We start from the raw sequence: 130152 nt of genomic DNA on the forward strand, positions 1-130152 counted from the left end.
TTGCCTGCAACCACTGGGCTTGGGATAGGAAAACAGTGAACAGTGCAAAAACTCCCCTTTGTGCTGGGGTTTTGAACAATACAAATATTTGTTAAACCAATTTATATTTTAAGTGATTGTGGGATGTTACCACAGCTGTAGTCCAGGTGCCTGGAACTCCTACTTTCTCACAGGAGTCTGTCACTGTACCCCAGTTGTGACCTGGAATGGCCATCTCTTAAGGTATAGAGTTAGGGTCCATTCCTGAACTGAGAGCCACTCAGGCAGTAAGTCCCCTGTACCCACAGAGACTCAGCACTGTTCAGGGCACTACGTGTGTTTGCATGGAGTCGGTTGCAGGTTTGAGGCCTTAATTTTTTCTCCATGCCAGTTCAGTCTTTGACCTCTTTGCTCTGGCAGTGTCAAAGTAGTGACTTAATCGAAAGCTCTGTTGCCATAATCTGTAGTACCATAGTCAGAGCTTTACCTCTGGCACTTCCCAAACAGTAGGTGGAACTACATGTTCAAAAATTTCCCATAAGCTAAAAATATAACATAAATGACTAATTGTCAGCACCTCCCTCTAATAGGACAACGCTATAATCGGTGTCTCTTTTGCAGCAGTTGATAAGCCTAATTACACTCCAGCTTTTTAAAAAGGCAGCACTTTATGGGAAAGGGTGAAACTACTGAATGCTAGAAATAGCCCCCTTTTTCTTTTCTGTTTATAACAGCTGTCCTTAATCCTCTGGCAGTATAAACTGTAATGGAAGATTTGTTTCTAGAAACTCTTAAGTCTTACGTATGACAATTCCACCTGGAAGACCTGAATTCCAGTTGAACTTCACGTAATACTCTAGAGGGGTAGGTTGCCAGGAACTCAGTTGTCCAATAAGGATAATGATGAGCAGAATTCTTTTAGGCTTCAAAACAAATTGTGTTGTGGGAAGGGTGTTAGTGTGATCACGACAGTATTACAACAATGGGATTTTTTTACCTCAGGAGGAAGTTAAAGGTTAAAAACAAATGCAAGGGAGTTTTTGCTCAGCTTTAATGTGAGAGTCAGGAGCTCCTAGCAAGAACTCCAATTTTCAGAACTGTTCAGCCATGGTCTAATTCTGCTCCTACTGAAGACAGTGGCCATAGAGTTAGGCCAACACTGAGTGCTTTTGAAACCACCACTCCTTGGTGATTTTTCATAAACAGAACAAGCACCGATCAAATCAGGTTGTGTGGTTGCTGTGTTCATAACTAGCAGCAGATTGTTCCACAGCCCTTCACTACTTACAGCAAGTTACAGTTTTGACAGATGAATACTCTGCACGCACATTTTGGGAAGCTTGAACTATCTGGAAAAATGTCTCCATAGAAATGTTATTTACTGGTCTCTTAATACCAATAAAGTAAAGCATTTCAAATTTGTTAAGTTCCTTACACTCAACAGCACAACATTGCCTTTTTCTGCATTATGGAGTTCTCTTGTTTTATGATTGGAGAAGTAGAGCAAGTTGTCCATTAGAATCTGGACTGAACAACACAGGTCTGAAACTTGGCCTTGATATGAAGCTAAAGCCATGTCTACGCAGCAACTAGACAGCCAGGGCTCAGGCTGCAGGACTATTTCAGTGCTGTGTAGACTTCCAGGCTTGGATTGGAGCCTGGGCTCCAGAGCCCTGAGGGTCTCAGAGCTTGGGCTCCAGCCTGAGCCTGGAAACCTACACAGCAATGAAACAGCCCCATGTTTTTCTTTGCTGTGTAGAGAGAGGTTCCACAGGTGAAAAGGCAGTGCATTTAATCAGTAGGCTACCAGACCCCTGAAATAGTAGGAGGCACATTTGAGAATGTAGTTAGAACTGGCTTGTGGCAACATGCAAGCTGCCGATGCAGCTGACCAAGTTTTGGTGAGTCCAACTGTATTTCATCTCCTTCCCTTCTGCCAGAGAGGGCTTGGGGTTTCTTGTTGCAGTGCTCTGATGGCACCAGCATGGAGCACAGGAGGGTGGGTGTGGGGAGAGGAGTACAGTAAATCATGCAAAGGCTGGGTGGTATATGCAGAGTGGGTGTGAGGAACAATTGGAAGATAAGCAGACTCATTTTGAAACTACTCTTGTTCCTTTTAAGGTCTATTTCTCAAGGAGAACTCAAGTGCAAAATGTTGTTCTATTTAAATCAGAACTTGACTTGCTGGGGGCAGAGTGAAGTTGAGTGAGAGCAGACACTGCAAGGAGGTTTTCAAAATGTGCATTTTTCTTCATATAAGAAGATGAAGCAGTTTAGAGGAGATGTCACTCTTGCCCTATTTTTTTTCTGTATTGGATTCAAGCATTTATTTAGCACTGGCAGTTTGTTTTCAGAAAGCCAGCACAAAGTAAGATTGCTAGTTAGATGGTGCTACTACCTCCTAGGGAAGGGGAAATACAGAAACTCTACCCTTTCCCTTTTAATATTGTAAACAACTTTAAAGAACAAAACAAAACAAAAAAAAAGACACTGCTGAATTTTGGGTGGATAGTTAGGAATGATTTTAATAAGCTGTCAAGCAAGGGTTTGTAGGAGTCATTATAGCCTCTGGTGGTATCACCCTTGACTCAGGGGTGCTGGAACAATTTGTATAGTGGAGATGCTGAGAGCCATTGAACCAAACTGTAAACCCTGTATATGATGGAAACTACTTCAAGACAGGGGGTGCAGCAGCACCAATGCCTTGACCAGCTGGTAGGTTGACATCTCAGCCAAAGAAACAGACTCATCTCATCCTCAGTTCAGTACTGTAAGAGCTTACACGCTTTTCCCAGAAAAGAATGCAGCACACTTACTGTATAACTACTACCACTTAGTCTCAAAGGTGAGGCCAGGCTGGCAAGTCCACTGTCCCCTCATGTGTCACTCCCCCTCAGCAGCAAGGCGGCACTGTGTGCGCACACCTGCACATGCAGCATCAGTCAAAGCAGTTATCCATCATGCTAAACAAACTAGGGGAAGGGCAGCACGAGCGCATAGCACATGAGGCACTCCCCCGGCCCCTAGGTAATTTAAACAGTGAAATAGTTGCTGCAAGACCAGTAGCACAGCTGTTCTACAAAGCCTCAGTATATCCACTTGGGAAACTGGATTATTGCCTTGTAAAGCAAGTACCACCAGGCATTTGTGTTTAACAATAACAGACAGTTTAAAAGGTTAACACAAGGATACAGCAGCTGTTGCTGTTCTAATGGGTAGAGAGTGTGGCAACAGGCAAGAACACCAAACGATTATTGAAGATGTAGAATCACTACTGACTGCTAGGTGTGACTAAGCTCAGTTAAAGTTCAACATTTGTTCGCCTCCACTTCAACAAAGTTACCCATTCTGTAATTAATAAGTAGATGACCAGAAGCAGCCGTTGGGAAAGATCCAGCCTCCTGGTTGCTTGGAACTGTGTTGTATGCAGACAGGTAAGTGCATGCTCTGCAGCTGACTGCAAAAAGTCTCACAGCCATTCTATAGAAACAGGTACCACTTCTGATTTTATTTCATCATAACATACAAGTAATGCTCATGACACATCAAGATGAGAAACTCATCTTTGAACCATTTAAACAGCTTGCCATACACCAAAGAACATTATATTCAGATTAAACATTTACACACTTCTCCCACCAGCCTCCATCTCACTTTCCAAACTTCTTAAACCCATTTTCTAGCATCTCTCAGGTACAGGATACGAGTACAGAAATGAGATAAGGAGATACCACTACTGGACAGGCTCCAAGGCTTCTTTCTCCCATGGTGGTGTGCTCAACAGCCCAATCCCATAGACTGCTGATCCTGCAGCCATCACTTAACTGTTGATTCGAGGATGTTTGGAATTATGAGGAGTTGCAATGAGACCAGATTTCAGTTGCCAAGAAAGAGAGTTTACAAAAAAAAAAAAAAAAAGTCTCCTAGCAGAAGCCTGGAAGTTCTCAGCTTTGTTTCTGCTAGCTGCGATGTCTTTAAAATACTTTCCAAACCCCCTTCTTGTGAAATATTTGATTTCAACTGTTACTTAAAGTGGTTGTAACTGAAATCTGGTTTACATGAGATCTCATAAATGGATCACATGTATCCTGTATATTACACACATTGTGTGTTTATATGCTGAACATCACTTTCACTTGCTATATAAAACAAGTGGCAGTATGGGTAGTGATTAGCCAAAACCTGATATGCTTTACAATGTGGTATCAACCTACATGCTTACCCAAACTACCCTCCCTTCCTGCATTTCATACACACATAACAAACACAGTCTATGGATTCAACCATTCCAGTTGCAGTCTGTGTGTCTTGCACTCTTTAGGATCAAGTTAATCAACTCTGTAGCTTTCTCTCAGTGCTAGTTTAAAAAAAGTCCATCATAGGACATTTAAGTCACATCCTAGCCACAAACAAAACAAAAAAGACACAATCCTGTCCATTTCTCAATATAGTAAAACCTGAGATTTGAGTCACCAACTAGCTACTCTTAAAGAACAAAAACAAGCTGCTGACTTGAACTAGGGCTTCAGTGACTACCAGATCTTAACTGACAAAACCTCAGCCAACTGCTTTAAAAAGCAGTTACTCATTTAAAAGTATTTTATATTTTCAGCTGCCTGCACTGAAACTGTACAAACAGTGAGTCCTACACATCTCCCCCTCCCCTACACCTACTGCAGGCCACTGTAGGGATCTGAGAATTTTCACACTGTGATCTTTGTCACAACCCTGGACTGAAGGACGAAGCATGTTAGACCCCTGCGGATCATTTGTTGTTTTAATACCATAATCCTCTAACAAGGCATATAAAGTGGCCTGGGGAAGTGGCAGCCAGAGTACCACAAGAATATCAGGCTGGAGAGAGAAAGCTGCTGGTTCTCTCCCTCTCAGAATAAATAAAAATAAAATAAATGAACAAGCCCTATCCCGGTCTCCTCTGGCAGCAAGGAAATGACAAGATCTTCCCTAGCAGGAATCTCCAATAGGTAGTTAAGGCTCTGAAACAGGTACTGGCCAGCAATAACAACAAATCCAGCAGTGGCAGGATTTACAACTCTTGCCATCAGCAAAACTATGTTGTATTAGCATAGAAGCCCTACAGTGGGGATAGAGACAGAACCTCAATGGTCAGATTCTCAGGTTAGCTTAGAACATGTCATGGGAAAGTCTTTTATCTCCAGCATTTGGTCTTGATTTTTCTTTTTAAATCTTATTTCTTTAACTGCCATCTTTTACCCCCAACCCATGAAGGATAATAATGTGGAACCCCTTCTGTCCCTCTTGAATGATTGAGGCTTGATCTTAACAGGCTGCTCCACTTCTCATCTGTAGTTAGTGGGTCTGACAAAGTTTGAGGATTAAAGAAGGGATGTGTACATGCCTAGGTATGTGCGAATCCTCAAGATTTGGGCAAGCATGTGGAAACAATTTTTTTTTTTTTTTTTTTAAAAAGGGAAGTAGAGACTAAGCCTTCCCCTTTTGGGAAAAGGGAAAAAGCATGGATGGGGCAATTCTCACACTGTTACTACATTTCTAGAGGACAAATCCAAAGCTCCTACCAATTTTCTTTAAAGAAAAAAAAAAATCTGCTCTCTCCAATTAATTTTCAGTAGACAAAGGGATGGTGCTACTTGCACCCAGTCACTTATCTCTTGCACGTAGCCCTAAATATTATCCACCATTCATGCTACCAGCATTCAGTTCTTCCTTTAGTATCAGGTTTAGAGGTGACAGATCCACACCTCAAAAGCCAACTTCATAATCACACGCTAAAAAACCCTGTCTGGTTTTGTGTTTAAATGAACTGAGGAGTGAGCACATTTGAGAAGATTAAATTTTACCACTGGTCTCTCAGCCAACTGAGGAACTTGTGCGTAGACAGCTTTAATCAGTCTCACTGTGTGGCCAGTCATCTATCCACACTGCTTGCAAACTGACTACCAGAGAGTGGGTAGCCATGAAAGCTTTATTTATCTTTTGAGGTATGATTTTGCTCTAAAGCAGCTTTCTGGCAAGTCACCTCAAACCTGTCCATTAGAATGATAGTTACATCAATATTTACATTGTCTGAGCTTTGTTTTTAGCCCAGCCCTGCTGTGATCAGTCGCCACTTGTTTGGATTCATAACTAGTCTCCGCCCTTAAGGAAAAGGATCTCTCTCCAGAAGTCGGCTCAGTCTCAGGGCTAAGGTGCACTGTTGATTTCGGGGGAAGGGAGGATTTGAAGAGGGGCGCTAGAATTCGTTTTTGTGATTTTTAGTAATGTGTGTCAGTGGAACCAGGGAGATGACCTGTCAGTCACTAAGAAAGCTTTGTTTAAAGGACGTGCAATTTGTCACATATAATTGCTTCATCTGTTAGGGAAAACTTCTGAAACATCTGGCCTTCCACCTTAAGTGGGAGGGGGAGAAAAAACAAAAAAACAAAAATACAGCGGCTCTCCCCCTTGCACATATTAGTTTGTCATGTCTGGTATAAATCTATTCATTGCCTTCACACTGAAGCCCCAGTTTTTAAAATAATTTCAGATTTACAGGGAATTGTTTTAAACAACGGGAAAAATAAGCCAGCTACAGCGTCACAATTGTCTGCCATTTCTCAGGATACCTCAATGATTTCCATGCTGCCCGAAAAGCTAGACTGGCTGCCCACTTTCCCCAGTTCCTCTCGGGATCTGTTTTCTGACATGATGCTCTCCCCAAATTCCATCTGGCAGCTTCTTCGCTTAAACTGCTTTTCAAAGGAGCTTTCCTCGTGCCAGCTGCGCCTTGAATCACCTCTGTCACTCTGCTTCTGCCTCCTGCGCACAGCGCCGGCCTGGTCACAGCCAGTGGGCAACTGGCTGCAGCTGTAAGCAGAGTAAGTGGCGCTGCTCCCGTAGATTGCAGAAGCAGAATAGAAGTGTGAGGATTCCGTAGCAAAATACCAGCTGTTGGTAAGGGATGTGGTGGATGTCTGAGGAGCTAAAATGTCAGAGTGCCAGCCTTTGAGGCCTAGCCCAGCAGCAGACTTTCCCACATGTTGCTGACTGGTGGAAAGACCAAACAGGAAGTTTGTTCTGTAGTTGTCTTCCATGCTCCCACTCCGATGCAGCGGGTACAACAGTGACCTTTGAATTGTGCTGCCGCTGCCGGTTCTCCCCATGTGCTGCCGCTTGCTCTGGCTGTCCAGCTGCCAGGCGTTTTGAGGTTTCTCAGGAGGATTTGCCTCCTCTTTATCGGGGCTGGTCTCTGGCGTCTGTTCTGAAACTTCCTGGACAGGGGAGAACTGACACAGCTTGTTGCCGCCATCTAGAATACTACAAACATTCAACTGCTTTAAAGTGTCCTCTGACGCTGCAAACCCCTGCACCGCTGCAGTCACACAGCTGCTGCTTGCTGAGTAGGATACGGATTTGATATCCAAAGAAAATGAGCGCTTCAGTCTGTTGCTATCTTCTACCTTGTCAGAGGACACATGGAGTCCATTTATGCCCTGTACCAGCGGGCTATCCTCTAATGCTGGCAAGTGCGAGCATGGCAGACTTCCAGAGTCCATTGGCTTCTGCTCCACAGGCTCAGAGGTAGAGTTAGTGCCAAGCTGATTAGTGGAGAGGCCACTGCTCTGTCCACTTTCGGGAACCAGTCCATGCTCACTGCTTTTTTCCAAATGCAAACGTTTCAGCTTGCTAATTGGTCCAGGCTGCCCAGTCTGGTTCTTAAGCTTCTTCTCAAAATCCAGAAGCTGGCCCAGGAAATTGAAGTTGGGAGAAATTGTTGCCCTTTTTTCTTTCACAAATCTAAAGAGAAAATGCAAGAATTATTTAAAAACCCTACTGTTTAAAATGTGAGTAATATTCCCACTCAGAGTACGAGGCTTACAGTCTTTGGGGTGTCTTGATTCTTAAGATATTTGGAGTCAGGATCAAAGAAGCACCACTAATGGATGCATGGGAAAGGCAGGGAGAGCAATGAATTGAACGACTCAAACGTAAGCAACTAGACAACCCAACATATTCTCTCTCCTTTTTACAGTTTACACAGCTCTTCTTAAAGAAGAGGGCGAAAAAGGTGCCTTTATTTTTGCTTCCTCACTATATATAAAGAAAACCTAACAGGAGTTTGGGGTTATTCTGTGCAAGTTTTTACTTCAGATTCTCTGGTTCTGGATAACCTGTTTTGCTGGATTTTTTTAAGAGCCTCTCAGACCTTCTTCATATATTAAAGAAAAAAAGAGTTCTTCATTCTTCCCCCCCCGCCCCTTCGTAGATCACCTTTAACTCTCTCATTATTTTAAATTAGTTTATCTTGCTAATATTAGCATTTTCTGACCTTCTCTCTATCCTGTTTTTATCTTCTTGTAGGCAGGGTCAGCCTGTTCTGCAATATCTTGGGCCTAATTTGTGCAACAAGGACCACTGGCTTCTATGATGCATCAGTCTTTCTATCTTCAGCCAACTGAAAATTAATTGACTTTTATATCATTTGATTAATTAAATATTAAAATGCAACACAGTTGGGCTATGTCAACATTTCAGAATTTTTCAGAAATAGATTCCCCCCCACCCCAGTTCCTTGGCTGGCAATTTTGTAAAAATTTGCTTTGTGCCTGTTCAGTAAAGCACTGAAACAACTCCTTACATCCTATTGAAATCAATGGAATTTATATACATGCTTAAATTTAAGCATCCAGTATTGAACCAGATGAACTTAAAATATATAAAGTTAAGAAAGTACATTTGCTAAATTAGAATCCAAAAGTAAACAGAAGTCCAATATTGAAGTTTTGGCAAACACTTCCTCTGAAGTTATATACAGTTACTTCTTGACAACTTGTTTGATTTGCATTGTAGCCCATGAATACTACCGGTTATTTACAGGCTCTAAAAAAGTTACCATTGTCAATGTACGTGCCAACATAGGAGTCCAACCCCACCCTCCTACCCTTGTGTTTTCATTCCTGGAATTACACAAGTAACAAAATGGCAGGAGCAATCACAAAAAGCCAGTATAAGTGGGAGTGGCAGCAAATGCATCTGTCCCTGTGATCATGTATTTAGGTGGGAGGAGAAAATATAAAAACCCACCAGGAAAAGGCAAAAATCTGGAAGTCTAGGAAATGGGGTGAGGAAGAGTATTAAAAGAGGAGCAAAAACCATCAAGAACTAGTGAACTCTAGAAGAAAGTCAGGCCTGGTCCCCACTTAGTCCGGACTTCGGACTAAGGTACGCAAATTCAGCTACGTTAATAACGTAGCTGAATTCGAAGTACCTTAGTCCGAACTTACCGCGGTCCAGACGCGGCAGGAAGTCTCCCCCCGTCGACGCCGCGTACTCCTCTCGGCGAGCTGGAGTACCGGCGCCGACTGTGAGCACTTCCGGGATCGATCCCAGAACATCGATGGCGTGCCGCCGGACCAGCCGGTAAGTGAAGACTAGGCCTCATTCTCTTACACACATGCACATGTGGAAAAGTAAAACACTCAAAATATACTACGATATTAAAAAAAGCTAAACACAAAAAAGTCTCCACAAGAAACTGTTCCAGTCAGACTAAAACAGAAAAATCCATATAACTAAGTTATAGAACCATGAAATAAAAACTACAAAAACACACAAAAAAGATGCCTTTTTTTGTTTGGTCTGTTTTGCACTAGCCACTGCTACCAGTCATGGAGAGGACGTGGAACTTTTTGATTACAATGTATGCGAACCCTTTCAGTGCTAATCCTGTGACTAGTGGCAAAATAAAATAATTAATAATAATAATAATTAATTTGAATTGGAAGATCAGACAACAAGCATAAAATGGCAGCTGACACTACCACCCTCACACATGCATCCACATTATTCTCTGGCAGCTGGGAGAAATGGTACATCCTGCAGACAATTCTCCAGCTCAGAATCTCCTGAGCAAGGAACTTCATTCTAATGTGTTCAGGAATTGGGTAATTTATTTCATACCATCTTTGTTCTAATTGTTTTCCTCTCTGATGGTTGCCCTGGTTGGATTAACCCAGTAGCTTCTTTCCATCATGTTGGCACTTCTGCCCTGTGTGCTGCTAGAGGCCCCCAAAGCTGTTTTTAAAGGGACACTAAGGAAAATGTAGTAGTTCTGCAAACATACAAGACAACATGCCAATTTGGGGTTTTACAAGCATGTTAATTGTTTCTTTAATCAAACAAAATGGATTGATTTTAGTCATTTTTGATGTTTCTCCTTATACGGTAGTCAGATGTACAAAATAAACTAGAGAAAATGCTTTGATCCTTCACTTGGATTTTACTTGTAACAAATGTAAATCTAAGGTTTCAGACAAGTTATTTTATAGTTGTTTATCTTCTACCTTTCACTAATTCAGAAAATGAAATATGCCCTTTGTAGATTTTCATTTTTAAAAGCTTTGCACCAAAACAACATTAAACAACTGCTTAAAAAAAAAAAAAAAAAAAAAAAAAAAGTCCTTTACCACAACTTTGCCCAGAAGTTGTGGACTTGATTGACAGCGACATACGAGAATTCACTGCAAAAGTTTGAAGAAAACACTCCTTCAATTGACTGCGAGTGCTTATAGCCAATGAGAAATCTCATTAGAAAAGGTTAGACTTCTGTCATGCATACAGCTCCAGTTTCATTTCTCCCAATGTTGCCAACCTAAAGCGATTGTAACACAGAATCTCAGTCTGCCTTGTGAAACAGGTAATCACTGCACATAAACCATGTATTTTTCATCTCTGTCCTGTCTAATTCCTAGTTTGTTCGTCAGCATCCCATATTTGCGCCACTTTCACCATATCTAATGGAAGTTCCTTTGCATTAGTAGGTTCCTAACTAGTTCTGAGGAGATGCAGTGTTCAGATCTTGCATGATACATCTCCCACATTCTGTAAAGAGCAGCCTTTAAAAACCTAGAGTTTCTATCCCCCCTCTAATGAAATATTGGTTAGATCCAGAAGAAATTCTGCCATTCAAATAGAAGTTACTCACAGGCAGATTTTCAAATACCTTTCTTCCCATCACAGCGACACCTGTAGTAATTTGCAAGGTATGTTTACCAGCTCAGCAGCAGCTGTTCAAAATTATGTTCTTGGAAGCTTACAGTGCACATTACAGATAACCACGTACTCAGAAGCGAACAAAAAGAAAGCCAGGTTGGCTTTCTGCGCCATTGAGAACAACAAAATGTTTGTCAAATGAAGTACAAAAATGGTGGTAACAAGCCTGTGTTCAACCTTCCCAAAGCATTCACAGTCAAACTAGATTCCAAACTTGCCGACTCATGTGAAACAGAGCTCAATTCTTGTACAAAATCCTTGGCTGCCCAAAAAATGGTCACTTCAAAAGATTTTCAGAATGATCACTGACAGACTTCAATGGCAACAAATGAATCATCTTTCAGTTTACTTAATTCCTAGAAGACCTTCACTACAGCCATTTGTGATCATCATCCAATACCACCGGTAAATCATTAGATTCAATCTAGCATTTTAAGAAGTGCACACACTATATAAACAACATTTGCTATTCTGGTTTCTCTCCTCTCTCTTTGTGGCTTATATTGGCACAGACTACTAGATGGTGGCCTATATGTGGTCTCATCTGCGTATTCTATTTCTTTCTAGCTATTACTATTATTTAACATTCTACCCCTTACCTACAGAGCAGAGGCCAAGACTATATTCTGCAGTTGGGAGCTAACTGCCACACACCCATATGAATGGGTGGGGGAACTTGATGGGGCCAGTGGTGAAAGGGGGACAGTCCCAGTAACAAGAGAGGGAGACACTCACCAAATATATGGAGATATACTTATCTCATAGAACTGGAAGGGACCTGAAAGGTCATCAGATCCAGCCCCTTGCCTTCACTAGCAGGACCAAGTACTGATTTTGCCCCAGATTCCTAAGTGGCCCCTCAAGGATTGAACTCACAACCCTAGGTTTAGCAGGCCAATGCTCAAACCACCGAGCTATCCCTCCCCCTTGAAGGGACAATAGGTAGCTTCTCCTCCTGGGGTCTCTGGCACCCATTGGCCAGCTGGGGGAGAAAGGTGCTGATTGGCCACCATTCCCCAGCTCTCAGGATTTAGCTCAGCACAGGGGCCATGTGGAGCCTCTTTTGGCTGCATTTCAGCAGCTCACCCTACCCACCCGAAGTAGAAATGGGAACCTGGTCTGACAGATGCTGATAGACTAAACAGGGTCTAGGCGATCAGGAAGGAATTTGCTCTCTCATGGACAAACTGGCAGAGGACCAGGGAATTTTTTGCCTTCTTTGTGGCCTCTTCAAGTCACAGTGGGTTAAATAGCAATATGCTTAGTACCTAACCGAGGTAGAGTTTATTTGTTGCAACTTGAGGCCCATTTCCAGTGCAGTTAAGAGAGTAAAATGAATGGTTCCTGTCTGTCCCCCACTGCATTCCTTTCCCCCCCTCTCCTTTCTGTTTGTCTTGTGTGGCTGCCCCTCCTGGCCATTGTGCTAAAGTCACAGCCCTATTCATAGGAATGGCTTGTACAGACTAATTGGAGCCATTGCTCTGCCTAGGGAGGGGGCTTCTTGCTTCTTTGTTTGGTTCCTTTGTTCAGACCCGGGCTCGGTGTGGGGGGCACTGCCCAGAAATGCAAGACCTGAAGTGGCCAACTAATTAAGCATATGAGTCATACCTGTGGCTCAGAACAGGTCCTATGCTTACCTGCAGCCTTTCCCTGCCGTCTCTCCTCCCCTGTATCAAGAGGGGCCAATCAAAAGTACTGGTGGGAAACTGCCCGAGTTTGCCTTTAAAGCCGGACATTTTCTGATCAGACCTCGGAGAAGGTCCTTGCTTTGCCACCTGGTCTGATCAGCTAGGGGTCTTTGGGGGGCCCTCTCCCCGCACTCGTTTGTTTTTGAGCGTACCCCCGTTTTTAAACTCCCCTCCCATGAACAACAAATTTGTGCCTGGAGATCTCCTGATTATTGTAAGCGAATCGAGTCCTCTCTCCATCCTCCGATGCTACTGCCATTCCTGTCTCTGTGCTTGCTGCTGTCCTGGGGATTGGTAAGAACTCCCTCTTGCAAACTTCCCCTGTCCTAGCTGCTGGCCTTGTTTCCCCAGCAGACAGACCCAAGCTAACTCCTTGGTCTGTATCTGTAATCTGTTTCTTGCTCCGCAGCGCCTTTGCTGCTGGAAATAAGCCTTTGCTGCTGCTAGGCTGTGCCTTCCTGGACTGTATCCTGGGCCGCCGGCTTGCAGCCACCCACTGCTGCAGCCACCACTAGTTAACCCCCGCCCCCCCCCCCCCCGCGCAAGCTTGCCCGTGTCTCCCCAGTCACTCGTTGCAGTCTCTGTTGTTTAAACTTGCAGCCTGTCTGCTTTCTGTGTCTCCCTCAGTTTAAATCTCCCTCTGCAGCGCCTCTGCCTTTGGTCTCTGCTCCACCACGTGCTCCTCTTCCCCCATCCCCCAACCTCACTCCTCTACCACTGCCTCTCTCTCTCTCTCTCTCTCTCTCTTTTAATCCCTTCCCCCACATGCTCACCCCGCTCCTGCTGCTGCCAAACCTCAATTGTATTACTGAAGTCTAGCATAAAATCCCATTGGTTACCCCTTTTCGCTCTAACACACTTCACATTTTACATTTACACCACTGTGACATATTTTTACCTAGAGTTGTTGGTTATTTAAACACATTTTACCCATAACTGTTAGTTGGTTATATGCTGCTGTGACACACCCTTTACATAGGAACTGTTAGCTACCTGTTACAGTTGGTATTGGACCCCACTGTATTGTACCCCACTATTGAAACCCCCTATCCTATTTACTAAAAGAAACCCCTCCCCAATTGTCTACCTTAACAAACCCTGTACCCCCCACTATTGAATTTTCCCTGTTTTTGCATTTTCTTAATAAAGAAGATTTTGCACCCCACCAGTGCAGTAGTTGTCCACCAAGATCCCCTACCTGCTGGCAGGGTCAGTTCCCACAAATAAAATACCTGGCATTTTGGTGGTGGGCTTTGGGCTCATGTGATAGGTCAGACCTTGTGGCCCTTGTGGATGGAAGTCCCTAGCCTGCTGCAGCCTCTGTCCCCCTTGTAGGGGGGGTAGGGAGGCTAGGACTCAGAGCAGGGGGTAGCAGGAGTCAGCTGAAGAAAGCCACCCCACGTTATGAGTTTTATGGTAAGAAGCCCTGTAACCCCCACACTGAAACTAATTAAATGCCTGGTATAGGAGAGTATGGATGATGGGTGGGTAGTGCCCCTCCTGTATTAAAATTTAATAAAAGTTGCAGCCTGCTGCTTCATTCCATGCATGTGTCTGTCCTCATTTTGCTGCTGTGTCCACATCAATGTTAGGTTTTTACTTCCTACAAAACAACAGCAGGTGAGAGTCTGCAGGAAGTCCATACTTAAAGCAAGGGTAACTTCAGGCATTCTTGGATGAAGAGGAAAGAGTACATGATGAAATAATGTTTATAAGTTTCAAGCTGACAAGCACAAAAGCTCATTTAAAAGGAAAAAAGTCTATCCTTACCTGTAGGCTTCATCAAGGGACATATCCATTCTCTTCATGATGTATGCAATTGCAATTGTGGCGGAGCGGGAGATCCCCGCTAAACAGTGCACTAAAACTCGCCCATTTGAGGCTTTTGCTTTCTCTGTACAACAAAAAGAAAAATTCAAGAAGTGTCACTGTCAATGGCACAGGGTGATGAAATATTTAAAAGCTCCCTGTTAAAATGATAGAACTTTAAAGTTCACTCTTTATTACAGATCCCATGGAAGCTTCAAGCAGAAATCAGTGTTATGACTGATGCATTCTCTTTCATTCATGTACCCATGTTGATCTGTTCTTGTATTAAGAATATTACTGTATACTTACAGCATTACAGAAACCATCTCATGATACACTAAATAATAATCCTGACAAGGACTCAGTGGGAGGGATTTGTTCCCATTTTATATATGAATAAAATGAAACACAAATTAAATGATTTGGCTAAGTTCAAGTGGTGGGTCAGTGTCAAAGCTGAGAGCAGGACCTGAAAGTGCAGCTCTCTTGGCTTCCTCCCTCTTGCTCTAAACAGAATACTCTCTCCCTAAAAAAAAAAAAAAATAATAATCTGATGGAGCAATAACTTTGCTGTCCTGCACCCGATGAACTCAATGGGAGCTTAATCATTAATGTGTTGGAAAATTCAAGCTCTTCATGCAGATTTTTAAGGAAACCTGTAACATTTACACACCCACATACACACCCACCCCTTTGTTTTGGATCAGGGAGGAGATGATACAAGAGAAGGGAAAAAGAGAGTAGCTCAAAACTTTTATCTTTCCATTTCCTCTGAAGCCAAAATTTACATTTATACTGAACTCATACTTAGAGCAATGATTTAAAAATTTTAGTTAAATCACATGGTATGTGACCGGGGGGAATTCTATGATCTAGGCTAAGACATATGCAAAAGGTAAGTCAATGTCAACTGTCCTTTTAATATGTGCTGGAGAATGAGAACCTTACAATGCTGTTGCTAAGTCACTATAAAATTGTTTATTTGTTAAAAGCCTTCTGTCCAATTGTACAGAAAATCTGTGATTACGTTTCTTAGCTTTTGGAGAAGCTTATTTTTACAAAAATCCTAAATCTGAAGCCAAATTTGACCCTTTAAGAAAGATTATGGCAGAGTTCTTTGTTCACACATGACATTTATGTAATGCTACATATGTGTTCAGCAGGACTCTGCAATTGGCGCTTAACTCTACTTCCCTTTTTATGGCACTGCTATGGTATGTGCTGATGCGCCTACTGCTTCCAGGACCTTAAAAATCCCCTCTACAAATTGTCAGCAGATTTCTTAACTGTTAGTGTGATGCAGAGAGACAGGCTGTTTCCTAGCCAACAGAGAGACCATGTAGGTAGGGTACAGCATTACTTATTCCAAAGATTACCAGCTAATGAACGTTTTCTGATGGCAGAATGGTTGCATATATTTATATATATTTTAAACATACATGCACACTTACATTTATACATGTAATTTTGTTCCTGTATGTGGCATTGCCTTTTATGCTGATAAATGCAATTGAACTACACCTCTACCCTGATATAACGCGACCCCATATAACACAAATTCGGATATAACGCGGTAAAGCAGTGCTCCGGGGGGGGGGCGGGGGGCTACGCACTCCGGCGGATCAAAGCAAGTTTGATATAACACAGTTTCACTGATAACGCGGTAAGATTTTTTGGCTCCCGAGGACAGCGTTATATCGGGGTACAGGTGTACTTTAAAATCCAACAACGTTTCAACGTAACTGTAACCACTCAGGAGAAAGTCTTCAGTGTCAACTCCACAAAAACATCTAGTCAGGGTGTAGCACTGCTCTTTCCCCTCACCCCCCCCTCCAAAAATAAGCAAAATGTCAGAATGAACAAAAATAATGAAAATATTATTGTGCTATTATATAAAGTTGATGGTGCCTGAATAGCATGTTCAGATCTACTCTTCTATCTCAAAATAAGTAGAGCAGCAATGAAAGGGGTTCACAGATAGGCAAGAACATAATTAGAGACAGAGAGACCTGAGTTGGAGCAGAAGTTGATGGTTTGGGGACTGCTGAGTTTAGATGTATGGGTAGGGTTACAAGAGTGGTATATAAAATGACAATTGCAATATGGAAGGTAGATCAGGTGCTTCCGGTTACTTTCTCATCATAAAAGACAATGAGACACTTAGCAAAAAAAACCAACCAAACAACAACAACAACAAAAAAACCCAAAGAATTAAAATGGATAAAAACGCTTTAAAAAAGATACATGGTATAATTAGCATAGAGCTATTATATCTCATCTTCTTACCAATAAAATCAACTGATTTGTCTAACCAAGGCAAAATTTTCTCGCAGAAGCTGTCATTCACAGGAACTCTCAAGAAATGAGACTCTGGGATAAAGTCAGGCTTTGGACAGGTGTTGCTTGCATTTAATACATAACCAATAGCATTCTGCTGCATCAGCTCCTATAAGAGACAAAGATCAAGAGTGAAAAAAATACAGCCCTATCTCTGGCAGGTAAAAAAAATTAAGCGTATTAAAGTAATCCTGAGCCTACTTGGAGTGTTACTTAACTGGAAGCTAGATCAGAATTCCTATTTGCATAATTCTAACTATATGTTAGACATAAGAACTGCCATACTGAGTCAGACCAAAGGTCCATCTAGCCTAGTATCCTGTCTTCGGACAGTGGCCAATGCCAGGTGCTTCAGAGGGATTGAGCAGAACAGACAATCATCAAGTGATCCATCTTCTGTCACCCATTCTCAGCTTCTGGCAAAACTTCTATGTGTTGGATTATCTTGCTAAAAACAATCTGATCAAGACACTTAAATGGATGGAATGATTACATACTCATAAGGGGAGACTTACAAAAAAAAGAAGAGGGGAAACACCCCCCCCAATCTAAAGTGTAAAGCGTTGTTAATAGGAGAGATGGAATTCGCTGCCATTTTTGTTAAAATATGTTTGGTGGCAACAGAACTGGCACTCCCAACATGTCCAGTATTAACTGGCTTACTTACCACATATGTAGTTCTGGGTTACCTGTCAAAGAATAAAGTTACCCTCTCAGTGAGGGCATAAGAGGGGTCAATGAAAAGTGTGAAATTAATCTGATAGGTCCCATATTGCTAATACAATAGAAGAATGATTCCTAAAATGCATGTAACTTATTAGCAATTCCAATTAGTTGTTGTTGCAGTCAATATTCTCTGCATTTTTGCATGTATAATGGCTAAGGCTATGTTTATGTCATGGAGATGTGGAAGTCACGGAATCGGATTTCTAGAGATCTCTGACATTTTCTGCTTCAGACCCAGGAACTGTCAATCAGCAGGGCCCTGACAGGGTTGCAGTGACAGGGGCCCCCCTGCAAGCTTCCAGCGACAGGTGACAAACTCCTGAGGGGGCCCTCCTCGGGGTTCCAGCCACAGGCAACAGCCTCGTGCAGGGGGAGGAGGAGACCTTGAGTGAGTGGCTGGAGGTGTCCCGTTTTCTCTTTGGAAAATATAGTGACCCTGCAACTCCAGCCGCCGTGGCGGGGGGAGGCCTCAGCTTCCAGCTGCCGCAGGCAGAGGGGGAACCCCAGAGCTCCCAACCACCCTGGTGGTGGGAGAAACCATGGAGCTGCAGCAGGAAAAGTCACAGACAGGTCACGGCTTCAGTGAATTTTTGTTTATTGCCTGTGACCTGTCCATGACTAATTAAAATAACCATGACAAAATCTTAGCCTTAATAATGGCAAGTGTAAACATCCCTGCTAAAACGAACACTTTCATCACCAAATAATAAGTTAACCACCTCCCCAATTGGCAAGGATATCCCTGGAGTTGTATGAAGGTAGGTTCTGCATATAAATCAGTCTACCCTGGTTAGTGAAGAGCTAAAGGTCCTGATCTGGAATACATTTTCCCAACATCTGTCAGAATTGGGGCTTTCATTCTAGCTTCCTGGCTCTGCCACAGACTTCTTTTGTGAGCTTGGGCAAGTCACTCCCAGCTAGATCCACAATGGGACTTATGCACCCAAGTCCAACATTTAGGCAGCACGGAGATCCTCAAATCTCCCATTCAGCTGCTGCCTAACCCTATAGGCACTTAAAGTCCCCATGCACCTAAGTTTCTGCTGGTGGGCCTGTGCAAACCTGCCTAAATCCTGATGCTGCTGAGCTGCTCGGTGCTCTAGCTCATGACTAAACCCCATGGGATTTCAAAGTAGGCCATCCCCCACCTATCTCACCTGCAGGGCCCAATCAGGCATGCTCTGAGCCTGCCTACCAACTGGATTGGGCCCTAAACCAAAGACATCTGACACGTGACCAGATTTGGGGAAAGGTGTGTGGGGGGGGGGAGGGTGTCAGAGAGGGAAAGAGTATGTGTGTGATGCGCTCACCTTATTCCAACAGATTTGTCGGGAGGTTAGAGGTGCAAGAGAGTTTGAGCTAAAGAGGAAGTCTTCCCCCATTTTGGCTTGCTGTACTCAGTGGGTAAAATTCAGCCTAAAACATGAGTTATAAGTGGGGCTTTGGGACTTGTGAAAGCTCTCTGCTGCTGGGTGAATATTCTCCAAAGAACAGTGATGGAGCAGCATGCTTATAAGCACATTCAAACCCTTCCAGCTGGGATTTTCAAAAGGACCCTAGGGGAATTAGGAACCGAGCTTCTACTGAAATTCAGGTCTAGGCATACACCTCCTTAATAGTCCTCTGTTTGGGAAAATGCAATAGTAAAGGCAGAGTGTGTGTGTGTGTGTGTGTGTGTGTGTGTGTGAGTGAGAGAGAGAGAGAAAAATTAATTGCTGCACAGCTTTATATGTGTTTAAAAATAATTGATACAGATGTCACATTAAGGCTGCGATTTACATGTAAGCGCACACAGTAAGAAAAATGTTGGTTTAGCAATTTAAATATTTTTAAAATATACAGTTTACAGCAATTCGTGCCCCCACCCCTCCATTACTGTATCTTCCCAAACAGCTGGCTCCTAAGATGTCTGCAGACTTGATCTTTTGTCCATTAAATTCATTTCTCCCTTTTCCTGTTTGCATACCCAGTTCTATTTTTAAAAAAGAAATCAGTTTGGCAGTAGTAAACTTGTGGGTTTGTGTGTGTGTGTTTGTATTTTTTGGCATAGTATAAGGATATAACTTCTTAGGGATTAAACAGAACACAAACACATATTTGGCAAGTTGCACACTTTAACTATTGATCATACAACGCTCTTTACTGCTATATTTGAGAACCTTGTATAGCCAGGGACCTAGAGAAATGTGAGGAATACAGCACAATGTTTCCAACAGGGAGCATTTATAAATGTTTCCTCCACAAGAGTCAATAAATAGTTTGCTTAAAACACACACAGAAAAGTCATTTGTCCTCTGAAGAGTTACTGTGCCAAATCTGGAAGTTAATTCAGTCATTCCAACATGAAACAGGCATTTTAGTCCTGATGTGAGTGCCAAGCTCAATGCTACCCTAACCAGGGAGTTGCTACCAACACCACCACAGGAGTTCAATTCACAGCACACTGTCTCTCTCCTCCCCACCCCCATCACAGATCAAGCCCCAATTCTAATTTCTCTCCATCACACATAGGCTCTGCAACCTCCTCCCCAATCCTGCTTCCCGCACATCTTCTACAGCACCACTCTGCAACATGCTCCCCCACTCCCCACTATACCCATTCAGCTATCACATATTGAGACACACATGTTGAAATCTGACTATGGCAGGAATGTAGGGGCTAATCTGAGCTGTGCACAGAAAGTGGCATGGGTTGGGAATGGGGTCTGGCAGGGGTGGGTGTGATATTTTTACATTTGAGTCAAGGTTGCTTGACTCCCATCAATGCAAATGCTAAAAAAAAGCAAGACCACGCACAGTTCACATATCTCCGAGCTCATCCTGAATAACCAACATAAAGCCTTATCTCTGGCCATAAACACAGTGCAACAGTGTAGAAATCAGTTATGAATACTGTAAAAAACAAAACAAAACAAAAAACACACAACCAAATTTAGATCACTAAAAATAATACAGATCATCAACTCACATAAGTTCTCCTAAATGTTACAGGAATGCTGCTGCCATTTGCAGTTTGACAGTGTACCTCACTTTCACATGCCCGTACAAAATCACACACAGAACCACACTCAATGTAATTTACGAAAGCCACACCAGGAGGGGAAAAAAAAAAAATTATCGCCAACAACCATTGCTGGAGTTTGAGACAAATTGAGACGGTTTGTTCAGGATGAGGGAAGAGATATACGAGCTGTGGAAGGGGAACTGATGAGTGAATGTAGATGGGGCGTTGAATGGCTTCTTTCTTAGCTTTTTCATATGGTGCTGGTGGGCCACTCACTCTACGAACCTCAACTCAAACTTAAAGATTTTTGGTGAGGAACTGATTATGTAAATTGGAATGGAGAGGATGGCATAAAACAAAGCATTCCACGCCTATGTGTGTTTGAGTAAAAAAAAAAAAGAGTTAATGCTCATCTTTGGGACTAGGTCTAAAGAAAGAAGTTACGATTCCTTGTGTTTGGGATATCAATCATTCACAGAGCTGCAGACTATAATGTAATAACCAGAACAGTGACTTCATTGTAAGGCACCCAAGAGGAAGAAATGAATTATGATGGGAGGAAGATCCAGAAATCCTAATACTAACAACTATATGAAAAGGAGGTAAATGCTCTTTTATCAAGTTATTTACGTTTTGTGACTTGTTTAATCTTAAAATTAATGACTACTCTAAAATGCCATGTTTTTCCAGGACACAAAAGCCAGGTCTAGAAAAACAAAATAGTTTTGTAAGAAGCAAAGCAAAAGGTTTTACAGTCACTTATATAAAATGTGCTTATGAAATATACATGAGCCTGAGCAACTCTTGCTTACACCTGAAAACACTGACTATAAAAAACTTGTACGTTATATGCCATCCTTCGAAAGACACACAGTCAGGTAAGCGTATGCCCAAAATGTAGGTTGTGTCCTTACACAAATTTTAAGATTAACAAAAACAGAGTGTGTGTGGATCTAAATATTCCCTTGTAACATTTTTGCAAATACTCAACTTTGTCTTAAATGTTTTGAGACCCAGAAAGTGGAACTGACTAGTCAATTTTCATTATCCAAAAATACAGAAAGTGAATAGTATAAATGGTAAATAAGAACCTGACTTTACAAATGTTTATACCCAACTTTGCTTGCATGCACAGTCTGACTGATTTCAATGGTCTACTCATATGAGTAAAGATAAATGCCTAAATATTTCCAGTGCCAGGCCTCAAGTACTAAATTCATAATGGGTACACAAAAAGCATTTCTGAACTTTGTGCCTATTTAAATATTAAAAAGGCTATCCAATACAAAATCATAAAATAGAAATAGGTGTTCTCTTCAAATACTTGTTTTAAAAAATTGTAAAGTCAATAAAGTGAACATGTAAAGAATCCCTGGGACTTTGTAAAGAAGTTGCAAATTTTTATGAGTAACAAAAATTGAAACCACACATTTCTGCATGCCTTACCTTTACATAAGTGATACTATTTACCAATTATACATATGAATCAGAAACGTTGTGAATATTGTTTTAATTGGTCTAGGTTGGGGATTACTGGTAACTTCAAATTGCAAGGTACAAAAAACTTCTGCAACAGGATAAAATGTTTAGTTTCTCCCAGGAGTCTCACATAAGACTGCAGAGGACAACACTCAGCAAGCTTGCCAAATGATGTGTCAGAGACTCCTCCAGCCCCATAAACTAAACTGAATCATCTACAGGCTCCAATATCCACAGCTGAATCTTATGGCAGATTTATAATTCATTTTGCAGAATATTTTGGATCAGTTTCAGTGATGTGGAGATCAGTTCGTCTGGGTAGGATTGCTCACAACACAGACAATCGATGATCAGAGAGCACTTAGAAGGCAAAAGCAAGGACAATAGAGATCTGTGAATTTTATAGAATTTGGGATTTCCCTGCAGAATTGCCCACATATTTTACTGCACTTTCCACAATTTAAAAACATGAACAAGAAGCCTATCTTCTCATCCTAGTAAGGGCCTTGTTTTGTAACCTGAAGCAGCAGAGACAGAAGCCGAGTTGTCAGTCGGGGCATGCAATCCTAATGGCTGCCTCAGCGAAAGTTCTTCTGCCACTTGTCACTAAGTTTGGTTCCCTTCCTTCCTTCCTTCCTTCCAGCGAGTCCTCACTTTCATCCCTTTGGAACATTTTTTTTAAAATGATCCCTCTCTTCTAGATTGCTCTCCTTATAAGCACACCCAACAGTCATATCCTGGCACTAGAGAAAGTCTGTGAAAGTGGCCCGTTGATCTAGGCAATCAAGCATTGGAGGTTCTTATCACTGAGAGCCCTCTTCCAACCTGTTCACTGGAACGTAGTACCTCACATGTCCCTCACTGTTGGTACTAGCAGACTGCCAGAAAACTGAGGTTCTCAGGAAAGCTAAATGAAGAAGGCTGTTGGCATCTCCCACCAAAGAGAAGGAGAGTCTCTTTCTGCTGCTAAATCACCTAGGAAGATGTCAATGGGATTCCAGACGCAGAGATCTTCCTTTTGCTCTCTCAGCTACATAGACAAGGCAGAAAAGGCTACAGATATTCAAGGTGAAAGCCTTGGTACAGACTTGCCAGAAGAGGCAAATCACCAGGACAATAAGCAGAGGGCCATCAATACCCTTAAAACTACCTACTTACTGCAGTGTAAGCCCCATCAGAGATGTCTAGCTCACAACAGGAGTCTTCCACCTTTTGTTCAGAGAGAGAGAGAGAGAGAGAGAGAGAGAGAGAGAGAGAGAGAGAGAGAGAGACGGACAGAGACGGAGTGGAAGGACAATGTATGATGGACAAATAGATCTGAGATCATAAGATGCAGCTTTGCCCTGGAACTGAGAAGAAACCCAAAAGACAGGTTCCTAGTTTCTGTCAGAACTTCTAGCAAACTGATAAATGAAGAAATTAATAATCTATCCAGGACTAGGACAGAAGAACCAACTGGGGGGAAAAGAGATTCTGTAGACTTTATTCTACCTTTTATGTGGCTCTCCAAAGGAAATGGAAAGTGGATAGTGATTATAGACCTGAATTCCCTCAACAGATAGATGAAGAAATGCAGGATTTGATGGAATTCTAGGGTCCCACTCTAGCTCTAGTCATGGACAACTGAAGGACTTTTATCAGTCTAGCGGCCACATACCTTTACATCAAGATCAGAAATTCTCATTGCATGTTCCCCTGCTTCTGCTGAACAAAGAGACACCCAGGGCTTCCCTTCCCCCACACCCATTCCTCACCAAAGTTAACCCAAGCTTTGTCCTTGAAGATTACACATACAACTGTGCAAGTACTCTCCTCCCTTTACAGGCATTAATTTATTGTAAGTGTGGAGAAGAGCTTCTTTTTCCCCCCTCCAAGATTATTCACTGGCTAGGGGCCACTATAGGCATAACAAATAGCAAAGCCTTTAGTGTCTCAGAACCAGATGGATAACATGAGAGCAAGAGTTCTGTCCCTCATCCTGAATGCAGGGACCTTGATCAGGAACCTGGTGGGGCTGCTGAGCAGGACTTTGTCATGTCTGGACATGACCCTCCTTGGGGACCATTGTGTATTTAAAATAATCAGAATAGAAAATAAAGCTTCTTGGAGAAGTTCTATGGGTTTGTGGCAAGGGAAAAAAGAAAATCTTTGATTTGTACTGTCTTGGGGCCACTAAGAATATACACGCTAAGAAAAATGATAAATTGCTCAGACATCCACCAGAAATAAGTCAGGTCTAAACTGCTGGCTTGTTGCACAGTAAAGCATGTGCAAGTTTTAAAAGAAATATCTCAAGTGAATACAATTGCCATGGACTATCCTCCATATTGGCTGCTTTCTTTATGTACTGTGGAAAAAAGTAACTAGTAAATTGCCTATACTGCAAGGACTCCATTAAAATAATGGATCTAAAAATCCATGAACAATACCTTATTAAAAACAGACTGGAAAGCAGAGAGAAACAGAAGGAACTGGAAAGAATCTAATTATGGTAAAGGGATCTGAATGTGATAGAATTACAGGCCTGTTAAGACTGGAACAAGAAATGTCTTCACACACAAGTTTTTACATGCATACAAAACTGGACATTCCCTACTTGGGTGAAGAGCTAACATGTTAGGGAGAGGGAAAAAAACCCTTTTGTGGGTCTTAGATAGTGCTCACAGCTCAGTATTTAAACACCTTGTAAATAGCAGCTGTCAAATGGGAATAAACTGGAATTTTGAGAAAGAGGGACGGTTTCCCCCCCCCTTCATTTCAACATTAAAAAAAAAGTTATTACCTGGTGAGGTGACATGAGGGCTGAAGCATGAGCCAGGGATGTAGATACTTTATGTATGCACATAGGGCAATAGAAATTAGATATTGAGGAAGCTTTTAGATAAATCACGAGCCCAGCGCACTGCAAGAACAACATTTAGTTCTCCCACAGAAGATGTAATTGGCTATTTTAAAGACACTGCAGAACTGCTGATTTTAGGAAAGCAGCCAAGGAACAGCGATCTAATTAAACTTATTTATACTTGTGATCAGTGTTTTACCATGATTACAGTGCTATAGTACGGATGAATTTAAAAGGCCCAATGGACTGTCCAAGACTTTATATTTTAGAAGATGTTTCAAATAGATTTTTTTCCTAGCGCTTATAGAAAATACATGAAATAACACAATTTTTTTTTCCTCCTGTACTTGCCATCAGCACCCTTGTGTTCAGGACTTGTATGTTTGCCAGAAGAACTAGTTGGAGCCACACATGAAGCTACTTCAACTTCTGCAGTGACAGATGATTAATTTCCCGTTGGTTGGTAGATTGCTGAAATAGGTATCACATAGCTGATTGAGGTTGAGGTTAAGCCCACACAAGGCTGTCAATTGCATTTACTCAAGGTATTTTGCAGTTGTACTGCTGTAACATCACAATACACTCACAAAACACTGAGATGCAATTATTTCAGAAAGCATGATCTGTATATTTTTTTGTTTCATTTTTAAGCAACTCTTTTCACTCCTGAAAACTACACATCCATGGCCGTAAATAATAATTTCAAAGTACCCACCTTGTTGAGGACATCTCGCTGGCAACCAAGGTAAAGATGAGGCAGGATTCTGGTTGGACCAATGTTGGAGACAGGTAAGCAAGGTTGAGAAATACAAGTAGGGACTAGAACAGATTTTCCTTCACAGAGGCCAGGGAAGCAGCTGGAGAATTCAGCAAACCCACCTAAGAAAAGCAAAAACCCGAGTTTCAGTTCAGTGGGGAGAGTGCAAGTCAAAGCCATGTATAAGGATTTTAGTGTACCCCAGTATCAATTCTCAACACACAAAAATAATCTGGGGGTGGGGGGCAGTGATGGGATGCAGCTGGAAAACCCTAAAAGTAAGTTAATAAAGCTGCACGTGCGTCTTTTCCACAGCTGCTGTGACTGCCAAGTCCAGTATATAATCCAGCACAGAGTCTTGCCTCATATGCCCCCCACCAATTATATGAAGATCTAAAAGAATCCTGAAATGTTTCTTCTCTTCATTACCTCAAAACTTGAGGTACCTCTCGATTCTCAACATTTACTTGTGGAATGGAGACAACAAAAAATAGCCCCCAAAAAGATATCCGATCACCTAGAATTAGCAATGACATTGTCCCTTTCCCTTTGAGCCAAGGCTTTATAATTCACTGCAATCGCTCTCACAGCAATGGAAAGGAGAAGGATGTGTCATCGGTACAGGGTTTTTAAAAGTGTTAAAATGCATTGTTAGCTGAATGAACACTGAGTGCAGAATTTTTCCATTATCCTAGCCTTGTGCCCCAACAAAAAAATTCAGCCAGTCTCCCTGTAGACCTCACATTTCAAAGCTGCAACAAGTAGAAACTTCTTCTCAGTCTCTTCCTTTTATTTTTTTTAAATAAAGTAAAAATCTAGATTCTGGGATTCCCCCGGCAGATGGTCAGTAAAAGTAACAAGAATCTTGACTAAGTGGTCCCTCATTCATTCTGGTTAATGCTTTAGATTCTCTGCACATTATGGCTACCTTAGTATTTTTATTCAAGTTTTCCCCTCATTGCATTATCACATATGTAGACTGGCTGCTAGTGTTTTAACCACAGTATTGTTTAAGTCTGCTCAAAAAAGTTCTAACCAACACTAGGTCTAAAACTCCAGTGGTTACCACTGACCTGTCTACACTAGCATTCCCACCATTCATGTAGCTCTGCTGGTAGGAAATATGAAGATAAATGCTAGTGCAGACAAGGTTAAGACTGTTAGCCACAAACATGTAAGCACAGTTCAAGATCTATTCCTTTCTCCTGTGTGGGCAGGAGAACTGTGTTAGTGTTAAAAAGCCATGCTATATGCTCCATCTGCACTGGCCTTACAAAGTTTAAAAATCATGCTTCAACATAGTTGTTGGCAAACATGTGCTAGCAAAATCTGGCTAGCTAGCATGCGGGAAACCAAATTAAACTAAAGCATGGGCTTTTTACTCTCATGCCTCATGTAGGGTTACCATACGTCCAGATTTTCCCGGACATGTCCGGCTTTTTGGGCTCCAAATCCCCGTCTGGGGGGAAAGCCCAAAAAGCCGGACATGTCCGGGAAAATCGGGACATGCCGGCCGGCGGTGCGGGTGCTCGGGGGTCGGGCCAGGGGTTCGGGGGTCGGGCCGGGGACTTGGGGGCCAGGCCCGCGGTGCGGTGCCGGGGGCTCCGGGGCCGGGCCCCGGGGCCTCCGACGGGGCCGGGGGCTCGGGGGCTCCGGCGGGGCTTGGGGGCTCCGGCGGGGCCGGGCCCGTGGTGCGGTGCCTGGCCGGGGGCTCCGGGGCCGGGCCACCGGGGCCGTGCCTGGCCGGGGGCTCCGGGGCCGGGCCGGGGGCTCGGGGGCTCCGCCGGGGCCGGGGGCGCCGGCGGGGCTGGGCCGGGGACTCGGGGGACGGGCCGGCGGTGCCGGGGGCCGGGCTGGGGACCGGCGGTGCGGTGCCGGGGGTGCTGGGCCGGGCCGGGGACCACAGTGCTGGGCGGGCTGGGGGTGGTGGGTCGGGGGCCGGGCCCGGGGCTGGCACCCCAGGGCTGGGGACAGCCTGGGCCGCGCCTCCTCCCCCCACACTCCCCCTTACCTGCTTCAGGCTTCCCGCAACTCAAATGTTCGCGGGAAGCAGGGGAGGGGGCGAGACTTTGGGGAGGGGGCGGAGTTGGGGCGGGGGCGGGGCTGGGGCCCCGTGGAGTGTCCTCCTTTGGGAGGCACAAAATATGGTAACCCTAGCCTCATGAACAATTTATATATTACCATTAAAAAAGTACCTGGCCACTTATTCAGTACACCTGTTTATTTGCCAATGCTATATCAAAGTTAGACAGTAAGTATGATACAAATCAAGATAAGAGAGAAGTCTCCTTTTGTTATGTTAGGAATAGAGTATTAGCCAAAGATCTCCATCAATCAGTCTTCAATAACTGAGCACTAAACAGTCTCCAAAATATTATTCCTTATGCCAAACGACTTGCCGGTAACAAGCCCAGCTGAAGAGAGGTTTACATTAGAAGAGTTTCATTGATGGTATTCTCTTAGAGCTTGTCTGCACTGGCAAGTTTCTGCGCAGTAAAGCAGCTTTTTGCGCTCAAACTGCAGACGTGTGTCCACACTGCCAAGCTACTTTGTGCGCAGAAACTCCTCTGTTGCAGCGCTGCAAAAAAACAAAACAAAAACAAAAACAAAACCAAAAAACACCTCGATGAGAGTTGTAAGGCTATTTGCACAGAGGCTCCAGCGCTCTATTGCCAGTGTAGACACTTGATTGCTGTAATTGGCCTCCAGAGCTGTCCCATAATGCCTCAAGTGGCTGCTTGGCTCATTGTTTTGAACTCAGCTGCCCTGGAGACATGCGCTCCTCCCGTTTCTGACAGCTGTTGTGTGCTGTGTTGATCTGCTCCAGGACACAAAGCAAACCATTAATGTGGAATGCTCGTGCTGTTGAACACAGAGGCAGGTGTCTGTGTCTGTCTGTGTGAGAGACAGAAACTTGCCAGTATATACACACAGTTAGCTTCCAGCAGCAAGTTCAGATCACGAGTGGACGAGGAAAATAATTCAGTCATCCACTTGGAGTGCAGGGAAGAAAAGAATAGCATTCATGGTTTCAGTGTGTTCAAGAGTTCCTATTAGTTAGGCTCCCATCCCAGAGAATTCATATTTTACTCTACATCATCTCCATTCTGGAGAAGAGAGATTAATTGTCCTTTGATAAATATGTTGAGCAATGCATTATGGATTAATTGAGGCCCTTTCCAAATAATTTACACAATTACATTGTGTAAAGTCTACCGGATATTGCTTCAACTTTCCCCTTTTATGAAAAGAGATCCTTGAATATTTAGTCACTTATGTAGCAGGTCAAGACTTTTAGATGTAGCTGATTTAAGATGTTGTAGGGCCAGAGTCCTAGCAGCCCATCTGAAAGGAGAAGGAAGATTAAACAGAGTCAAACTATCTATCATCTTCTATTTCAGTTACTAATGATTTGCGATTTCTTCCCCCCGCCCCCACTCAGAAAAGCTTGTTTGCTTTTTGAAGTCTGACTCAGCACAAGGACTGTTGGTAGTAGGAAAGTGACTTACCTTCATTAAGGGAAGGTAGAACAAAAAGAATAAATAAATAAAGACCACAAAGCTGAAGGAGTGAAAGTGTCTTTTCCAATACTTTTTTGGATCAGTTTTATCTCTACATGTACGTAGCAGCAAAAGACTAATATCCTAATGGTTAGAGATGAGGGAGGGGGGAGAGAGTGGGCCATAGAGATCACCTCCTGTTGGCATAAAATTGCTTGCTACAGTTGATTTTGTAGACCTTTGTCCAGGCTCATTTTAAAATGATGATTCAGGAATGGATGCTTCCAACACCTGCTCTGGGATACTATTCCCAAGTCTAACAGAGTCACCGTTAGGAAGATGCCCTCACCCTCGCATCAAGATACCACTGACATTCTGTTAATTGACTCTCCCTACACCCAGTCTCATGTCAGAGACCTTTCAATTCCTTTAAATGTTTTCCTAATTCTTGTATTGTACATCACTCTGCCTGTCTTGTCCCACTGGCATCAATGATAGTGTGGAGTCTACATACCCCATCACAGGCTAACTAAGAAAGGGTTAAGGAGAGTCTGTGGGCCCAATCAGCCCCGCCTTGTTACATGTGTGAAGTGCCAAGCCTGGAGGGAGGAGTTAAAAGAGGAAGAGTCCAGCCCAGTAGAAGCGGACTGGGAGAAGACCTCTTAGGCTAGCTTCATGAAGCAAGGCCCAGCTGGGGCCGGAGCCAAACCAGAGCCTCTAAAGTCTCAGAGCCTCCTGAGGGCAGGCAAGCCTGTTGCAGGACCTTTATGTTTCTTTTGTTCCCCTGACCTAGCTTGGTTCCCATTTTGGGGGTGGATCTGCAGAAGAGAGTCAGCCTAGGAATATGCTGTGAGAAGAGCCTTGCTGTGTCCTATGGTCGGAAGCAGCCAAGGGATACAGAAGAGAGGGTCTGAAGAAACAGTCTTTATCTGTTTCCTGGTCTGGAATCCAGAGCAGAGTGTGGGCCTGGGCTCCCCTCTGGGCCCACCGAAGGCAGTGGTGCAAAGACCGTGGAGGCAGCTGCTGGAAGGCCCACAAAGCCTGAAGTTGGGCTGAAGCTCAAGGGCTGCCAAAGAAGAAGCCACTATGTCCTGCCCAGCAATGAGGCGGCGTGCCTGTGGTGAGTACACTTCCACAGAGCCACTGCCTTCAAAGGGTGTGAGAGCCAATCCTTATTTCTTAATTACTTGGTCTACTTTTAATATGCCACACTCCTTTCAGAGCCAGATGCAACATCTGAATGAATGTGTCTTTAGTTCCCTTCCGTTAAATACCTTCTATTATTTCTTCCCCACAACAACAGCCATTATCCACACAAACACAGCCTCAATAAAGTAAAAATATTGACAGATGTCACTAGGAAATGCAACAATTTCAGTTCAGGCTTTCTGATCCAAATAAATAGCATAGTATCCAGAACTTGAAACAACAACAACATCTATCTGTACCATAACTCTAGTTTCACTCCTACATTGCAGCTTAAATTCCAGCCCAAAGACCTGGCATTGTCCATACTTGTTAGCTAATGTTTGACATCAGAAATACTGAATCACGAGACTGAACTTTTACATAAAAATGTTCTGATAGTGAAAAAGTATCCCATCTTGTTTCAAGTATCTCTGGCTGTAAAGATTGGTTGTGTTCCATACTAGAGTACCTGCAGGCTGAAAACTAGCATGGCCCTATATAAGCATCTTCCTACGCAAGAACAGAGCTTTAGTTAATGATACCGTTACAGCAAGACAATAGGTAGTAACTGGAAAAGTAACTTACTGGGAAAGAGATTGTGTGTGTGGCGGGGGGGACCCTCCACTTTCATAACATGTGCAGGGCTAGCATTACAATGAGGCGAACTGAAGCGGCCGCCTCAGGTGCCAGACTGGAGGGGGGGGCACCACTACAACCCAGAGTGCAGAAAATTGTATCTGCTGCTGGTGCATATGGATTCTCTCTGCTCTAGATGCACAGAGATGGTGGAGTGCTGTGCTGGAGGAAGGAGGGCACAAGAGACATAACAGGCAGGCAGGAGAAAAGGTGAGAGGGAATAACAGAAAGCAGCAGGAGCTGCAGGGAGAGATAGGAGGAGGAGGAGCCTCTTATGTACCTCTCTAGCACCTCCAGGAGCCTGGACTGATTAACACCAGCTTCTCAGGGAGCTTCCTGTTTCCTGCTGCTTCCCTGAACCCACTTGAGGAGAACAGGCAGGCAACTGAAGTAGTAGGAGCCAGTTAGACCCTTAAGACACTGATATCTTCCCTCATTCAGGCCCTACCACCAGCCTGCTTATTTGTCCCCTTCAATTGAGTGTTGAGAGCCACTAGAGCTGGTACAGAACAGCAGTCATGAGTGAAAGAAGAAAACGCCCCTCTGGGACAGCATTCAGAAAAAGAAAGAAAGCAAAAGAAGCTTTTCTATTTAAGCAGGAAGGAGCTCTCCTGAGATACATAGACACAAATGTTCATGGTGAGCCTTCCGGCCCCAGTGAGGATGTGAGTGGTGAGGAGATGCCTGGTCTTCCAGTTAGTCAGAGTGCAGGTGACCTGGCAGCTACTGCAGCATCCATATCTCCATCTCAAATGGATGTAACCATGCACATTCCTGAAGAAAAGTGTAGATCAGAGAAGAGTGTGGTGGAGGCGCAAGAAACAGCTGCTGCTGAGTTTAGTTTCCTAAGTCTAGATGATCCAGGACTGTGGATCCACTGGAGCAGTAGCCTGAGGGACTTCCTTGTACTGCATGGGCCACAGCAAGTGAAAAACTTCATGTTCCCCAAAGACAATGAAAATAGAAGTTTCCATCCAACACATTACTGGCGTGAAATCCCCAATAGTGACAAAGTGTAGAGGCCATGGCTTATGTACTCAAAACCCCAGAATGCCGCATACTGTTTTTGTTGCAAAACTCTTCCAGTCTAATGTTCCAGCCACATTGGGTTCTACAGGAACAAAAGACTGGAAAAATCTGGCTAGAAATCTGGAATGCTATGAGAAGGCAGTAAATCACCAGAGAGTATTCCATAGGTGGAAAGAGCTTGAGATGATACTAAGGTTAAAGGCCACCATAGAGGATCAGCATCAAGAGAAGATTGCATCAGTCTCTTTACTGGCAAAATGTTCTGAAAAGGCTCATTGCCATTGTGAGAATGCTTGCTACCCAAAACCTAGCACTGCGTGGCACTTCAGATCAGCTGTATGCCAAACAATGGAAACTTCCTTAACATTGTGGAGCTGATGGCTGAGTTTGATGCTGTACTCCAGGAGCATCTAAGAAGAGGCACCACCCAAGAAACGTGCACACCACTACAGTAACGCCTCACTTAAAGTCGTCCCGGTTGTTTCGTTGTTACGTTGCTGATCAATTAGGGAACATGCTCGTTTAAAGTTGTGCAATGCTCCCTTCTAACGTCGTTTGGCAGCTGCCTGCTTTGTCCACTGCTTACAGCCTGTTGCAGCTAGCTAGTGGGGGCTTGGAACCAGGGTGGACCAGCAGCCCCTCTCCCTCCTCCCTCATCAGCTCCCCGCTCCCCTAAGTTCCCTGTGCAGCAGCTGCCTGCAGTTCAGCTGTGTCCCTCCCCCCACTGCCATGTGCTGCTCCCCGAGACTCCTGCTTGCTGTGCCGGGAAGGAAGAGGGGGGCTAATGTCAGGGTGTCCCCCATCTCTCTGCTCTGTATCCTGCTTCCCCATCTTCCATAGAGCAGGGGGGACACGCCAAGGCTGCGGTCTCAGCAAGCTGATCTAATTAACAAGACAGTGTACTTAAGGGAAATGTGCATATCTCCCTCCTTTCCTGTGGTCTTGCAGAGTGAGAGAGTTAACCCTTGAGGGCTCAGGCAATTGCTAGTTCATCATTTAGTAGTAGGGGAAATATCCCACCCTCTGACTCCTCCACATCAACCAAGCTTCACAATCATCATCATCACTGTGTACCGGTATTAAAATTGTTTGTTTAAAACTTATACTGTGTGTGTGTGTGCGCACACACACACACACACACACCCATCTACCCCGATATAACACAAATTCAGATAGAATGTGGTAAAGCAGTGCTCCGGAGGGGCGGGGCTGCGCACTCCGGCGGATCAAAGCAAGCTTTATATAACACGGTTTCACCTATAGCACGGTAAGATTTTTTGGCTCCTGAGGACAGCATTATATCGAGGTAGAGGTGTATATAATATAGTCTTTTGTCTGGTGAAAAAAAAAAATTCCCTGGAACCAAATTGGGAAGATAGACAATGCCATAGTTGCCATTATGGAAGATAATGCTATGACAGGAACTGTTCGTGAGAACACAGTGGCAGAGGGAAATGGAATCACCAGAAACATACATAACTTCAAATTTCTGTGTGGCTTAGTGTTGTGGCATGACATACTGTTTGAAATAAATGTTGTAAGCAAGAGACGCCAAGGTGTTGACCTTGATATATCTGGAGCAATGGAACAACTGGACAAAACAAAGTCATACCTACAGTCTTAATGGTCAGATGAGGGATTTCAAAACTTTCTGAAGAGTGCACAGAAGTTAGCAGAGGAACTTCACACTGATGCTATTTTCCCACCCATTCAAGAGTCACCAAAGAAGACATTTTGATTATGAGGCATGGGATAATCCCATAGGAGACCCCAAACAACAATTCAAAGTTGAATTCTTTAACCAGGTGCTAGCTTGTGCAATACAGGCAATTGAAGAATGTTTCATGCAGCTCAAGGAACACAGCAGTATATTTGGGATGTTGTAGGATATTCCAAAAGTCCTCACTATACCTGAAGGAGACCTACACCAGCAATGCAGGGCACCAGAGACAGTGTTAACACATGATGACATGCATGATATTGATGCGAGTGATTTAGGTGATGAACTGAAAGCCCTTTCAAGATACACTTCAGCAGGATCAACTCCAAAGGCTGTTCTGGCATATATGTGCACAAATAAGATGACCACCCACCAAATGCTTTTGATGCTCTGCGCATACTTCTAACACTTCCTGTAACAGTTGCCAGTGGAGAATGCAGCTTCTCCAAGCTGAAGTTAATAAAAACACATCTACGCTCCACAATGACACAGGAGAGGCTGGTCGGCCTTGCAATCATCTCAATAGAGCATGAGCTGGCCCAGACTGTGCACCTTCAGGAAGCAGTTCAAATCTTTGCAACCAAGAAGGCATGGAAAGCACCACTTTGATTATTCAAACAGATAAAAATGCCAGTGTGTAGGGGCCAGGGTGGCTGCCCTCCGAACCTGAGGGTAAAGGGCCTTTCCCTTAGCCTGAGTGGGCGGGGCCAGCCCAAGCTTGCTCCACCCCCCGGAAGGGGAGGGGTGGAACAGGAAGTATAAAGGGCGGGGCCCTTAGCTCAGTTAGGGCAGCACCAGGGAGGGAGGCAGACACAGACTGTGGGCTGCTCCCTTCAGAGCCTGCTGCCACACCAGGGGAGGCCCTGGACCCATGGAAACCTCACCTGGAGGACGGACTGGGGCTGCCAGGACTGCCAGCAGCCGAGTACCCAGAAGAGCTGGAGGAGCCTGAGCCTGAGGGGGAGCCGGAGCTGCCAGCAGCGGACTACCCCGACGCACTCACGGGACCAGAGGGATTCGGGCGAGCAATCGGGTAGGAAGTAGCCCAGGGACAGAGCTGCACAGTGGTGAGTCTATGTAGCGGGACGACCCCGCTGACCCAGTGGTGGGACCCCCGTTCTGCCACTGTCAGGGCCCTGGGCTGGAGCGCAGTGGTGTAGGGTGGGCCGGCGCTCCCCTACCCGGCAGAGCCACGCCGGGACCTTTGCCGGCGCTCCCCTACCCGGCAGAGCCACGCCGGGACCTTTGCCGGCGCTCCCCTGCCTGAGGGGCGCGCTACTGACCTTTGCCGGCGCTCCCCTGCCTGAGGGGCGCGCTACTGACCTTTGCCGGCGCTCCCCTGCCTGAGGGGCGCGCTACTGACCTTTGCCGGCGCTCCCCTGCCTGAGGGGCGCGCTACTGACTCTGGCTGGCGGCCGCCCCGCCGCTAATTCCCCGCTGACTGAGGCGTGACCCAGGCCGGCCAGTGATCTCATAGCTCCCCACCGCCCCCTAGCGGGTAGGTGGGCCAACGCCGATCACACAGTGTTTACTATGCAGACAAGAAAAGTTAACTTTCAAATGCCTGAACAGCAAATGTAAGTGTTGTTCAAAAATTTTAAGTAAGGCATTTTAAGTTGTTAGTTCTCCTTTATTGGGGCAGGTAACAGAGCAGTATTATGAGAGGAGTAGAACAGGAAGAAGGCAAAATTGAGACCTTGCAAAGTTTTGGCCCAAGCGAGGGGACATGGGGGCATCATTTGAGCTTCCTGCCTCAGGTGCCAAAATGTTGTGGGCCAGCCCTGAATGTGTGCATCACCTTTATGCCAAGGCAAACTTAATCTTTAAATCATCTCCATAACTATTTCAATTGGAACTAGGCTACTGGCAAGATCAGATTTGCAGCACACTGCTGTTTGTTTTAGGAAGAGAAAATGTGCTTTTCTTTTGGCACTCATTTCTAAACAACACCCACTCTCCACTACCACTCCAGCCCTTGCAAATAGTAAATAAATCACATGGGCATGTTGAAACTGTAGCAAGAAGATCTACAGGTCATTAACAAAGCTAGTAGTTTAACAAAGTTTCACTGAAAAGCTTTTGATCAACTTAACTGGGCCTAGGTCCTAACCTCCTAGGCAAGTTTTGGTAAATCTCAGTTCACCTTCTAGCTAAGGTGCCTAAACCACAAGGGTAATCCTCTGTTTGAAATATCTGGCAAGCTATTCTTTGTAGCCCTAGCAATCAGGGCAACTGCCAAATGCACAAAGGACTGAAATTAGAGAGACTGAAAAAGTCAAGAAGAACTTTGAAATATTTGTTTTTAAATAGCATTACTGAGCCATTCAGGTTCTTCCATGCTTTATTGTGAAATTGGAATCAAACAACAAAACAAAGCCTCTTTTATTTGTTTTAAAACTATCGGGGGGGAGGGGGGGAGGGGAGTTGCAAGGGGGTAGAATTTCCTAGAAGTATAAACTGTGTGCCATTTTCATTCTCTTTTCAAAACACAACCAACCATCCCTCCAATAAGTGCAGAAATTTGAAGGTCTTTTTAAAATGAAGGTTTTGAAAGATTACCTGTGCCCTGCAAATAAAAATATGGTAACACAGAGGAGTTCACTTCATATCAATAAACTAAATGGAAATCTGTTTCTATTCATCAAAGCTAAATTGCAATTTCTTATTTATTGTATGAAAAAAAAAAATTGCCAGTTCCAAAGGTTCAATTACTGTACTGTCAAAGTGGCTTTTCACCACAACCTATTTGCAGAGTATGTATGGACAGACAGAAAGATGCATAATGGATTTCACTTTTCAGCACCAAATAATTGCAAAAATATGATTCAGTCTGGCAATTTTCTTTTTTGGTCTGGAGAAAGGTCTGGTCCGATAGAAGATATTAGATTGCCCCCTCCCTCCCCCGCCCAAATCTGGTAAACGGATGTTGACATTAAGTCAGTTGGACTGTACCTATCTGAAAAAATAATCCACTATAGTTCAGCTTTTTGTTTTGGCTCTGTAAACTTATTTACTGAGTTTGGAAGATACAGCTCTACAAGAAATTACAATTAGACATAATTGGCTAAACCTAAATCAATTCATTAGGTAGCTTGTTAGAATGAACTGGATTCTCCTCAATGAGTTCACAGTTTTAAATAAGCATCAACATCTGTTCATTTTAGGCAGCGGTCACAGCACTCTCAACAGATTGATGTACCACAGTGCATTCTAGTGCAGACTTGTTTAGTTCATTACTTGTGGCTATGATTCTCAAATGGAGTTTCTATGAAACTACGTTACGGTGCCAAAAGCCTTCAGTGGTTTAGCAGCCCAAAATGCTTGTGGGTGGCAGAAAACCCAGTTGCCTCCTCCCCTCGTCCCCCAATCTTTACTGTAAAGCCAGCTTTCCTTGCATACATGCCTCCACTTCCATTCACAGACTTCTGCCAAAATCCAGTCTCCTATTTAATTACCCTGTTGCTATGGATCTGAAAAGTGGTGGCTGCTCAACCTCCCTTTGATCAAAACACTCAAGATTCCCAATACAGTTTAGATGTGTTATGATTGTTAAGGAATCCTAATACCAGAGGCATTTCAGCTCCCTTCCTAGCTAACTCAGGAAACAATATAGGGCCAAACCTAGAAGGGATGAAAAGTTTTCACAAACTCCTTCAGGCGGAGTTATTTTCTGGTTCAAATTCATTATCATCTTGGCATAAAGAGAGGCCTGTACCACACACCTTGACCACGGGGTACCTGAATGATGGGAAAGTTGGCACTACTAATTGTCACAATTAGTTTGTAGGAGAAAACTGAGACGGGTCCTTAAAACTGCTTAGTTTAACATGCAAAAGACTGAATAGGCATAGACACAGAACTACTCTCACAATCCTAGAATTGGTCTCTCTGGGTCAGAATGGGGTAGTTTGATAACACGGGGAAAAATATTGTTGGTTGCTGCTGCAGGTACTATATCAGTTCTGTAGACCGAGAATTTCCCTTCTCCGGGGCCATCAAACCAGCATCTTTCACTAGAGGGACAACAACCTCTATTATAAAAACAGATTCTACTAGGTTCTGGATCTACGATCTGGATTTGGAAAGTACAAATCACAGAAATGTGTAACTTAAATATTTTACCAGTACGATCTAATACCCATTTACACCATTCAAGATGAAATCCTACTGCAAAGGCATTTTGAACTAGGAAAATAAAATTAGAAGCTTCCTCTCCTCAGACTGTATTCCAGTGACTTATTTTGAATATAGTGTATTCACACCTTAGTTCCTTCAGCTGGTTCAAGCTAGGCCTTCATACACACCAAGGGGTAGTGCTGACGAAAGATAACCAGGGAGAGTTCAGCAAAAATTTAAAAACATTGGCACGTTCTGATTAAAAATACTTAATTTACGTAGTATGTTTGCTGAGAGCAGCTCAAAAGCCCTTTAATAAAGGCTCCTCACCCCTGTGAGGTAGGTGTTTATCCCCATTTTATATATGGGGGACAAAGGCACAGTGGTCACACAGGAAGTCCCTGGCAGTGAATTGTAACTCAAAATCCAGAGGTCATAACTCTTGGTCTCCAGCTACCTCAAAATCCCCTTTTCACCACAAGCACAAGCTACTCATCTTCAGTTTTAAGTAATACATGGGTTAGCCCTGCCCTAACTCCTCTCTTACCTGGTCATAAAAGTGGTCAATCCCTGCTCCTGCTCTGCCAATGCCAGCTTCATTGCCCAACAGTGCAATTTCACGGTTGCCCTTTCTCCCATGCAGCGCCTTTAGCACAGAAGGAAATTCCTGTAAAGTTCCACAAGACCACTACGCTAACCTCTTTCAAATCTTTCTGAAAAAAACTCACCTCTTCTGTGATGCCTAGAAAATACTCAATGAGTAGGCAGCTGGAGGGCTGTAACCACTGACTGTTACACTAATCAGAGTAGTCTCGCTGTTACCTTGTACTCCCCACTGTCTCTTGTATCCATCTTGTACAATCTAAGGGTACGTCCAGACTACCTGCCGGATTGGCGGGTAGCGATCTATCGGGGATCGATAGATCGCGTCTAGATGAGACGCGATCTATCGATCCCCGAACGCTCTCCCAATGACTCCGGAACTCAACCAGGGCGAGCGGCAGTAGCGGAGTCGACGGGGGAGCCGCGACCATCGATCCCACGCCGTGAGGACGGGAGAGAAGTCGAAATAAGATACGTCGACTTCAGCTATGCTATTCCCGTAGCTGAAGTTGCATATCTTACATCGACACCCCACCCTCCCGCCCCAGTGTAGACCAGCCCTAAGCGTGTGACAAGAAACAATTCTTTGGGGCAGGATTAGTCTTTTCATTGAATGCATGCCTTGCATAATAGGGCCCTGTCCTCAGCTCAGACTTCTAGACATAACTACAATACAAATAAATCACAAACCACTAGACAATCCTTCCTCCTAACATCCCTTTAAAAGTTACTTTGAGAAGATTAATACATACTTCACACTAATTATTTAATGCCCTCAGTGCTTTAGAGGCTCGACAACTGAAATTTTTCCATAAGTGTCTAAAGATGAGTGCCCTTTTTAAAGGAGTTGAAAACACATGGACAAAGCACAAGAAAGCAAGAGTCATGTGTGCGTGTGTTAATACCTTATCTCCTCCCAAACCAAAAAACTCCTTATTTTTGAGATTGTCAAGCAATTCAACATGAAATAGGAAAAGTTAGTAAGAAGCACAGACCGTTCCCCTCATCACTTAATTTACTCCTCGCACTTCTGTCAAAGAGGAGCAACATCACAAGCTCTGAATGGAACCCAATGCAGTTCTTCTGTGTCAAAAATCTGGTAGAGGAGCAATAGAGTTGCCACCTTTCTAATTGCTGGTAACGGGACCCTCCCATCACTCGCTGGATTGTCTCAAGGAGACTGTCTACAGGTAGGAGGTAGCCCTGGCTGAGCAAGGGCTGGTGCGGGTTAATGACCCAGCCCCTCCCTCCACCCTGTGGTAACCAGACTTGTGGTTTGGGAGCCATTTATGTCACCAGGTCCGGTTTTTGACTGGACTTCCTGGTCAAAAACTGGGCATCTGGCAACCCTAAATGGCATCTGGACACAGAAGCCAAAAAACAGACTGTCTGGGTAAAACTTGGCTGGGTGACAACCCTAGAAGCCCAGGAGGAGAGGAAGAGAGGAGAAATTTAATTTGGGGGAGGGTGAGAGAAAACTGACTTATAATGAGGCTCCCCAGTTGTGAGATCAGTTAAAACATCAAAGGAATTCAAGCTGTCCCTTTCTCAAACTAAGAGAGACTAAATTAATTTTAGATACCACAGTTTAGAGCAGCAGTTCTCAAACTGTGGTCGGGACCCTATAGTGGCTTGCGACCCTGTTTTAACGAGACGCCAGGTTTAGCATTAGACTTGCTGGGCCTGGGGCTGAAGCCGAAGCCTGAGCTCAGGTTACATGCCCCCTGCCTGGGTCTGAAGCCCATGGACTTCAGCTTGGGTAGGCGCAGGCTTCAGTCCCCCTTCCCGGGGTCGTGTAGCAATTTTTGTTGTCAGAAAGGGGTGGCGGTGCAATGAAGTTTGAGAACTCCTGGTTTAGAGGTGTGAATGAGGGTATTGGAACTCCAGAGAGACAACCTATTAAATGAAGTCCAAAGAAACAGCACATCCTTTTTAAAACAAAACAAGAGAGATTTCTCTCGAGAAATATTTAGCACAATATCCAGCAGTCTGACAAACACATCCTGCTGGAAAACCAAAAGTCAGATATATGGTTACATGGCAAGATTCACAGAAGAATTCCTTCCTTAGCTACTCGATTGAAACCAGAGATCAATCAGTAACAGTGTCTGTTTGAAAGGGTGGAAGGCCTGTTGGAGGAGCTCAGAGACAATGCATACTGGGGATACCCAAGAAAAGCAGTTATAAAGATTGTATCACCCTTTTTAGTGTCATTCAAACAGTCTGATTTTCCACAACCTCCCTGCCTTCCCCATCTTGGATTCTTGTTAGAGATTATCTGAGTTAAAAAGTGAGACAGAACTTCTCTTTGAAGTTTTCTTCAATGTATTCTCTGCAAACATGGACAGGTGGGAAAGAAAAACTACTCATCTTTCTGCCAGTTTCTCAGCATTGCCAAGCTTGACTTAGATAATATGCAGAGCCATTCCCAATCTCAGTGTTAAATATACATTTAAATTGATTTTAGGTCAGAAGGCATGGGAAGTGAGAGACGGTAGAGTCTAAATCCCAGGTGACAGACCAAAAACCAAGCTGCAGGCATCCACTAGAGAAGCAGCAAGAGATCATTTGACTGATAAAAGGTTTCCCACTTAACCAAAACATTTCTGGGTTGGTATTCCTTTTTTCCTCCTCAGCTAGGGCCACTTCCATTTGTAAGTTTTATAAAGTGGGACTCTAATACTCCTCGAAACAAAAAGTCCATTAAAAAATTAAAGCTATGGATCAACATTTCTAATTGTTTAAATAATGTTTTGCCCAATAAGTCTGCATACGTTAGACTTGGTTATCTATTTTTATCTACTTCATTTCTATTTTCACTTGTGGATTGTTTCAGCACAATTGCTAAGACTATGTAAAAGACTAGCCTAGAACCAAAGACCATGAAAGCAAACCAGAATTTAAGAAGTTGCTGTCCTCCAAACAAGAGTTGAACTGAGACGGAGGGCCTGTGGGAGTTGTAGAGGTGCCTTATGTACCATTCAATAACAAAATTAAGCAGTATTAATATAAAAACCCATAAGTATACAAATACCTGAACTTTAGTGAAGTGGTACTTTGCTTCATGTAGTATTCGATAGTCTTCAAATTGTGGCTTATGAGTAGCATCTTCAAAATGGTGTTCCCTTTCCATGTTTTCCCGTATACGTATTAAAATGCTTATCTAAAGCTACAGCAATATTTTCCCTGTTCATACCAAAGAAAATGAAGTGGTCAGCTTTCTGACTTGAACTTCTATGAATCTGCAATGTTTCCACCTTGTTTAAATGAACTGCAGATCTACTCAGATCATTACAATTCATGCATTCCAGCTCAGCTAAACAGGGATGCCTGCAATTTTCCATTACATAAGTTCACGCAGCAGAGCTCAGTTAGGAACACTGCCATTTCAGCAGACATTTTTTTTCCTTACACTCTCCTGTTCTATCCCTTCACACAGATTTTTGTTGAGTTCTTAGCGCATATTATATATATAAGAACCAAATCCATTATATTACAGCAGTGAGTAGAAGGCTCCCAACCAGATCATGGCCCCATTGTCTGGGATGCTTCACAGCGCTCATCCTGGGGGCCTAGGCCAGCGCGTCCTATTTCTGTGTAGGGGTAACAGAGAGCATGCCCAGGAACTGTGTGCCAGAGAGGCCAAAAGAGACAGACTAAAGGGAAGCTTAAGAGCACATAGGTCTTTACCCAGGCTGTGCCAAAATTAAAAATGTCCTCAGGAAAATATTTTCAAATAGCAATCAGGCACCTATCATATGTGCCTTTGAAAATCTCCCCCTAATTCTATAACTCTTCACTCACATGAGTGGCCCTATTCATTTCAAAGATAGGTTACAATGACAGGCAGGATCTATACTGAGCTTTTTCTTAAGATTTCCTACTCTTGCACTACCGCAGATGCAGCTCCACCCGTGAGAAATGGTGGGAGCTCTAGTGTGAACTGAGTACAGTAGAACCTCAGAGTTATGAGCAAGAGACCGATCAACCACACCTCTTATTTAGAACTGGAAGTACTGGCAGCCGCAGAGACCAAAGAAAAGAGAGTGCAGCGCTGTGTTTAAATGTAAACTACTTAAAAAAAAAAGGGAAAAGTTTTGACATGGTAAGAAAACTGTTTCTGTGCTTTTCATTTAAATTCAGATGGTTAAAAGAAGCATTTTTCTTCTGCACAGTAAAGTCTCAAAGCTGTATTAAGTCAATGTTCAGTTGTAAAAGTTTGAAAGAATAACTATAATGTTTTGTTCAGAGTTACAAACAACTCCATTCCCAAGGTGTTCATAGCTCCGAGTTTCTACTGTACTAGTGTTTTTACTACTATCTCATCCAACTCTGCTCAGAACAAGTGTAGATGGTGGTAAAGATGCCAAAGGCCAAGCACATCTTGTTTACACAGTGTTACTGCCACCAATGGAGCTCTATGTGGCAAATGTTGAGAATAATCTGTGAAAACAAGGCCACAGAAAAGTTTTTTTGGCTCCATTTTTGTGTCTTGCATACAATTAAAATTAGTCTGAATTCTCTCTTTTTCTATTGAGATGGGGCAGGTCTAGGGAGAAAACGAACAGTTACTATGCACTGGCTGTAGCATAGAACATACTTAAAAAGATACTAACTCACTGACATGCTTTTGGTGACTATCACTGGAGTAACTATCAATAAATTCTCAGACCTTGAGAATGAAACTCACAGATGCTAACAATCCAGTTGGAGGAGTAGACTGAAGTCATAAGTGATGCTGGTAGAAAGGTCTATAGCTAAGATTGCCTGTCACTTCTCATTATAAAACGGTTATTCAGTTTCTTATAACTTTGTCAAACTTCAGCCATTCAGACTGAGCTTTTCCATGCCAGGCATACCTTGGGGTTTGTTTCGGGGAGGGGTATGGGGAGGGGAGGAGTCTTATCAAAAACAATTCAGCCATTTCTCAGCTGAGGGAAGAATAGACTGCTTTGCCCATTTTAAAAATAACCCTTAACTGTTTGAAAAGCTCTTGCACCTTCAGGCTTCAGAGCAGAGAACTGAAGTTTGAAGGGGGCTGGCCAGAAGAAAAGGATGAGCTTTTTGCTGTCCCTGGCCGGGGGGGAGAGCGGGGGGGGGAAGGGGGGGAAGAGAGGAAACTGTCCAATTTTGGTCAAGTTATAAGCTTCTGGGGGGGGGGGGGGGGAAGATGGTTAGAGTTTTGCAGCTAAATTCTCCAAAAATTTTATCTGCACTGGGCATGCTCCAGCTCCTGTCTGCAGCTAACTGCACATGTTCCCTCCCAGGGCTTCAGGGGCCAAGCAGGATTCTTGCAATTGCTCCATTTAACTGCTTGAGGCCAGTGTGGTGCCAGGCACCAGAACTGAAAGCAGAGAGACCATCTATCCTATGCTCCCAAATCTCTCCCAGTGGTGCCCATGCAACAAGGAGAAGGAGGAAGCTGCTTGGCTTGAATTCCAGAGGGGTGAGGAGCAGAAGAGTTAACACAACTAGATCACACTCCTCCAAAGAGCCTAAAATTGACCTATTGTTCCCAGGTGACATATTCTAGCAAATAGCTGTGAAACCCACTGGCAAAGCGCATCTCCATCCCACTCCATTAGTCTATGCACATAATAAAAGACTTATCTTCTAAGACTTAAACCATTACTCAAGTGGCAGGGGACAGCTCTGGGGAACTACAGATCCTGACCCTGATGATGATCTGTGTGTGCATGGGTGAAGGAGGTGTCCAATAATACATGGAGTCACACACTGAATGAAAAAAGATACAAAAATCTGTGAATTAATCCTGTGTAGTATCTAAGGCAGAGGTCCTATGGAAAAATAGTATGGGATCATGTAATTAGCTATTGTATCATAATGTATACGTACAAGGGGGCCCAAATTAGGGTTGCACAGGTAACCTTATTTCTGGCATTTCCTAGTTATGGAGTGCACCCTTAACATCCTTCTAATGTAGTGTTCTAGCACTAGTGTACATACGCTCTTATGCAAGTTTTCTATATCAGCCATACTCATGTTATGTGCAGTTGTAAGATGCCAGTTATAGTGCTACATGGGTTACTCCTGAGGGCATTTTTCACCAAAATATTAAAATCTGCGAACAATATTTTAAAATCCTGCACATTTTTTGTCAAAATAACACTACATAATCACACCAGTTTCAATTATTTTGGTAATTTATTTCAAAATACCTTTTACAGACGTATACTTGCTGACAATGCAGACATACACAAATTGCCCCAGGAGCAGAGTGTTAAAGGAACCCCTATGACAACCCACTTCCTGTTTCTCTGCCTCCTTCCCCTGCCCCACAAGCCCAGCAGCAGGACCCCCACAGCCAATACACCCAACCCCCCTCCCCGTCCCCCTCAGAGCTAAGCCACAGGACCTCCCCATCCCAGATACCTGCACGCTCTCCCCCTTGCCCAGAAACCCACACCCCCAACCCCCCCACAGTCCAGCCATAAGCCCCCCAGCTCAGACAACTGCTCTCCCCCTCCCTTCCCCCCGAACCCAAGGATCCTGATGGAGAAACAGTCTGATGCTCCAGGCTTGCATGGAGCTTCCTGCACACTGCCCTCTCCTTCCCTCAGTGCGCACTGGTAACTGCAGCTACCAGGAGCCTTCTATCTCCTTTTCCCTCCCCTCAGCAGTGTATGTGTGAGCTGAGCTGTGCTGGGTCCGGTGGCCCCTAGTGGTGGCTAGCAGCCCATTTCTGTAGGGGAAAGAAAATGCTGTGTGCAGAACGTTAATTTCTGCAAAATTCTGCATTGCGCAGAATTCCCCCAGGAGTAATGGGCGCATCAAATGCATGTGGCAGTTCAGTGACTGACAGAAGTAAAAGTGGCCCTTGAGACTTACCACCAAAATGGGCCCTATTGCTGCCACCCTTCCTTACCCAAAAGCAATCCCAATGAAGTAACTGGAACTATGTTTGTGTCAAAGGATTACATAATTAGGCCTGGATCTAGACATTTTTACATGTGTATAATGGATCTACTCCTGCAACAAGCAACACCACCTCAACAACAATAGTGGCTTTAAAAAAAGGTCTTGGCTAAGACACCGTCCACTTTTAAGAGGTAGGAACAGAATGTTCAAGTCACAAGTTGTTAGTTTTTTAAATCCTGATCCCATTTAAGTCAATGGGAGTTGTGCCACTGACTGCACTGGGAATAGGGATAAGCAGTGGGTGCCCATTTTTCAATATCGTGAGCACAGTATTAAATTTAAGAGCCAAAACAGATCTTTAGAATCCTAAGAATGTTGCCTACAAGATTAAGTGTTTTTACTGGGTCAAATCAAGGGTTTTAGCTAATAGTGTCCCTTTAAGGAGCTTTCCATCTGTAATTTCAATTAAAAGTAATCTTCAAGGGGGAGCGTGCCTTTATATTAAGCCTCAATTTAAAAAAACAAAACAAGAAAAAAAAACACCACCTCATTGAACACTCAGTCATGGGGATCAGTGAGATCACTCCCAAGAAGTCTATTAACGGTTGTTGAGACTTGGTTGTTTCCTCCCACAAAACACACTTATTTCAGGTCATTGTTGTAAATAAGCTACACAGTGATTAAGAAAAACCTTTAGACTTAAAGTTTTTCCTTTCTGCAAAGTGCAGTGACCCCTAAACTTGTTATTAGCCATAAATGTTATACAAGGATTTGTCATCAACTTGCTGAAAGAACAATTGTATCCAGTCTTCTACAGAGCAAGGCATCAGCAAGCTATTGCTTTTTTTTAAGCTAAATTGTACACTAATTTTTTTTTTTTTTTTAAACAGGCAAAAAGAGATTCATTCCTTTAGACTCATTCTTAAAATACTCTCAAGCAGGAAAGGCAACTTTTCTAAGATTACATTTCCTACTGTGGCCTAATCTATAGCCCTGTCCACCACTTGTGTAAGACTTGCTCCTTTTTTAGTTACAAACCTTCTATTAAAAATAAACAGAATTTTAGACTGGGCAAGATATTTTCCTACACAGATACTAAAAACAGAGGAAGTTGGATATAAAAGAAGGAAACTTGGCAATGAAGCAGTGTACTTTGAGTATACAAATAGTTATATCAATTTTTTTTTTCATAGTCGTTTCTTATTTGGCTCATCTTTCCTGAAATAGCACAGTTATTAATCTACTACATGTAGTAAATATTTCCACCTCTCAATTATGTTTATACTTTGCAACCACAAAAACCAGATTATCCCCACTTTACATGAGGGTGAATCTACAGCCTCACCTTCACTAAGAAAAGAGGTTTTTAAATACATGTTAAAGTATATATTGTCCTGTCTACACTAGGATAGTCACACATTAGCTGGTTGGGGCTCAACTTTAGTGAGGAGCCTAGGTTTACATTGATCAGCTAACACTAATAGTTTAGACCAGGCCAGGCAAGTTTTAATTTTAAACCCGTAACTAGCATGCCAATAATAAACATTTATTCCTAGGGAGGTCATGTTTACACAAGTGGGATTTGCCCTGGCCACGGAGAGTTGGGGTGCTTTCCCTCTGCACTATCACTCACTCGTCACCTAGACGTCACAGAAGAGTCTATGTGGCTGCTCTTTGGGGTCTTCTCCCCACGGAGATTAGGAGGCACATGGAGGATGTGGGTGGGAGCAGAGCAGGAGACTGAACATTCTCCCCTGCTCAGCACCCAGCTTTCCGTCCTTTTTTTTTTTTTTTAAAAAACACACACTGCTGTTTCCAAAGCAGTACTGAGTCCTACTGCACCTCCATCACAGCTGACACAAGCGATATCACCAGTAGGAAAACAACAACAGATGCACAGAGTGTCAATCGCCACAGAACTTAGGTGTCTTTTCCTCACTGATCCCATGACTGATCTCCCCACTCCCATTAGAGGATGATGGTTCCCTGAAAATGCTGGGAGGTGAGCCTCATGGAGTTTTCTCTGGCTGCCTCCTTCAGGTTCCTCTGCAGGTGATCTGTCACTTAGTTATTATGGAGCTGTATGGCATTTCTAGGAGTAAGAATTTGGTACGTCTTCCCTCTGGGTGCATTAAGTATGACTACTTTGTATTGTGGCATGATGCAACAGTCCAGTATATGTTAAAAAAAAAGGAAGCACCCTCAACATAGCCAGTTGGACAGGTTAGACACTTGTAACATTTGATCAGAAAAAGGATTTCATGATGTGGCATGAACTGCTTCTAACAAGTCCATTGTAAACAAAAACAGTTTCAATTTTAATAAAGCATTAGTCACATATCTCAGCATTTCTCAATAAATGTATCCAGTGCCCGGAGGGTAAAACTATTCCTGTTTACTGAGCTGAGGGGGTGGGGGGGGGTCTCATACACAAGAAGAATTATTTGGCTGTAGAGACTGAAACTAAAGCTCAGAAGTATAACTCTTTATAAGACAATCAAGAAGTAAAAACTAGTCTCCGAGCACTCAGACACAGTTAAAACAAGTCTACTCTGTGTCTGTGCATAGCTCCCACTGAAGTCAAATAACTATAACTTCATTTTGCTTCAAGCACTGGAGACTTTTCTCTGCATCAATAGCAACAGGCATTTAGTGGAGTTTCTCTCTGTTGGAAGATCTCCCTGAGATCCCCACACCCCACTTTCAAATTGCCAACTCTAATTTTCCTCAGTTTCTATCAGCAACCAAAGCAATTCACCACCACTGTTGGATGAAGTCACTGAAAAACCTCAAATGCAGCCTCCTGCTACAAGGAAACATTTCTTTAGAATTTCTTCCCTTTCCCCCTTCCCTCTGCATTCCATTTTCTTATAACCATTTTCTCCTTAATTTCTAGGCACTTTCCCCTTCCCAATGACTCAAGTAATTTCTTTGAGGGTTGTTGTTGTTTTTGGAGGGCAGGTTTCTAAAAATTTTCCTCCCCTGCCAAAGAAGCCCTGCAAACCTTTCTTTCAGCTCTCTTCTCCTTAGCCTACCAACTCTTCTCCTTAATCTGCCCAAGTGAAGGATGTGGGTTCTAGAGTAGGAGATACAAGCCGCATCTCCAAAAGCCGAGTGTGCTGTATCCACGGTGTTACTGACTCCTATTTGGCCCAGAGATCAAACTCAGTCCTATACTGATGTGTGTGCACCTCCTATTGGTCCACTTACCCTACACAGTCATTCCCCTCCTTTCATTGGAGTTACTTTCAATGGGTTATGTGGACTGCATCCAATACTACCTGTATGGCCCTGAGGATGTCACATGGGCTGCAGCTCTGTGCTGATTGGGCCGCAAGCGGCCCGCGGGCTGCAGGTTGAGAACCACTGCTAGATACAGTTCTCTCTTCCTCCCACCACTGGCTTCACTTTATCGTCCTTCACTTGGTATCACATGTGTGTCTGCTGCATTTTCTTCTGAATAGGAGAACCTGCTGCCCCTCCATTTCAACCCTCCCCCCATAAAACACCCCAAACAAAAACTAACCCTATATTATAGCGTCTCAGCTTTCTGTTTCTCAGAGAATTGAGAGCAGGGGAAAGGGGAGAGAACAGATTTAAAAACTACACAAGACTGAGAATATGGTGCTTGTTTCCACACAGTGTGGACATTTTAGTTCTATGCTCCGATTCAGCGATGGAGGGACATTCCTTCCCCCCTCCCGCCAAGTGTATACAAGGCTTTAAGAGCCAGGAACTGCATTCCTAAAGCTGCTTCAGGGTCAAATATAATCAGCATTTCTAGGTAAAAAGCCTAGGACCCAATTCTGATTTTACAGAGCCAGAATACTGTAAAGAGCCCTAGTGTAAACGGAAGTCAGGACCTTAAGCTTTATAGAGATGCTCGCATATGCAGCATATACATCTGCACATAGTACTGTCACTATTTTTAAACCCTACAGTTACATGTATAAACTGAAGTGAACTGACTACAGCAGGTTCAGTACAACACTTTTTTTAATACATGCAAAAAAGCAAAAAAAAGTGTGCACTCTCTCTACATATAAAGAATTACACCCTCCCTTGCTCAAGTGATTTTCTTGCATCCTACCTGAAAGCAGGTGTACAGAGTTGAAATTGTTCTCCAACTTGCCCAGTAGTACAGTAAGAAAGCATTCAGATGACAGAGAGGCAACATCCTTGGAACTTTGATCATATACCACCACCTCCTGCTTGCAATCAATCTCAATCTGAAAAGCAAATAATTGCAGATAAGGGAAAGGATAGGAAACCTTTCCCCTTACCAAACAGAATTAAGAGACCCTACATATTTACTGTACAGTGGTTCCAGTATCTGGATTTTACATACAGGTTTAAACAAAACTGACATTTTTAGACCTCTTATTAGACCTGACTGTACTGTATCTCTTCGGGGTTTAGTAAATGGAATATCTGATCAGGGCTGAAGCTTGTTGCATGAGGTTCATCCACTGGGCAAATCTAAGCCACTTTAAAAAAAAAGTTTACCTGAAATTAAGGTGTTTTGCATTCAAATGTAAAGCAACAAACCTTTAGTTTGGGAGAAGAAACTATTTATCTAACCAAAAGACCTTGAACTGCTACAAGTATATTTTATTACATCTATAAAATTTGATTAACTTTTTTGAAAATTAGACTTTCCAGATTACACCATGTATAAAATGTCAACCTGAGGCAAAAAGTTTTTGCAGACAGTCACTCTCTTCCCCTCCCGCCCCCCCCCCCCCAATCTTTTCTGCCCAACCCAAAATATTTTGGAAAAACATTAAACAGACCACTTAAATAAAATCCACAAATACATTCACGTAAGTTACACTTCAAATTCTCTCTCATTGGCCTAATTCTGAAATGCTTACCTTTTCAATCCAAACAAAAGATATTTCACAGTTACCCAGAATGGGTGGGTTTTTTCTAATTTACACATTTCCTCCCACAACATACAGGGAAACCCCTTAATAAGCAATCCTTGCTGCCTGAAAAAAGACCATCCCAAACAATCCTTGAAAGTATTAAATATAGTTCTCTTCCACATGTATAAGAAAACAACTTCCAACAACTGGATTTTTGTGTTGGTCTCTCGAGGGGCTCCTTACCATGGGATTCATTGTATTTCATACACCAAGATGTTTGAAGTTTAATTTGCAAAAACATATACTTGAAATATGAATTAACTACATATAAAGGACCATACTACATGAAAAACCCTTAAGAGGGCTATAGAAAAGCAAACTGATGGGGAGTTTTATTTGAGTAATCTTAAATTCTTAAACATTACTGTATCGCCTGTAGCATAATTTCACTAATATAGCTTATTTACTGTCGCTCCTGGGAAGTAGATAATAAAGTTGTGGAAGACTGCAGTTCACCATTACTCATTTCACTACAATGTAAGTTAATTTTATTTTAAAGGTTTACTTCCACACCACCTTAAAATAAAATAAAAAAAATAATAAAAAAGGCAAAAACCATCCTTACCTTGTGTTTTGCTGAATGCTGAATGAGTTCTGTAATCAACACTTTGTCCTGCTGCAGCCTCCGCTTCATAAGCTTGGAGCAGTTGATATTGATAGCATCCAAGATGTGGGACGTATTGTATTCCACAAAGGGACGGCTATCAATCAGTAGCAATTTTTCTGTGCCACTTTCCAGTAAAGCCACCAACCTCTCAGCAACCATGAGTTGAGTCCTGATCATCTCATCAGCCATGACAACAATAAGGCCTCTTTTACCACCTCCCTCTCTAATTTGCAGAGATGATGTAATGGCTATGTACTCAAAGGCTTAGCCACTCCATTGTACTGAAAGTGTATGAGGTCATGCTGGTAGTGACTGGCAAAAGAAAAGTTAAACCCATTTTCAGAAAGAGCCCTCCAAGTGAATGTCTCCTTCTGCTTCCAGTTGATGCGCTGTTACAAAGGACTCATTCCACAAAGCAGCCCCTCACATCTGATTCATCAGGAGACGACTATGGAGTAGCCATTTCACAATTCAAACAAAAGATGCTTTTGGGCTGCCGCTGCATGACATCATTCTTTACCTATGCTCCCAGCTTTGCACCGGACTGAGGGCCTAGAAGACAAAGAAAGAAAGAAAGAAGAAAAAAAAAAAAAAAGCACACTTGCAGTATACAGTATTTGACATTATCACAATCTAGCCCATGCTCTGTGGACATTACATTTTTAATATACACTTGAAACTTCACATTTTCTTTGCTGTACATTCCAAAGAGCTAGGGGTAATATCTGGAAGTGTGGGCTCGGACTCTTTTCTGGCTCTACTCCAACTATCCCGGCTGTACAATTACCCTGTTGGGGCAAATACAGTCAGTCTTAACTGAAGAATTTTGTTGCCACTGAAACAATCTCTTTGTAAGACTGTGCATTAGAATAGAATTATGCGACCCTGCTCTAATCAGTGGTGTTCCTGTTCAAAGTACTCCTGTTCTTTTTGCGGATACAGACTAACACGGCTGCTACTCTGAAATCTTCTAGGTGTGTTGCAGCAGATTTAGTGAGAAGATCTACAATTTATTAGGGAAATGTAAGAGCTCGATGCTTTGAAAAGGATTTTTTGTGCACTGTCTTTCTTGAAAATTTCACCTTAAGGTGAGGGCAAAAATTTGAGTGGAAATTATCAGGAGCTAAAATGGAATATCGTCTCCCCTAGTTGGAGAATGTGGGTGAAGAGAACACACGAGCAACATGCTGCCTTCAGGACCCAAACTTTTTGATTTATCATTCAACATACAGTACCAATTACATAAATCTTGTCTACGCTAGAGAAATTCACCGTGCTAAGCCCTGTTTGTTCAGTCTAATTGGAGCACTTGTGAGAGGTGTGTTACAAACAGTTTACATGCATGCTAAATACCATTTGGAGGGGACTTCAGCAGAGCTAAATACTGACTTAACCTGAACCAATCCAGCTTAAACAGTTTTAGTGCCAGAGTGGTGGACAAACTAGATGAAATGGTTCAACTTGTCCTCCCAACACAGTCAATCAGTTGCTTTTTGAAGTCTCCCAGAGGGCACTGCTTCTGGAACCTGTGGGATATGTACTCAGAGGGCAGAGCAACCGACACAGTTTAGGGTTAACAAACAAGGGCAAACCTGCCAGAAATTCAGCATGGCTAGCAGGACCACAAAGGGCATGACTATACTGAAATTAAAAACCCACAGCTTGAACTAAGGGGCTGTTTAATCGCAGTGTAGATGTTCAAGTCCCAGAGCTCAGGCTGCAGCCTGAGCTTGAATGTCTACACTGCAATTAAACAGCCCCTTAGCCCGAGCCAGCTGGCATGGGCTCTCCACAGGTGTCTAATTGCAGTGTAGACATATCCAAAATGAACCATTTGTTTTTAAATCTGTGCAATATATCCTTCTCAGATACAAGTGGTTGCATTCTCTGGTTTATATGTGGTTCTGCAGTGTAGTGCTGCTGTTTTCTGTTGTTTAGGGAAATGTCTTGTATGTAAAACTGAAGTATCGCTTTGACACAAAGCAAAGTACAAATCCAGCAGCTCTGTCATGTCAACTAGCTATAGCCTAGGCTTGTAGCATCTGACCTGCAAACAAGCAATCTTAATTTGCTAGTGGTTGTACCAGACTGATGATACACGAGCAGGATAATCCAACCAGCAGGATTGGTAGAGAAAAGGAGCAGAGGGAAGAGGTTTTAAAAAAAAAAAAAAAAAAAAAAAAATTTGAAATCCCCATAACGATCAGTCTCTTAGGGCAGAGGTGGGCAAACTACGGCCCACAGGCCACATCTGACCCACAGGGCCATCCTGTCCGGCCTCTGAACTCCCAGCTGGGGAGGCTACTCCTCAGCCCCCCCCTTTCTGTCCCCCCCGCAGCCTCAGCACACTGCGCCGCCAGCACTCTGGCCCACCGCTCCTGCCGGGCAGTGAGGTGGTGTGGCTGGCTCTGGCATGGTAAGGGGGCGGGGGATTCCAGGGGGCAGTCAGGGGACATGGAGCAGGGGGCGGTTGGATGAGGCGGAGGGTCTGAGAGGGGGCGGTCAGGGGACAGGGAATGGGAGTGGGGGTTGGATAGGCGTAGAATCCCAGGGGGCTTGTCAGGAGCTGGGGGTGTGGATAGGGGTGGGGGAGGTCAGGGGACTGGGAGCAGGGGGGTTAGTTAGGGGGGTGGGGCTCTGGGGGGCAGTTAGAGGCAGGGGCGGTGAGGGGACAAGAAGTGGGGGGGGAGGTTGGATGGGTCAGAGGTTCTGAGGGGGGCAATCAGGAGGCGGGACGTGGGAGGGGGCAGATAGGGGGCGGGGGCCAGGCTGTTTGGGGAGGCACAGGACTTCCCTACCCGGCCCTCCATACAGTGTTGCAACCCCAATGTCGCCCTCGGGCCAAAAAGTTTGTCCACCCCTGTCTTAGGGGGATACAAATTAAGCATTGAAACATTTCTATAAACTTCAAATCACTAATTTGGGGGGGGGGGGGGAGGAAGCAGGGGGGGGGGGAATTGAAATTTAATACACAATGCACATGCAAAGATAAAGAGGCTTTGAACACAAACCCATCTGCAATACTAAAGTTGTTGGATTTTTTTTAAAGAAAAATCTTACCTCAAATTTCTTTTAGTGGTCATCTAAATCTACCCATAATACATCCAGGGTAGAACACATATCTCTTACAGCCCTAATCCTGAACTACAAAACAGTGCTGAGATAGGGATGGGCCTGCAGACTTCTCAGGGCAGAATCAGGGTCTAAAGTAGCACATGCACCTTGGTCTGCAAGCATAACACAACACGGGTTCCAATTGTGTAAGGTGGTGAGTGCTTTTAAATCCCACTGATTACAAGTGGAATTAAAGGAGCTCAGCACCCTGCAGGAGGCACTTAACACCTTGCGGAGTCAAGTCTGAAGAAAACAACATCTTCATTGTGATAAGCTCATGAATTCAAATTAATTCAGAAATGGTTGTATACATGGCTTCTGTTATAGTAACAGGTCATTTGTGTTTAGCAGTGGGAAATCCCACAGCAGTAGGTGTTCTATTAATTAGATAATTATTCTTCAAACACATCCACCCCCATCCCATATATCTAAGCTCTATTCAGAAAAGTGAACAAGGTTCATTCTGACAGAAAGAGTTAGTCTTAAAACACACACACACACACACACACACACAAAACCCTAGGATAAATAACTTGTTTCATGTTTTAAAGAGAACAGCGTTGCATTTACCAGCACAAGAAAAATGCCAGACTTTTACATAAGCAGTCACTGGGTTGATAAAATGTTGTTCATCTATTTGCCAAGACCCTACTGCTTACTGGCAAGTTGCCACCATTTCTATTCAGACCTAGTGAAATACATATTTCTCCAGAGGCCAAAATAAGTAGTGGGGAAAATTACAACAGCAGACGTTTAGGAACTAGTGAAATCCTATCTATGCAATCTGACTGGCAGATGCTTTTCCTAAATAGAATATTCACTATTAAGTACACGCTTATTTTAAAAGTAGGCTGAAGGGAATAAAAAAAGCTAAACTAGTTAACAGGCTTTAAACTATCTAGTTATAAAAGAACAAAGCATGGCTGGAACTTGTTAGCCTAGTGAGTTATGCCTAATTTCTAAAACCAGCAAGAAAAAAAATATTTGTAGATTTTTATTAATATATTGTACCCTGAATTTTGGATTCACCTCTCTGTACCCAGACATTCTAGAGCCTGATCCAAAGGCTGATGAAGTCAATGGGTGCCTTTCCACTAACTACAATGGGATTTGGATGATGCCCTTACTGAGATAGACCTTCTGCTTGGATAAGTAACGGGCTGAGTTTAAGTCTGAATAACAAGAAGAAATACAGTAGGTAAGAAGTTTCATGAACTTTCAACATTCTTAATTTTACTGATTTACAAATGTTTAAAAACATTCCTTCAGAAAAGGATTATTAATTAAGTTAGGAGGCTATGAAAAAGAAAAATATTCCCAAGCAATTTATTCCATCTTGCTGACTCAGTCAGCCCCTTCTCTCAGTGTGAGTTTTTCTAAAGCCACAAATTCTTCTTAAAGACCCAAAAAATCTGATAGTAAGGACTCCCCTCCACCCCCCCCTTTTTTTTTAAATTTATTAAATAAAGAGGCATGTCTCTCGGAGTCCTTTTAGTACATTTTCTAATACAGTTTTGTAATCTGCAAACTTCTGGCTGTGTTTACATAGTAGTAATTTGAATGTTACAAGCACTTTGACTTTAGTTTTGTCTCATTTGTATGGCTGCCAGTTTCACGTACTAAATTGCATCATGGAGTGACTCACTGTCAATTAGTTGTGCTCCACTGCAACATAAGTGACAACGTCATCAGGCTGCACTTAATTGCAGTGTCATAAGCAGGCCATTATATTGCTGATCTTTGGACCAGGAAACATCTTAGAAAATCCAAGTTACAGGATGATCACAGGTATTGAAGTTAGCTGGAACTACAAAACATCAGCCAGTTATGAGGATGTTGCATTAAGTTGTCAACATGGAAGGTCACCATACTGTGACAGATTTCAGAGTAGCAGCCGTGTTAGTCTGTATTCGCAAAAAGAACAGGAGTACTTGTGGCACCTTTGAGACTAACAAATTTATTTGAGCATAAGCTTTCATGGGCTACAGCCCACTTCTTCGGATGCATAGACTGGAACATATAGAAAGGAGATATATATACACATACAGAACATGAAAAGGTGGAAGTAGCCATATCAACTCTAAGAGGCTAATTAATTAAGATGAGCTATAACCAGCAGGAGAAAAAAAAACTTTTAGAGTGATAATCAAGATGGGCCATTGCAGACAGTCGACAAGGGGTGTGAGAATACTTAACCTGGGGGAAATAGATTCAAGCGATTTTTTTTCCTCCTGCTGATTGTAGCTCATCTTAATTAATTAGTCTCTTACAGTTGATATGGCTACTTCCACCTTTTCATGTTCTGTATATATATATATATATATATATATATATATATATATATATATATATATCCCCATCCTTACTATATGTTCCAGTCTAGGCATCCGAAGAAGTGGGCTGTAGCCCACGAAAGCTTATGCTCAAATAAATTTGTTAGTCTCAAAGGTGCCACAAGTACTCCTGGTCTTTTTACCATACTGTGAGTTTTTCCTCACAAATAAATTGGGATGTCCAACATTGCTTATTAGTTACTACTTATTTGAAAGATAAATAATAAATAGTATTTAATAATAATAAAAACAAAAGGAAAAAACAATTTGAAATTTAGTCAAGAAAAAAAAAAAAAAAAAGAAAAAGAAAAAAAGTCAGAGTGACTGTTTTATACACCTGCCCCGGAGTTCTTCTGGCAATTTTTATGGGTTTTACAGGGTTTTTTTGTTTGTTTTTAAGTGTCTGCCCATGTAACCTAAATTTGCAGCCCTTCAGCATATGTACGACTCAGGTTTTCAATTCCATGATCACATATCATTCACCCCTCCCCATAGAACCCTTCCCTCATTCCGTGAGCAGGTTGAATGCACAAGGAGGCAGAATTAAGGTTGCACAGACAATTGTAAATCTGACATCTAACTTTCTAGTGCTGGTCTTTGCAACCAAAGTACTCCAGTTTTTAATACTGCATTTTAAAACACTTCAGATTAACTTCTACCACTTTCTAGAAGAATTCTTTGAGTCAGAGTTGTGAAGTTTCTTTCCTCCCCTAAAATGTATACCCATTCACAAAATCTCAGCCTCTCTCAAAGGCCCCAAATTAAAACAACTATTCTGGCCAAAGTGGATTCCTTTTAAAAAAGTGCTCCTTCTGATTTCAGCTGATTCTTTAAGCGAGGAGAAGCGAGTACTGTAAGGACTGATCTTGTGATCTCCACAGCATTTCCAGCATAGGTAGTAAAGTACGTAAATTGAACCTGGGTTTGTTGCATAGCAATGGCACTACCTGAACACTACTCATGTTAATAATAGTTTACTACTTCAGCAAAAGAACTAGGAAGTATTTTCCACTGCATGCATCCGATGAAGTGGGTTTTAGCCCACGAAAGCTTATGCTTAAATAGATTTGTTAGTGTCTAAGGTGCCACAAGTACTCCTTGTTCTTTTTGCTGATACACACTAACACAGCTACCACTCTGAAACCTTTACTACTTCAGTGATGCCTGCTATACCAGGTACTGCCGTGCTGCCGGCTCTAAACGATACCTCTTTACTGAAGTGACAAGGTTCCACTGAAATGTTGGTACTAAAGCTTCTGTATTACTCTGAGGAGATCTGAAAATGTAGGCACCCCACGTGAGAGAGACTCAACTTTCAGAATGCTGGTACTCATTTCCAGAAAAAACCCCAAACCCACACACAAAGCGAAGCTGCTTAAAGTACATCACATCAGATACCCAAACCCCACCCCCAAAATTGCTCATGTGGTAGAACTGTGTAAGGAAGACATTTCAAAATGATGGTTTTAAAAAAAAAAAAGAGTGGATTTTCTCCTGTTGCTGTTTGCAAAAAGATTAAAAAAAAAAAAAAAAAATCTGAGGTTTAGTCTTGGTCATAGACCCAAACAAAATAATATATGGGCAGAGGTCAAGCATCTATAGGTCATAGGATAAATTCTACTTTCTGCAACCTGTTTTACAAGTTCTCTTCTATCCACGTGATCAATAGCATTCTAAAGAGATTATCTGGAGACTGAACAAGACATTCTCAAGGCAAAAACCTTTGCTGTTTAAGCAAAACTGCATCAGAATCAAGTTTCAAATTATGGGCCATTTACCAACTAGAGGTCTCCCCACACTGACCACAAAAAAAGGGAAACAAAATTGTTCTGGAAAGGAGTCTATTACCCATACAGTTGGAGCTATATTGCAATTCAAGACCAACAGAACAACAGTAAACAGCTAGATCTAATTGTTACCTACCAGTAGTGAGAAGCTATATGTATGTAGGGGAGGGATGGATAATTTACAGTGAGAAATGGGGCATAATGGATCCTGCTCACAGTGAAGTCCTGTGGGGACACCCCCATCAACTTCAATCAATAATGGAAGACCAAACCTATTAACTCTATAGGCCAGCTGCGTAAAATAACAGAAAGTCTGTATGTCACGTACATAACTCATGCTAACAAGTTGTGGTTCTCCATTTCCTCCCTAGTACCTAGACCAAAGGTGGGCAAACTACGGCTTGCAGGCCACATCCAGCCCGGGGGACCGTCCTGCCTGGCCCTTGAACTCCCGGCCGTGGAGGCTGTCCCCAGCCCCTCCCCCGCAGCCTCAGCTCGCCGTGCCATCAGTGCTCTGGGCTGCGAATTCCTTCCGGGCAGCATGGCTGCAAGAGCTGCCAGGGTGTAGCGTATTAAATTGCTCCCAGTAGGAATGTGCTACTTATGGAGCACCAGGACTGGCAGCTGTAAATAGTACACCATAAGTAGCACATTCCTACGGGGAGCAATTTAGTACACTACATGTGAGGAGGGAAGGATGTGCCTCCCCAAACAACCTGGCCCCTGCCCCCTATCCACCTCCTCCCACTTCCCGCCGCCTGACTCCCGACCCATCCAACCCCCTCCCCCCCCGCTCCTTGTTCCCTGACCAGGACCCCCCGGTTTCCCCACAGGATCCCACCCCCTATCCAATACCCCCTGCTCCCTGACCCCTATCCAACGCCCCCATCCCCTGACTGCCTCCCCCCCGAACCTCCACCCCATCCAACTGCCCCCCGATCCCTGTCCCCTGACCGCCCGCAACTCTCCCACACCCACTCCCCACCCCTTTACCATGCCGCTCAGAGCACCAGGACTGGCAGCTGTAAGTAGTACACCTAGGGTGACCAGAAAGCAAGTGTGAAAAATCGGGACGGGGGGTAGGGGGTAATAGGTGCCTATATAAGAAAAAGCCCCCAAAATCGGGACTGTCCCTATAAAATCGGGACATCTGGTCACCCTAAGTACACCATAAGTAGCACATTCCTACAGGGAGCAAATACAATACACTACACCGGCCCTCCATACATTTTCGGAACCCTGATGTGGCCCTCGGGCCAAAAAGTTTGCCCACCCCTGGCCTAGACCACGCAGAAGGGATGTCTATACTGCAGCCGGAAAGTGAGCCCCCCAGCTCGGATAGACAAACTCATACTAGCTCCAATGGGAGCTACAGCGCTAAAAACAGCAGCAGCATGGGCATTGTGGCTCAGGAGACAGGTTGGGGTCTCAAGCCCATCCAACTCCCCAATCTGAGTTTGTGTGGGCTAGCCCAAGTCTCTGCTGGAGCCACAACGTCCATACTGCAGTGTAGATGAACCCATAGACTCATGCTCATGTTTTTACACCTACAGACCCTGGGTTCAATAACTGCAGATGACCCAAGCAGCACCATTGTTACTCAGACTCACCTCTTAAGAGCACAAAAACGGCCATACTGGGACAGACTAATGGTCCATCTAAGTATCCTGTCTCGGACAGTGGCCAGTGCCAGATGCTTCAGAGAGAATGAATACAACAGGACAACTTAAGATTTAAGATCAACACAGAGCATGGGGAAAAAAAAAAAAAAAAAATAGGTTTTACACTACCCCAGTAGGGCATTCTAAATTGGTCTAATGGTAAAGAGCAGTGAGGAAGACAATGAGATAGAGAGGACCTCAAGTAAAAATTTTCAAAAGCATCTCAGGCCCACAGAACCAAAGTACTATTTTCAAGAGTGACTTAGGCACTTGTGAAAGTTTTATCTCTGTGTTCAACCACATGCTCCTGCCTGCCCTTCCTCCAGTCTATCTGCAATTCATGTCTGTAACCATCTAGAGCCAGAATGCAAGTGCATTATTGTCTCTGTCTTACTAAAGTGGTATGGTTTGTATGAACACAGGGTGCCTATAAGTGAAAATTTGACCCTGTGCATTTTATTTCGTTTTTTTTTTTTTTTTTTTTTTTTTTAATTAATACTGCCCCCTTTTGGCGATTTTGCAGTGAAACCCAGGATGTTTGCCCAACTCTAATGCAGGTAGCATGCATTTTTGATTACCTGATAAACAGAATGCTTGTTTATGATAGAGGGAAGTGCAATTCATTGCAAACATGCATTAGAGACAGTTTTCCGTCAATGCATCATTGCTCAGCAAATTGTTCTTCATGCTATTTGATCAGTAATTGCTAGTAGTTGTGATTAGTAGTTTTAAATGAGTTTTGGATAAATTTTGTTCTGCCTAGCTCAGACCGGGATGGAGCAAAAGACCTCCTTTGCACAAATAAACCTGTAGAACGTATCTGAAATTTATATTTTAAAATTATAGTTTTTATTCCTGACTCTACTGCCAATAAATGATCATATTCTAGAGCATCACATCCGAAGAAGTGAGGTTTTTACTCACGAAAGCTTATGCCCAAATAAATCTGTTAGTCTTTAAGGTGCCACCAGACTCCTTGTTGTTTTTATCAGTGATTAATGAAGTTCTCGTCCAAATTTTTGAATCGATATAGAAAGCAGAATAGAAACATTTAAAAAAGACCTCTTACAATCTATTTTTTATTTTGGGTATTTATTGGAAATGTAGTTAGTCTCATACACTGCTGTCTGAAGCCCCAAACAATGTCATTTTTCAGAAAGCATGCCTTATCAGCACTAACTGGAAACAAATCTTAGACCTGGTGCTAGATTTTTTAGAAGTATTTAGGCCTTAACAATGCAAAGTGCCTTTTCCTGTGTAGAGCTGATTTTTTGGGTTCGCTGGCAACTTCAGAAATTGGAACACAAATTGGTGTGGATCAAACTGAAGCTTTTTGAAATTCTCATTTATTCTGGGGTGAGGCTTGCTCCCTCTCTCCTGTTGAAGCTGTTCCTTCCGCTTTGTATAGAGTACATGGAGTACTGGACACCCAGGTTCCAGTCTCTGCTCCAATTAATATTTATGTATTTTTTTAAAGAGTAGAACAGCTTCAGCGGGAGAGACTAAGAGGGACTCACCTCAGAATAGCTGGAGCAGGGACTTGAGCCCAGTTTTCCCCCATCCAGGTGAATGCCATAATCACAGGGCTGTTTAGTAAAAGGGGGTACCTCACCTCCACCACTACCATTTCCTACATTTTGTAAATAGCGCATAAATCCCCTAGCCGGGGGGGGGGGGGGGGGGAATAAAAAAACAAAAGCTTTGATAGTGGTTCGTTTTGACACTAACAGTTCTGAATGTTTTCTTTTTTCGTTTTGACCAAACCAATTGTCACAAGTGACACGAATTTGTGAACTGTTTCATTTGACCTGGATCAGCTGAAAAGTTTCACTCAGATTCACACTCAGATCACCTTGCGATCTATAGTCTGCAAAGTCTTGCCCTTTATTTTCAAAATACAGGTCTCATTTGATTTCTGCATTGAAGTGCTTTTCACGACCAGCAGATTCAGACAGCTGAGCTAAGCAAGATGGGTGGGGTTTACTTTTAAGCAACGGTGGGATATTGCGCACTATACAAGTGTCATTTAAAACAATGTTCACAAGTGACAAAGTGTGCTTCTCAACAACTGGTTGTTACTGTCCTATTTATCTCTCAATCCACGTGTAATGTTATTGAGAGGCCTCCTAATGCACTTATACCAACTCAGAGTGGCCTTAATTGATGATTATCACTTGCTCTTGTTGAGAAGTCAAGCTGTTTATTTCATTCCAAAGATCAATTAGGCTTATTTACAATGTTTATTATAGCAGAGAAACCTGATTGCTAGAGTATGAAGTCATGGGAAACGCTGAAGAATGTTGCTGATATAGTGCTTCGCTCAATAATCCGCAGCTCGCACACCCAGTTTATTTCTTGGCCTCCCTCCCCACATCCACCCAAGCAATAAGTTGTTTCCAGATGGAAACATTTCTCATTGTTGGGTGAGAGCATGTGTCATTTGCACTGGCAGCTTATCTAATCTGCTTCAACGCCAAATGTCAGAGTGCAAATTTTTAAGCTTCCCATCTTCAGGGAACTGCAGACAACCAGCAAAGACTAGAACTTATTTTAGAAGTTCACTAGCCCAATATGATCTTTAACATAAGAACGTTCAAAATTCACCTCATTCTGGATACCAAAAGGTACCTGGGAGCTAGTTCACTTTCACCTGGCAATGTAATTTATGAAAGTATAAAGGAATGTAAGAAGTCAAGAGGTGGTATGAACATGATCAATTCGCAGTTGCAATTGCCAACGATTACCCAAATCTAAGACAATTTCTACATTGGCCAGGTGGGATTCTTCTCAATGATGTGTAGGGTGAGGGAGTAAATCCCTAAAACATAAAACAAAGTAAAGCCTTTAAAAAAAAAAAAAAAAAAAGTCGAAAGCAAACACATTGATTTGCAGTACTCCCTCCCCACAACTTGCTGTAGATCATGAAAATGTTCCCATTACAATGGAAGAGAATGTGGGGGGGGGTTCAACTGCTATTCTCTAGAGACAAACGTCTTAGCTTTTGACTACAATGAAAAGCTGGACATTAAAGCAGATATAATGCTTTATGAACACTGGGCTGACCCCCTTCCTGCTGGGTTCTTAAATTCAGACCTGTACAACTGCAGCTCATATAAACATTTACAAGGGTCCGCAGAGATGCATGTTTAGTGTCTATTAATAAAAAGTTAGCTGACAGTCTTTTGGCTACACGTGAATATGAAATGGTAACTAACTGCTCCCAATTCCATCACGTTGCAACTTAGTCCAATAGCGGAAACTGCCTAGAACCAATATTTAACTTATTCAGAGTTTAAAGCATATATACTAATTTCTGTATAAACTCTACAAGTACCTGTGGTTATTGCAAGATAATTAAGTGGAAGTAAGGATCCTAACGAAGTAAAAATAAAGACACTAATGCTCATTCCACACTCAATAGATCCTAGGAAGCTAAACAAAACAAAAATCACTACAGTTAGCAACTCTACTTAATTGTCATAACAAACCATTGCCAAATATTGCCTTATTATGAAATCCAGAAGTGGTTCTCAACAATGTAGCATATACAATCTAACAAAACCATAAGGAGTCATCACAAAAGAGGGCAGAGTTCATTCTGAAAGATGCTATAGATTCTCTCAAAATTAATGCCATCTTGCATTGGAAGGACCTGCAGGAACGACCTCTCCACTTTTTTGTGTTAACAGGCATTCAAATCTTTGCAAAATATGGCATGTTTGCACATGATACAGTAAAACAATACCCACCACCTCTAACTTGCTTTGTTAGCAGGTAGTTTGTCCCCAGGAGCCCTGGGTAGGTAAGTTTTATAAAAGTATGTTAGCCACCAACAGCTAAGTTTATGCCAGCAGAGGTTCCCCGGTGGCAGAAACTCCTCCAGAGTTCCAGGCTAAGGATGCAACACTTGCATGCACATACATGTGTGTAATACAGAAAGGGGATGGGGGGGGGGGGGGTGAGAAGAGAAAGAAGGACAGCACACACCAAGAGCAACAGCACAAGATAATCTATTCAGTGTTGTGCCAATTCAACATGTCCTCACACCTGCTCTCTCTAGCAGTGCTCCTTTGAAGCCCACACAGGAATTAAACCTGCAAATCTCTTCCCTTTGCTCCCCCCTCTTCCCCACCACGTGGGATCCCAATAGAAGGCAGCGGGGTAGGGACAGAGGCAAGAGAAGTGAAAGGTCTTTGTTCAGCATTTGGCTGGAAACAGCCTATTAACAATTGTTCCTAGTGCTTAACACACCTTTGGTTTTGCTTAGAGAAAACTTCTTAGAGTCAGTATTGGAATAGTCCCAGTACACCTTTTGCCATGGTGTGTGGTTGCCAAAGTCTTGACTTAGTCCCTCTTGTGCAAATTCCCCCACAATGCCTCAGATAACCATCATAATAGTGTAGTAACACTCAGCACATACACAGCGTTTTTCATCCATGGGCCTCAAAGTCCCCACAAACAATTATTAAACCTAACCAGCACCATGCAGAGCTAGATTAGCATTCTCCCCATTTTACACATGGGGCAATGAGGCTAGGGTGACCAGCTAGCAAGTGTGAAAAATCGGGACGGGGTGGGGGGTGGTAAATAGCCTACATAAGAAAAAGCCTAAATATCGGGACTGTCCCTATAAAAAAAAAAAAAATCGGGACATCTGGTCACCCTAAATGAGGCAAAGAGAAGCTAAGTATCCTAGCCAGGCATATACAATGGAACACAGAACTCTTGAATTCCAGCATATCACTCTACAACTAGACAACATTCACTCTGCTGAAGACCAGATAAAAAACCAAACAGACACACTTAGCAATTTCAAAGCACTTTACCGCCTTCCAGTAAAACATGTTTAGAATAGGAATTACTCATGACTCGAGACTGCTTGGGCCCCGGCAATGTTCATAACCACACTTAAGTACGCTTGGAAATTCCCTGGCAGCGTTGTTGCAGGAACAGACATTTCCTGTAATTTTCGGAAGCATTTTATTCTCCTCTTTAGCCTGTTGTGAGGGGGAGGGAGAGGAGGATGCTATATTATAATTAAGCAAAATGTGAGAGAGATCCCCGAATATAAACTGCGAACTTCAGCTATTCACACGTAAACAATAGTTTTTGTTCATTGGAACAAAGAGGGATTTTTCTGCTGACCCTAGAAAAGTTAATACACAGTAAATAAAGGTGACTAAAAAAATAAACTTACTATTTTGCTTATTTATGATATATAAGAAAAGCCGTCAAGCCTTTTAAAATTATTATTAATACAGTAGAACCTCAGAGTTATGAACACCACTAGATTTATGAACTGACCAGTCAACCACACATCATATTTGGAACCGGAAATACAAAATCAGGCAGCAACAGAGACAAAAAAGGCAGCATTTTTCTTCTGCAGAGTAAAGTTTCAAAGGCTGTATTAAGTCAATGTTCAGTTGTAAACTTTTGAAAGAACAACCAGAACGTTTTGTTGAGTTATGAACATTTCAGTGTTACGAACAACCTCCATTCCTGAGGTGTTCATAACTCGGAGGTTCTACTGTACTACATTCTGCTTGTATCTTGCATCAAAACTGTGGGTATTTTCTACCCTGCAGCTACTCAGAGCTTTCCCAAACTGCTCAATCTTGTAACAAAAAGAGACAGAATGCGCCTCTCCCTCTTAGCAGCCACTAGGGTTGAATGGTGTGGCTTCAAATGTGTCACTCACTAACTAAAAGCTGATGTGAGACACCAAGCCTTCTAGCATGGTTCTGGGACAGCATCCTTGTAGGAATCCCAGCACCCTTTCATCCTCTCGCAGCTAGAGGGGCACTGCCTCTTGCCAATGAGCTCTGTCATCTTTTGTCTTGGTCCATGTAGGTTTAATCCTCTGCCTCGTAAGGGTCTGATATATAGTCTGTTAAGGCTGGGTCATTCTGCTCCAGCTAAAGACTCATCTGTCTGATTCCACACAATCCTCCTCTCAAGACAATGCTTTCAAGACCTAAGTTACAGGATGTAGGGAGGATTTAAGGATTTACAGTTACCCTCAAATATCCAAATTGGGAGGTCGATTGTAGTTGCCTCTTTCCCGTTATAAACCCTACATAGAATACGTAAGAGTCTTATTTATGGGATCCCACAGGATGTGGAGACTGGCCACATACATTCCAAAAATGTAACACTGTGGTTTATCATCTCAAAATTTTAGCATATGATTCAAAAACCTAAAATGCACGAATAAAGACTAGAGTTACCAACTACTCTGTAGCGCTAGCAATGGCTCTGAGCTCTTTACATTTCAGTAACCCCTGTGTGTCTAAGCAGCATAGCCCACACACTCATTTACAGCATGGGGGCAATTCCAATTCATTCAAGGTTTTAATATAGAAGCAATACAATCAAATTGCATACAATTGCTCCACAAGAACCACCCTAATTGGGTAGACCAATGTAAATAGTGGTTTTATGTAACTTCTTTACGAGGGAACAAGTTAAAAACAAAAGCCAATGGACTGAGGAGGAATGCTAGAGTAAAAACTTAAGTACAGTATTTCCAGTACAACACCTCTTTCACTAGTCTGTCTTATCCAGCATGACCCCTGAGGATTTAGATAATGTCTCCCCCCCCTTTAAGATTAGGATTGCAGGCATAGTAAAAGGGTGTTGTGATTAGCTTTCTTAAAAAAAACACCTTGTAGGCAAGTGTAATGATGGATGTTTTGGGAGAGAGCGAATCAGCGGCAAGCCCCAGTAATGATCCAGCAAAAGTAAGTATCCTTTTCTGTGGCCACTTCAGGGAGCAAGTGGAAGGATAGTGCTGAACTCTTCACCAAGGAGCCTAGAACGCATAATGGTGCTTTTATTGTGGAAGAGAAACAGAATAACTCTTTTGGGGGGGGGGGGGGGGGGTTGACTTTTCAGGAGTTAAATATAGTTCTAAACAAAATATCACCTTCACAAGAGGAGCGGGCCTCATTTAAAAACTGAAAAATGCATTAAACGCTGTCACTGTGGTAAATGGTGGGTTAATTTCTATGAGTTTTCACCCATTTGAGGAAGTGACACTAGTTCTCAGAGGGCAACAAATGTTCAACTCATTCACACCAGGGCATGAGAAAAAGCTACAGGGATTTTTTTAAATGTTAGGTCAGCTTTAATGGCTTGCTTCTTCCTGCTTTGTTTGGAAACACAGTATTGCACGTGTCTAGTCAGCTCTCAGGAACGGCACCCAAAAACGTATTTAAAAAAAAAAAAAAAAAACACCCCACACACACCAATCTTATTACCACAAGTAACATTTCAGATAGCTATTAAATATAAGTTACATCTTATTGTCAAACAAGTTCAAGACACTGCACAAGTCTACCCCCAAATGAAGACTTTTGTAATTTTTTTTTAAATTGAGGCAAAGGCTGTGTCTACGCTAGAGAGCTTACAGCGGCACAGCTGTACCAATGCAGCTGTGCTGTTATACGATCTCTCATGTACCTACTCTATGCCAACAGGAGAGAGTTCTCCCACAGCATAATTAAACCATCCCCAACGAGCGGCAGTAGCTATGATGGCGAGAAAGTGTCTCCCACTGACAGAGCTCTGTGCACACCGCGCTTCTGTCAGCGTAACTTATGTCGGTTGGGGTGTCCCTACCCCTGACCGACAAAAATTTTACCAACAAAAGTGCTAGTGTAGACAAAGCCTAAGTGTTAGGAAGAGCCCAGGGGAAGTCCTCTGTTAACAGAGCACCTAGAGCAATGCTGCTGCAAGATGTCTGTATCCAATATGCAGCATTGTGATCTGAAGGGATATTTTGGGTCCAGCAATTGCACTTAAGCATGTGCTTAAACCCATCCCTATCAAGCAAAGAAATGAAGCTGCTTCTTATTGTCTCAATTCTATTATACAAAACCCCCAAGCAAAAGGTGTTTGGGGAGCACCAGCGGATGGAGAGAGCGTAAGAAGTCACTGAAGCATGATTTTCTTGGGAGCTAGGAGGCAATGCAGCAGGGGTGAAAGTAATGCGGTATGGGCTGGTACGGAGTACCAGTAAAAAGTGGCCGCCAGTACCGGCCCGTACAGCTGACTTTAAAGCACTGCTGTGGCAGCACTTTAATGTCACTGTCCCTTTTGTGCCCCCCGTCGGTGGCCCTGCTGGGTCCCTAGCAGCAGGGCTGCCAATTGGGGCGGGGGGGGGGGGGCGCAAAAGGGGGAGCAACGTTAAAGCGCTGCCACGGCAAAGGCTTTAACATTGTTGCCTCTTTTGCCCTCCCCACCCCCCCGCAGCCACAAACGGGAGCAGCTGCCCCGGGGCCAGTGATTTAAAAGGGCCCAGGGCTCCGGCCGCTGCTACTGCAGCAGCAGCTGGAGCCCTGGGCCCTTTAAATCGCTGCTGGAGCCCCAGGCGGCGTGGGCCAGGCAGCGCGGAAGGGCTGGCTGGCGGGGGGGGGGGAACGCTGACCCCCAGTCCCGCCCCTTCTGCCCAAGTCACCAGCTCCTGTACCAGTAAGAGATCAATTTTACTTTCACCCCTGCAATGCAGAGAGAGTCTACATGAGGGTCTTCAGATCCAAGATTAGGGGCCAAACTCCTATCATTCCCCCTTCCACCAACACACACTTACATCTGAGAGGATAATTCAGAAAAATCAGAACTGAAAACATTTTCCTGGCAAGTTTAGCCCCATGCACATCATTTGTAGGGATGCTTCTTGTTCCCATCAGCCATTTACTTCCAATTTGTCATTTGAATGACATTGTACGAACAGATTTTTCTATTATTGGACATAGAGAGGGCTGTGACAGCACACAGCAGGTACTTATTGTAATGTGCTTGGAGATGCTTGTATGAAAGGTGCTAGGAGCTTATTTGGTATTGCATTTAGGGTTCAAGTTTAGCAGTAGTCTCAAAGCCACAACAGTATTTACCTTGCTGGAGCACATGGCACAATGGGCAGGTCAATCAGGTAGTCGGAATGCTAAAACACAGAATTTGTATTTAATTTTTAGGGGTTTACTGTTTCCAGCCATATGACTTCTGCTTTATGTGCCCCATCTGCACCTCTCTATGGCACGATAGATAGATAGATAGATATGGATTACATTTTTTTAACCAATAAATGTCAGTAGATGTTTATTTCACTGGGCATACACAGACAAAATATTTCCATTGCCTATCTGTAAATTTCTGTTATCAAAGAAAGAAAAATGCTGCTTAAGAACTTAGAGTTTGCTTTAAAGGATATTCACTTTGTATATTGACATGTGACGTTAACCATTAAAACAAATTGTCATAAAGCTTTAACTTTTTGAATCTTAACATCTACTGTCAGGAAACATTTGTCATGCTTTTTTTTATTGTCTGACCCCCCCCCCCCCCCCCCCAATATATATATATTTTTAAAGCTTTCCCGATTGTGGGAAAGTAACAACTTTAAAACAATGCTTTAAAACAAGCAAGCATTGCTATTATCCTTTAATTTATCAAAAAATACAAATTGAATATATATATATATCAGTGATTCTCAAACTTTTGTACTGGTGACACCTTTCATTTAGCAAGCCTCTGAGTGTGACCCCCCCCACATAAATTAAAAACACTTTTTAATATATTTAACACCATTATAAATGCTAGCGGCAAAGCAGGGTTTGGGATGGAGGCTGACAGCTCACGCCCCCACATAATAACTTCATGACCCCCTGAGGGGTCCCAACCCCCAGTTTCAGAACCTCTGATATATAGTAGCAGATACATACAGAAGAATGCCATAACCACACAATTTCCCCCTACAAAATATTGCTGGGCTCCCTTACTATGCTTTCAGTTTGGAAGCATTTAATATTTTCAAATGTAGTTTTCTAGAGCATCTATTACCCACAGGGATTATATAAATTTGCAGAAGATAGCACAAGAATGTTGCCACAGAGCTTTGAAGATGCAGGGAACAACATGGGCTATTATTTACATGACATACTCATTGTCTGAAGTGCGCCTATAAATGTTTACACATTTATAAAATAGATATACACAAAAGAATTTAAAAACAAAAGCATTGGATTTAATTACATTTACTCAGATTCCTCCAGCTACACAATGAATGATTTTACAGATCCCTTTAAATAGCAATTGTAGGTCAGCAGCTGTTATTTTGTTGAGCATTTGTTCTCAATGACAAATGAAGAAGCACTGGACTTCATACTAGCCCTGATCCATTGATTCATGCTCCTCGGTGCAATGAGAATACAAAAAAATAATAGTTCTATGCTATAATTAGTAGTTCAAGGTCTTACTTCTACAAGAACAAATAAAATAGTGAAAGAAAAAAAAGTTAACATTAACTTCCATGGAAGCAGAGTAAGGCCAATGCAAAACACTTTTGAAAAGCTCACCCTAAACTGCCAGGCCCAGCTACTTAGCAGGCAATTAGCAAATCGGGGAAGGATTGGTTGTTCACCACCAGTGGCAAGTTTTTCACTTTCTCTAAAGCTACCTCAAATATACCTTTGTGTTTTATTAACTTGATCATACATGACCTGAACATCCTGGGAAGAGTGTGCTTTTTAGAAGTTAAAAAACAAAAGCAAACAAAACCCCAAAGCAGTTTCATAAAGAAAGATCCCAGAATACCAGTGCCAAAATTTAAGTGTATTTATCAACATGTATAGTTATGATGAAGGGAAACAAAATTTAGGACAGAAACATTTCAGAGTTGAGTTTCCAGAGGAGTTATTACAAACCGTAAGAAGATAAAGAGCTTCTTTGACAATGTGATTCAAGAAAAGTTTGACTGAAATATGTTTCACAAAAGGTGGGAGTATTTTACCTCCCCCCCCTTTTTTTTTTAAATAAAGATTTCTAGTTACACTCTAAGAAGCCGATAGGCACGTATGAGTGGCATATGTCTTCTGTTATACCTCCAGCAAGGCCGGCTCCAGGCACCAACTTACCAAGCAGCACGTCCAGCTGTTCGGCGGCAATTCGGCAGACGGTCCCTCACTCATGCTTAGAGCGAAGGACCTCCCGCCGAATTGCCGCCGCAGATCGTGATCACGGCTTTTGTTTGGCTGTTTGGGGCAGCCAAAACCCTGGAGCCGGCCCTGACCTCCAGTCTCTACTTCTTAGAGACTGATCCTGGAATATCAGGTATGCCACAAGTGGTCATTCTAATCATGTCTTCCATCTGGAGCATGAGGCCAAAATAGAAAGAGTCAAGGAGGGAAACCTATGAAAAGAAACTAGAAAGTTCTCTGAGAAATGGATGACTTGTTGCTTAATCAAGAGGCTAAGATGGAAATAAGCAGCTTACAAAAGCTTCATGCTGTACTAATAAGTTTTCAGAAGTGACTTAAAATTAGGTCAGTCCAATTTGTGGCTGATACTTTGTTCTTTGGTGACTATGAACTCATAATGATGTCAGTCTCGTGTTCAAACATGCCACATTTAGCAGCATATAGCTTTCCTGAGAGCCTCTCTCAGCCTTCACACTTCTGCCAGATTCTTAGCTCATACTAAGCTGACTCAGGCATGCCACCTCAGTTTCGAGGGAGTTACGTTGGCTTCCTGTCAAATATTACGCAGAGAGGTTGGTGGAGGGGGTTTGGTAGTGCTTTATTGACTTAAAGCAAAACGGCTAGTCTAGAGCACCTAGGAAGCAGGTGCTTCCAGTTGTTTTTAACCTTTAGGTCCTGATCTAGTGAAGTCCTGAATGAGTTCTGAAGGCACACATCTCACAGGATTAGGCCCTTATTTTGGAGACACTTTGCATACAGTCCCCCTCCCCCCCCCCAAAAAAAAAGAAAGAAAAAGAGGCAAACTCAGTTGATTATATAATGTTTTTAAACCAAAAAAAAAAAAAAAAAAAAATTTAGTTTTTCAATCTATTGTTTCGGACACAGATCTTGCCCAGGATCTTGTAAAGTACTTAGGGAATTCTGGCATAAGGGATGGTTTATGAGGCAAGTATATTGTGAAGTTTGGATTTATCAGTTAAGCTTTGGTCATTGGCGGCCTGATCTAAAGCCCAAAGTCAATGGAAAGACTGACAATGGCCTCAGTAGGCTTAGGATCAGGCCCTAAGACAGCAAAATACTGTGGGTATCTGGCCAATTACAAGTAGAGCAGCAATTTTTTGGGAGAGGGATGGGGGGAAATTATCTATTGCTGTAGGCGTCTTAACAAAAACTGATTTATTTGCTTCTAATGACAAAAGCAGCAGAGACTCCCAACACGGAAACGTACAAAGGGTGTAAAGGAAAGTGCAGTAGAACAGTCCACTAAGGGAGAAGGATAGCTCAGTGGTTTGAGCATTGGCCTGCTAAGCCCAGGGTTATAAATTCAATCCTTGACGGGGCCAGTTAGGGTTCTGGGGCAAAATCAGTACTTGGTCCTGCAAGTGAAGGCAGGGGGCTGGACTCAATGACCTTTCAAGGTCCCTTCCAGCTCTATGAAAGATCTATCTATATAAAAATCACTTTTTCTGACCAGTGGCGACACGGAATTTTTGTTTTTCCTGACACGATGTCATAAATCCATACCATAGACTACTCTGTGGTGTAATGATATAGCATGGGTTCCTTAGCTCGCAATCAGGGGGAAAAGATCCCTTCCCACTATATGCAGAAAAATCCAGGCTAGGTCAGGGCTGTTTACAGCACCAGTGTCAACTGCAGCATGGATAAGATTTAAGTTCTCACTTTCATTGGTAGAGTGGTCAATGAAAACCTGTGGTCCTGCTAAACTACATTATAACTATCAGAGGGGTAGCCGTGTTTGTTGCTTTTTACAGCTGCAGTCAGACGCATTCACCCACAAAAGCTTATGCTTCAATACGTCTGTTAGTCTATAAGGTGCCACAGGACCTTTGTTGCTTTTTACATTATAAATGGGACTGCTGGAAAAAAGAAAAATGGTATTTTCTCTGGAAAAAAAAAAAAAAAAAAAAAAACCACACACACCCTCACACAAAAGAGAATTGAAAAATATTTGTTTCCTCTGAAAAAACTGACCAACTCCAACAATAGCAGAAAATACAGAAATGGAAACTAGCCGTACAGAATAGAAGGAAACCCAAGACCCAATAACCTGGCTCTTCCAAAACTAACAATGTTTCATGTTTTTCCCCTATTTCAAGGCTTCATTATACAGAATCAACAAACCAAATGACAAGACAGATTTTCCAAGGGCAAGTACATGGGAGTAAAAAAAAAAAAAAAAAAAAAAGTGTGCCTTTTAAATTGTTACAGGAGTGAAGTACCCTGGAAGTACTTGGCCAAGATCCAGTGAATAAAATATCAGCTAGACAGCTCTCCATCTATTCAGATATCTTCCTGGGCTTCTCTGCTGGGGATTTTGTAGAGGATGGAAAGTCCAAGATTGCAGTCCCCAGCAGTGACTGTCAACTGGTTGTAGGGAAAGAAAAATGGCGTTACACTGGGAGAACCAGTCTCTCCCTATAAATGCCAGATGCCTCTTGGATAGGAAAGTCTAGGTGAGAAGGTCCTCTTGGAAATGAGAGGTTGTCTCCTCCGCTCAGCTTTCCCCGGACTCAGAGGATGGAAGCCTGGGTGATGTATTTGTGGAATGGATCAAGACATGCAAGAGGGAAGGGGGAAGTCATTTTCCCCTCAGCCACAATTCCAGCAAAGCTAACTGTCTGGTCTCCCTGGGAAGAGGTGCAAAAAGAGCAGGGTTTTTCCCTTCAGGCTTCTTTTCTTGTTTGTCCACCATATTGGGACGGAGAAGCAACATGCCAGGGCACATGCTGGTGGAGGCCAAGAATTAAGTGACCCGAGCGCCACAAACTGAATGTCTGGCACAGATCCAGCCAAATTAAAGCCCAATTGCACCAGAAATGTAAGATTTTGGTTTGTTTTTAGTTCAGAGAAAAAACACTTTTCAAGCCAGAGGGAGGTCTAACTAACCTGCCTGCAGCTGTGGATGCAGAACAAAATCAGATGGTTCTTCAGCAAGATAAGTATATTCCTGAGCCAGCAACTGATAGGTCTGAGTCTGCCACACAGAGCTGCAAGCAGGTAGAAGACCCACTGCAGCTATACTACGTTGATTTTTTATTAAAATCAGTAGTTATTTATTTGTACCGTCATCCATACTTGCCCCTGAGCTTGACTGCCCTATTAAAAAGAAATCTTAATACCAAATTAGTTATTATAGGCGGTGTGGTATTGCTGCCTATTCTTAGGAGGTTGTCTGAACTTCCTATAAAACCCTGGCTTTTAGTGGCTTGTAACTTTGCCAAATGTAAACCATTCGGGCTGAAATCTCCCATGCCAGGTGTCTGTCTCAGGCTGAGCTTTTTTGGAAAGTTTCAGCTAAAACGGTTCAGCTGTTTGCGAGAACAAGATTATGGAAAAATATGTTTTGCCTATGTTAAAAAAAGTCTTTCAACCATTTTGCTGAGAAACCGTAGAGCCTCTGTGCTTTGGAGCAGGGACTTGACATTTGGCCAGGAAGTCACGCTGATGTTGCGTGGTGGTACCTTTTGCCATCCACATGAAAACTCAGCCAAGTTTCAAGTCTCCAAAAAATAAACTGCACTTGGTAATGCTCCTTAGGGACTTAGAGTTTTGCAGCTAAATTCTCCTCAGATTCCATCCGGACAACGCATGTGCCAGCTCGAGAGCAAGGACTTTCCCTGCAGTTGCTGCTCCTGTGAATTACTTAAGAGATCTACATTTAAAACAAAACAAAACAAAACAAAACCCACACACCACAGTTGTAAAGTCAAGCATTCAGAAGTTAGGCCATGTCACAGTTTAAGGTTTTCCATACAACCTTAATTCAGCCCCCCTCTGCATATGCATTATGATAGTTTAATTACATGATTACATACTACTTTTTTTAAGAACTCTGCCCAAGTCAGTGAATGGGTAGTTATGTAACCAAGGACCCATCTGCTCTGCACTCGCATTAAAGATACCACGGTATCAACTGAGCCATACAAGATAAGAGATGCTAAAGTTCCAAAGCCCTAGTAATTTCCATGACATATGCATTATTTGGCAATCTGTTCTTAGTACCTGAGAAAGTGATCTGCTTTAGAGACTAGCACTTTTACCAGTTATAAATCTAAACAAACAGCCAAAGCATTTGCAATTGACGGGAATATAGAGCAAAACAAATGAGACCAACAGAGTACCAAACAAAAAGCTTCATTAAGGTAATGTTGGATTGCAGGTGCATCTCTAGGATTCGGATTGACTCTTTCAAAAACATAGTTAACAAAAAACAAAACAAAACTAAAAGCAGTAGGAAAGGCAGGAAATTCAGAGCCAAGGTTCATTCAATTCACCAGAAACCAAGCCTCTGAAGGTCTGAAAAGTCAGTTTAACTATCTCAATTCTGCCCCATAGAGATGCCATCTTATCAGTGTCTTGCAAAACAAAAGACAACCCACTCCCCAAACAGAGTATATGCACCACAAAAATATATGATAGTAACAGTAGCCCAAAAGAGAGGAGGTCTTATGTAACAGAAGCAAGTTCTCACAAGCTTACTTTTTGGAGACTGGCAGTAAATTTGTCCCTTACTGGTTTGTTGCCCCATGTGACACGGCTATCAGACTGTCTCAAAAGCTGGCTCTGTAACAACCACATATCACAACTCTGGATTTGGCTAAGGACACGTTCACTTCTTGCAATAACAAACTGGAAGAAGGATTGATGGAAAGACAAGAATTAACCTCAGGAATTGTGGCTGAGGGTTTTTTGGTTTTTTTTGTTTGTTTGTTTTTTTAAGATGTTGAACATAAATCTTTTAGAAGTTCATGCATGTAAATGGTTGGGAGTTTTCCCAACTTTAGCAAAAAAGTTTCCCTTTGTTAACTAATGGAGAGTGGTGAAAATAGTCACTGTACCATTGGGGGGGGAAAAAAAAAAAAAAAAAAAAAAAAAAACCAACACCCCACACTTCTTTTGGATTTTTAGTCATCCCGTTGTTTTGCAATTAAATAAAGGCAGTGAGGGAAAAAACAAGATTGAGATCACTGGCCAATCTAAAAGAATTATTTCATTAGCTAATGACATCACCATTATCTCAAAGTTTTAGGTCACCGTTAGGTATAAAAGAGGTCATTAAATCTGCAGTCAGGCCTGTTTCTAATCTTCAGCATTCAGCACTCAGACTTAACACTCACTTTCCTCCGGCTCTTTCCCCTCACAGTAGCACAGAAGCATACGGTCATCTCAAAATCAGATCTTCAAAAATCTCACCTGCCTCTCCAGCTACTGCCCCATTTCCCTTACATTTCTAAGCTCACTGAACATGATTCTCCAATCTCTAGTTCCAGCCAAGCCCCTCTCCAGGCTTGTTTTCACCCCTAGAAGTCCACTGAAATGTCTCTCAAAGTTTTGAGCTACCTCTTCCTAGCCAAAGATCTGAAGTAGTGCACCATCCTCTTTGGTGCCTGACAATTTAAGTCAATGACACAGAGGACCATGCTCCTCCTCTTGAAATCTTGTCCTACTTTGACTTCTATGACTCTAGACTCTCCTAGTTCTGCTCCTACTTCTCTAACTGCTCCTTCTGTGTGTCCTTTGGAGAATCCTTTTCAACCCCCTTCCAACTTTCAGGGGCATGCGGGGTTGGGGGAGGAGGGTTCCACAAGGCTTTTTCCCTTGATCCCTCTTTTCTCCCTGTACACCTTACCACTGGGTAATCTCATCAGCAAACACAAATTCAGCTACCAACTCTGTACAGAAGACCCACAGCTCTACACAGCCTTTCCCACCTGCTTTCTTGTAATTTGGACATCAGCTCAATTCAAAACTCCCTCTAGGTCTTCACAGCCAGGCTATGTAAATCTTGCCAATTCTTTCTGCATCACATATCTACCATATGGCCTTTCCTATCCATCCACACAGCTGAAAACCTCTTGTCCAGGCTCTCATCATCTCACATCTTTAATTACTGCAACAATCTTTTCTCTGTCCTTGACAAATACAATCCATATTCATCAGAACACAGCTGCAAAGATCATTTTCCTAGCTGTCACTTGGATCACATCACCCCTGACTTTGCATCCCTTTACTGGCATCCCCTTCTTTATCACATCAAAGGTAAGCGGATTGTCTTCACTTTCAAGGCTCTTCATGGCCTACTCCCACTCTACCCATCATCTTTCATTCACTACTAAGATATCAGCTCCTGCCTCCAGATCGGCCAATGACGCCAGCCTTCATCAGTCACTTGTTACATTTTTGAATGAGCGCCTTCGCGTTGTCTCATGCTGGAAGCACTCCTTGCAACCATCCACAGAGCTACCTCCTCCTCCAAAATCTCTACTTAAAACCCTTCTTTGCCATGAGGCCTACAAAAAACAGACCATTGTTAGGCTCCTGGTATGCAAAGACCACTACTTATCATGCTGTCCAATGCGGTCTCGTTTCTTTGTACTCCCCTGTCGGTATCCTCCTGTTATCTCATACTTAAGACCATAAGCTCTTTAGAGCAAGAACCATCTTTGTTCTGTGTTTGTACAGCATTTGCACAATGGGGGTCCTGTTCCAGGGCTAGGGCTCATAGGTGCTAAATTAATAGAGACACATAATACAGAAAAAGGAACATATAGAAAATACACATTAATAAAAAAAAACCCAACAACTTGTGACATTAGCTTTATAGGCCAAAACAAGTAATATCTATACCCCCCCAAACACAATCATCCAAACAGTTATTTAACACTTTTGAGTTCTACCAAATATTAGTGATATATTTAGCTCAAGTCCATTCTGAAAGGATTGGTTTTATGGAACCAGGGGTTTTCATCATAGCCATTTATAGTATAGTAGTTCTAATAACCCCACTTCCAAAAAATTTCAAGCCCCACACATTTATTCAAACTGATTTTCAAAACAGCAAATTTTAAAAGACAAATTTCAGTCCAACTGATTTTAGAAGTGACATGCCCAAAAAAAAAAAAAAAAGTGTGTGTGTGTGTGTGTGTGTGTGTGTGTGTGTGTGTGTGTGTGTGTGTGTAAACCAGGCCCACAGAGTTTATTTTATCCCCTTCAAAAAGAAAGGGAACAAGATGGGGTATTTTTTTTAAACATTACTAGAAATACCAGGAATGACAAGTTTGTTCTTCCCTGGTTTTGCTGGAGAACTTCTTAGGGGTGGAAGGGTTCCTCAGGAGAGGTGTATTGCAAGTCCCCAGGCCGGAGAAGGAGCACATGTGTTGCATTGCATTTAACAAAAACAGCTTTCCCCCCCCACCCTCAAGCGTTCATTATGCCTTGGAGTGGAAGGAGGTCTGGTCTACACACAGTTTTTGTACCAGTATAAATTGTGTCACTGGGGAATGTGTGGTTTTTTAAATATGCAGTTATACCAGGGTACATGCGCCTATAATGATGTAGCTTATTTCTGTATGGGAAGGGGAATAAGCTATACCAGTATAAGCATAGTTACACCAGTGCAACTACTCACTCAGAGCTACGCACTCAAACTCACTCAACTACGCACTCAAGGGTGGGGTTTGTACTGCATTAACTATACCCGTATAATTAAAGTTGTACAACTTGTGTGTTTAGACAAGGCCTAAGTGGTAACAAAAAACCCCAAAGGAGCCTTCCCATTTCAAAAGTCGTGGTGGTAGGGCGGGTGCTTTTTACATGGAATTTCTTGCAGCAATTACTTCAAACTATTTTGCCAGGGGTGGGGTGTAGACAAGGTTCTTTCTAATCTGGTAGATCTCCCTTCCCTCCCTCCTGCCCCCCGGATCTGTGTGATATCAGGAACATATATGGAGGCCCTGCACCAACTTTGGTCTCTGGCAGTACCCCCTCCATTCTCTAAGCTACATATCTGGCCCCTTTTACCATAGTATCAGAGCATCTCAGTCTTTAATGCATTTATCCTCAACTCCCCTAGAAGGTAGGGAAGTGCTGTTATCCCCATTTGACATTTGGAAAACTGAGGTACAGAGAGACTAAGCGACTTGCCCAAGGTCACGCTGGAAGTCTGTGGCACAGTAGGCAACTGAACCCAGGTCTCTCAAGTCACAGGCTCTGTCCCCCCACGCCCAGCACAGATCCATTGGAGTCATGATACTAGGGATTACCATCCGGCTGCACAGTTCCCAGGGAATCCCATGGTGGGGAAAAGCTTATGTAGTCTTTGGTTGTATTATCTTTCCATAGGACTTGGGAGGGAGTGGTGAAGGAGACCCAGCCTGCACTGACTACAGAGAGCTGGGTGGTGATTGAGTGATGGTATCATGAAACAAGACTCCCCGTTCCATCTGAAGGAAGGGAGTAGGCAGACCATTCATCCTGATTTAAAATGAGCAGTCCTGTTTTTTTATCGTTTATCCCTTGTCTGGTACCGAGACAAAACTGAACATGATTTTATCGAGTTTCATGAATGGGAAACGCCCTTTTTAAGAGTGCCCTGCTCCTGCTAGCAGGACCACACACACCCTAGTTGAGAGGTCCTGCTGACAAGGCGCTCTTCAAAATGGCATCCTCTGCGTGGTGTGACCTCACACGCAGCATTTAAATCAATCAATGGGAGTTTTCCCACTTTGAGAGTAGTAAGAGACCCTTTACATGTCATAAGGCTGAAAAGACAATCCTTTTAAAAAAAAGAAAAAACCCCACAGTGACAAAGTCAAAGCAAATCGGGTGCAAAGTGGAGCCATTAGCTAAAATGCAGCAAGGAGAATGTTTCTGTTTACCAAGTTCCCTGAACCATGGTCAGTTTCCATTTTTAATCTGAAAAATCTGCTAAGGAAAGCAAGTTACTACAGAGTGATTGAAACTTTTTAACAATAATAAATACCTAGAAATGTTGATCTTCAAATAGCTTTACAAATATCAGTCAGTCACTCGGTGGCTGTGCGAAGTATTTCTTGTCCCATTTTTTCACTGAGGCGGCATCTGGAGACCAAAGGTAAGCAATTTACTCTAAGGCACAGAGATTGTGTCAGAATCAATAGCAAGATCTAATCTAGACTGAAGGGGTGTGTCTGAAAGCAGTGGATTATTTTTCTTATTCTTAAAAAAAAAAAAAAAAAAAAAAAAAATTAGCTTACAAGGTTTTAACCACCACCAAGTATCTAGTGAAGATGAGGTTGAAAACATATCTTCCCCTAGCATTGACCGTGAAATAGAAATATTTTTACAAGATGGTGTTAAATCCGGTCTACACTAGGTGCCATCTTAAAATTCTGTTAACCATAGGAAAACATTTGTGTGTGTGTGCGCGCGCGGCGTGCACATGCATGTTGGCTATCTACACACAGAAGTTGCAGAGGTTTAAACTTAAATTGGTTTTAAAAGGATTTAGCCCAACTGTTGCAAATCCCTGCCTGGGCACTGTTCGACTGGTTTAAACCTGTAGCTGTTTATCTTGCTCTGCAGAATACATCTTTTGTTAAACCAGTGCAACTTTATGTGTAAGTCAGGCTCTAGTGTAGATCAGGCCTAAAATACAGGAGTTTCTGGTTCCTGCTATTGTGCTCACACCACACCCATCAGGTTTTACAAAAAACAACCTGGTGTGGGAGGGGAAGAAGATGGGTGAAGTGGAACTTATATGGAGGACACACTTCCAAGCTTTAAAAGCAGGCTGGATAATTTAAATTGACTCTAAATAAATTAAAAAAGGGAAAAAAAAAAAAAAAAAAAAAAAAAAAAAAAAAACACACCCACAACCTATACTCCATCTGTGGTGATGGATCACTGTTTTGAAAGGACTGGGAAGATGCCAATAAAAAATCCCCACCTAAACAAAAGTCTCCACACACACTACACAAAGCAGGCTCCTTCTCCATTCCCTTTCCCTAAAGAGAACCAGACACATAAAAGAACCCCCGCCCCCCCCCCCCCAAAAAAAAAAAAAACACACACCTAAGATTTTACTTAATATTTGCTCATATGGGGCCAGATCTTCAGCTAGTGTAAACAGGCATGGCTCCATTAAAAATCAAGTGACTACATCAATTTACGCCAATTGAGGGTCTCTACGCAAAAGAATAAATGGACACAAATCAGATGTCAAGAATTCTAACATTCAAAAACCAGCCGGAGAACACTTCAACCTCCCTGGTCACTCAATTACAGATCTCAAAGTCACAATACCCCAACAACAATAACAAACTTCAAAACCAGACTCCAACGAGAAACTGCAGAATTGGAATTAAGTTGCAAACTAGACACCATTAAATTAGGCTTGAATAAAGACTGGGAGTGGATAGGTCATTATACAAAGTAAAAACTGTTTCCCCATGCTAATTTTTTCCCCTACTGTTACTCACACCTTCTTGTCAACTGAATGGGCCATCCTGATTATCACTACAAAAATCGAAGGTGGTATTCTCTTCGATTCTTCCTGTCAAAGGTAGGGGGCCGGGCAGAGACAGATGCATCACGGAGGTGAATGCCTGGCTGCGAAGATGGTGTCGCCAGGAGGGCTTTGGCTTCCTCGACCATGGGATGCTATTCGAGGAAGGACTGCTAGGCAGAGATGGCGTTCACCTTTCAAGGAGGGGGAAAGACCCTATTTGGATACAGACTGGCTAACCTAGTGAGGAGGGCTTTAAACTAGGTTCGATGGGGACAAATGAGCAAAGCCCACAGGTAAGTGGGGAACATGGAAACTTGGGAGATGGGTTGGAAACAAGAGGGAATGTGGGCTATATTGGCAGAGAGAAAGAAGGGTCAGGACAAAACTGGGAGGCAAGATCAAACCAGTATCTTAGATGCCTATATACAAATGCGAGAATTATGGGTAATAAGCAGGAAGAACTGGAAGTGCTAACAAATAAATATATACAACTATGACATTGTTGGCATCACTGAAACTTGGTGGGATAATACACATGATTGGAATGTTGGTGTGGATGGGTACAGCTTGCTCAGGAAGGATAGACAGGGGAAAAAGGGAGGAGGTGTTGCCTTATATATTAAAAATGTACACACTTGGACTTAGGTGGAGATGGACATAGGAGACTGAAGTGTTGAGAGTCTCTGGGTTAGGCTAAAAGTGGTAAAAAACAAGGGTGATGTCATGCTAGGAGTCTACTACAGGCCACCTAACCAGGTGAAAGAGGTGGATGAGGCTTTTTTTAAACAACTAACAAAATCATCCAAAGCCCAAGATTTGGTGGTGATGGGGGACTTCAACTATCCAAATATATGTTGGAAAAATAACACAGCAGGGCACAGACTATCCAACAAATTCCTGGACTGCATTGCAGACAACTTTTTATTTCAGAAGGTTGAAAAAGCTACTAGGGGGGAAGCTGTCCTAGACTTGATTTTAACAAATAGGGAGGAACTCATTGAGAATTTGAAAGTAGAAGGCAGCTTGGGTGAAAGTGATCATGAAATCATAGAGTTTGCAATTTTAAGGAAGGGTAAAAGGGAGAACAGCAAAATAGACACAATGGATTTCAGGAAGGCGGATTTTGGTAAGCTCAGAGAGCTGATAGGTAAGGTCCCATGGGAATCAAGACTGAGGGGAAAAACAACTGAGGAGAGTTGGCAGCTTTTCAAAGGGACACTATTAAGGGCCCAAAAGCAAGCTATTCCGCTGGTTAGGAAAGATAGAAAATGTGGCAAAAGACCACCTTGGCTAAACCACAAGATCTTGCATGATCTAAAAAGTAAAAAGGAGTCCTATAAAAAATGGAAACTAGGACAGATTACAAAGGATGAATATAGACAAATAACACAGGAATGCAGGGGAAAGATTAGAAAGGCAAAGGCACAAAATGAGCTCAAACTAGCTACAGGAATAAAGGGAAACAAGACGACTTTTTAATCAATACATTAGAACCAAGAGGAAGACCAAAGACAGGGCAGGCCCACTGCTCAGTGAAGAGGGAGAAACAGTAACAGAAACTTGGAAATAGCAGAGATGCTTAATGACTTCTTTGTTTCGGTCTTCACCGAGAAGTCTGAAGGAATGCCTAACATAGTGAATGCTAATGGGAAGGGGGTAGGTTTAGCAGATAAAATAAAAAAAGAACAAGTTAAAAATCACTTAGAAAAGTTAGATGCCTGCAAGTCACGAGGGCCTGATGAAATGCATCCTAGAATACTCAAGGAGCTAATAGAGGAGGTATCTGAGCCTCTAGCTATTATCTTTGGAAAATCATGGGAGATGGGAGAGATTCCAGAAGACTGGAAAAGGGCAAATATAGTGCCTATCTATAAAAAGGAAAATAAAACCAACCCAGGAAACTACAGACCAGTTAGTTTAACTTCTGTGCCAGGGAAGATAATGGAGCAAGTAATGAAGGAAATCATCTGCAAACACTTGGAAGGTGGTAAGGTGATAGGGAACAGCCAGCATGGATTTGTGAAGAACAAATCATGTCAAACCAATCTGATAGCTTTCTTTGATAGGATAACAAGTCTTGTGGATAAGGGAGAAGCTGTGGATGTGGTATACCTAGACTTTAGTAAGACATTTCATACGGTCTCGCATTATATTCTTATCGATAAACTAGGCAAATACAATTTAGATGGGGCTACTATAAGGTGGGTGCATAATTGGCTGGATAACCGTACTCAGAGAGTGGTTATTAATGGTTCCCAATCCTGCTGGAAAGGCATAACAAGTGGGGTTTGCACTTGTTCTGCAGGGGTCTGTTTTGGGACCGGCTCTGTTCAATATCTTCATTAACGACTTAGATATTGGCATAGAAAGTATGCTTATTAAGTTTGCAGATGATACCAAACTGGGAGGGATTGCAACTGCTTTGGAGGACAGGGTCATAATTCAAAATGATCTGGACAAATTGGAGAAATGGTCTGAGGTAAACAGGATGAAGTTTAACAAAGACAAATGCAAAGTGCTCCACTTAGGAAGAAACAATCAGTTTCACACATACAGAATGGGAAGAGACTGTCTAGGAAGGAGTACAGCAGAAAGGAATCTAGGGACTATAGTGGACCACAAGCTAAATATGAGTCAGTGTGATGCTGTTGCAAAAAAAAAAAAAAAAAAAAAAAAAAAAAACCAAACATGATTCTGGGATGTATTAACAGGTGCATTGTGAGCAAGACACAAGAAGTCATTCTTCCGCTCTACTCTGCACTGGTTAGGCCTCAGCTGGAGTATTGTGTCCAGTTCTGAGCACCGCATTTCAAGAAAGATGTGGAGAAATTGGAGAGGGTCCAGAGAAGAGCAACAAGAATGATTAAAGGTCTTGAACATGACCTATGAAGGAAGGTTGAAAGAATTGGGTTTGTTTAGTTTGGAAAAGAGAAGAATGAGAGGGGACGTGATAGCAGTTTTCAGGTATCTAAAAGGGTGTCATAAGGAGGAGGGAGAGAACTTGTTCACCTTAGCCTCTAAGGATAGAACAAGTTTGGAGAAGCAATGGGCTTAAACTGCAGCAAGGGAGGTCTAAGTTGGACATTAGGAAAAAGTTCCTAACTGTCAGGGTGGTTAAACACTGGAATAAATTGCCTAGGGAGGTTGTGGAATCTCCATCTCTGGAGATATTTAGAGTAGGTTAGATAAATGTCTATCAGGGATGGTCTAGACAGTATTTGGTCCTGCATGCGGGCAGGGGACTGGGCTCTATGACCTCTCGAGGTCCCTTCCAGTCCTAGAATCTATGAATCTATAAAAGTTTTTTTTCCTCCTGCTGATAACAGCTCCCCTAATAGCTCACCTTAATTAATTACTCTCATTACAGGTGGTATGGCAACACCCATTTTTTCATGGTTCTCTGTGTGTATATATCCTCCTACTGTATTTTCCACTGCATGCATCCAATGAAATGGGTTTTAGCCCATGAAAGCTTATGCTCAAATAAACTTGTTATTCTCTAAGGTGCCACAAGTACTTCTCCTAGCTGCTATGACATCCCAGTGTGGAGATGCAGAAACAATGACAACATAACTAAATTATTTAGAAGCTTGTGTGTGATCCCGGCAGTTACAGACCGGTAAGTCCAACATCAGTACTGGGCAAATTAGTTGAAACAATAGTAAAGAATAAAATTGTCAGACACATAGAAGAACATAACTTGTTGGGCAAAAGTCAACATGGTTTCTGTAAAGGGAAATCATGTCTTACTAGAGTTCTTTGAAGGGGGTCAACAAATATGTGGACAAGGGGGATCCAGAGGACATAGTGTATTTAGATTTCCAGAAAGCCTTTGACAAGGTCCCTCACCAAAGGCTCTTATGTAAATTAAGTTGTCATGGGATAAGAGGGAAGATCCTTTCATGGATTGAGAACTAGTTAAAAGACAGGGAACGAAGGTAGGACTAAATGGTAAATTTTCAGAATGGAGAGGGGTAACTAGTGGTGTTCCCCAAGGGTCAGTCCTAGGACCAATCCTATTCAACTTATTCATAAATAATCTGGAGAAAGGGGTAAAAAGTGAGGTGGCAAAGTTTGCAGATGATACTCCTCTAGATAGTTAAAACCAAAGCAGACTGTGAAGAACTTCAAAAAGATCTCACAAAACTAAGTGATTGGGCAACAAAATGGCAAATGAAATTTAATGTGGATAAATGTAAAGTAATGCACATTGGGAAAAATAACTCCAACTACACATACAACATATGGGGGCTAATTTAGCTACAACTAATAAGGAAAGATCTTGGAGTCATCATGGATAGTTCTCTGAAGACATCCATGCAGTGTGCAGCAGCAGTCAAAAAAGCAAACAGGATGTTAGGAATAATTTAAAAAGGGACAGAGAATAAAACAGAGAATATATTATTGCCCTTATATAAATCCATGGTATTCCCACATCTTGAATACTGCATACAGATGTGGTCTCATCTCAAAAAAGATATACTGGCATTAGAAAAAGTTCAGAAAAGGGCAACTAAAATGATTAGGGGTTTGAAACAGATCTCATATGAGAAGAGATTAAAAAGGCTTGGACTTTTCAGCTTGGAAAGGAGGAGACTAAGGGGGGATATGATAGAGGTATATAAAATCATGAGTGATGTGGAGAAAGTGAATAAGGAAAAGTTATTTACTTGTTCCCATAATATAAGAACTAGGGGCCACCAAATGAAATTAATGGACAGCAGGTTTAAAACAAACAAAAGGAAGTTTTTCTTCAAACAGCACACAGTCAACCTGTGGAACGCCTTCCCTGAGTCCTTAAGGCTAGGACTATAACAGGGTTTAAAAGAGAACTAGATAAATTCATGGAGGTTAAGTCCATTAATGGTTATTAGCCAGAATGGGTAAGGAATGGTGTCCCTAGCCTCTGTTTGTCAGAGGGTGGAGATGGATGGCAGGAGAGAGAGAGAGAGAGAGAGAGAGATCACTGGATCATTACTTGTTAGGTTCATTCCCTCTGGGGCACCTGGCATTGGCCACTGTTGGTAGACAGGATACTGGGCTGGATGGACCTTTGGTCTGACCCAGTATGGCCATTCTTATGTGTATATTGATCAGAATGCCACCTCACACAGGCAGAAGACAGAGAGACATAACAAGGGCTTGGAAAATTTATGGCACATCTCTAAGCTTGAGGAATAAGCCAGGGGAAAAGAAGTTGCTTGTGCTGATCACCCTCTCCCCAACCCCAAAAGTCATAGCAGTGCAGCTGAAAAGGCTATATGCTGTTTATTCTGTATATATTCAATTCTATTTAAACAAATATTTTAAAAAAATGCAACTGACTACTAGGGATTGTCAGATAACCATTTCAGCGTAGGAAAGGCTCACGGACAAGAGGGGAAACAGACTGAATAGACAGGAGAAACGGACTACAAACATTGCGCTCTCAATGCGCAGAGTAACTACAACTGAAACAGATTTTTCTAAACGCATAGTAATCGTAGGTGTTACTTTGCAACAACTGATGAAAAACCTCAGACTTTTTTAAAAAACTGGGTGGTGTCCCTTAAATAGGGATCCTTGTACAAGAGAAGTGTTGCAGATTAATCAATAATTCATGCCATGTTACTGCACACACCTAATTCTGGGCTCTAATTTCCCTATCTGCAAAACCTGTACGTATGTATGTATGTATGCATGCATGCAAGAATCTCTCCATTTCCTCCAGGGATAGCGAGCAGGTTGTGTCACTGCTCAGCACACCTACCAGGTGACACAAACAGTGGGTTACAACAGCAGTTAAAGATGCTATATGATGGAGGTGAAGTGACATTACAAATGCTACAAAGAAGAGATGGTAGGGAAATAAAGTGTGAAGATTTTCATGGGTGAAAGTGTAGGGAAAACCCCAGTCTCTTCCCACCTTGTCTAGTGTGACTGGTAATTCCTGCTTAAGGAAGAAGGGGGCGGGGGAGAAGAAGGAAGAGCATTTGAATGATTTAAAGAACATTCTGCTTAACCTGCACGAGAACTAAGAGGTGGTTTCAAAGGTCTTGGAGTCTTGTTTCATTATGATGTATAAAAGAGCCTGAAATGTTGTGGGTTTTCCCCATTAAAATTCATGTTTTATCTACCCTGATTTCCTGAAAGTGTATGGATAACATCACAGGCTTATGATGCCACAAATACCAACCAAATACACCCAGTCAATTAAGAGAAGTGATTTTTTACACAGACCATTTAAAAGGTGAAAGGGGTGGGGTTGCACTACAGTATTTAATTCCTATGATTAACAAATAGTTTATTCCGTTAGGAAGGCAGTGCCCTCATGCCATATCTCTGGGGCCTCCAACTGAGAACTTCAGCAAAAAACATACTAATTTTTAGGAGTAAAATGTGGGGGTGGGTGGAAAACATACAGACACACACACACAGACTCTCAAACCATCTATAAATCAAAATGAAGCCAAAAAAGTGGCACAAATCTGCTCTTCCTTCCTCCCACTTCAGGTCACCTTCCAAATTGGCTTGAAAGTCAATATGAATAAGCTGAGAAGGGGGTCACAGTTCTCAGTTTCTCCTGCTATTTAGCTGCATACTTATTTCAGGCAAGGTTGGGCAGTGATTACACCAATTCATTTAATTAAGGCTTTTCTTGCAAAAGAAAAAGCTGTAACATAAGGGTTTTTTAATGCCATTCAAGAATGGTTTAACAAGCTACAAGAGAGAGAAAATCTGCTGTGGGGTTGGTGATTCCCCCCCCCCCGAATCTATGCTCAGAATAGAGGCAAGTCTGTACACCTGCCATACTGATCTTCATGAGATTGTTTTGCAGTTCGCTTACATCTCCACCACTGTGCACACAGGGCCCAACATACTAACCTAGTAATATAAGCTACCCAATTTCAAAGCCATTGTCTCATGACCTGTTTGTAACTTGCAGTATAGGCAGAACCTTACCTGGGGCTCCTGCATGACAGCTTGGTTAGGGATTTTAGCACATCTTCATTACAAATATAGTTGTGTAACCGGGGCCTTGACTCTCCTTTTTTAGTAGCATGGGCTGTTCAATATATTTTCTTTATTCTTTCACCACTGCCAGACTATGCACATCTATTCACCCTGCAGTAGAATCTCCTTTCTAATTAATGGAATGTCAGGGTCTACTAGGTAAAGCAATTTCCACTAGAGGAGGGCTTCTTGGTCAGGGGTCCCTAATATCAAATGCATTAAACACCACAAATAAAGATGGAGCTATTCTGGTGACAGTGCAGTACAATTCCATTTTGAATGTATGAGGTTGGGAAGAGATTCAGAAGTCAAAAGTTAGGAAATTAAAATCCTTAGTCTCAGCATGGAAGCTACTTAAACAAACAATAAGCGTTACAGAAGGTGTGCATACCACATAACAAGGAAAGGAAGCAGGAAGGCAAGGGGGGGGGACATTATGGTTAAATGGCAACATCCAAGAGGTTATTCATGACAAATGAGTATGCCTCAGAAAATGGAAATCCAAACCCAGTGGAGCAAATAGAAAGGAGCATAATTAAACCACAGTAGGTGAAATGGAAGTGTAGGAGACCAAAAAGTTAAAGTTATAAAAACCACTAGCATGAAATTCTTTAAGTATACAAAGATTAGAGAATTAACAGTTGCACTGGATCACAAAGGGACAGTTAAGCTTTCCCACACAGGATACTGGGAAAATTCTTTCCTGAAAATAGTAGGCCCAAGGTAGGTTAGATGAGGTACTGTTAGACATCAATGTGTTAAAACAAATGGATTAACTAGTAGTAAAATCACCAGATCCACAGGATCTACACCCAAGAGTTATGGGGGAACTAAAAAATGAAGCGACTGAGCTGAGAAAAATATGCACTCTCTCCTCAAAATCAGGTACTTCAGAAGGATTGGAGAGAACACGTTGTACCTATGTTTGCAAATGTACGAAAAGTAATCCCGAGAAGTAAGCCAGTGAGCCCTACTTCAGTACCAAGTGAACTGGCTGAAATAACTAAAAGTAGAACTATCGAACATTTAGAACACGATAAGACAGGAACAAATTGAAACCACTTTGGCAAAGGAAAATCATGCCCCGCTAACATATTAGATTTCGAGTACGTCAAGTGTCTATGAAAAAAACAAAAACAAACAAAAACCCCACACTATTTGATGGAATTTATTTGGACTTTCCAAAAAGTCTGACAGAGTCCCTAACAAAAGGCTATAGAGGAATCTAAATCATGAAGCAAGAAGTAAAATATCACCACAGATTAGAGACAAGACAAAGTAGTTAACTTGGCAAAAATGTTAACAGCAGGGTTAATGTTTTTGCCACATGCTTCTGTTTTAGACCAGTGTTGGTTAACATTTATTAATGACCTGGAAAAGGGGACAAACAGTGAGGTGGCAAAGTTTGCTAGTGACAAAATTTAGATTAGACAAGGCTACTGTGACGAACTTCAAAGGTTCCTAACCAAACTAGGTAAACGGGCAGCATAATACAGATTAAAGTCAATGTTTACAAAAGCAAGGTTGGAAGGAATAATTTGAATGACCAGTTTCTAAATTAGCTGTAGCTGCTCATGGAAAAGAGATCCAGGCATCATTGTGGAATTGCTCAATGAAAAAATGTCTAATCAAATGCAGCAGCATTCAAAAACCAAATGCTAAGAAAAAAAAAACCTGGAAGTATTATCTGAATTATAAATGAAATAGCCTCACCTGGAGTACTGTGTTCAGTTCTGTTTTCACACACACACACACAATTTTATAGATAGCTATAGCCAGAGACATAATATTTAATATTTTACTGTCCATCTCTGACCTTGTATTTTAATATGGTCAGAGTCTGATATGAAAAGTTATTACAAGCATGGAAAGATTTCCATATGAAGAGAGACTAAAAAGACTGGTACCATTTAGTTTGGTGAGGGGACATGTTAGAGTATACAAAACAATGGTATGGACAAGGTAAAGTCAATCACTCCTATTTACCTATTCTCAAAATGCAAGGACACAGGGAGACTGAATGAAAATGAAAAGTCAAATCAAGTCTGATTTAAAAAAAAGACTTAGTTGTCCTCTCTGGGGTTTCTTGCACATTCTTCTAAAGCATCAGGTGCTGGCCACACTCACAAATAAGATACTAGATTAGAGGGACTTGATCCAGTACACCAATTTCTGTGTTTCTACCTATGGAATCACTAACACCATTTCCTAAATGTTCCTTTGAGACCTCATATCCAAGTGCTCTCTGAATCTCAGCTCAACCCTGCTCAGCTTGTGAAATAAGAGAATGCAGCCCAAGAGGATAGGTCTGCAAGACTGTTATAAAAAAGTTTAAATAAACTAATATTAAACAGTTTCCTGTAACATGCTGTCCCTAGATCTATTTAGACTATAGTTTTACGTAGCACTCATTCAAAATATTCCAAAATGCTTTACATATGGTAAACAAAGAGAGGAAAAGCCAGTAATTTTAACTAAGGCAGTGAAACTGAAATTCATCCTCACATGAAGACTATTTGTAATATCTGTTGGGAGACCAAGAGATTTAAAATGGATTACAGAACCCTTCAGACTTTAAAGCAGCCAGTTCAATACAGTCCTGGTGTGTAGTGACCAGTAACAGTTGTCATTTTACAGCTTTTTAGATTGACTATGTGAAATGAATTTGTTGTTTCAGTCTCATTTCTAGCAGACATGTCCAATCACAAAGCCACAACTGCAACTATTGGCTGTCTCAGCAGAGAAGCAAGCATTGAATAGGTATGGAGAGGGGAAACCTTTCATGCCTTGATGGTCCCTCCAGGACAGACTAGAGACAAAGTGGGACAGACTGTCAGCTGGTGCACTGAAGTTAATACAGCCATGTTAATTTACCTCAGTTGAAGATCTTTCCCATTGATCTTTGGTCAGCAATACAAGAGCAGGCTGGTTAGAGGTCAGAACAGAGAGGGAGAGAGAATGGTTTGAGGAATATTTATTTTAACGTCTAGAGAAGTTTTATACCTTTGATATTTTGCTTATAAGGCATCGATCAATATTTTTCTGTTGTGTGTGTTTAGATTGAAGCTGTTTGGAGCAGTGACCATTTCTTATGTGTTTGTACATCACTCAGCGTGAACCCTAATATAATACTAGATTATTTAAATTTTAAAAAAATTAATAAACAACAGCAGGGTGGTCTGTGGAAGCTAACACAAGCACCATTGTGCCTGCTGTGACTAAAGGGCATCAGTCTCCTGGATTGGACATATTTTAGAAGCACTCCAGATCACTTAAAGTTTAAGTCATGTTAAAGGCAAAATTTCTATTCCATTTGAACTAACCACATACTTATGTTCTGTACAGATGTAAACATCCAAGGATAAATGGGGACAGAGGGGAAGGAGGTAAATCATGCATTCATCAGGGAATCAATTATTGAAGACTAATAGATGCACCTTACAGGGGGAATTTATAGATGATACTTCTTTACAGGTGCCTGAGAGCAAGTTATTTGTGGCCTACTGTCCTTGGGTCTTAAATAGAGGCCTCTACAGATGATGAAAAGGTAGGCTATTTTTATGGTGTAGCATTTGAAATGCAATTAATCTGTTGGTTGCCTTTCTAAGTTTTACTATTTAAAATCCATAACACAAGGCCAGAAAAAAATATAACCTTTCCCAAGAGCAATCACATATCCCAATTCCACATGCAGGATTTTGAGTGTGCCTATTATATTATGAGGATTTAAACTGAACTAGGATTACAGACTTACAAAAACAGTATGCTCTTAAAAGTAAACTCCCACTCAAAGTAAGTTAGTATTAAAGTTTTCTTACATTCTCTAGTTGGACCTGTAGTATTTGCAATACTGATCCTATCAGAAATTGAGTTTTCCTATACTTCCTAAAATATAGTTGGACTACATCTAGTGATTATCATATATTAATTGCAAAAAGCCTATGTTAAAATACTGTGCCAAAGTTGGGCTTTGGTTGTTGTTGCTGGTTTTTTTTGCGTGTGTGGGGGGGGGGATGGGGGTGGGGAAGGAGGAGAATACAACCCTACTCGATACCTACTAGCACAATGCTGCTAATCACAATGAAAATACCTGTCTTGTCACCAACCTAGAACCACACTCCCTATAGTTTAAAGGAACAAAGCCCAATTGTATTAGAACACTCTCAAAACATCCCATTTTAATAGTTTTTTTTTTTTTTTTATTAAAAGTGCACATCTCCTTTGCCCACCAGATTTCACTCTACTTTTCCTCTTTTCTTTCCCATACTAGATCATAGTGCATCTTCTCCTCCACCGTCTGTATCTTCTTTTCTGTCTTCCTCCTTATATCATGCCCTCTCTTCCTCTAAATTGTGTTCCCTACTTGTTCTTCTCCCCCCCCCCCCCCCCCCCCCATTTCATCCCCATTGTCCTAAACAGCAGCAGCAAAGTCAAACTGGCCTTATTTTCATCAGTTTCACCGCTGCCCACCTGGCTGTGGACAGCCAGGGAGGAAACTGGCAAGACAGCCATTTCCACCCACTGAAGCTTGGCAACACTCTGAGCAGTAGCAGAGGCATTGAAGCTCAGTCTGCAAACATGGTAAGATAGTACAGTACATCAAGGTATATTTGGTTTATGTTTGCAAAGTTATCTACACAACCATAATGGCTAGAAAGCTTTTTGGGGAGTGAGGGGGGGGGGGGGGGAGAGGAGGGAAATGGAGGTAAAAGAATATGGTAGCAATTTTGTTTATGTTTTTGATTTGTTGGGAGGGCGGATGTTTTGTTTTTAATTACTATAGCTTACATTCTGCAAAAGCTGATGGTATTTGATGGGGGGGGTATTTTTTAAAAATCCTACTTTCCACAGGTAAGTAAAATTTTCAAGTCCACCTGTAACATATGACAGCCAACTTCTGACAGCAATTAGAGACATTTCAAGAAGAAATAAAAGTTATTTTCTCCCATATTAATATAAGAGAGTTTTAGGAGGGATAGAACAGAAAAAGTAGAAATTTCACTAAAAATAATGGCTGGCCCTCCTGAAAAAGAGAGGTTACCAGATAGGACAAACAACACAGAACAAATCCACCAGTGCAAGAGATTTCTGACATAACTGTTCCAAAAATTTCTGTGTCCTATCCCCCTAAGCATTGTTTGTTTTCAGATATATCTCAAAACAACATTTTCTCCCACTTAAAAGATACACCAATTCACAAAGAACCTATTATACCTAAGACCCACTGACTTCAACAGGACTTGAGCACTTTGTTTAGTTAATCACAAGCTTATGTGTTTTGCTGAATCAGGGCCAGAGTCAGCACTTGTCCGTATTAAGGACAGACTCTTGCTAAGGAATTTTTAAAACCCCTCACCCAGACCCCCACAAAAATTGCTTATTTTAAATTAAAGTATTTCAGTAAACTAAGCCTTTAAAGATTTCACCCTGATTTAAAATGCCCTAAAGACCAGTTTTCTGGCAAAGCAGATGGAGTTCTGTAAGAAATCTTGGTACTCTTTAAAATTCCTAAAACAAACATTGTGTCTTTTTGAACTAGTGTTTGCTAACAAAATGTCACTATACTCAGCTATTTTTAGGTGCTGCTAAGCGATGGCCTCATAAGTGCATACAACCCCAAACAATACAACACAGAGGTTTCTTATTAGAACAAGGGTTGGAGGCTAGCTCTTAATTGTTGAGTCAGTGACCACCATCACCCCTTATATCCTTTCCTACTCTACAATATGTTAATTATAGACTGAACATGAGACTTAAAAGCCAATGGATCAAGAAATATCCTGCCTATTTTGTGCAAAATCTTGAATATTTGTGCCACAGCTGGATTAGAAAGAGGTTAGTCATTCAATAAATTTCAGAGAGAAAAAAATTCTCAAAATACTACATCCCCATCTCACCTCCTCTCAAGGTTTGAGTTAAAGGAAAGATGTGTTCTCATTTAGCAATGCAGACATTTCATACCCACCTAAATCAGATGTTGCCATACAGACTGTTTGGACAAAAATAGCTAAATATGCTTGCTTACTTCACCATTAAATAAAGCACACAAAGGACCTGCCATTAACTTTTTTGTCCCTTAACAGGCAGAGGTCATTAATAACTCATAACATTGTTAGAGACAAACAAAATACCTAAGCTTCCCCATTGCTTTTCTATAGGTTTCATCTCAACAAAAGCAGCAGGTAGAATATTACTGTGCATTTCCTCATACCAGATAGGTCACACCTGCACTGTGTTGTCAAATCACACCACATTGGTTCACAGGGTAAAAGATTTAAGGGCTACTCAAGTTTGACATAAATAAATAAATAAATAAAGCCAGCCACTGGGTTATGTTAGTTAGGCCCAAAACGTGTCTCTCTCTTAATCGGTACAATGTCACCCACCACCCCAAAGGCAATAATGTGTGTTAATTTTTTCAAAGTGCCTGCTACTCTACAGTATGAATAGCTGATCTGCCATTTGTCTTCTGCTATTCTGGATTTGATCTTTGGACTGTTATATGGAACTCACAATACATTAAGCCTCTGTGCTAAGACTGGATATCTATATTTTCTCTTAAGTGTTTTTCTCCCTTGCTCAACAGTCAGGACATCTTTAGGAGTTACATGAGAAAGGAGTAGTTTTGTTTTGTTTTTTTTTAAAATAGAGTTCATGTTATACTATTTGCTCTATACATTTTATGTGGAAGATTCCTCTAATTTTCTCCAATTTTAGTGCAACTCTTCCAATGAGGGCAATTAATGTACTGATGATTAACATCCTCCCACTACCAAAAGGAGGATTTTGGAAGGAGGGGGCACAAGTCAGATCGAACTCTTTTCTCCGAACTATTTTGGTAATCAGACAAAAGGCAGAAAGCCTTCAAAAACAGATTCCCCTGGATCATTACAAAATCCAGAACAGACAATAAACATGGTGCACTTCTCTTCAAAAATATTCAGGAAGGCATCATACTTTTTTTAACTCTGTGGTCATCACAAGGGAAGGTGATTGTTCCGAGGCAAAATTTTAAAGTTCTGGCTCTTAAGAAAAAGTGACAAGGCAGCACAATGACTAAGCAGGTTTAACTATATAATTGACAATATGTGGGTGACACAATGAAGTGAGGTGATATTTCTGGGACGTGAAAGGAAGCATAAATAGGTGTTGCTTAACCACCCCTTCTGGTCTGGCTCCTCTTTAAATAAGAAAGCAAACATTAAGCCTAGAAGAACAAAATCCAACACGAATGGAAGCTATTGGATTGACAGTTCTACAGGAAGTCAGGCAAGTTCTTAAATATCAATTGAGATGATTAAATTTAGCTGTTCTATAAATTTTGGCCCTGATGTACTTTGTCATTTTAAAATATTTTTAACACGAATACAGACGCCCCTGACTTACGCAATCGTCCCGTTCCGGAAAGCCTTGCGTAACTCGAATTTTGCATAAGTCGGAAACGTATACCTGTATGTTACGCAATAAGTTTCCTCAACTCGAAAATCCTATTTCTGGCTTATGGAACTTTTTCCATAAGTGCAAATTTGTGTAAGTCAGGTCTTGCGTAACCCGGGGAGCGTCTGTAATAGGAGAATACTAGGATACTGTTGTTTTGCTGGCCAGGCTCTTTTGCTCTGGGAAGTTTCTATTCCTAATTTACTTGTCTATTGGTTGCTGTGTTATGGTCTAAGCGGGGTAAGGCAGAGACGTGAACCAAACATCAACTTTTAAATCAAATGTAGCTGCAGCTAGTTTTTCTTTTAGCAATTGGTTACATTGAATTCAAAGGTGGAAGGAGAATGACTAAAGTATCATTAAGCCCATACATCTACTTTTTATAGAATTATTTCTCGTTAACGGATGTGTCTTTATAAAATTTGAATTAGAGTGCAATTTAGATTTTACGTAGTACCTTTCATATATTCCAAATAGCATTACAGTCATAAACTGGAAATTGGTAGCATGGTTGATGTTTAGGGAAATACTGAAGTCGTAACATACTCTTAAACAGTTCTCACACACAGCCTTCAGAATTAGAACCTATTTCAATGGGAAAGAGAGCAAGTTAGTTAGAACAGTAAGATTTATCCTAGACTGTTAGAATATATTAGGGGGCTCATCAGCTTCTTACTTACAGACACCCAGAGTCATTCAGGACCTTAACATCTTATCTGAAATGTGGCACTAAACTTGCCCCCAACCCTACATCTCTCCCCCATGCATATTACACTGCACTATCTTCATTGGCCTGAAACCCAAATCCTGGCATGAGACAGGAGCCTTTCAAACCAGGAGTGAATTATACAGATCAGTCCAAAAACAAAAAACTATTAGCAATAGGATGTTGTTTCATATTCCAGTAATTAATAGGGATTTAGCCTTAAACAAGCCTTACTATAAAACTAAGGAAAAGAGAAAAAAAATTAAGGACAGAATCTAATTTATCAGGAGTAAAGGGGGGGGGGGGGGAGAAGTTGCCTACAAATTCTCTCCTATTTTGAGAGCAACATCTATGCTATCCATGCAGAGCCAAAGCCTTCTGAATACATACTAGTCATTCAAACCCAAGAATGTGTGCATAAAAGGAATTTCATTCAATTAGTCTCTGTTGTCCTCTTCATTTTATGCTCTCTGCAAAAGTTCTCAGTCACATGTTGCTACCATTTAGTACTCAGGTCAATCTTTTTGCCTCCCATCACCACTAAATACTATCAGACATTGAAGACAAATATTCAAGGGCGTTTAAATGAAAGACTGTATGTGCGGTAACCCATTAATCTATAATTTAGTCACTAAACAGCCCCATTTCACTCACAGAGCAAAATTAAGTACAGCACAATGAAACTAATTATCAATTGTTTGATTTCAACATTAAGAGACCTTGTCCAGTAGTTTAGGGCTGAAATTTGACCTAACTTAAAATAGTTAGACATTCTCCATAAAACTATTTCATATTCTAATTTTTGTAGGTTATCATTCAATATTTTAAATGAGATTTATCATAATAAATCAACAGGATGTATTTTATATTATTTTATCTAAAATAAATTAAAACTTATGTGAGAGGAGATGGAACACAAAACAGATCAATAAAAAGAACAGGAGTACTTGTGGCACCTTAGAGACTAACAAATTTATTAGAGCATAAGCTTTTGTGGGCTACAGCCCACTTCGTCGGATGCATGAAAGCTTATGCTCTAATAAATTTGTTAGTCTCTAAGGTGCCACAAGTACTCCTGTTCTTTTTGCGGATACAGACTAACACGGCTGCTACTCTGAAACAGATCAATATTTGTTACATGTAAAAAGAAAACTGAGAAAGTCTTACCTTAAACATGAAATATTATAAACAAAAGGGTGTGAAAACACATTTGAAAGGTTCTGTGTGTAGGGGGTTTAGTCAAGTCACTGAGAATGGGTAGTTATAATTTTGATGAGCCTATCTGTTATATAACTATTCTAATATTGTGACAGAAAAGAAGTGTTTAAAAAGTTTGCTGAAGGTGCATGGCTCATGTTGTGTCAAATAAAGGTATAGATTTAACTAAGGATTTCCTCAGCTAAAGCACTCTGTTCACCAATTGATTTGGCATATTTATGGACCATAAATGCTATAGCTAATGATTCAGTTGGTTCACACAGTGCAAGAGAAGATAAATCAGAAGAACTGCAGTGTGTGGGACTGGGAAGATGAAGGAAAGGTAACAAGGCTAAGAAAGGATCATTCTGCCTACCTCACTGCACCTCAGAAGTTTAAAAAGATACAACCACACAGTGCAGTGTCATAGCAAACCTTCTAGCACCAATGGCAACTTTCTTTCGCTCTCTTCCCTGCTTCTCTAGCCTGCCCAATTATTTCCACTTAGTTTCTAAATTGCAGGAGCATTTCATAGGGACACAAAATGGAAAGAAGCCAATCTTCTCAGAGCCAATTCTGAGTAGGTCAGTCTTGGCTCAGTAGCAGACTACAGAGTGCAGCAGGAGACGCAAGGCCTTGCCCCCCTCTCCTTCCCTCCCCTAGATGCCGACTTGCTTCTGGCATTGAGGAAAAATAACTTACTGGTGGCCAACAAGGTCACCACTAGAGATGCCAGCAGCTGCCAGCAAGCCAGATCCCTAAGCAAACTCAGAGATGCTCTGACTAAACTACAGAAATTTAAGAAGGACACAGAGCCAAACTTTCCCTTAAAATACATGTTTATTTTTCTTCAGACGTTAAAGGAAAGTACTAGAGAGCCCAGAAGACCGAAAACATCTATTCAGAGGTACAGCAAGGTCAGCAGTAGTGGGAACATTCCTAGCCCAGCAATGTGCTTCAACTCAGAACCATCTCTAGTAGTGAAGGCAGTTCAGATTCCAGGCCTGTTTTTCCACTCTATTGCATCTGGTAACTTTCCTGAAATTAATGGAGCTACACTATTATATAACTGATGTAACAGAATAGAGGATTTGGTTCTCCAAGTATTTACTAGAAACATGACAAAGACCCCTCACTCACACTTCATCCACCTCAGGGAGATGGCAATGACTTCCAATCATTACTGTGCTCAGCTGGGTTGAAACCAGAGCCGGACACAAGAGGCTTTATATCAGAGTGTCAACCAACAGCCACATCTTTTGACCCCAACTTTTATTCATGCAGAACTTACACACCAACAATTAATAGTCATGTAAAATGAATTTGCCATTTCCTGATGATCAGTTTACTCAGAGTATTTCTCTTCATAGAACTCATGAAATGCAAAGACACTTGATGATATATGCATAAGCCACACAAGCAACTCTCTATCTCAAACATATTAAATGCACTCCAGAAGTCTTGGGGGGGGGGGGGAGTGGGGGGAGAAAATGATCTTCTACTCTAACATACAGAGACGTGCTACTTCCCACACAAACTTGTAGAAAACCAGGGCATTATTATATTTTTTAAATAACCACACATGGCCAGGCAACACTCAACAAAATAGCCACAAGGACTCAGATTTAAAAAAAAAAAAAAAAAAAAAAATCGAGACAGACGCAAGCTAGATTATACTCTTGGAATCGGCACACAAAGGGGCCCCTCTATACACAATCCATGTGGCTCATGGGACAGAACCCAGGTTTTTTCACTGTGAAGTAGGGGAGAGTATGTGCAAATTCTGACCCCCCCAACCCACTGGTCAAACTCCTCCAGTAGAAGAATACAGAGGGAATTCAGATACTCTCCTACATGGAATTTTCTGGTTCCTATATGGGCATTTTCACAAAGGCATCTGATCTGGCCCAATCTCATTGTTGGACAAGATGTTTCTCAGTTTATTGTTATTTTTTTAAGTAGTCGGCGTGAATTATTTGGCGGGGGGGGGGGGGGGGGACGGAAAGAGAGAGAGAGTGTTATGTTCGGTATCCCCTCTTAGAAGAGAAAGCTGCTGGTCTGACCTACCTTAAAATCAAAAGGTGCACTGACAGCCTGGGACTTATGACTTAAAAGGTGACTGCCACCCTCTGCCAGGAACGGTCTCCCTCAGAAATGCACTTATTTTAGCTTGCCTTACCTCATTTATCTCTGCTCTGGGGCTAGTTGCTCCCTTGGTTATATGATTTTAAGATACAACAACAAGATACTAATAAACCAAGCCACACAAGTTAGTAACTAAGGAAGATAACTCTGAACCAGTACAGCTAGTGTGATTTGGTTCGCCCTAGCAACTCCATGGTCTGTCATGTGATTTGTCCACTTGAGATGGTCAGCATTCAGGACAATGCCTATGATTTCCTACTTGTTAGTACAGCACCAGGCAATAATGGAGTGAAAACTGGCCTCCCCAGCCTCAGTTTCCTTGTGAGCACCACTGAACGCTAGTTAGGCAATCACTAATTAACCACTCTTCTCAAAATGCAGCATGGGGATGCATGGGACTGAGTACAGACAGAGAAATAATGTAACAGAATACCCTAATGGTGCAATGAGCTGTGCCTGTGCAGAATCTCAAGTCCTAGAGCTCATTTCAGGATCAGAACCTAGGGAGGCAAATGATCCATTTATTTTGCCATTTGGTAGGATTTACATGAAACCTGAGGTAGGGAAGCCAGTTCTCTTCTTCAGCCTGAGGTGAAAGGTACTGGCCAGTCACCACAGCCACAATTTTTAAGTGCAGGTCAGTATTGTGCCTTATAGCGGTAAACAACAACATTTCACTTGTCCACATCAGGTTTTTGTTTGCTTGGCAACAGGATTTTGCCTCACCTGCAGGTACAGGAGCCTGAAAATTAGCTGGAATTAGTTTATCAGCTGGACAATACATTTGAGACATAATAAGGTTTCCAGAGATCCTATAGGGACCCTAAATTAGCCCTCCAAAGCCTTAGTGAGCTGAATTATTTAAATTGGTCTCAGATAGAAAGAGGAACATATTCTGCTCTTGGTTATACCAGTATAAATCCAGTAACTTTATTTGGCTCTGTTCACCCTGCGTACCGCCAGCTTCTGCTGGAAGAAACTGAAGCTTAGGACTCTCATGGCAGAAAGTCTGTTTGGTGCTGGAGTTTGCAATTGCATATGGCAGCTATCACCATAACTCCACCCTTCTACCAAGGTCAAATGCCCCTGCTAGGATAGCCATCCCCACTGGAACAAGAGTGTGCACTTTACACAATCAAAGATGAATCAAGCCCATTTACTTCCATAGTTACTCTGGTGCAACTGTGGACTGATTTTGTCCCAGTACTTCCATTTAGAAACATAAAACTGGACCATCAGAGTCAAAGATATTTATTTTGAGTAAAAAAAAAAAAAAAAACCACCTGATCTAGATAAGGAATAAAGTACATTGGATTTTTAGAACACTTGAACAGTCTTTTTAGACATTAGCACATTTAATATTAACTCCGCCCTCCAGAATCCTGCTGCTGTCACCTAGAACTTACACTTCCTTCTCCATTACTTCTGCTGTATTTAAGAAAACACACACACTATCAGGATATGTGCAAGCATGACTGTAATAGGAAGCTTACTACAGAGAATATATTAAACCTCTTGCAAATTTCTATTTTTGTATGGAATGTCTGCTAACACCAGCAAGCATATCTGGTCATTGTATGAACTCTTTGGGAATAGCATATTCTTTAACATTTTCTCCAGTTTCCAGAAGCTGAAGCAAAAAAAAAAAAAAAAAAAAAAAAAAAAAAAAAAAGGAGGGGAAGTTCCTCCTCCTACCCACCACCAAAAAAACCCTATATGCTTTTTAAACATACAAACTTCCCTCATATTTCATCTCAGGAATAGGCTTGTGAATGCTCCAATTTCAAGTGAGCCAGCAAGGTGAACACCACACAAAGAAATTAATCCTTAACATTTCTCCACCCTCCCTAAAAATACACCCATTTCAAATCCAACGCCTCTTGTGCAGTTGTGATTTCATAAGTTCTGTGTCCACCGAACCACATACTGCCAGGAACAGAAACACATTCTAAAAGCAAGATCACACACACTCAAAATCAGAGAGAACCTGAAAACACATCTTTTCAGCGAGAAACAGCTTAAAATGCCTCCAGCAAGTTTAGAGTGTGCGTATATATTTATGTTATAATGGATATACACCGAATGTTTGAGCAAAAATTAGCCATAGCCAAAGCAGTAAAATGTACTAGTGATGCCTCTTTCATCTGGCGGGAGAAGGAAGATGAAGAGAAAGAGAGGGACAAGAGAATACATGTATAATCAATTTGAACTGCTTAGTGCCCTTCATCTTAGATGTAATTTACTAGTGTTGAACACTGAAAACACCACTGCTGGTCAGGTTATGCAATCGACTTGTCACATACACCTTATTCAGCACATGTTGATGTGTGGAGGTGTTTCCTTCTCCAATGGTTTCTTAAAACATTCAGAAAGTGATTCCAGGGAGGGTTTGAAGTAATATAAAACACTAATCAAGCTCTTTTCAAAATCACTATATTTAAAATGGAATCAAGCTAACGTTTCACAGGTAACTTTTTTTTTTTTTAAAGATTCTACGTCAACCCTCCATTTTGTTGGCTTGCTTAGTTAAAATATTTAGTAAAGTTCAAGGCAGTACTTTCACTCATTTTTAAAGTTTTGGATAGTAACATAAAATGAGATTGTTTTTAAAAACAATAATTGTTTTAAATAATTAAAAACATTTGAAATCATGAATTCAAATTACTGTTTACTAAATTTGAAAGGGGGGGGGGGGGGGGAGTCAGAAGCACTTATTGTTCCTGGAAGCAAAAACAAACAAACAAATCAAGAAATTCCCAAAACCACCCTCCAAAGGTTGTTTTATTTAATACACTTAATGTAAACAAACTACCTAATTTTTCACTTGTTTTTAAAATCATGCTTTTTCCCTCCTCACACAAAAGGAAGCCCTACTTTCTCTCTCTGTCCCTCTCCTTTAAAATCTGGGATTTAAGACAGGTGGCTATGTACTTTTTCCAAAGGTGAATTTAAAAACAAAACAAAACAAACCCCATACAACCACAAAACAGCTTGCAGTGTTTAAGAGAATCAAAAACGCACAACAGTTAGGAGCTGGTACTTTTTTAAAGCCTAAAAAGTGTCTCACACTGGCAGCTCATCTGTCCCCCCTTTCTTCCCATATGAGGTGAGGAAAGGGACTGAAGACTAGTCAGGGCCACAGAAAGAAACCTTCCAATAAAAAATGAGGGGGGAAATAAAAGGATTGTGGGGAAGATGAGGAGAGAGCATGGAACAATATCATCACCCCATCACTATTAGCAGCTTCCACCACCTTCCCTCACCCCCAATCCATTTAGCTACTATCTCCCTCTGCTCCTAGGGCCTACACACTGAAACACACACACACACACACACACACACACACACACCACCACCAAAAGAACACAAGTCAAGAAAACTACAAAGCAGAACACTGGGGAAGAGGAGCAACCCACCCCGGAGATTTTAAAGATTGCTTGCAAAGAGATCACAGATCGTATCTCCAGCCCACCCTAGAGTGGTGTCCCTATCGCACTGGAGGGAAAGAGGGGGTGACTCTTGTTTGTGGGGGGCTGCCCCTAGGAATCTGGGGAGAAAACTCCCCCAAACCCTTTTGCCAGCCCCCTCTACTTTCTTCCCAACACTCCCCCCCCCCCCCCCCGTTTGTTTCCTGGAGAAGGAAAAAAAAGTTACCACCAGCTTCTTCTCAACTGGAACTGCTGCCAGACCCAACTTTCTCTCCTTCCAGCCGCTGGGAAGCTCCAAGCTGTTCTTCTTCTTTAAAACTTTATTCTGATCTATTTAAAGGGGGGTGGGGGTGGGGAGGAGAGAGAGGAAACGTTTGGAGCTTTTCTTCCTCCCCCCCCCCCCGATGGCTTGAGAAAATGAAGGGGGGGGAGAAAAAAAAAAGCTGCGAAGGGAAAAAGAAAGTTAAAAAGGCTGAGGTTTCCAAAAGGAACCACACAATTACTAATAAATGGCTAGAACAAACAGACACAAGGAGGAGGAGGAGAGAGAGAGTTTTGCTGGTCAGTAAACTTCAAGCTGCTGGGATGAGGTCATTGGTGTAAAAATAAAGAGATGGCGTCATTTGAAACCAATCCCAGTGAATGAACTCAGCCTGGGGGAGGGGGGACAGAGGAGCAGGGTAAGGAGACAGCAGCAGCCACCTCTGGCAAAGCAGCCCCTGCTCCTCTCTCTCCCCCCACAGCAAGAGCTCCAGCCCCCAACTCTGGCTGTGTCCCCCCCTCAGCACATGCTTGAAGTGAACCGAATGCTGGTGTCACGCCAGTGCTGTCTGGCTTTTTTCTCTCGGCTTGAAAGGGGGCGGGATTCACATTTCTTCCCCTTGGACTTCTGTTTGAATACTTTGTTTCTGAGGCAGCCCCTGGGAGGAGCCTGGAGAGCTGCGATACAATGAGGCAGCTATTCAAATGAGTTGCTGCGGCTCTCCCTCCCTCTTTCCTGCCTCCTCTCCTTGCTATCTCTCCTTCCTTCTCTTACTCCTGCTCTCCTCCCCAGCCCCTGCCTTCTGCTTTCTTCTTTCCCTTTGCTTCTCCTGCCTCCTACTGCTCTATCACCTTCTCCCTGCCTCTCCTGTCTCCTTTCTCTTCTCTCTCCTGGGCTTTATCTAGCCCCTTCTCCATCCTCCTCTGTCTCCCTTTCCTGCCTTCTCCCTCACAGGCCCATTTAAACCAACCCTGCTAAGTCTCAGCTGGGCACCATGTCTACAATACGGAATTTTACTACCAGCCCCAGCCCCAATTCAACTGTACCCTTAACACAAGCAGGAGCCCTTGTTTTATATGCTCACAACACCCCTATAAGGCCGGGGAATGCTATTAAGCCCATCATAGAGATGAGGAATAGAAATACCAAGGGTATGTCTACACTTAAAATGCTGCTGCTGCAACTGTGGTACTGTAGCACTTCAGTATAGGCATTACCTACACTGATGGGAGGGGTTCTCCGGTTGGTAGGGTGACCAGACAGCAAGTGTGAAAAATCGGGACAGGGAGTGGGGGATAATAGGAGCCTATATAAGACAAAGCCCCAAATATCGGGACTGTCCCTATAAAATCAGGACATCTGGTCACCCTACCTGTTGGTGTAAGTAATCCACCTCCCTGAGAGGCAGTAGCTCGGCCAATGGAACAATTCCTCTGTTGACCCTAGTGCTGTCTACAATGGGGGTAAGGTCGGTATAGCTACATTTCTCCAGGGTGTGAAAAGTTCACACCCTGGAGAAATGTAGCTATACCGATGTAAGTTCTTAGTGTAGATCAGCCCTAAGTCATTTGCCCAAGGTCACACAGGAAGTCAGTGATGGAGCAAGGAATTGAGCCTAAACACTCCCAAGTCCTAAACCAGTGCCCTAACCGCTGGGCCATGCTCAGGAACCCTAGTCCTGGTCTACACTAGGAAATTAGGACGGTATAACTATATCACTCAGAGGTCTAAAAAATCCACCCCCCTGAGCTACGCAGCTAAACTGACCTAGTCCCTGGTGTAGACAGCATTAGATTGACAGGAAAATTCTCCCATTGATCTAGCTACCATCTCTTGGGCAGGTGGATTACCTATGCCAACAAGAGAATCCTTCCTGTCAGCATAGGCAGCGCCTTCACTGAAGCGCTACAGCGGCGCAGCTGTGCTGATGCAGCATGTTAAGTGTAGACAAGCCCCTAGTCTAGACAAGGTGGTGTAGACATTGGTTCAATGGGACTACTCATGAACAAGGAACAAGCCCTAAAAGGAAGAATTAATTACCCCTCCCTTTCTGTTCATTCTTCACATTTTTTTAACTAATTGTTTTATTGTGACACAGGTCCCAAAACAAATTCAAAATAACCTCACGGTACACTGCACACTGTGCTAGAGAAATGAGAACAAATCATAATTGTCCAACCTGGCAATAATCACTTCAGGTGACTTTTCAAAATGTGTACTTATCAATTTAAAGTGATATTACATCAAATTGTAAGTAAAACAGAAAAATAGCCACAAGGCTCCTGGTCCCTCAGCTGACTTCCCAGTAGAGCACCCTTGTGTCTGCGGGGAGCCCTTTTGACATCATTGCAAGATCAGGGCCAAGATCTTAGAAATACTCTTCTTTAAAGAGAAATTCCTTATTTAAAACAACAACAACAAAAACCTTGAGGAAAAGAAATTGAAAGTTAAGCTGGAACATTTAGATATACTTTTTATATCACACAAAGTAATTATACATCACACCTCTGCTATAAAGACAGATGCAAAACCTGCAGACTTATCTCCCCTGCTATGATGATCAAAACCCCCACAAGTCAGCTTTCAAGATCCAAGGGTCCTACACATACCTATCACCACGTGTGGTGTACCTCATCCAGTGCACTAAATGCCCCAATAACAACTATGTGGGTGAAACCAGACAATCACTATGCTCTCAAGTGAACTCATACAGAAAAATAATAAAAGACAAAAACACTCTACCACTTGTGGGCGGACACTTTTCACAAAACAATCATTCCATATCTGACCTCTGAGTCCTCGTCTTCAAATGAAACCTGTGCAACAGATTCAAAAGATAAGCCTGGGAACTTAAATTCATAACTCTGCTAGACACCAAAAATCATGGCCTTAATAAAGACACTGGATTTACAGCTTATTACAACAATTTGTAACCCAATAACCCTCCTCTGTCCTACTACAGTAGAGATGTTAACTGGTCATTTCACCTTTGAATGGTCTCTTGCAACATTGATTAGATTAGATAAATTCACGGAGAGGAGGTCCATCAATGGCTATGAGACAAGATGGTCAGGGATGCTACCCCATTCTCTGGTTGTTCCTGAACCTCTGACTGCCAGAAGCTGGGACTGGATGACAAGGAATGTACCACCAGGTAATTGCCCTGTTCTCTTTATTCTCTCTGAAGCATCTCGCGCTGGCCTCTGTTGGAAGACAGGACATTGGGCTAGATGGACGATTGTTCTGACCCAGTATGGCCATTCTTATGTTCTTAAAAAGAATCCATAGTAGTGCCAGATTTATCTTCTATTATACTGAAGCAACAGCTTTGTATGGTCAAGGCTGAACAGCAGGTTCTGTTTAGAGGTAGATACTTCTAAGTACTCTAAAATCTGCATGCTTACTTGGATTGTCTTGAAACTTAAGGTGTCTCTTAGGGGTGCTTAGTAGTGTTAGTAGTCCAAACTTGGGGGGTCATTTGAGCAAGGTGCTCCTGAGATAAACCCCCTGAAAGAACAGCATTTTACAAAAACTATTGGTTCTTATAAGTTATAATGCTCTTTTTGCACACATTGTCCCCCAATTGATCTCAGTTGCTTGACATTTATCTCACTAGTGCATGCCACTGCCCCTTTGGGGAAGCAATATTGAAAATGTTATTGACCATAGAATTTGGCTCTTGAGAACAGTACATGCTAAAATTCATGAACCAGAGAGATGAATGTACATGTGCAGCAAGACTACAAGATGTAGCCTGAATGTTGCTACTATCTGTTTCTGTTAAGGGTTTGGGGCTTTTAAAAAAATATATTTTATTTTAAAAAATGTGTCTTGATAATTTGCACAACAAATTTAGAAGGGGCTCTAACTATTTTCTGAAAGATAATAAATAACACCTGCGCTACACAGATATATGAGAATCATTGCTGGGCATGTTGCTACTTTCCACCTGGGGCATTATTGTAGCAGAGTGCCAACATTGATTAATCAATTGAGCACTGATTAACTAGAGGGTAGATAAAAGACAGGATAAATGCAATCATGTTTCCTGAACAATGTAACTGAGTCAGGGGGTTCCTGATACGCAGTCCCCTTAACATAAGCTGCTCATAACCTTTTTAAATTCTTATAGCTTTTTTGGGGCCAAGCTAGGGAACATGGAAGTGCCAGAGCAGCACTGGGTGTCTGAGGGACCAGTGCTGAGAGTGTGAGGGTTGGGAGAGAGCAGGGAGAGGAGGGGGGCATTGGGAGTGGGGGAGTAGCAAGGAATAAGGGGAGAGGGATTTGGGATTGCAGAGAAAGGAAGGGGATTATGGGGAGAGGAATAAATTGGAAAGGGTGATGAGGGAGAGGAGTTGGGGGAGCTCAGGCCAGGGGATGAGGGGAAGTGGCAGGGATAGAATGGGGGTGGTAGCAAGGGTGGTGAGTGGGATTAGGGACACCACTATGGCCCCTCTAAGCTTACCAGGGGCATGGAGTGGCAAGGAGAGTGGAGTTGGGGGATGGGTGGGTTCGGAGCTGGAGTGTGTAGCAAGGCTTAACACACTCAGGATGTGGGAGTGGGACTTGTAGCAGCAGTTTGTGCGTGAGGGGCTCAGAGAAATGGACATGTTGGAGGAGTTGGAGCAGTGACAGGGGTTTCTGAGCTGTTGGGGGCAAATAGGGTTTGTAGCAGCGTGGGGCAGGGAGTGTTGGAACAGTGCAGGGAAGAGTGGGGTGGAAAGGAAGTGGTCAGAGCTGTGCGGAGATGTTGGAGGGGCTTCAGATCTGTCCCCCCAGGTCTCATGTATTCAACCATCAACCAATGACAGCTACTCCTTTTTTCTATGGCGGCTGGCCCCAAGTGCCATAGAAGCTGAACACCTGACTCTGTAGTGTATTTATCCTCACATCACCCCTGTAAGGTGAAGTGCCATCATCCCCATAGGTCACAGAGGAAGTCTGTTGCAGATCAGGGAGTTTAACCCAGGTTTTCCAAGCCCCAGGTCCTACCTACTGGGTCATTCTTCTTCTCATGCCCCTGTGATGTCTGCCCCCACCCATTCAAAAACTGTGCCCACTGACTCCATGCTACTCCCTGCACAATTCCTGCAGCCTCTCCTCCACTCCTCTGTCTGTGGATGCCACATTGACACTTGCCTGTCAGTGAGGAGGACTGCTGGGGGTGGGGGAGAACCAGGCTGTGCCTGATAGGTAGAGACCTGGGAGACAAGAAGATAATGCAGGGTGGTGAAGGGACTAACGTGCAGCCAGTTCATTCTGTGGCCAGGGTAATCATTGCCAAGGAGCCAGAGGCCATGGAGCGGGAGAGCTGGGCTGTGGTAAATGGGGATGCTGAGAGGGAATATTTTAGAAAACAAGGAAATTAAATGCCCCAAAACTGTTAACACAGAGTTAAAGTTGCCCAGTGGTGCCTGGTGCCCTTCCAGAATGTGGAAAGTGACTAAACTTAAACCTCTGAAAACCAGGAAATACAAAGTTAAGTTACACGCCACCTCCACAACACAACTTTAACTCTGCCCTCTTTGAGCAATGCCCCAACACACCTGTAACACACATGCTATCACTCTACTCTTGCAGATGTTGCATAACACTTTGGGAACAGAGCACATGAGCCCTGTAGGACACAGTCCAACACCTTCTCTTTGCAAAGGCAAAACTTTGGTTTAGGTCAGGCGTTGCGAATGGGAGCTACCTATATCTGGCCTATACTCAGATGCTGAGCCTACTCCTCACATACCACCCCAGACTTGATAAATGTTATCATCCCCTCACCCTTGCCTAAAGGATTCCTGCTGAGACACTGCCTTCACTTACCCATCACTGAACCCTGGAGATAACTGTCCTGTGTGCCATTAAACTGCCACCAATCTCCACGGCAAGAACATCACCTCGGCAGATCTACAAAACTCAGTGCTGAAACAAGGAATATTCAATCCTTCAAAGTGCACATACACCGCTTGCAATGTCACAGTAACAGCTCTATCAAGCTGCTTCAACTAATCCCTCCACCCTTCATATAGCTACACCTAACACAGTGAAGGCAGTTGGAGTGCATGTAGATAAATGCTGGAATTCAAACCCATGGAGCACCATGCAAATAATGGCACATTCTCTTAGAATTTCCTCCTATCTACTTATCGTGGCACTCTCCTTACTGACCCGTTCCCAGTGGTTACTGCCAGCTCCAAGGAGAGGAATTAAGGTGGCGTATAGCTTAACTTTGCATTTCCTGGTTTTCAGAGGTTTAAGTCTAGCCACTACCCACATTCTAGGAAACGAGGCACCACTGGGCAACCGTAACCCTGTTAACAGTGTTTTGGGGGCATTTAAATAACATTCATCTAAAACAGCATCTATAGCACCGTAAGAGACAGTCTATGCCCTGAAGAATTACTTTATTTGCATGAGTAGTCCCATTGAAGTCGATAGGATTACTCATGTTAATAAAATGAAGCATTTAAACAGGTGCTTGAAGGATCAGGGCCCAATCTGAGACAAGAAACAACATGTAGGTGTGACAAACAACTGCAGGTGGGAGGGAGGATGAGGCTAAAGAAAATAAAATCATGTGATTCTGTAGGTTAACTATGGGGATTTCTAATAGTTCCCTATTATCTTAGATTTTGAAATAAATAAATAAAATAAAATCATCTGCTCTGACTGATGAACAGTCAAATCATCATTGATCATTATGGTTTCTTGTAGGCATAACTGCACAACTGCATCTGGAAAAGGCATTTGAAGGTGGAAAGTATAGCAAACATTATTTACAAAGAACAGCATAAAAAAGAATTGTTCTTAAGAAACGGCATGTACAAGTACTTTATGGAAATAAATCTACTGTCACCTGATAAATATATTAACACTCCTGAGAGACATAGTTAAGCTGACCTAAGCCCTGGTGGAGACACCACTAGGTCAATACAAGAATTCTTCCATCAACCTAGCTACCACCTCTTGAGGAGGTGGATTTACTACAGTGACGGAAAACTCCCTTCTGTTGCTGTAGTAAGTGTCCACACTACAGCCCCGTAACAAGAGTGCTGCAGCTGTGCAACTGCAGTGCTTGTAGTGTAGACATAACCTCAGATCTATAACAAAAAAAAAAAAGTGAGTTACTGTTCATGGTTAATGTGGGAAAGAAAGGCATGAATTCTTCTGAACAGTAACTTGCTTTCATTTGTATAAACAATAAAGGAGAGAACACCCAAAAATCAGTATTATGACCTCAGCAGCAAAAACACAGTAAGAAAAGGTCACTGTTCTCTCTGAAGAGCACCTCATTGTGTGAATGCACCAGCAAGAACATTTTCTATTTGGTGCCAGACCAATTGCTAATAACAGACAGTAGAGCATGTCAGGAAAGACAGGTGAAAATATCAGGTTACATGGAAAAAAAGCTTGTGAAGATTTTGGAGCCTGGAATTTTTTTTCTCAGGGTGCAAGGCTAACTCATGCCTATTTTAGAAACATTCAAGAGTTCAAAAATCTAAGGTGGAGGTGGGGTGAAGGACTGATCATTTATTTTTACTCTCTCTTCTTGATTGCCATTCAGATGTGCAGGAACTATTTTACTCCTCTGTATTAGAAACAGATACTCTTCTCTAGTGGCTAGAAAGCTGGGTTGGAAATCTCACAAGAATGGACTTTATCAAGAGATTTTCAGTACTCCCTGCTTCCAGTTAGACTATAGATATATATTAAGAGAAGTCTTTCTGGTTTTATATTGATACTTGTATTTTCATCTCTGGCTAGAACCAAAAAGTGCGGAGGTGTTAAAAAATGAAAAACAGTGGGGTACAAAAGAAGATCTTTATTTATTTTTTAAAAAAAAACCCTTATAAAGAGTTGGCTTGAGTTTTGGGTGTAAAGAGAAGAGAAAGAATGTCCCTGAGGTTAAAGTACAGGACTGGAAGTTAGGAGCTCTATCTTCTATTTCTGGATCTTCCACAGACTTCCAATTAGTTTACTGGGGTTACACATGCTTACCTCAGATCTGAATTTGTCCCATTGACTCTCCAGTCATTGAAAATTCATTTCAACCCACTGACCATATGAGGATGAGTTCCAGATAAAAATACGTTGACTAATATCCCTGTGATTATCAAAAATCCTAATTAAGGTACTATGAAATCAAGTGTGGATGGGGAGTTTCCAAGATGGGAAATTCCAGCTGGAGGATAAGGACTTTTTAAGGTGTTTACTGGGGACTGTGGACATTGAAAAAATTAGACTCAGTCAGCAGATGCACCAAAGAATACCCATATAAGGATAAATCCTGTTTGTGTACAAATCAGTTGGAATAGTAAAGTAAATGTAGTTTACTTGGTAAAGTAATAGTAATGTAAATGTCAAGTAAATGTAATTTGGCTCCCAAAGTGTAAATGGAAAAAGAATTCTGTAATGGAAATGTTTGGGATGGTCTCATCTAATTATCAGTTTCAAGTAAGTGCATGTTGAATCACTTCTTATTTTTATAGAAGGAACTATGGTCAAACAATGTCATATTTTCAAGTTCAAAAAAACATTCATTGTTATAACTGAGTTTGGCATCCTAAACAAAGTTTTATCTAATGGTTTCAGCAGGGGACTGGGAGTCTGGATTCCTGTGTCTATTCCTGCGTTTGACACTAACTCACTCAGTGACCTTTGACAAGTCCTTTACTCACTCTATGCCTCAGTTTCCCCACCTGAAAATGGGAATAATATTTACCTACCAAATGTTACAGCAGTGTTACAGGAGATATATACATACTCTCCAGACAAAAAACAATGTTAAGATGGAATTAAGGTTGGGGGTATGTACCAGTAACTCAACAGTAAAATATATTGCAGGGATGGTGTTGTTATCCCCAAACCAAGCATTATAAACTCAGAAAATGCAGAATTAAATCTACACATAAATGAAATTCAAACAAGTTAAGGTAAGAAAGGTCCAGCTAGACAATCTTAACTCTGTAGTGAAGTGAGTTATGCAACAATCATAAAATGATGAATAAACCATTTTAGTATTAGTGGTTCCAGATTAGAGTAAATTGATTTTTAAAGACACATTAGATTTTTTTCCATATTTTTTCCTTTGTGGCATCTCGACCATGTAGTGTAGTTCCTGGGTTTTCTTGGACCAATATAACTTCTTGTATTCTATAATTGGGCCTTATAGTGGTAGTAAATTATATTTATATCCCTTTTATCGCCTTGTTTGAGAGGTGTAAAGTGGACTTAGTCTACTATATAGACACCATTAGCATATCTAAAGAGTTTCTGGGCCTAATTTTCATTTACATGAAGGCCCCTTTATACCGCTCTGGCAGTATAAAGGCGCTTTAAAATGGTTATAAAATTCTTATATATTTACATTCACTTTAAGGCCCCTTTACACTGCTGGCATGGTGAAAAAGGGCATTAGTGAAAATTAGAAAATGGCCCCTTTCTTTAGTGTTTTACAATGAGAGTTCAGTCTATTGGTGTGCTTTATAAGCTAAATTTAAATATGAAGCAACAAAATAGTATATTTATGTAAAATGAAGATGATTTTTGTAAGACAGTTAGCCTGTTCTAAATGTTTTAAAGAGACATTATCTATCAATTTTAGCTCCCAATCCTGTAAACATTTACTTTAACTTTAAGTATTTATTTCCAATGGCTGCAGTGGGACTACTCATGTACTTAAAGTGAAGCACCTACATGTTTGTGGGAACAGGGCCATTGACTTCAAATTTGGGTTTCAAAAGAAAACAAAAGAGGATTTTACAAAACATCATACAAATAGGAATGTTTGCATATATATTTTAAAATTGTAAATGAAAACATTTAAAAAAAAAATATTGCTGACATGTTTTGAATATCAAGGCAATGGCACTTTCCTAGTGCAGGAAGTGAAAGAGACTAGAAATACAATAAATTGACAACTATCCAAGCTGAGTGAGGTGCAGAATAGTAAACCACCAGCCTCACTTGATGAATTCTTTTTATTTTAATAATTTAACATTAAATTAGCAACACAAGCATGGGTTTTTTTTGTTTGTTTGTTTGTTTTTATTTCATTTTTAAAATCCTGACTCTCTTTAAACAGGTTGGGCAAGACGGTATGCCAGTTTACACCAGCTGGCCCATTGGAACTGATTCTCCACTGCCTTGTAGCTAGCATAGTCATTTACACTTTTGTATCGAGTCCAAAGTGGGTGTAAAATGCTGATATAATAGAGTACAGAATTCTGACTTGGAAGCTTTTTATGCCCAGTTTGGTGTAAGGGTTAGATTTTCCACTGTGCCTGAGCAAAGTATAAGCGACACAAAGTGAACTAGGCAGACTAGAGAATCTGGCTCTAAATCTCTACACAAGGGGCAGGGCAATGGAGAATCAGGCGAGTGCTTTCAGCTAGTCTATCTGCAAATAGCTACTGTGCACTACAAACAAATGCACATAATAACCCAGTTTATTTTGGATGATTGATGTGTGGGCACATTACTCATGCACTCAATGCATGACATTTCCAATTACATCTTCATTTCCTTTGTGAGTTAAAAGATATAAATACTTTGGAATTTGCCACCAGTTGGGTTGCCACCTGTCTGCTTTAAATATTACAGGGGGGAAAAGGGTGAAATGTGTCCCCCTTAAGAATGCTGAAAGCTATCTGAGAGACTCTGAATGACATTTCTGAGAGGGTCAGGGGAGAATTTTCCATAGCAGCACTGCTAGAGATTTAGCAATGGGACCTTCCCTGTCTAAAATAGACAGGATTTTCTAGGAAGTTTGATAGAGAAAAAAAGGGAATGGTTCCACTGAAAATTGGAAAGTTTGCAATTCTACATGGTTGGCTCTTATTTCGGTAGGATGAAGATACTGTATATCTTCACCTGGCAGATACTGTATGAACGATGAACATTTCAAGCTGAAAAGTCAGCAGTCAACTGTGCAACTGTTCATCACTTCCTTGGTTAATGTTTATATACTGGACATTGTAGCAGTGAGGTGGTTGGTTAATAAATAGCTCATTCGAGTAAAGAACTGAAAAAGAGAAAACAACTACTTGTATTTTTTACTGCAAAATACCCATCTGACTGGTGGCGATCCACTTAAGTTGGCCATTTGAAGTATTTGAAGTGACAACTGAGTGACACTCTACGTGTGTGGTGTGCTCCTTCCTCAGGCCCATCTTTCCTCACACTGGTGAAAAGATCCATGGAGAAAACTCAGTGAGTTCCATTCATGGAGCATCCCCCAATTTCTGCCATCAGAGTGTGGGAGCATCCTCCAATTTCTTCCACCAGAGTGTGGGTCTCAGGGGAGTCGCTGGGTAAAGGGGCCATCTATGCATAGGCCCCGTGCCTCTGCACTGTCTCATGGAACCTTTTAGCTTTCTTCCAGCTTCCTATTTCCTTGTGGGGAATAATTCTGGTACCTTCCTATGGGGTGTGTGGCGGGGAGTAGGAGGTAGGGGCGGAAGGAGAGGAGGTATGGGAATACACCATACAGAGGGGGATCCAATCAGGAGTTAGTAAAGCGTCTCTATATGCAATTCCTGGTCCTGGACCCTCCATGGGATCCAGAGGAAATGCTATAGAGAGCTTCTTCTGGGCAGATGCACAGTGTGCAATTTGACCATGAGTTACCTGGCACATGGTGGGCAGTGTGGGTGTAACGGGCTCTGCATATTTTTGTATTTAAACTTGGACACCTGTAGGAGCTCATAGTAAGCTCATTTGATGACTTTTCTGTGCCCCTTCCCACCAATAAAATGTACCTTCCTTAAATTCTCCTGAAGTAGATGGTAAGACAGCACCAATAAAAAACCAGGCAGTTTTATTCTAATTTACATTAGTTTTTGGCAAAGCCTACTGTCCTCCTTTTGACCAAAGCTTTGGCTGAAATTTCAGTTAGGGGTATTTTAACTTTGAAAAGTCAAAAGTGATTCCACAGTTGACTCTGTGGTTTAAATATGGTCCTTTTAGATAAGAAAAGAAGAAAAAAAATCAGATGGTTTATTTCACTGTTGCTTGCAAAATTTTTTTTTAATGTTGAGCTTATACCATAATTACATTTAACTCCCTTTAAAATTGAAAATACACCTCTAGCAAATTAGTTATGCTTTCAAGGTTCAGACAGTCTGGAGGCTAAAACCAATTAAAAAAAGAAAAAGAGAAGAAAATAAAGTTAACAGATATTTATGCACACTAATACTTCATTTTCCTTGTATCTTACCTTTTTCATCTGACAATTTGGGAGCTAGAATTGACTGGTGATTTTAAATGTCAGATGCTACTTGCAGTGAAATCAATACATTTTCGGGAGATGGCTGTAATACTGGGTTGATCCTGCATCGTTGATCATATAAGTAATCCTTGTTCGCATCAGTAGCCCCATTGGTGTCAATGGACTACTCATGTCAGCAAGGCTTAATCTCATGGATGAGGACTCATCTACAATTACAGTCATGTCAGGTGACACACTTACAGAGGGTTTGGCTTCCCAAGGAAATCCTATCAAGCTTAAACATGATTGCAAGGAGTCTAGTTCACACTGACATGATGCCAACCCGTTAAGATGGACTAATCAGTGTAGACAAAGACAAGTTACATTAAGCATAGTCTCGCATTACTCCACTCCTCACAAATAGTACAGAAACATGATAAGATTTCCTAGTGAAGGCATGCCTAATATGGCATGACCTGGTTATAACACAGTTCCATCCTGCAGTGTGGAGGGAGCCTTAACTCTTTTTCCAAACTATGTAGAAATCTTGGACGTGTCCTTAGATAGGATTGCAATATTAGACTCAGGCTTTGTAAATATTCTGAGTGTAAACACAGCCCATGTTACATAAACCATGTTTGGGAAAACTGTGTTCAAAATAGTTTTAAACATGGTTACAATACAACCACAAGCACTAGTACTGAAAGGGCCAGTTACAGACCACAGACTTTCTCTGGCACTAATAGGTATGCATATGTAGGCATATTTGTCAGCGTAGGCCAAAGGAGTGAAAGCATGTTGCAAAATATCTCTAGAACAAAAAACAACACTGAGATGGAGCAGATTTTTAAACCTCTTGAGAATGAACAATATGCTTTTTACAAAACAAGTCACACAGAGAGGTCCGTGTACACAATTTTAAAAGTGACTAATACTTCTGCTGTGAGTTCACCTCAAGTATGTCATGAATTTCACATGACCCACCCACTTTTTTCTATACCTCTGCAATTACCATATCAGCCGCAATAATTCTCTGTTGTTTGAGTGCCAGATACACATATCAACATGGCCAGGACATTCCTGAATGTGGCATATTGTACTGCTCTGTTTTGTTTGTAGTTTCAGCAATGAGATTAATTTTTGTTCCCTTAACTACCTCATTGAGCTTCAGACCACCCTTCCACCAACCTTTCCATCAATGATTTGGTTTATTCTTTGCTTTGTCTCGTTATCTTTGAGTAATTTCAATTCTTAACAAAATCCACATTAGTGACGTGTCTTTCTCTAACAACTCCAAAGCTGCTGGGCCTCATTCTCCACTGTCAGAATTCTCCACCACTCAGAATGATTGTGGTTTACACCAGTTTTACACTTCTATAAGTAAAAGTGCAAGGTAGTGGAGAGTCTGACCCTTGCTTTTTTGCTTCTGGTAGCTAGTTAGTGAGTGTGAACCAGCTAATTCCTGCTACAGGATGTAGAGATTTTAATTTACAAGTAATTTCTCTGCTTAACAATCTAAAACTTGCAACAGCCCTGTTTATGTTGTCAGAAAAATCACAGCCCAGAAAAATCACCACAAATGAGACCAAAATAACTTATTATTAGGATCCCTCAGTTTACATCATGGGGATTAAAAATACCAAGCAACCAACCAAAAAAACCAAACAAACAACAAATAGCCTTTACAATGTACAAAATCTTTAAGCATACAAAGTGTAAGACTACAGTCTAAAATTTCTCCCCATGAGTCATCAATAAATCCTGCCTATGAACGGACTCTGCAGGTTTGGGTAGTCAGGTGTTCTGTTAAACCCGCTGCAGAATTTCTGCATTTTAGGTGCTCATGTGCACTTGTTGTCCTTTGACTTTCCTGAAAATTCTCGCAGTGCCAAGGGTGACCAGATGTCCCGATTTTATAGGGACAGTCCCGATATTTGGGGCTTTTTCTTAAGTGCCTAATAGTGTTACTATCTTCTGAAGGTCACTGATGGTGATGTCGTGTGGTCCTACCATGTTATTGAGCTGCTCATTCATCTCCTTGGGGATTGCTCTAAGTGCTCCAGCAATCACTTGGATTGTCTCTCTTCGAGTTTTCTGTAATTGTTGCACTTCGTGGCAGAGTTCTTCATCCTTTGCCATCTTCTTTTCTTGTTTCTTTTCAGTTTTTCTGTCTGTTGGTATGGCAATATCAATTAACATGGTCTCGTTTGTCTTCATTTCTACAACAACTATGCCTGGCCTGTTTGCCTGCACATCTGGTCTGTGAAACAATTGCCAGATGCTGTAAAATCTTAGCCTCTTCATTCTCTAGAGCACTTTCAATTCAGTGGTCTTAATACTGCATGGTGCATTTAAATCCATACTTGCCATAGATGCTCCAAAGCAGACACTTGGCTACCTCATTGTTAGTTTATATATTCTCTCCCAGCCACGCTCCTGCAGGTGCTTAACACATGCTTCCCGATCTCTTCTCCTTCAGAACATGTTCTGCAGTTCGCGGAGCACTTCCGTTGGTAAATTTTGTTTTGAACGTAATTAAGCCTTAAGGACTGCTTTTGTGAACTCATAATGAGTCTCTCTCTCTTTTGAGGTATCCTTCTGCCAGCCATGAGTTTGTTAATTTTCGATCACCAGTGGGTTAGATTTCTCTCCACCGCTGTCTGTGCATTGATTTCTATGTAAATCTTTTGAGTCTTTCTTTGGAGATTCGCTTTCTCCTTTCTTTTATGCTTCTTTGGGATGCATGCTCAGCCATCACTTGTTATTGCGATCAGATGATCTTTTACTTTGGCTATATCCTCATATATTTTGATGTTATATTCTTCCCTGCGAATTGCTTCCTTCATAGATAACAGACCGTTTCCCCCATGACATCATGAGATGTACAACCTGTCCACATGTTAATTGCTATTCATTACTCTATGCATCTTCAGGAGTTTTCTTGTTTGGATGTCACATTTTTCTTCTCTCTTGATTCGACTTGATCACTCCAGCCGTGTAATGTACTACCGGTATCGCCCACATATTAATGACTTGGATAAAATTATTTGAGTTGAGTTTTGTCCTTAGAGTACTTCTTATTCAGCTGTAATATTTTCTCCTCACTTCTTCTTTGAATTCCTTATGTTGAAATACTGGCAGTTTCCTGATTCCAAAGTATTTGCAGGGCTATGTTAAGAGACATTTTGGATAGTACCTTTGTTAACTTGTATGCCATCTGACTATAGCAGCTGGCTCCTTTTTACAGATGCCGACATACATTTATCCAAGCCAACCCATAGCTTTGTATCTTCATCAAACTTTTCTACACATGTTATCAATCTCTGTATTTCCTTTTGTGGCCATCCACGTATTTTCAGATCATCTATGTATAACAAATGGCTACCTGTTTGTTGCTCTTTGCTGTTATGACAACCACAATTTATCTCAAGGAGCCTTCATGTCAGCAGCAGCATCGCTACCATGAACAGTATTGGTGTTATGAAGTCCCCTTGAAACATTCCTCTTCTAATTTGGACCTCAACAACGAGAGTCCCTTCCAGGTAGAGTCCAATGTTCCTAGTCATAGATTGCTGCATTAAGGAAATTGTCTCTAGATGAATCTTGTGCATTTGCAGTGTCTCAATGATCCATAAATGTGGGAAGCTGTCATATACTTTTTGGTAGTTTGTCCACACCATCTCTGAATATTTCTTTTGTTTTGTTTTGCATCTTCTGTGATCCTCCTGTTCAACTTGAGGTGACTTTTTTTTTCTGTTTCATGTTTGCTGTGAAGCATTTTTTGCTCAGGAGGCACTATTCCATTGTGAGCTAGCACTATCTAGTTCTTCTTTCCCAGAATTGCTGTTAGAAGTTTCCACATAGTTGGTAACCATGTGATCTGTCTATAATTCATAGGATCACTCTGGCCTTCTTTCTTTTTTTTTTTGTATGAGGACCATTGTCCCTGTCACCATCCATCTTGGACATCTGTTCTTTACACATTTATTAAGTTATTCAAGTAAACAATTGTGGGAAGTTGTTAGGCATTTCAGCCAGAATCCCCACACCCCATTTGGTCTGTGTGCTTTCCAATTGTAACTCTATTGCCCTTGTGGGCAAGATGGAGTCTGCTCTGTGGGGCATCTCCGGACAAGAAAAGGCACACTCAGGAACGCAGCAGGGAAAATCCCCTTGACCCCAGGGGCATCTGTTCTAACCCCCCCCCCCCCCAGAATAAACACACAAACATCCCAGAATACTACAAATAATATAGAAAAGAGAAATATGTATTTACAGACAGATGAATGGAGAAAAACAACAGGAGGGAACAGATGGGGAAGTGGTAAAACCAGGTTACATACAACACAAGGACCCTCAGGCCCAGTGATTCCACAATATAAAAGGATAGACACCGAGCACTGCATCTAGATTCAGAGTTCAGGAGGCAGAGTTCCAATCCGATAGTGAGTCTTGGGTGCTCCTGGTCATCTTTAGCACCAGTAAACTTTCCCCAGCAAACCCCTCCAGTGCCCTTTTTTGCTGCATTCTGCAAACCCACACAGAGCGACAACCTCCCACTGAGCTAGCTACAGCCTCTCTCCTTATTTCCAATGCAGAGTCACAAGCCCCAGTACTCACGGCCCCACAGTTTTGTGTGGTGGTGACATTGGGTCTAGTTCCGGTTTGTCCTTCTCAGGTGATTCTTTCCTGGCACAGTGCTCCTTCTGGCTCCCATTCTAGGGTGTCTCCTGTGGGTCGCTCTGTCCCTCCCAGGCTTCTATCTGGTTCTCCCGGGCTTCACTACATAAGGGCCTCTTGTCTGAAGCTATAGACACACACATGCCCCTGTCACTGTCTCTCTCTCTTGACTTCCCTTTTCCAGGAACAACCAGCATTTCCTCTGCCTCCGGATGAGGTTTTAAAGGGGCTGTGCTTTCTAAACCCCAAGAGGTTAGACAATTTTTCATCCTTCTCAGTACATCATCTATTTCTTTCTTTGATATTCCTACGTATACCCTTACTGTGTGGTTTTTACATTTTTCTCTCACATTGTTAGTCCAGTCCACTGTCTGTTTATGTTGTACATCCTCCGACCAGATTTCCTTCCAGTAGCACTGGAACTCTTCCACATTATTTATTGGCTCTCTAATTTTTTTTTATTCTGCCTTTACTGTTGATCTGATCAAAGAATCTCTTTGGATCGCTCACAAAGAGTCTGTTCTCTTGATACTTACAGCTTTCTGCTGAATATCTTTCAGTCCTCTGAGTCTGATCAGTTTCTGTTTACATTGTTGCTTTACAACTCTCACATCCCATTCATTCAGTGGATATTTTATCTCCAGGGTTGTTTGCTTCTGTTCTCTCTTCAAATGATTTTTCTCAAATTCATCCACTAGGCTAATATCTCCAAGTAAAAGCCTAATCTTCTGATTTAACCTTTGTTTCCATGGAGGTTCTTTGAATACAGGGAATTTTCCGATGGGTCACTTCTTCAGCTGTCTTGATGTTAAGCTGATGAGCTGTAACTGCAGGGGTGTTGGAACAATTTTTGTAGTGGGGGTGCTGAAAGCCATTGAACAGAATTAAACCCTATATATGATGGGAACCACCTCAAGCCAGAAGGTTGTACTGCACCCCAAGCACACATAGTTCCAGCACCCCTGGGTAACTGTTGCTGTAGCATAAATTATATAATTAATCTGGCTAATATTAATTAAGCTTCCTTAAGCACTTCATTCAATGCTTGCACTGTATCATCCAGTCTTTGCTCATCTACAAATTTAATACATGGTAGCTCTGGTTGGTTCTCCATGTCTCTTACACTCTGCATGATTTCAATCAACAAATCATTTATATTTCCTGTACTTTCTTCAGGTGCTGTTTCACTCAAATTTGTCCTTCATATTTCTTTCATTTGTGGCTGCTTTGCTTATCCTGCTTCTACCAAAATGTTCACATGTGTTTCAACACCACTAATCTCCCTTTTCAAACTTTCAATTTCCATTTGCGTAAATTCTCTTCTTTGGAATAAAGCTCTCTGTTGTCCAGTGAGTCTATGCTCAATCATTTCTTTCTCTGTGTTGTTGTTTCTCTCATTCCAGTGTTGGAGCATTAGTTTCCGCCAGCCTCTCTCTTTTGATTTTGCCAAAACCCAATACGGGGTCATTTCTTGATTTGCACGCTGAGTTGATTTCACTCTTTGTCAAAATGATCTTCTTGGGTTGGTTGGACAGTTGCATGCTACTGATGCACCTCAACACAACACACCCTGCCAGGTGAGAAGCCTGCAGTGCAACTAAACTCTTTTGAGGACCCCTTTATGCCGTTCATAATAATTATTGATTTGCCTGTATTTTCCATATTGAGTTGGGTTGGCAGGGTATACTCCTCTGGGCACCAAACTAATATTTCTAGGCCTTGGGGTTTATTAATTATTAATATTGTTTATTATTTATTTTATTATAGTAGCACCTAGGAGACTCAGTCATGAAGTAGGTGCTTTACAAACACATAAGATGGCCCTGGTCTCTAATTGCTTACTTTCTAAGTAGAAACCCTTATTGACAGTACCGACTTGGTGCCCAATCACATCACACTCTTCCCCCCCCACACTGCTCCCTTCAGTATGGACTATACATGTGTTTATTTAGACTGTTAGCTCATTGGGCCAGGTACCTTGTCTTCTTACTGTTGCTAAAGAGCCTGGTACCCTTTTAGTCTACTTGTATGAATAAAAAAAAGTGTGTGAAAATATTTTTGTGCCACTCCCGAGTGACTAGCAATATGAACTTTGAACCTTCTAAACCACAGAAATCACAGTAAATGCAAAAATTCCTCCATCTTCTCAGTGTCAATAGATTCTGAAAAGTGAAAAAGGTAGAATTTTTTTATGTTAAAAAATGAAACCACCATAGGGTATCAGATTTAAAGATATACAAAATTTCAACTTCTCTTCTCAGTCCCCTGAAAAACAATGGCCTTGATTTTCCATTGCCTTTCAAGGAAAAGAAAGAGAAAGGCCGCAAGGATTGCCTGTGTATAGTTTGTTACCTCTGTTCAAGGAATTAGGATCTGTGTACTTTTTGTGAAAGCCTCAAAATCTGTTTCTGCTCAACAATGGGGTATCATGAACAAGCGATTTCCATCAAGTTCAGGATGTTAACATGAATAGGTTAAAAGAATTATGCTTATTTCAGTTTCTGAGGTGAGGGACATGTGGCCTTCTATCTGCTCAAATTAAAAAAAAAAGATTGAGTGAATAGTAGTAATAATAAAAAAAGATTAAAAATGTCTCTATAGTGTCAGGGCAATGCAAGCACACAGTGGCAAAGCTCCCAATGAGTTATATTTCATTTCAGTCATGCTGACACAGGTAATGATTTTAAACAGTTGTACCACTGCTGAACCCAACTCAATTATATACCTCAAAGTCTCTTTAGAGCTGCAGTCCTAAGTGAAAAGCAGAACTCTGAGCTCAGGAAATGTAATTTACTTGAACAGGGAGCTGCAGTAGCTTGACAATAATTATTGCTTATGACATTTGTGTCATTGGGATTAATGCAAAGCAATGTTTGTTTGGTATGAATCACTCCGGCTAGCTTATAACCACCATGTGCAATCTATATATAAGAGTAATAATTCATACATAAAAATCTTTGTTAACTTAGAGCTAACGTTACTCAAAATAAATTCTTATCAGTGCAATTGTAACCTATTGATTAGTGGGTTTTATGTGTGCAATCCACACACTATGTGAGTCTGGCTGTTTAGCTCAAGCTGTAGAAACTTGTGCTTTTAGCGCTACAGTCCCTATTGAGTCCCTGGTGCACTGACCAAAATGGCATGAGTTAAGGCAAAATTACATCCCAACACACACCAACCTCAATTCACATTCCATAGTACCTAAACATCATAATATCCAAACCCACCTGCAAACTTCTCAGCTCCACGACAAACTCCTTTTCAATTTTAATATACATGCACATCCACAACCACGCTACACACATCCAGGTCTGTAAAAATCACATTGAAAAAACATCCTTACCTTTTCAACGCTGAAAAGTTTAATCATTTGAAGTTTAGTCACTCAGGGCGTCTCTGCTTAGCCTGGCCTAATGCTGGGGGCCGTGCTTCTGAGTTCTGAAGGGGGCGGTTCATTGGCAGGGAACAGTGTAAGGAGCATGGGGGAGCCTGTTGAAGGCAACTGAACCGAGGCTGCTTTAATTTAAACCTAGTGGCATTTATGCATCAGCACTCAATCTATGGTCCTTTCCCTGTCCGTGCTTCAACAGAGGCTGTGTCTATCCTGCACACCGAAAGAAGTGTGCAGTGCAGATGTAGGGTGGACTAGAGCTGGGTATGCTGGCTCTCTGCCACCCAGGAATTCCCCCCCATTAGGAGAATCCCCATCTGGCTTGTTACACCAGCCTTCATCGTGCTTATAGAGTGGGGTAAAATGGCCAGAACAGGGCCAAGGATCTGGCTTACTATATGTGCACACAATCACAGAGAATCAGCAAACGTATAGTCCAACTACTTTCTCCAAGTGTGGTCAAGTGCTTGACCTGGTGCCCCCTCAGCTGATACTCTTTTTGTTTGTCACATTGACCATCTGTTCCCTTTGAATTTCCTTAAAGTTGGGATGGCGTAAGCAGAATTTCTGGAGGGGCAAACATTGAGCGTTGTACAAAGCACTTGGCCTCTCACATCAGAAAAAAAGTATATATGCCTCCCCTTCATGAAATAGGACTGCAATTCAGGGGAAAATCCCCTGTTCTTAAGCCCTAACAAAGTGACATGAAGAATTAAATTATGGGATGTTATTGTGAATAGAGTTGTGTGAAAAGTTCACAAATAAAAAGCCATTCAGCTAAATGCAACACGCCTACAGTCTGTTTCATTGCCAACTTGAAACACAGGCTACGTTTGTGGAATGTGTCAGCCAAAACATGTGCACCTTTCAAGCAAGCAGAGGCCTAGTTTCTGTGAGTCTGGGCCAATGTATGGTTTTGGATCAAAATCACACAAAATTCACCTTCTTGTGATGTTTGTACCTGAGAGGAGATGAAACTCAATATTTTCAAATTATTATTATTACTACCACTGCTACTTCAACTACAGTTCACAAAGGCCCCACTCAGGATTTGAGTATCAGAGGGGTAGCCATGTTAGTCTGTATCCACAAAAACAACGAGAAGTCCGGTGGCACCTTAAAGACAACAGATTAATCTGTTAGTCTTTAAGGTGCCACCGGACTCCTCGTACTCAGGATTTGGGCTCCAGTGTGCTAAGTGTTTTACAAATACACCCAAGAAATGGCTTAGGTGCCTAACCTCCTGGACTCCAGAAGAGGGGTTCCCACCTGTGGATTTCAAGCAGAGACAGGTGCCTCCCTCCAGTGTGGATTTAGGCACCTAAAGCTAAGTCTCGGGGGGCAGGGGAGGGGAGACTTAGAATACACCCCTCTCGTCAGCATCTCCCATTGGCTAGCTCAGGCTGCTCCCTGCCCAGTGTGCTGGCTTATAGGGATCCCATTCTTAAGTACATATAGGGTATGTCTACACTGCAGTGTAAGTCCAGGGTTTGAACTGAGGTTCATGCCTAACCTCCCTTCTATCCACACACAAAACATACTAACCTAGGGCTCAGACTCAGGCTCTCAGGACCCAAGGAGTTGGAGGGGCTGAGCTTGAGGTCTGGTCTACACTGCAGAGTTAGGCGATGCAAGGCAGCTCCCACCGATGTAACTGCCTCGCTACGCAGGCTTTATAACTCCACCTCCATGAGCAGTGTAGAGTCAAGGACAATGTAGTTAGGTTGATGCAGTATCAATGTAGACACTGCATTGCTTACGTTGACTGTTATTGGCTTTCAGGAGCCATCCCACAATGCCCCACACCGACAGTACAATTCATACAAGTGCTCCTGGTGAGGACATGCACAACCAACACAAGGAGCAAAGTGTAGACACGCACAAGAGATGTAATTACTGCGGTGGCTGTATGCCAACATAAATTTGGTTGACTTAATTTTGTAGTGTAGATATGGCCTCAGTCAAGCTGGGATCCAGGATTCAAGCCCTATTGCTTGACAATGCAGACACAGCCCCACTGGACTTGTGCTCTGGGAATCTGCCAAAACTATTCCACAATCCCACAGTCTGACTTTCTTTGTCGTCTGGACAGTCAAGTTTTCCCACATTGCATGACAAAGGGCTAGAGCGGCCACATTTTGGGAGGGCGTTAGGAAGTCTGAATCTAGGCACGTTTTCAGTTTATTATAACTTTGTATAACTTTAACCATTTGCGCTGAAATTTTCCATGGCAGGAATCTGCCTCCAGCTGATCTTTTTTTTTTTTAAAGATTTGGCTAAAAAGATTCAGTCATTTCCAAGAATGAGAGGAGAGGAAAATATGTTGTTTTGCCCATGTTAAAATTTTTTTATAGTCATTTTGTTGAGAAGCTCTAATGGCTCCATGTTTTGGAGCAAGGACTTGAAAGTTGGCAGGGGAAATTCACCCGAATTTGATCAAGTTCTGAGTCTTTGAAAATCTCATTTCACACATGCTTGGAGTCTGGCAGCTAAATTCTCCAAAGATTCTGTCTTCACTGGGCATGCTCCAACTCCTCACAGCTCCTACATGCTGACCAGATTGTGCATGTTCTAGCCATACATAGTGACTGAGCATGCTCCATCCTGGGAATGCAAGGAATGAACAGGACTTCCTCTGTAATTGCTCCTCACACTTGCTGCAGGCTGCTGTGATGCCAGGCATCAGAACTGGGAGCAGGAAGATTCTCTGCTGATGCATAGGCAGCCTGGAGGATAAGGAAGAAACTGAATATAATGCAGAGGGGTAAGGAGCAGTGGGGTGACAAGGAAAGGAGCTCAGGGCGAGTATGGGCAGGGGTCAGGGCCAAGAACTGGGGAGGGGGATGGGAATGGATAGGACCAGAAGAAGGGAGCAGGGATAGGACTCAGGGAAGAGGAGGAATAGGAGCATAGGAGTGGGGAGGACGGATACAAGAGCTGGGGAAACTGGAGCACTGGGGTACCAATGTACCATGTCAATCTGTTAAAACCATGGAAAGATCGAAAGGCTTATTTTGTTCACCCCCTCACAAAAGAACTGGACTTAGGATCCCAAATGGTGGTCCCAGAGCCACACACCAACGTACCCCTTAGGGAAAATCTCTCTCTGGCACAACAGTAGGAAGCCAGAGAGCTGATTAGGGGCTTTGCTGGTGTTTTTTCTATCAGGCCCGGGAGAATCCATTTGATTGAATATCATATTCATCTTAAACCTGGGAGCTCAGTCCAGAACAGCCACTTCCAGATGCCAGGGTGCTTAAGGGATACTGTAAAAAGGGAACTGCAGAGTATGCTCCATCTGGGGGTAACTGAAGAATCCCATAGTGAATGGTGTAGTCCAGTTGTGCTGGTCCTAAAACCAGATTACAGTATTCAGTTTTGTATTGACTTCAGTAAAATGAATGTAAATGTAAATCTAAATTTGACACATATCCTATGCCTCGGATTGATGTTGGATGGATTGAGGGAGCCCAATACTAAAGTATATTGTCAAATTCCATTAGCCCCAGAATCCAAGGAATCAATTGCAATTGCCACACCTTATGTCTTCTCCCAATTTCAAACCCTTCCGTTTAGTCTCCATGGGGTCCCAGCAACATAGAATCATAGAAATGTAGGACTGGAAGGGACCTCGATAGGTGGTCTAGCCCAGTCTCCTGTATTGAAGCAAGACTAAGTATTTTCTCGACTGTCCCTGACAGGTATTAATTTAACCTGTTCTTGAAAACCTCCAATGATGGAGATTCCACAACCTCCCTAGCTAATTTGTTCCAGGGCTTAACTACCCTGACAGTTAGGAAGTTTTTCCTAATGTCCAACCTAAATCTCCCTTGCTGCAATTTAAGCCTATTACTTCTTGTCTGGTCTTTGGTGGTTAAGGAGAACAATTTATTACCCTCTTCTTTATAACAACTGTTTACGTATGTGAAGACTACAACTACGTCCCCCTCAATCTTCTCTTCTCCAGACTAACCAAACCCATTTCCCCCCCCCAGTCTTTCCTCATAGGTCATGTTTTCTAGACCGTTTATCGTTTTTGTTGCTCTCCTCTGGACTTTCTCCAATTTGTCCACATCTTTCCTAAAGTGTGGTGCCCAGAACTGGTTCCAGTAGAGGCCTTATCAGTGCTGAGTTCACAGGCTAATGGATAAAGATACTGCTATCCTACCAAGCTTATGTTGGAGCCTATCTGGGTAATATAGTGGTATACAAATACCTGGGCAGAGCATCTCCAATGAGTCAGAGCAGTACTCCAATCCCTCAGGGCAGCAGGTCTCACCACAAAGCCCACTAAATGGCTGATTGGCTGAGCATAAACAAAATACCTGGGATACACCCTGGGGAATGGGAGAATCAAACTGATGCTAGACAAGGTAAAGGCCATTGCAGAATCTCTAGTCCCCACCACTAAGTGACAAGTGAAATCCTTTTGAGGGCTGGCTGAATACTATTAGTAGTTTATACCCCAGTTGTCAACAATCACAGCTCCTTATAATGCATCTTCTGCTCAACAAGATACCTCAGAAGGTATATTGGACTCCCATGTGTGGAGATGCATTTGGAGAAATAAAGTGAATCCTTTGCAGCACACTGTTTTTACATAGGACCAGACTTTTCTAGTGACTTCATCCTATAGGTTGGATGCCCCTGAATGGGGGGTAGGGAGCTGTTGACTCTCAGGTGTCTGAGGATGGGGAGCACCCCATATTATATGTGAGCCGAAAATTTCTAACCCATGAACAAAACTATGTGGTGATTGAAAAGGAGTGCCTGGCAATAAAGTGGGCCAATGAGGCCCTGAAGTATTATTTACTTGGAGCACCCTTCATCCTCATCACCGACCATGCCCCACTGCAGTGACTGCATGCCATGTGGGAAATGAATCACAGGCTGATACAATGGTACCTAGCCCTGCAGCTAAATATGTTTACAGTTCACCACCAGCCTGGAACCACCCAGGGGAATGTGGACTTTTTTTCACAGGATGGGGCGGAGGGGAAGAGATTCAGTATACCTGATGCCAAGCTTGGGGTGGAAGTGTGTAACATGGCAATCTGCCCCTTTAATAGTCCAGTGGGGGGAATAGGGAGCAGCCAACCCAGTGAAGCCCAGCAGACAGGTACTGGGAATCAGCTGACAGTGATAGCTGATCAGGACCTCACGGACTGGCTCAGAATCTCAATTGGACAATATAACAAAGATCTCAGCTTCACAAAAAGGTGGAGGGAAGACTCAGCTAGATTCTCCATCCTGGTAACCAGGGCTGTCCCACCTACACTTGGGTCAGAGATGCCCTTATCTGGTAACTAATGGAGGTCAGATGGCTCCAGTCTGAACTCCTAACCAGACTGTTGTTTGCGTTGCTTTTTGCACTCTTTTCTTTCTTTGGTTGTGAAGGCAATAAACATAGCCCTGAAGAAAGGGACAGAAACCTAACCTGAGCATCGCTGACTGGCTATCTCCAGTTTTCCCCAATATCTAACCTAATCTCCCTTGCTGCAAATTAAGCCCATTATGACTGGTCACTATCCTCTTTATAACAGCCCTTAACATATTTGAAGACTGTTATCAGGTCCCCAGTTAAGGTATATCCACACTTAAAATGCGATAGCAGTGCAGCTGCACCACTGTAGTGCTTCAGTGTAGGCTCTTGCTGTTCTTGCTGTAGTTAATCCACCTCCCCAAGAGGTGGTAGCTAGGTCGACAGAAAAGTTATTCCATTGATCTAGCACTGCCTACACTGGGAGTTAGGTCAGCATAGCTACGTTTCTCAGGGGGGTGGATTTTTCAGTGATGTAAGTTTTCAGTGTATACGAGCCCTCAGTGTTCTCTTCTCAAGACTAAACATGCCCAGTTTTTTTTTAACCTTGCGGCTTAGCTCAGGTTTTCTAAACTTTTTGTCACTCTCCTCTGGACACTCTCCAATTTGTTCAGGGTGGGGAGGGATAGCTCAGTGGTTTGAGCATTGGCCTGTTAAACCTAGGGTTGTAAGTTTAATCCTTGAGGGGGCCATTTAAGGAACTAGGGTAAAAATCTCTCTACAGATTGGTCCTGGTTTGAGCTGGGGGATTGGACTAGATGACTCCTGATGTCCCTTCCAACCCTGATATTCTATGATTCATATCTCTAATGAAGTGTGGTGCATCAGCTGAGGCCTCACAATTGCCAAGTAGAGCAGGACAATTACCTCCTCTGTTTTACATATAACACTCCTGTTAACACACCACATGAATGATATTAGCTCTTTTTGCAACTGCATTACACTATTGGCTCATGTTCAATTTGTGATCCACTATAAATTCCAGATCCTTTTCAGATGTCATTTCCCATTTTGTACTTGTGTAGTACTTTGCACTTGGCTTTATTGAATTTCATCTGGTTGTTTTCAATGCTCTAATTTGTCAAGGTTATTTTGAATTGTAATCCTGTCTTCCAAAGTGCTTGCAACCCCTCCCAGTTTGGTGTCATCCGCCAATTTTATAAACCCTCCTGTAATCCTTTATCTCTTAGATTTTCTTCCCATAGGACCTTACCTATCAGTTTTCTGAATTTGTTAAGTCTGCTTTTTTGAAGTCCATTGTACTTATTCTTCTGCTCTCACTTCTTCCTTTCCCTAGAATCATGAAATTTCACCCAAATTGCTGTCCACCTTCAGAGTTACAGTCAATTCCTCCCAGCTGGTCAG

At 42.2% G+C, this 130152-nt stretch overlaps 1 protein-coding gene across 2 annotated transcripts; it reads right to left on the bottom strand.

Moving 5' to 3' along the window:
• Positions 1-3466: 3466 nt before the first annotated feature.
• Positions 3467-103839, bottom strand: DUSP16 (dual specificity phosphatase 16). Of its 2 annotated transcripts, XM_054038690.1 has the most exons (8): positions 103156-103839; positions 79518-79615; positions 50817-51410; positions 49414-49552; positions 25611-25774; positions 16794-16953; positions 14469-14592; positions 3467-7755 (listed from the first exon to the last, which is right to left on the bottom strand). In XM_054038690.1, exons 3-8 carry the CDS (start codon positions 51045-51047, stop codon positions 6576-6578), a joined length of 1998 nt encoding a protein of 665 aa, XP_053894665.1. In that variant the 5' UTR covers positions 51048-51410; positions 79518-79615; positions 103156-103839; the 3' UTR covers positions 3467-6575. The 2 variants fall into 2 exon arrangements, with proteins under 2 accessions (XP_053894665.1, XP_053894674.1); XM_054038699.1 differs by lacking the exon at positions 79518-79615.
• Positions 103840-130152: the final 26313 nt, after the last annotated feature.

This window comes from Malaclemys terrapin, chromosome 1 (assembly GCF_027887155.1).
Source record: "Malaclemys terrapin pileata isolate rMalTer1 chromosome 1, rMalTer1.hap1, whole genome shotgun sequence".
Taxonomy (NCBI): domain Eukaryota; kingdom Metazoa; phylum Chordata; order Testudines; family Emydidae; genus Malaclemys; species Malaclemys terrapin.

Bases quoted from the DNA above. Each gene is read 5' to 3' on its own strand.
- DUSP16 (XM_054038699.1), bottom strand. From the start codon at position 51,047: ATGGCTGATGAGATGATCAGGACTCAACTCATGGTTGCTGAGAGGTTG. The intron at 25,775-49,413 runs GTAGGATGCAAG...TGCTTTTCTTAG, and splicing joins CTCTGTACACCTGCTTTCAG to GTGGGTTTGCTGAATTCTCC. The intron at 7,756-14,468 runs GTAAGGATAGAC...TTTTCTCTTTAG, and splicing joins TCCCTTGATGAAGCCTACAG to ATTTGTGAAAGAAAAAAGGG.